Source organism: Haliotis rufescens, unplaced genomic scaffold (assembly GCF_023055435.1).
Source record: "Haliotis rufescens isolate VD_foot unplaced genomic scaffold, xgHalRufe1.0.p SCAF_19, whole genome shotgun sequence".
Classification (NCBI taxonomy): domain Eukaryota; kingdom Metazoa; phylum Mollusca; class Gastropoda; order Lepetellida; family Haliotidae; genus Haliotis; species Haliotis rufescens.
Window position 1 is genome coordinate 17,759,619 of NW_025963879.1, and position 132,806 is coordinate 17,892,424.

The 132,806-nt window shown below is 42.6% G+C and overlaps 1 protein-coding gene across 1 annotated transcript; it reads left to right on the forward strand.

Moving 5' to 3' along the window:
• The first annotated feature begins 11,664 nt into the window (after positions 1 to 11,664).
• On the forward strand, positions 11,665 to 77,126 carry LOC124137551. The gene is made up of 2 exons (XM_046503896.2): positions 11,665 to 12,954; positions 75,432 to 77,126. The coding sequence occupies exons 1-2, from the start codon at positions 12,452 to 12,454 to the stop codon at positions 76,390 to 76,392; spliced, it is 1,464 nt and encodes a 487-aa protein (XP_046359852.2). The 5' UTR covers positions 11,665 to 12,451; the 3' UTR covers positions 76,393 to 77,126.
• Positions 77,127 to 132,806: the final 55,680 nt, after the last annotated feature.

Here is a 132,806-nt window from a genome sequence, read left to right on the forward strand (position 1 = left end):
TAGGTGGAAAAACTCCTCGGCAAGCCTCAGAGATTTTCCACTTTTATCAACTCGTGTTGATATATTTGATATCAAAAGGCACTCGGATGAGATTCTCTATATATACTCTTTAAAAAAAATAAACGCACATGTATATTTTTTGTAAATTTATTGTACCTAATCAAGTCGATATATTTAATTTAATATCATAGAAACAAATATGACATTTTGGAGGTCGATAGTCACATGTTGTCGTTATACAAAGGCATTGAAAACTGTTCATTGTCATGTCACATAAAGCCACAAGGTAGCGCTGAACTCAGTAGCTTGTGTGACCGCCCCGGGCAGCAATCACGGCTCTGCATCTCCTCGACACTGAGTGGATAAGTGTACGAATTCTGTCCTGCGGAATTCTGCGCTAATCTGCTTGTAACGCATTGGCCGGTTGTAGGAATGTCTGCGGCGTGTGCACGTGCTGACGTAGACGTACACGTCGATCGAGTTCATGCCAGTGATGTTCGATTTGGGTTGAGATCTGGAGATCTCGACGGCCAGGGCAAGAATTGATGTTGGCATTATGGTGGTAGTCAACCGTGACACGAGCTGTGTGCGATGGAGCGTTGTCCTGTTGAAATAGCTCCCTCTGCCGGTCAATGATGGGATGAAGGTGAGGTTGAAGAATTTGATTCATGTAGCGATTTGCTGTCAAATTTCCCTGAACACAACCAAGGATCCCGTGGTGAAGGATATGTCAGCACCATGGTAAACGTCTAAGACCTCCATCACTTTGGGCTTTCCTCGAACATCAAGCTGACACGCCGTGATATAACTGGAATACTGTTCTAAGCGGCGTTAAACCCAACTCACTCACTCACTTGACAGTGAAGTTATTTGTCCCTTGTAATAGCCTTCATGACGTATACCATCTTACATAATTGTGTTCCTGTATGGTAGGACGTCATCGCTGTATAGTCAATGTGTTTGTAGTTTGTAAGCATTTTGTGATACCTTGTACGAAAAATACTTTCTTTTCTGAAGATTTTCCGGCTAGATCATTGATATATTTTCCATGTTCAATCATTTCTTTTTCAAAGGTTTCCGAATGTATCTTTTATTAATGATGTTTTCTATAATTTACTGACTTGGAACGCCTGTGATAATTGAAGCAATCTCTTAAGATTCAAAGTATATATAATCCACCATTTATATTTAACACTGCTTTCCAAAGCATGGTTTGTTTTGCCTCCAGATATGTGTGTAGCCATACACACTTTTTCTAACAACAGATTTTTGTTTGTTTGTTTGTTGTTTTACTCCTCACTCAGAAATATTCCAGCTATATGGCGGCGGTCTGAAAAAAATCGATTCTGGACCACACAATCCAGTGATAGACATCATGAGCAACCCACGCAATTGGGATACGATGACATGCTTCATCAACCAAGTCAGTAAGTCTGACCACCCGATCCCGTTAGTCGCCTCTTTCGCACCGTATGGCACGACAGTTGGATATATTGTCCACCATATGACATGACAGCAGGATATATATCACACAGTATGACATGATAGCAGGATATACATTACACAGTATGACAGCAGGATATAATATCACGCCGTATGGCACGACAGCAGGTTATATATATATCACACCGTATGACATGACAGTGAGTGAGTGAGTGAGTATGGTTTTACGCCGCTTTAAGCAATATTCCAGCAATATCACGGCGGGGGTCACCAGAAATGGGCTTCACACATTGTACCCATGTCGAGAATCGAACCCGGGTGTTCGGCGTGACGCGCGAACGCTACCCGACCGCTTCTTTATCACACAGTTTGACAGCAGGATGTATATCACACCGTGTGACATGACAGCAGTATATTTATCACACCGTATGGCATGACAGCAGGATATATATCACACCGTATGCCATGCCAGCAGGATATATATCACACCGTATGCCATGCCAGCAGGATATATATCACACCGTATGACATGCCAGCAGGATATATATCACACCGTATGACATGTCAGCAGGATATATATCACACCGTATGACATCACAGCAGGATTTATATTACACCGTATGACATGCTAGCAGGATATATATCACACCGTATGACATGCCAACAGGATATATATCACACCGTATGACATGCCAGCAGGATATGTATGACAATGTATGACATCACAGCAGGATTTATATTACACCGTATGACATGCCAGCAGGATAAATATGACAATGTATGACATGACAGCAGGATAAATATTGTACACCGTGTATTGTCATCGCAGTAAAAGGATTACACGTTATATCAACAAGGGAGGACAACATTTACTACTGGAAAGAAGTTATGACATGACAGATTAATTTAGTAATATCGGGAGTTCTGTAACTTGTTTTGAGTAGTATATGTCATTTACTCGGCGGGCCAGTATGTTTGCATTCAAACTTAACTGGAAAGAATTCGGAACATTTTTTTTGCGTCTTCAACTGTATTTCGGAAGGTCATGCCGACTTACTTTTTAAAAGCAGAACAAATGTGAGGAGTTTAAATTACGCGATGAACAACATCACTCTTCCAGTAAAACTCTTGACAGATTGGTTCCGAATTAGATACAAGAACCAAACAAAATCTATCTAGTTCCAAAGGCAATTTAATTATCACTCATTCCCCTTGGGAGAAGAAGAAACAAATAGCTGTTTGAATTGTCTGTTTGACTGGTTTTGAAAAATTTCTCCTGTTTCGCAGATGATCAGCAATCATGTGTATGTCGTCACCACTCTCCCTTTTCCGGTGACTGGGGACCTGTCTGTAGGTCTGCGTGTACGGTGTAGCTTTCAAATTGTTAGATTTGTTTGTTTGTTTGTTGTTTAACGCCGCACTCAGCAACATTCCAGCTATTAGACGTCGGTCTGTAAATAATCGAGTCTGGACCAGTCAATCCAGTGATTGACATCATGAGCATCAATCCACGCATTTGGGATGCGATTACATGCATCATCAACCAAGTCAGTGAGCCTGACCACCCGATCCCGTTAGTCGCCTCTTACGCACCGTATGACATGACAGGAGGATATATATCACACCGTATGACATGAAAGCAGGCTATATATTACACCGTATGACATGACAGCAGGATATATATCACACAGCATGACATGATAGCAGGATATATATCAAACAGTATGAAATGACAGCAGGATATATATCACACAGTATGACATGATAGCAGGATATTCATTACACAGTATGACATGACAGCAGGATATATATCACACTGTATGAAATGACAGCAGGATATATATCACACAGCATGACATGATAGCAGGATATTCATTACACAGTATGACATGACAGCAGGATATATATCACACAGCATGACATGATAGCAGGATATATATCACACAGTATGAAATGACAGCAGGATATATATCACACAGTATGGCATGGCATCAGGATATATATCACACAGTATGAAATGACAGCAGGATATATATCACACAGCATGACATGATAGCAGGATATATACCACATAGTATGACATGACAGCAGGATATATATCACACAGCATGACATGATAGCAGGATATACATTACACAGTATGACATGATAGCCGGATATATATCAACAGTATGACATGATAGCAGGATATATATTACACCGTATGACATGACGTGGCAATTGGGATACGATGACCAGTCAGTGACCACCCGATCCGGTGTCTTACGACAAGCATATTCGCCTTTTACAGCAAGCATGGGTTGCTGAAGACCTATTCTACCCCGGATCTTCACGGGTCCCCAATTGTTAGAGTATACGCATTCACAAAAACCGACTATGAAATGGGCGTTTTGTAACTGTCGAATATCGTCATTTCTAATTAATTGAACATATCTACCGAAAAAGGTACGCGAGGTATATATTGCCTACAGATGTGTTATCTTCTTGTTGCCACGGAAAGACACGAGCCAAGGCGGACGATGCATGACGCAACCGGTCTGGTATACATTGGCTCGAACTATGAACCAGTTACTGACATCAAACCGGTCTGGGGGACCACGGGTGGCCCAGTCGTCTTCGGCGCCGCGATTCGCTGTGCAGAGTTGCGTCCCTTGGGCACGCAAGAAACCTATGATTGTGGGTTCGAATCCCGGTTCGCCCCAATTATGTTTCCAGGTTTGTCAGCACCATACCCGTGCTCGTGGGTTTCACCGAAGTGGTAAACGTCTGAAACCTGCATCACTTCGGGCTTTCCTCCCACATTAAGCTGACACGCCGCGATATGACTGGAATACTGTTAAAAGCGGCGTTAAACCCAACTCACTCACTCACCAAAACTGGTCTGGAGAGTAATGAGCGTCTCACACAAGAAACTGCCCTGTCAAGATATTGATAAAACGCATAAGTGTTGACTGATTGAGAACGGTATTTAAGCCATGATTCCGCGTAGTTACGGTGATAGGTTGTCATACGAGGATTTAGAAACGTCCATTACAAAGATAGAGCCGTGAAGATCCGGGATAGACTCGATCATCAGCAACCCCGTGAAGATCCGGATTAGTATTGGTTGAAACCATGCTTGTCATAAAAGACGACTATGCTTGTCGTAAGAGGCCTCTTACCGGATTGGGTGGTCAGGCTCGCTGATTTGGTCGATGCATGTCATCTTATCCCTATTGCGAAGATCGATGCTCGCAATGGCAATCACTGGATTATCTGGTGCAGACTTGATTATTTTCAGATCGCCCTCATATACCTGGAATATTACTGGATGCGGCGTTATACAACAAACAAACAAACTTAAGAAAGGTTTTAAATAATACTTGGTATACTTGAATATATGTTTCGTTAAACAGTTGTCATTTATGAATTAATGATAGACAGAATCATAATCAGTACCACAAGCGAATACAGAATTGATTTTCGTTCTGGTTTGTTTGTATGTTGTTTAACGCCCATCTTAGCAATACTCCAGCTATATGACGGCGGTCTGTAAATAACATGTATCTACTTAGTCAGTGAGCCTGACCACCCGATCCCGTTAGTGGCCTCTTGCGACAAGCATAGTCCCCTTTTTACGGCAAGCATGGGTTGCTGAAAACGGGTAGATTTTCTTTTTTGGCAATTGCCTATGGGAAACTAAAAGTGATCCTGGTCTGAACCCCATCTCCCTTCTATACCTACACATTGTAACTCGTGCCTGTGCGTGACATTGCCTCTGTGTAATTAGAATAAACATTAACTGATTGGGGCCTTGTGGTTAAAGCGTTCGCTCGTCACGCCGAATACCCGGGTTCGATTCCCCACATGGGTACAATGTGAGAAGCCCATTTCTGGGCGACCGCAGTGATATTATTAGACTACTGCTGAAAACTGCGTGACACCATTCTGACTCACTCACTAACTTATAGTACGACATACATGCATCTTACACAAAGAAAGCGGTATTTAAGAGATATAATCACACTGGGCCAAATTAAACATAGTACGCATATGCGACGATAATTTTCTAATGCATAAATACGACAACATGTGTGTTATTTGCTTGCATTGCCGCTTGTTTAGACTGCCGATTCTTTCATTGTGTTCAAAGGAAATCCTTGCTGTTAAAATGCTCGATGGATCAGGGTAGTTTAATGGTTAAAGCGTTCGCTTGTTACGCCGAAGATCCGGTTTCGATTCCTCATGTAAATAGAAGACGGCAAACCTAACATTGAAATCGCAAGACCCATAATATGACATTCCCATCTATGATACGTTGTTCTAATATAAACCAATCTCCCCAAGGCAAGAGAGTTAACTGACTTTTAAAGTCCAGTTTCAACCCTTGCCCAACTAAGCTGGAATTCCTGGGCTCGATCGTAGCGCCACCAGTGGTTATTGCGAGTTATGTCCCTTCTAGTCATCTCCTATGGACCAATCATATTTCACCTTTCGTATCACTTGTTTCAAACAAAGGGGCGGCGCCCAGGCAAGACGATCTGATTGATTATCAAGATCTATATTGTGATCAAACGGGTCTTACATAGCGAAGTGCATCAAATCACGTGAGCACCTTGATTAAAAACATGTCTTGAAAAGATTTGGAAAATATCTGCTGACAAAGAGTTGGCGGTACACATGCTTTGCAAATCCTGCAATCGACCGAAATCTGCACGACAGTTTACCAACCGGATTTCGATTTCGTTGCGTTATTTTGATTGGACTATGCATGGACTCGTTAGTCCAGCCAAAATGTAACTCCATTATACCAATCAAGTTCGGCAAGGGTGAAAACTGGATTCCATAGTCAGTTAACTCCCTTGCCTCGGGAAGATGGTGTAAACCATTTTTGTCAAATTGAATGAAATATTTGAAAGAAGATGATGTATTGAATGTCAATAAAAAGTAAATATTACAATAATGTGTATTTATTCAGATCCAAAGTTACAAATGGTGATCCAAGAAAAGCTTCCATCAACATAATGCCTTTCACGTGAGTGAGTGTGGTTTTAAGCCGCTTTTAGCTATATTCCAGCAATATCACAGCTGGGGACTCGAGAAATGGGCTTCACATATTGTACCCAAAAGGGGAATTAAACTCGGGAATTGAATTGAAATTGAACGCCTGAAGGCTACCCAAACGCTCCGTCCTGTCTGTGAAAACGGTGATTCTTCCAAGAATTAAGTCGCAGTATGACCGATGTCCCATCATGTAGATAGCCAGGCTATTGGCTACTTAAATAAGACATTAACATTGACAGCTCGTGCAAGCAATTAACGAAGTCACATGAAATCATGTTAGCGAAGACATTTTCACAGCGTTTTTTTCATCGCAGTGTTTTCGGAGATAAAACGCGTTCATATTTGATAGAGTACAGTGAAGAAAATGTTGTGTTTGTGTGAGCGTGCGTGCGTGCGCGTGTGAAATTTCCAATTTCGGGGTTCGTAAGCTGGTACAGATGACGTTGCGGTTATACGTGACGGCAGCGATTATAGGGATTATGACAGTGCAAGTCCAATGTCAGCCCATTTCAGCGATTCCCTGAACCCCGTTCTTTAAGATCTTCTACAACATAACGGGGGGCACGGGGGGCCCAGTCGTCTAAGGCGCCGCGATTCGCTGTGCAGAGTTGCGTCCCTTTGGGCACGCCAGAAACCTATGATTGTGGGTTCTTATCCCGGTTCGCCCCGATTATGTTTCGTGGTTTGTCAGCACCATACCCGTGCTCGTGGGTTTCACCGAAGTGGTAAACGTCTGAGACCTGCATCACTTCGGGCTTTCCTCCCACATTAAGCTGACACGCCGTGATATAACTGGAAAATTGTTAAAAGCGGCGTTAAACCCAACTCACTCACTCACTCACTCACTCACTCACTTTCAAGAATAAAGTCGCAGTGTGACCGATGTCCCATCATGTAGATAGCCAGGCTATTGGCTACTTAAATAAGACATTAACATTGACAGCTCTTGCAGGCAATTATTGAAGTCACATGAAATCATGTTAGCGAAGACATTTTCACAGCGTTTATTTCATCGCAGTGTTTTCGGAGATAAAACGCGTTCACATATAATAAAGTACAGTGAAGAAAATCTTTGTGTACGTGCGAGCGTGCGTGCGTGCGTGCGTGCGTGCGTGCGTGCGCGTGTGCGCGTGTGCAATTTCCGTTTTTGGGGGTCGTAAGCTGGTACAGATGACGTTGCGGTTTCACGTGACGGCAACGATTATAGGGATTATTTCAGCGATTCCCTGACCCCCGTTCTTAAAGATCTTCTACAACAAAACGTAACAAGATGGATGCGAGTAGGTGAGACGTCACCAAGACCAGTGATGACTTGTGACAATAGTGACAGAAGCTTTTGTAAAATATATCACTTTCATCGATAGTCTAAGCAAACGCTCACCCACTTATCTGCTTCATTTGCTGAAGCATATTTTAGACATTATTTAGATATAAGAAATAATATCTCATACACTGAACATGTTTGTTGGGGTTCTACGTCGATAAGTTTGAAGTGATACATAGGTATGTATGTATTTGCACGTGTGTGCTTGCGTGCGTGCATGTGTGTTATCGTGCGTGCATGTGTGTGTTTGTGTGCCTGTGTGAGTGTTTGCATGCGTGTGTGTGCATGTGCTTGCGTGTATGTTTGTTTGTTTGTTTAACGCCGCACTCAGCAATATTCCAGCTATATGACTGTAAACTATCGAGTCTTGACCAGACAATCCAGTGATTGACATCATGATCATCGATCCACTGCATGCATGTATGTGTGCTTGCGCTTGCGTGTGTGTGTGTGTGTGCGTGTGTGCGTGTGTGTTTCCACTTTAGCATAAATATATATATTTATTATTCGTAGACATATTTCTTTTAATTTTGCTAACAACATAACATTAAGTGATATATTTCTTTCTTTGGAATAAAACTACCATGCTAATTCACATTCACGAAATATATATGTACTCTCCACCCTGGCATAATGACTCATTAATGTAAAGCTACTTCTCGTTTTACATTCTAAAATGAAATTATAGGTTTCGGAGTTGACTTGATAATATTGAACATAATTTTACAAGACATATTTGATGTTTGATGAGAATATATAATTATTAATTTTTAAAAAGAATGCATATAACGCAATGATTGCATGTTGTGAACACATGACTATGTTCGAGCAACTCATTCCTGATATTGTATTGTATTTCACTTCATAAAATAAACATGAAATTGATGGGCCTTAAAAAGTACGAGCTTCTTAAACGTTAACGACATCCACCCACGATCAGAATTGACTGGTGCTAAGCCGCGAGTAGAATGATTCATATAACAGTAATTTGTTTTCCTGAAAATGTTCTTTATTGATGTGTGGCAAACTATTATTTTTTACGTTTTTAGTGATGAAGTACTATACTTATCTGAAAATATGAGAGGGATAGTCTCTCGAGTAAAATACCACTGTTTTTTAAACGTTAACGACATCCACCCACGATCAGAATTGACTGGTGCCAAGCCGCGAGTAGAATGATTTATATAACAGTAATTTGTTTTCCTGAATGTTCTCTATTCATGTGTGGCAAAACTTTTATTTTTTATGTTTTTAGTGATGAAGTACAATACTTATCTGAAAATATGAGAGGGATAGTCTCTCGAGTGAAATACCACTGTTTTTACTTCCTCCACCCCAAATACACTGTGGTTTTCTGAGAAAGAGTAAAAAGCAGTGCGAAAATACACAATAAACGGATTTTTTGTCTTTGTCGATATTTTCTCCAGATGTCCAGACTTTCCCCTAGCACACCCACCACTCACACACCCATCTATCATTGTCATGGGGTGATTTGGATGTTAATGTAGCTTTGGGCCTTTGAGGATACGGTTGCTTGTCAATTTATGATGTGACTTAAAAATTGAAAGACGTTTTCCACTTTGATACCACCTTCGGGAACGGGTATGGTGCCTACAGACCACGAATCAGCATCAGGGTGAATGTGGGATTCGAACCCACGACCGGTGGTTCGATCCTGGCAGGTCTTTTGTATAAGGGACGTAACTCTGCATGGCGTAATGCAATTCACTGACTCTTTTTGATAACATCATAACGAACTGAAATAACATGTAACTTTTGAAATAGATAATCGATAGTAACAATTATGTGTGTTCGTGTGCGTGTGTGTGTGTAAGCGCGCGCTCCTGCGTGTGCGTGCGTGCGGGGGGGAGGAGTAGAGGGTGGGTGCGCACATTTTCATGCTATAGTGGGAATTTCCACCCCCCTCAATCCGGCACTGCAAGTTGACGAATGTCTTCTTTAGCTATGTTTTATGTAGGATTGTTTTGGTCCATTTGAAGATTGATATGATCTTATCACGGGGCCATAAATTGAAGTCAGAAAACTCTGCCTGGCATCCACGTATCTCGAAGATCAAGTCACGCCATGATTGCATCTACGTATCTTGAAGATCAAATAACACCATGATTACATCTACGTATCTTGAAGATCAAGGCACACCGTGATAACATCTACGTGTCTTGAAGCTTTAAGTCACGCCATGAAAACATCTACGTATCTTGAAGATCAAGTCACACCATGATTACATCTACGTATCTTGAAGATTCAAGTAACACCGTGATTTCATCTACGTATCTTGAACATCAAGTAACACCGTGATTACATCTACGTATCTTGAACATTCAAGTCACACAGTGATTACATCTACGTATCTTGAACAATTAAGTCACACAATGATTACATCTACGTATCTTGAAGATTCAAGTAACACCGTGATTAAATCTACGTATCTTGAACATTCAAGTCACACCATGATTAAATCTACGTATCTTGAACATTCAAGTCACACCATGATTACATCTACGTATCTTGAACAATTTAGTCACACCGTGATTATATCTACGTATCTTGAACAATCTAGTCACACCGTGATTATATCTACGTATCTTGAACAATTAAGTCACATCATGATTACATCTACGTTTCTTGAACAATTAAGTCACACCGTGATTACATCTACGTATCTTGAACAATTAAGTCACACCGTGATTACATCTACGTATCTTGAACAACTTTTAGTCACACCGTGATTACATCTACGTATCTTGAAGCTTCAAGTCACACCGTGATTACATCTACGTATCTTGAAGCTTCAAGTCACACCGTGATTAAATCTACGCATCTTGAAGCCTCAAGTCACACCGTGATTACATCTACGTATCTTGAAGCTCCAAGTCACAGCAAAGTATCTAAGCTGTACCAAATTGAATTTTCAAGATATGGTTCAGGTTTATATGCTGATTCATTGAACACGTGTAGAAAATGGAGCACACGCAGAAATATCTTAAAATGAAATTTAACATCCTGTATTGGGAAGGTTTTGTAAATGTGTGCCTGTCGCTAATCCTTTTCCAAACCATAAACTGTGATCTGGGTACATGCCCCGGGCAATACAGAAGCTGTGGGTTGTGTTTGCCTGCTGGTTAGGCGTCAGCTGTTACAACAGCCCCGTATTTTATTATTGCTTATCAGGACAGCAAAGTAACCTTTCTACCGTATTTCAACTAATAAGCAACCCTTTTTTCTAAGAACAAGCTACACCCGGTAGGTAATGGTCGCCCGGCGGTAATAGGAGACCCGCATATGATGACTTTGGTGATGCATGAGTTATAGTCACTACAAAACTGACATACAATCTCAAACATAGTAATATGAAATTGCAACTAAGAACACCTAACCAAATTTAAGGCTGTTTTCATGCGGTGCTAAAATAAAACCTTTTCTAAGCCTTACTGCATTCCAGGGAGAAGTGTTTTATATCGCGCGTTGTGTTGTACGCTGCTTCGTAACCAGAGCTTATTTGAGACGGGAGCATGTTACCAGACCGTCGCCTATTAGGTTATATACAGTATTTCCATTTGCTATATAAATTAGTTATTTACATGTGAAACCGTTGCGGATTTAATAGCTTAAATACCATACATATGCTAATGTCTAGTCATTCACGAGGCTGGACTGTAGAACACAGTATTTATAACAGGAAAATAAATCCTGTTAAAGTAGATGAGGCTTGAGCGGATACATTGTTCAGGAATGCACCCATTACCTCCCCTTGTTACAGCGATCAATGCGGCATCGTTGTCTCGGAACGAGTGTTATTCAGGTTAATTATTGGTACAAGGGAGGTAATTCAATATGGACTACTATCAAAATAGTGGCGACAGGGCCAAGGATAAACCCCCACTGTACACCAACAGGCCCTGCTCCTCCCCAACGCCTATCCTGACCCAGCGAGGCTAGGTAATAACTGCGTGAGTGTTAACATCATTATAACAGACGCTCTGCCATTCAAACAATGGTAGCCTGCGTGTTGTAAACAACAAAAGCGACATTTGTCGAATGTCCGTTTCGGGCCTGCGAACACAGTAATGGGCGACAGGAGTAGCGCTGACCGGACCGAGGAAGTGGTCCCGTGGTTATTTCTCAATACTCATGTATGTAACAAGGTGAAACCACGATGTCGCTAGACTGCGAAGGGGTTGGGGACAACCTCCATGTCGTCTGTCAGTTGTGTGTTGCCATGGATACCCGTAGTCGCGAAGGTGACAATGGAACGTGCACGCCGAGATAACCATTTCATTTGGGATTGCAGTGTTTATCCTGCGCGGAGAGGGGACGGGTTATCGATTGTGCTGGTGAGAGTTTAACGTACAGACCCGGTAGATACACACTTGGTGATTGACTTTGCCATGGGGTTCGTGAATTTCTTCATCTTGATGTGATTACAAGGATTCCCAAAATCATCTTGCCAAACATATCAAACTCACTAGTCTTGATGACGGAAGTAATTTCTTGCTGAAAACTTTGACGTATTTTTGACGTGAATTATTAATCTCCGGACCCACGGTTAGACTGACAAGGCTACATTCCAGTTTTGAGATTAAAAGTTGTGGTGATGTGAATCGGCTTGTGTTTTTAAACATGAGGTTAAGGATAAGACGAGCGTTCTACACGCTTTCCCTTGTGAACCTGTTGGTATTTTTGTTTTACTTATATGGACTCGCATCGAAAGTACCTAAAGGGACGGTTGAACAATACGAATTTGCCAAGACATTAAAGGACAAAACAACAATTCGAACAACAACAACAACAACAACAACAACAACAACAACATCAAGGCCTTTTTCCGACTCATTGAAATTTCGAAATAGAACAAGTCCTGGGTGTCCACACGTTAAACGACCCACCAGCGTGCCAGATATTCAACAATTTCAAAGAATTGGCCACAGTGATGCATTTTATGTTTTCTCGGCATTTTTTGACGATGTGATCGAAGCGTCCCCAATCGTTCGATTATTGGGTCTCTCCACTAGGGGAGGGGGTGGCACCCTATACTGTCAGTTGTGGTTCGATGACCCCACGGGACCTGATTTTCTGGAAGTTCAAGTCAAAGTCCAAAGGATACCCGAGGATCATGGGCGGAAGTGAGTAAACTGTTATTATATCACATATGCTTATAAACATGCCTGCTTATTTTGATATGGGTAACTACCAGTGTGCATTTAGAGAATACCTCACAAATTAGGTGAGATTATCTGTCTTTCATTGTTGTCTATAATGAGGGAGGCTGTTAGTAGAGGTTTGACCTTCCGTTTTCTATACCATGCTGCCCCACTCCTGAAAATATCTCCTTTTCCACATCACTGGATGTGATACATGATTCACCAGACACTTGAAATATCTTCTGTTTATCATCCCAGACTTCCACAGATGTAGTTTGTTTGTTTGTTGTTTAACGCCGCACTTAGCATTATTCCTTCTATATGACGGCGGTCTGTAAATAATCGAGTCTGGACCAGACAATCCAGTGATTGGCATCATGAGCATCGATCCACGCAATTGGGATCGATGACATGCATCAACCAAGTCAGCAAGCCCGACCACCTGATCCCGTTAGTCGCATTTTACGGTACGCATGGGTTGCTGAAGGCCTATTCTACCTCAGGGGTCGCTTCCACAGATGTAATGTGGATTTGTTATATACTTAAGTGTGAAAGACAGGGTTTTCCCAAGTTGAGAACAGTGATATTTTCATTGCAGTGAACATAACAATTGGTATTTCACTGCAATGAACATAACACTTGATATTTCACGGCTGTGAAAATAATACTTTGACTGAACTATTGTCATACAAGAGTGACCTCCCCACAAATTGTCTCCCTTTATCGTAAGTGTCTAGTTCGTACACAAACTGTTGACTTCCTTTTTAAGTTAGTTCCACTTTGAAAAGGCAAAATAATGACATATTATAATGTTAATATCGCTTCAGGCTATTTGTTATTCTCTTGAAAATGTTTCGTTATACTCTGCAGATTTCTCACTTAACTCGTCAATCGAGACTGTTCGTTTCGCAAAGTGCCATTTAAGTTACTTGACCAGCGTGTGTTCTTTCGCTTCCATCAGCGGTCTCGTAGTTTTCTGGAATATTATTTGTTGAAGTTGATTGTGTATGGATATATATTATAGCTACATTTTTAGTCTCAAATACAATGGGTGGTGAATCGTCCCTGTGTGTTAGGTAGGGAGAAGTTACTTTTCCAGGTTTTGCATTTGTAATGAAACAATTTAATTTTCCGGTAGACCGCTACACAAAAAGTAAAGGATAAATAGGATATTCCATGTGCCTCGTGAAATATCATGATTTTTCTCATCTCGTGACAGGTGTAAAGGAGATATTTTCTATCTTAAAATATATCCTCGACACATGAAATATCCCCTATGAGATCAAGGAAAAATGAAATTCCATCACAATGCTTTGCAGACCACTGTGACATCATCGTTTCCATGATGTCACAGTCAAATGAAGTCACTAATCTCTGCTACTGAAACTGGTTGTGTACTTTTTACACCAAGACACTGCTTATTACTGTTTATAGACTACTGTTGGCTATCCGAATTTGTCGGCCATAACCACTTGAAATGTGTTTGCATTTGTATGAGTTGGGAGATAGCATTTCATCTGTTACTCGTGTGCAGCACGAGGCCAAAAAACATAAATATTTGAATTACTGACGGTTTCCGTCTCCTGACTGAAACTTTATACAGCAGCTCCCGGTCCCAAATCGTTTTCTCGAATTTCACAACAGCTTGGGTTAAAATATTAAAAAGGGTCAAAAGCAGACTGCTATAGCTTTTACGCATCATTTACATAAAACGTTTGTTCAGCTAAGGATTTCTTTGTTTGTTGTTTTACGCCGCAATCAAAACATATTCCAGCAATATGACGACGGTCTGTAAATTATCGAGTCTGGACCAGACAATCCAGTGATTAAATGATATCATGAACATCGGTCTACGCAGTTGGGAGACGTTAACCATCAACCAAGTCAGCGGGTCACCCGAGTGGAGTCATGGGTTGCTGAAAACCTATTTTGTAACCCGGATCTTCACGGGTCTAAGGATTACATGACTCCATAATCCCCGAACATTGTTTCACACGACAAAATCAACAAAATCAGATGTTAGCGCTCGTTACCGCGAAGTTGTTTCACAGATGGCCACGTTTCTCTCGCCCACACACCTCCGTAGTTCTTTTCATTTGATTGTGTATTGTCTGTTACTTTGAATTATATATTATTTGCTAAACAAAAGGACACGGTATTGAAGTTGTGCTCAAAAGGAGTTACCGTATTCGACGTAATACACGCCCAGCTCTAATAAGCGCCCGCGGCGATGTTTGCTAATACATTGGCTAGTGAACAATCCCAGTTAGCACCCCTTCCGATTGATCAATGTTCACAAGACTTATTTATTCGTGTATAATACGCACTCGTGTACTATATGCCCCCTTAATTATGAGCAATTATTTTCTGGAAAATATATCTGTCGTGTATGATACGCACATACTTCCGATTGATCATTGTTCATTTGTTTGTATCATTTCAGGCTGTCAGCATAAACTACAAAATTTACGATCTTTCAACTCTGTTTTTTTTCTCACTAAAATTTTATTCTAATAAGAGCCCCTTTTTCTAATGTTGACGGCGCTTATTACGTCGAATACGGTAACTCAAAAGTTTCGTAAAACTATAATATTGACAGAATTCGTCGATAACTAAGTTGCTGCTGTTTATCCATAAAATACTTTCCAAACTTTTCCGGGATTTTTTGTGTGTCAAATTTGTGATTATATCAAATTTCTTCCCATTGATTGCCTGACTATATACATATGAACTCATATACCTGTTCAATTAGTCAATATGAATCCCCCGTTTGTTGTTTCAAAAAAAGGTAAGCGATTATTTATCCTGCCCTGTAAATGCTGCAGTTTGATTACTGCTTGTGTAAGGAAGGTTAAATCCCTTTAGCCCTTATGATACGGCCCCTAAGATACGGCTGCAATACGTGACACGAACACTATGACCCATGACACACATTTCGGTGGTAAATCCTCCTCAAAGCAAACAGTTTACCCTTCTGATCACACCGTAGCAAAGTGTATTTATGGTGTATAGATTTTCAAGGGCAGTGTTTGTCGTTTAGCAAGTGGTTTTGTAAATATTTGTTATTGTCAAAAATCAGTAGTCAGCAGAGAGTATGATTCTTGCTTGAGCGCTCTGCTGAATAGGAAATGTGGTCACTGAATATGTCATTGTCAAAGGGCTATGATGACACACAATCAGTCAGATGTTACACCCTGAGACAAGACGAACGTTATTCATTCCGCTCTTTCACAACAAACCTGGGGAAATGTGGATCTATTCTGCGCTAGAATCCCGAAGAGTCTATCTATACTTCAGTTCCGTTTGATAGCAATAAAAAAGTAGATGTATCATTTGTTATGTCTTTTTGCAGCGTTTACCATACTCTCCCCGCTGTTGTTTGACATACAGTCCGCTGTTCTTCCCAAACACCCGACCCGTGAAGATCCGGGGTAGAATAGGTCTTCAGCAACCCATGATTGCCGTAAAAGGCGACTATGCTTGTCGTAAGAGGCAACTAACGGGATCGGGTGGTAAGGCTCACTGACTTGGTTGAAGCATGTCATCGATCCCAATTGCGTGGATCGACGCGCATGATATTAATCACTGGATTGTCTGGTCCAGACTCGATTATTTACAGACCGCCGCCATATGGCTTGGATATTGCTGAGTGCGGCGTTAAACAACAAACAAACAAATACATCAGATGCACCCCAACTCACCATCGATACTCACCATTAGCTCCGGCGATAACTTGACCATCACCTGAAAATAACATAAGAAGTATGTACACGCAATTACTCGCTCGTCGCTGATGCTCTTGCAAGGTCCAGATCAAACACAGAGGTTCAAAATGACCAGAGGCCCGATAGGCTTAGGGCGCCCCCTGTGTCAGAACAATTCAGTCATGAAGGGGGATAGCTCTAAATCATAATTTCGAAATGTTTTGTCGTCTACTCAGCAATATTCCAGCTATAGCATGTCAGTCTGCGGGTGTTATGGCTTGGGCCGAACAAACCAGTGGTCGATAGCGTGAACATTGAAACACGGTGCCGGGATGCATCATGGATCATGAATTTAGTGGATGAATGTATATATGGCGTGGGTGGCCCGTCGTCTAAGGCGTCGTAGTTCGCTGTGCAGAGTTGCGACCATTGGGCACGCCAGACACCTATCGTGGGTTCGAATCCCGGCTCGCTCCGATTATGTATCTTGGTTTGTTCGGACCATACCTGTGCTTGTTTTTTTCGAATTGGTTGATGCATGTCATCGTATCCCAGCTGCCTAGGTCGATGCTCATGGTATGAATTAATCACTGGAAGACCACCTCCGTGGTCTAGTGGTAGAGCGTCCGCCCGGAGAGCCGTTGAAAAATGGTATTTGTTGTTACCCTGTCTGGCGCTCGGCATTAAGGGGCTACAACAAAGACTGGTCGGCTCGGGGTCAGTATACTGTGTCTGAGTGGGGTATTCATGTTAAACTGCGGCATGGTATCTCAGTGAGCTAGCACTATTAATCGGCATAAGTTCGGACTAGTACAAGCAGCCACACACACATGTGCATGCACGTCGCTATATAAGTGTAATAATCTTCGACGCGACGTTCGACCCCATTTCACTTCACCTCACCTTATCGATGGATTGTCTGGTCCAGACTCAATTATTTACAGACCGCGTCATATAGCTGGTATATTGAGTTCGGCGTTAAACAACAAACAAACAAACAAAGTCTGAGACATGTATTCAGCCATCACATCGGACTTTGATCCCACATTGAGCTGACACGGCGTGATATAAGTGGATTACCGTTCAAAGCAGCGATAAAACCCATTTCACTCTCTCCGATGGACAATCATCTGGGGCCACTTTGTCAACCGGTTTCCTATTTTTACCGGTTCCAGAACAACAAATATGAGCAACTGTAAATCCAGTCCATACATTGGAATCCCCTGTGTGTAATTTGCTTCATGTATTAGGTCATAGTTCGGATGAAGGGCTTATGAGTGTGTGAAATTTCTTGTTACTTGGTGGACGAGTCGTTTCATGTTTTAACTGATCTTCGCAAACGAGATATATGAATCGATTTCGTTGTTTTTTTTCAAGTTTAATCCAGACGCTTAATTGTATTGTTTTTGTTTTCCTGGACATATCGGCATGTTGGGGGAAATAGATATGCTGACATTTCGATGATTATCATGATGTTCAATCCGATTTTCTGACTATTAATTTTTGTCACAATCGAAAGAGAACTTTATGCGAGCGAGCTTCTTTCAGTAGGATTGAAGCTATGCCTGCAAGCACGGGTATATGACTTTATGGCTCGATATCGTATAATATCGTATTAAGTGTCGATGGTGGCGCTGATAAACTAATAATCGAATTTATGGCGAACCCCTTGGGGATTCAGGGTTAGAATAGGTCCCCAGCAACCTGTGCTGGTCGCAAGAGGTAACCAAATGGAACGGATGGTCAGGCTCGGTGGCATGGTTGTCAGCGTCTCCTCGTATCCCGACAGCGTGGATATTTGCTCTCAATATTATCACTTGATTGTCTGGTCCAGAATCTGTTATTTACTGGCTGCTGACTTGGTTGATGCATGTCATCGATCCCAATTGCGTGGATCGATGCTCATGATATTAATCACTGGATTGTCTGGTCCAGGCTCGATTATTTACAGACCGCCGTCATATAGCTGGAATATTGCTGAGTGCGGCGTTAAACAACCAACCAACCAACTAACCAAATTTACAGGCTGCCGTCTTATTGCTGGAATATTGCATCTTCCTGAGACAAGGGTGTTAACTGACCTCGAAAGTCCAGTATGGACTTATGTTTTCAGTTTACTCCCTTTGCTTGGGGAAGATGGAATATTGCTGAGTGCAGCGTTAAATAACAACCAAACATGGGACAAATCTGAGATAATCCACCATCTCATCCCAAGTTATGAAACCAGCACTGCGATTCGATTTATAGCGTATTAGACCAGTAGGCAAACTAATATATGCACCCGAAATCCTTTTGAATATTTTGATCGATGGCCCTCACTTTGGACGACCCTAAACCCCGAGGGGCCAGTGCTACTCTATATTCCTCAATGGAGTTTACTGGACGACAGAACCAGATTTAGCAATGGACTGATTTCTCTGGCTGGAAATGGTAAACCTTTTGTCCTCACCACTTGAAATAGAATCACGAAAACGTCGCGATGATTAATTAACGAAGATGGCTGCATGTGGCCTAATGCTTAAAAAGTGAAAATAAGCCTTTCCGCCGATAAGGCATATTACTTACAGTAATGACAACAATTGGGAAGAGCGCTTTTCGAGAAGTATCCATTTCATCATTGAGTTTTGATCACGTGGTTACAATCCGGGTAAGAATCGGCAGTAATGATATTGTTTATCGCCAGCAAAGTTAATTATCGCGATATTTCGTGATTCTATTTCAAGTTGAGGGGACTATCGTCCTTTTTGTCATTTTTACACAATTTAGGATTTATAGTATATGTACTGTTACTGGAGTGAGTGAAAGGCTGATTTGTCTAACCCAAAGAGTGAACATATAGCTGCTAGTAAACCACAAGAGCACCAGGTTTCGTATACCAGAGACTTGCTCACGCTGAAATGTTTGAAAAACGTGTTTTTGACATATTTTCGCGTATTTTAAACGTTTAGCGTTTGTCCCAAACGTGCATGTGTCAAAGTAGACACAATTTGTGGATAACATATTCTTTAATTACTGTAAAGGCGACGTTTCGGTATAGATCCTTAGAAGGTTGTCAGAAAAGAAAAGAAAAGAAGTCGTTGTCCCAATCTCATTAAAATCAGATCTTAGTTCACGCTACCTCTAAACAACTTTAGTTTAGCGGTATCGAGAACTAAGATCTGATTTTAATGAGATTGTTGTCATCCATAAATTGTGTCTACTTTGTCATCCGTCAACTTCTAAGTAATGCCTATCAAACAATTCATCTGTGCATGTGTTGACATGAACAAAGTCTCATTCCGATTCATATCAACAAAACGGATAATATTCATAACAATATGCAAATTTCTCATTTATGCATAATGTAATGGCGAAAAGCGGAATACACGTGTACTGTGCCATTGCTTCACGCTGTAGGTTGATGAATGGTATCGGATTTTGCAGGGGCGATATACAGATTGCCCACGCTGATACGAGTACGTTTAATTACTTCCCACACTCTGCCATGGTTATCAACAATTCTTGACACGCACTTACTTCATAACTAATGGCTTTATAAGGTAAACTTCTGCATATCTCGAATACATTCATGCGAAGGAATTTTACGTATTGTTTAACAGGAAATGGCTGAGTTTCACACCATAACAGTCATGCATATTATGCATATTTATAACCAGCTAACTTATGACTGGGAGACATTCACTCGATTGAGAATAGTGTGACGCCGTTTTATCAACAGTCCAGCCGCTTTGCCTGGTCCACTTGGAGCTGGACACTTGAAGGAGCACATTGGTTGGACGTGCAGACAGACAGACTGACAGTTTATTCAGTAAGAAGGCCATAGGCCCATAATACAGACAATGGATGATTGCATGCCAAGGATGTAGTCGATTTAACTTTCTCTTAGCCGTTGGACTTTATATAGATATAAACATGTGTTATATACAACATCAAAGTTTTCTGATGAAATAATTTCAGTAAAAGATGTTACAGTTTGAAACTTGATATACTGTTTAAGATACATATTTCTTAGGGCTGAATAACGCTCACATACAAGTAAAACATGAAATTCATCTTCAATAAAAGACATACCATTTTCCATACAATATTTACATAATCGTTCAGTGTATGGGACATTTGTGTATCTCCCCAAATCAATTGCAAGTTTAAACTTTCTACATCTGAAACGAGTCATACATATTCTCAGATGTACTGGTAAGGGGAGTGTAAGATAATTTTTTACATTTAACAGGGATTTAAAATATTTATAATAAAAGGTATCAGATATACTATTGATAGAACTACACCATGATTGTTGAAGGTTATCAAATAATCTTTGCTTAAAAAGATGAATAAATACCTTCACATTGCCAACATCTTGTGTTAACCATACATATCCAAAACCTAATTTAAACAAAATATTCTTAATGTGAGTAGCCCATGTGGTGCGACCAGAATGGTCCAGTGATTTGGACGTGCATGTCAATATGTACAGCCGTAAAGTGTTACACCCCCGTCAGCAATATTGCAGCTTCATCACGGCGTGACCTGGGGGCACGGGTGGCCTAGGCGTCTATGGCGCCGCGATTCGCTGTGCAGAGTTGCGTCCCTTCGGCGCGCCAGAAACCTATGGTCGTGGGTTCGAATCCCGATTCGCCCCGATTATGTTTCTAGGTTTGTCAGCACCATACCCGTGCTCGTGGGTTTCACCGAAGTGGTAAACGTCTAAGACCCGCATCACTTCGAGCTTTCCTCCTACATTAAGCTGACACGCCGCGATATAACTGGAATACTGTTAAAAACGGCGTTAAACCCAACTCACTCACTCACGGCGTGACCTGATGGTTGATGTTATGAGCTCCGACTTACAGTCGGCGAGATAGGAACGTATTCTAACCCGTGTACCTGCGCGGTTTAGTTTGTAATGAATGAGTTGCCTTTAACACTGCCCCGACCAGGATGTCAGCTATCATGGCGCGTCAGCTCTATTGGTAAGGTGAGGTGAAAAGGGTTAAACATGGCTTTCATGATTATTCCACTTACCGTATTTAACGACGTGAATGCAAGTGTGGGTGTGCGTGCGTGTACCATCGTCCTGTTGCGGTTTTACCATGCTAGCCCACTGAGATTTAACATGGATACCCCATTGGACACAGTATACTGATTCCGAGCCGACCAATCTTTTTCTTATCCATTTTCTGCCGATCGCAAGGCAGGGAGCAAAGAGTATGCCATCTTTTTACGTCTTTAAAACTATTAACGTCGCATCGGGATCAGAATTACCCAAGCCATATAGCCACGAGAGCAAATTATACAGTGATGCAGGCAACGACTCGCCAGGGCATGCATTGCCATGACTGCAATCACAGTGTACCTACAAACAAACAAAACAACAAACACACAAACAAATAAAGATCTAGCAACATATCCGGCCAATTTAGCAAGCGCCAACCGGAGCTATCCAACACAACGTTGTTTTCCCACATACTCCACTGGTTTTATTTTTCCAATCTATCAAGCAGTTGATGTTTCTCCTGATGACACAATGATGGTGTCTCAGTTTCACAAATGGCACTAATTAAAATGTCTAGACCATAGACTCGAAAAGGAGTTCTCTTGTCTGCTTTTAATACATCACGACATATTGCGTATCACCGTTTTCAATGTCTCAATTAAACAGATTCAAATTTTCCAAAAAGTCAAAACTGTTTTATGTACCGCTTGATCAAGCTGAAATGAGAAATATACCCGAATACAGAATAGCTTTAGCCTCAACGGTTAATTGTTTGTTATGAAGCGTTTTTTGACAAAGTAATTATTGGTTAGATAAGTGGAAGTGACGTGTGATTGCTTTAAAGTGACTGTATTTTTCGATTTGTAAAGCGATTTTTGTAATTTTAGCCATGTTAACACATGACGCCGTTTTCTATATATAAGGCGCTCGTGTCGGTCGTTTTCAGATTTAGGTATTATAAAAGTGTTCATCGTCTTAAGAACATTTTGTGTGAGATATAAATTAGATCGAGTTGCAGAACGTGTCCAAGATCGGTCACTAACAATAATCGCGGGGTTGTCCATTAATTAAAGCTTTGTTTGTTGTTTAACGCCACACTCAGCGGTTTGACGGCGGACTGTAAATAATCGACTCTGGACCAGAGAATCCAGTGACTGATATTATGAGCATCACCCAAGTCAGCGAACCTGACCACCCGATCCAGCTAGTCGCCTCTTACGACAGGCATAGTCGCCTCTTACTACAAGCATGGGTTGATGAAGATCTGTTCTAACCCGGATCTCCTCAGGGCCAATGTTCCATGCATGGGTAAACTGCGTGAAGCCCACTTGCTTGCTAAAACAACGGAAAACTAAGCGTCCACTGTGTCCATATGTAAGTAGCAACAACTTGGCCCCGTTCCAAAAAAGCGATTGTAACACTAGGTCGATCGTAACCTCCATAGACCGCCTCCGTGGTCTAGTGGTAGAGCGTCCGCCCGGAGAGCGGAAGGTCCGGGGTTCGATCCCCGACCGCGCCATACTACAAGACGTTAAAAGATGGTACGTGTTGTTCCCCTGTCTGGCGCTCGGCATTAAGGAGCTAAAACAAGGACTGGTCGGCTCGGAGTCAGTATACTGTGTCTGAGTGGGGTATTCATGTTAAGATCGCTTTGTGGAACGAGGCCCAGATATACATTCTGCCAGGGATCTCACACAGCTAGGTTTTTAGGTACAGTGTCTTTCGAGTGTATAGGCATTCAACACTAAGCCTCCTTCACATGCAGTTTTCAACTCAGTTCTTGTAAGATTGTGTGCCGATAGTCTATTGAACGCTTTCCTAATCTATTTCGCAAATCGCCTCTGGCTAACATGTTGTGTCAAGGTGTGTCTCATTACTCGAAATAGATGTGTGCTTTTTACCATAGAAACCAACAGCTGTGACAAACCTGCGTCAATTGCAAGTGTTGGATGGCCGTTATTGGTTGCCATTTCACTCCAGGGGATATTCAATGTAAATAGATTTTGTTTGTTTGTTATTTAACGCCGCACTCAGCAATATTCCTGCTCTGTGACGGCGGTCTGTAAATAATCGAGTCTGGACCAGACAATCGAGTGATTGACATCATGAGCATCAATCCACGCAATTGGGATACGATGACCTGCATCAACCAAGTCAGCGAGCCTGACCAGCCAATCCGTTAGTCGCGTTTTACGGCAAGTATGAGCTGCCGAAGACCTATTCTACCCCGGATATTCACGGTACATTACAGAGAAAAGAGTCTATGTTCATGTATGGTAACCTGAGAAATTTCCAAATTTAATTTTGCGGGGTTACATCTTCAGGTGACATGACACGACAACGCCAACGTTTGTTAATGTGTTCTGCATTAAAATTGAGTATAACCCGCGGCTGTTCCGCGAATAATAATTCAAAGCGAACCACAGCGAACAATATGAACCGTTATCTTGCACAACGTAGCTCTCTTCATAATTTGCATACATACGTAATAGCATTATGTTTTTCACTGGTATACTTGAAAGGATGGATTTCATCAATTACGACTCCCAGTTGGCCGCTCGTGAAGGAACGCAACGATTGATGACGTCATTGAAATACGTGCTCTAATTTGAGTTGATTGTGAGAGATGTACTGTCAGAATATAAACCAAATCAGGCCTGGTTGAAAGGGAATAAAATTAAGTTTGTTTTATTTTTGCATGAAACAATTAAATTTTAAGAGAGTCTTGCAGTCTTGTGTTTGAATAAAAAAAGACGGGCCTGTTTTCCACTGACTATATCAGTAGAAATATGATACCCCATACTATAGTGTCATAAGTTGTAGCAATCATTTTTCGAAATATCAACATGTTTCAACTTATCTTGTATTTAGTAGGAAAGGTATCCATTGTGTGATTAATGTTATATATTTGATCATAATACTATCAGCTATTCAAGAACGGTGTTGTTTACAAGATTAATAAGTTTTTCATTGTGATGTCTTGCGCGGGGATTCCAAGTTCGTCGCTGGTTTGTTTGTTTGTTTGTTAGTTGTTTAACGCCGCACTCAGCAGTATTTCATCTATATGACGTCGGTCTGTAAATAATCGAGACCATTTCAAGTGCCCGCTTACAGACTTAGACTCGACTGAGTCTGTTATGGTGTATATATATATCAATTAAGTATTATTATATTAACCAAACTTCATTCATAGCAGCAGGTGTGGCGGTGTAGTCTTGTGGTTCAAGTGTTGCTTCTCTCACACCGAAGACCCGGGTTCGGCTCCCAACGTGTTTTTTTAGTGTGTGAAGCCTATTTACTGTGGTAGTTTTATCCTTTCTGCTGCCATTATCGATCCGAAAGAATGCCAATTATTATTTCGTTCATACATCAAGTCATTACGACATGCAATCGATACCGTTTGTAATAACTTCAAGGTCATGAATATTCAACGACTTTATTTTGTTATGAGATATTTGTGGAGCTTATATGTATTGGCTACGGCATTTTGGGAACCGAGTTGAATTCCCATCACAATAAGATCCTCAGTGTTTGTTAAATAGCCACGCCGAAAGCCTGAGGTCGAGACCCCACATGGGTTTGTTGCCTTGCTTGTTCAGCGCCGCACTCAGCAATATTCCAGCTATATGACAGTGGTCTGTAAAAAACGAGTGTGGTCAAACAAACAAACTTTTAACACAGGACAAGAGATTTCACAGTCATTCACTCTTACGCACAATTATATACTAATACCCTGTCTGTGAACAGAGCGTCTGGCCGGGGACCGGAAGATCGGTGGTTCGATCTCCAGTCTCGTCATACCAAAAGGCATTAAGGGGATAAAACAAGGACTGGTCGATTCGGAGTTCGTATACTGCGTCTGAATGGGATATCCATGTTAAACTGCGGCATGGTATCTCAGTGGGCTAACATCCTGACTAGTACAAGCAGACACGAGCACGCACGCACGCACGCACGCACGCACGCACGCAAACGTTATTATATTTTAGAGCGACGTTAAACCAACCCCATTACACCTCACATCACCCAATAACATAAACTCAGTAAGCTTCTGATAACTGACACACCCAACCCTTCAAGCGAGAAATGAAGATATATCCGCTTATCATTGTGTTCTTAATGCGATTCAAAAGACTCTAAGGAACCGCCGGGAGGCATAATACTGTCAATAGACGCCATGTATCGTCAATACCTAACGTAAGTTTGATATGCTACCGTGACTCCTTTCATTATGCTCGCACCGTTCGTCAAGGAGGGCCGCGCGGACACTGGGGTGAAGCGAAGAGTATTCGTGGAAGTGAAGCTGTTTGATACATACGGTAAACTACGTTTATAACGAACACCCTTATGACGAACTGACCGCTATAACGAACTTATTTTTAGTCCAGTCCATTTGTTGTATATATGTAAGTTGTATATATGCTTATAACGATCTACGGTTATTACGAACTAAAATTAGTGGTCCCTTTGAGTTCGTTATAACCGTAGTTTACTGTATGTGTGAACGAACACTGGGTGAAGTGTAAGGAGACAGAAGGTATGGGTCGGTGGGTACAGAAGTGATGGTTTTTCAGACTATTCAAATGCTTCAAGCACTGGATCACTTTGTAGCCTGAGTTTGTTCCGGGGCGCTGTGTGGTTTGCGAGTTTGAAAGATAGGTGCGAGAGCTGTGTCAGATCTTGGCAACATATTGATGGCAGGTATGAGCGATATTGTTCAGAAATTGGGTCATTGTGGCTTCCATGGTCACTGAACGGAACGTTTGCCATTTAAAGTTTGTGGGGATGAATTAGGGCTGTACGAACATCCATGGTATCGTGTTGCATTGTTTTAGGTTACAGTGACGTTATTCCTACCACATATCGGCTTCCCGTGTTTGTTGGGAATTCGAGCCTTTGGGGTATTAATCTGATAGCCACACGAGTGCCACACTTCCTCCCAGATGTACAGCCCACACATTTGTGTGACTGTCCATTAGTGTTGCACTGTTGTTAATGTAGGATATTGCATTACGTGTCCTGAAAGCAAGCACGTCCTCGCCATGTTTGTCCCGGGTATGGCGACACCCATCGCCTGCAGGTAGCAATACCACTGAATCTCTTCGGAAGATAAGAGGATATCTAACTTCAAGGACATCAGCAGCTGTCTGTCTGTAAACTTGAAATCCAAACCTCGAACGTCCTGGACCGTAATCCTGTTTCATCTGTCGGGTTATTTAAATTAGGGACTGGAAGTGAATAGGTGCGAGCTGTGTTCGTGTGAGAGAAAAGATGTTTCGCGAGATAACAACAGCCTCTTGACCCGTGACCCTTAGTGGCCTTGACTGGCGTACATTTTGTCGCTTTTATGTCAGTGATACAACGTTTAAAATAAGCTCTGTTGGTAGTATTAAGTCTTGACCAGGCTCAGACCAGTCAGTGATGCACTGTTATGACCAGTCAGTGTCCGTTGGGACACAGGGTTTTGAACAAAATGTTAATTGATACACTACTGTTTTGTTTCTGTATAACGCCGCACTCAGCAATATTTCAGCTATATGACGGCGGTCTGTAAATAATCGAGTCTGGACCAGACAATCCAGTGATTAACATCATGAATCTCGATCCACGCAATTGGGATCGATGACATGTATCAACCAAGTCAGAGAGCCTGACCACCCGATCCCGTTAGTCGCCTTTTACGACAAGCATAGTCGCCTTTTACGGCAAGTATGGGTTTCTGAAGACCTATTCTACCCCGGAATCGTAATCAAGTACCAATAACCTTTAATATAATTAAACTTTTCATTTCTAGATGTAAAACGTGATTCATATGATTTGAAATAAAAATACTTCGTATAAAATGGCAGTCTCGTTTGAAATGTGCCTTCAGCAAACGATAGTAAAGGTCAAATTAATATGATCCGATGGCCCTTTAAAAAAGATTTGCTACTGTTGAAAAGATAACGTTTTTGTAATTGCTACATTGCATAAACTATTTATATTGCCCTACTCTCAAAACAACTGAGATAGCTTTGTATTATAAATTACTATAATTGGCAGATTGGTAGGTTAACATTTTGAGGGATTATTATTTGCTGATAAAATCGTAGATATTTTTACTTTGGGCGATATTAGCTGGACGTATCTTTACGAGTGAATGGCTTTATTTCGTCGTTACAGTATTTAGAACAACGCTCGTTCGGCTCACTTAAGTCACGTGTTTTAGAGATAAGCAGGAAAACGATATCTGTAGATGATATATTTCGGTAAACGAGTTCATAAAATTTAAAAAAACGTGATGCATTATTGAGTCCCACATTTGTATCAACGCGAGATTTGATAAAATAATCAATTTTTAAGACAGTACCGTATTTATTTTCGATTCCAGAAATCACGTTTGTTAGTTTTATATTGTGTTCGCCCACAAAGCGTTATTAGTGATGTGCTTAATGATAAAACTGTAATGTCATTTTGAAGGTGACCGCCTTCGTGGTCAAGTGGTAGAGCGTCCGCCCGGAGAGCGGAAGGTCCGGGGTTCGATCCCCGGCCGCGTCATACCAAGACGTTAAAAGATGGTACTTGTTGTTACCCTGTCTGGCGCTCGGCATTAATGGGCTAAAACAAGGACTGGTCGGCTCGGAGACAGTATACTGTGTCTGAGTGGGGTATTTATGTTAAACTGCGGCATGGTATCTCAGTGAGCTAGCACTATAAATCGGCATGAGTCCTGACTAGTACAAGCAGCTACACAAACACATACACGTACATGCACGTCGCTATATAAGTGCAATAATCTTGGACGCGACGTTAAACCCAATTTCACCTCACCTCATTTTGAAGGTGGTGAAATGGAGTTTAACGCGCGTCCAAGATTATCGCGGTGTCATAGCGAAGTAAATGCATACGTATGCCGGTTTTATAATTCGAGCCAGTTTAATTAAATCAGTTTAACATGGATACCCAACTCAGACACAGTATACTGACTCCGAGCCGACGAGCTCTTGTTTTAACCCCTCAATGTCGACCACCAGGCAGAGTAACAACAAGTACCAACTTTTAACGTCTTTGGCGTGACGCGGCTGGGAGAGCGCCATCGACCTTCTCTGCTGAACACTGGACCAGGGAAACTGTCTCATTTGGAGTGAGTGAGTGAGTGAATATGGTTTTACGCCGCTTTTAGCAATATTCCAGCAATATCACGGCGGGGGACACCAGAAATGGGCTTCACACATTTTACCCATGTCGGTAATCGAACCCGGGTCTTCGACGTGACGAGCGAACGCTTTAACCACTAGGCTACCCGACCGTCCCGTCTCATTTGGAAGAGATGTTTAGGTGCTTGCCCTCTATTTCTGCGTTTCGTCCAAGTCAAGGTTTTTATTAAATGGTTGGTTGGTTTGTTGTTTAACGCCGCACTCAGCAATATTCCGGCTAAATGACTTCGGTCTGTAAATAATTGAGTCTGGACCAGAAAATCCATTGATTGACATCATGAGCATCGATCCACGCAATTGGGATCGATGACATGCATCAACCAAGTCAGCGAGCCTCACCACCCGATCCCGTTAGTCGCTTTTTACGACAAGCATAGTCACCTTTTACGGCAAGCATGGGTTGCTGAAGACCTATTCTATCCCGGAATCTTCACGGGTCTTTTATTAAATGACATTTAATATCAAGTTTTGTCAATTGCTTTCTTGCAGGACTATGTGAATGATGCGTGCATGTAGAAACATAAGACGGCCCCTGTGCAGAGTTATGTCCCTTAGGCGTTGTAAAATCGTATGACCGTGAGTTCGAATCTAAGATTTGTCCGATTATGATTCTTGGTTGTTTCTTCCCGTGCTGCAGGGTTTCAGTGTATCGTGGCCGACGTCTATATAACTGCGACACTTTCCTCACAAACTAAGCAGACACGCCGTGATATGATCATCCTTGTATTTCAAGTGAATTATATGTGTTATTTTTTTATGTAAGAATAGAATGTGATACACTGCATAATCGATGATGTGTTCAAGTGGTTAAAGGGGCGGCGAGGTAGCCTAGTGGTTAAAGCATTCGCTCGGCACTCAGGACCCGTGAAGATCCCGGGTAGAAAAGATCTTCAGCAACCCATGCTTGTCGTAAAAGGGGACTATGCTTGTCGAAAGAGGCGACTAACGGGGTCGGGTGGTCAGGCTCGCTGACTTGGTTTGTGCATGTCATTGTATCCCAATTGTGTGGATCGATGCTCATGATGTGAATCACTGGATTGTCTGGTCAAGACTCGATTATTTACAGACCGCCGTCATATAGCTGGAATATTGCCGAGTGTGGCGTTAAACTATAAACAAACAAACAAAGACTCAGAAGGCTGGGGTTCGTTCCCAACATGGGTACATTCCGTGAAGCCCATTTCTGGTGTCCCCCCGCCGTGATATAGCTGCACTCACTCACTCACCTAAATAATTCAAAATGGTTTCATGTTCGTCTGTGTTTGTTAGACGTTTTCAATAAGACAGCGTGAAGAGAATAAAGACGTATAATAGACACCAGGAAGAACGCTCCCTGATAAACTCGGTTCACTCATCCGTCAACACAACCACGATCACTTCCTTGTTGTACTACCACGAGATACACAACGTCAAACAACAGCTACAGCACAATGAATATAGGGCGGATCCGGATTTAAAAAAGGCACAAAAGGCATCACGACATTTTCTTTATTTAATCAAATTGTGATGAGGCATGTTTCTATATGTTTACCCAAATTGAAAAAGTGTATACGCCATTTTGGATAGCAATCAGCCAGTGACAAAGAAAACGAACCTGAAACTACGGGTTCATAAAAAATTATGTAGACGAGCTACCCGGGTAACTTGAACAGAGTGGGGACACAAGGTCACGGCGACCAATATTGGAATGTAACGCCATAAAACTGTAGGGATTTATTTATAGTTATTATCAGGCTGAAGGTGTGGTTGCTGTTACATTGTGTGGGGTTGTTCGACATGTAGTAAGTGGTTGGTTTGTTGTTCAACGTCGCATTCAGCAATATTCCAGCTATATGACGGCGGTCTGTAAATAATCGAATCTGGACCAGAAAATCCAGTGATTGACATCATGAGCATCGATCCACACAATTGGGATAGATGACATGCATCAACCAAGTCAGCGAGCCTGACCAACCGATCCCATTAGTCGCCTCTTACGACAAGCATAGTCGCCTTTTACAGCAAGCATGGGTTGTGAAGACCTATTCTACCCATGATCTTCAGGGGTCAGCTATTAGTTATTCTGTCGTATTATATCATAATAATTCATTAAACAACAAACATACTATACAGCTGCCACGAACCTGCCACTTCAGAACAGTATCCTGGGACGAATACATCATCGTATTGTAAAATATTAATCGTTCTTAGTCGTCACCTAGCACAGGCCTTTGAGAGGAAGCCGGGCATAACACGATCAATGCGACAGCGGATGTACAGTATAGATATAACATGAACGCTTGTGAAAGCATTTTCTGTCGGGTTGAAAGAGTATTTCTCTAACAATGACAGACACTAGCATATAGGGAATGTATTGAGTGTTTGTTCCCGTGTAAAAATCAGTTCAGATTGACGGCCATGTAGCGACAGACGTTGCATAAAGAAACGCCAGTCCAGGTTGTGATAGTTTCTGTGCCATAAATCAGAATTTACGTGACAACCTGTTCGGACTCTCTCAAAGAATTCCGTGGATGGCTCAATACAACTCAAGTGTCTGATGCTATATTATGTATATTGCTTGGGCGGCTGATGAAGAATCTGATGAAGATGGTTCTGCTCATTTCCCGACTTACACCTGAGCGGTGGGGTTTTCGGCTTTGCAACTCAGGGGCTGACCATTTGATATTTAGGATTTGGCCGAAAACAATAAATTGTCCCAAAAACTTCTTGAAAAAAATAATTATGCTTCATATTGTTCCCCAAAAGAAATAACATCGTTGCCCCCCCCCCCCCCCCCCCCCCACACACACACACACACAGAACGTCAAATGGGAGTGTCATCGTACCCTGACGCCATGGACCGTTGCTCCAAGATTTCAAACGCCTAGTCTGTTATGTACATCCCGCTTTGCTATCGATGGAATGTTGCTGATCCATATTTACGACTCCTGTATATAGGTTGTTGGCCATGGCAATACGGAAACCACGAAAATGGGAAACTATCGCGAAATGAAGTCTCATATTTGGAAAGTCACTATGTGTCAAAACAACAAACAAAGAAAATCCCCAGTCAATATCCACAGCTCGTGTATCTTATGTCTGAAACAGCAGCATTAATATTTAATGAATAGGTAAGGATATATCATTGGCACGTGGAGCAGATAACATGTTACCAATATACCAGCAGTATGACGGCAGTCTGTAGATAATCGAGTCTTGACCAGACAATCCAGTGATTCACATCATGAGCATCGATCCACTCAAATGGAAAATGCATCAACCAAGTCAGCGAGTCAGACCACACTATCCCGTTAGTCGCCTCTTACGACACGAATATCTTGCTTCATTTGCATGACTGCCCAACAGCAAATGCCTACCTAGCAAACACAGTAAGGGAAACGCTGTTGTTTATGTATTAATCGTTGGTCGGACGGTCAAAAATATATCAACTAATTTTATATATTTGTCGTATTTTACCACTATGGGACGTGGTTACACAGGAAATGACGTCATCAGGACACACCTCTTAATTATGATTTGTTTTGAATGTTTTCTAAATAAGCAATTTTCCGAGCCTGGGAACGTCATTAGTATACACATGATATCATTGGAACTATGGAACTAAAAATACAGCGACCTAATAATGTCGACAACAACTCAGATCATCGGTGGCCTTTATCAACTAAACCATTGACAGTGCAACTGTTTTAAAATAGCAAGCTCGGGACAGCACGAGAAACGATGTCAGGTTGGCCTCGATCGCGACCACACATCTGTTGCCTTGCTGTGACTTCGGACTTCATTCGAACACCTTATCTCACACTGTGATAACGGGCGGTGTATCTGGGATAGGTAACTTATCAACTGGTATTTTGTGTATCAAGATTAGATACTTACCAGCTACACCTACAAAACCATATATATATTTTTATACAAATGTATGAGCCTGAATCTTTATAAAGAAAAACACCTTGCAACAGTGTAATTGGCAGGCAATATTTTTTATCAGTTCGAAGCATAATTATTTGTTTCAGTGACAATTCATTTCTTTCAATGGCATAACATTCATGCACAAAGTAGAGTTCATTTGACTTTCGTGAGGTGTTCACGGCTATTTCATTGCTTGACTTTAAATAGTGCCCGTCACTACCACCCGGCATATGTTTTCACGGGGGATTGAGGAAGGAAGTGCACACACCCGTAGAATATTGACGATATCTCTACGACAATATCAAGGCCTAATAGAACGACTCTTCGCAGATGGTTCCGCAGCAGCGTTATATGAAAATCTGTTACAGAATTTCTGCCCCGATTTGAAACTAAAAATCAGACACACGAAATATCTCACGTTAAACATCACTGTTGGGACTTTGTGTTCAAATCGGTCCCCAGAAACCTATGCTTGTTCTGAGAGGAGACTAAATGGATCGGGTGATCAGACTTGGTGACTTGGTTCATTGTGTGACATCGCACCCTTTCAGAGAGTGACGTTGCTAAAAATGCAGTCACTGTGTTTATTAAAACATATCATACATCAATTCAGGATTTGTTTAACGTTTTTGCCATTTTGTTATAATTTAAAAAAATTATATACTGTTTTGAAAATAATATGAGTAGCATTGCTATGTAATGAAAAATTCTGTCTTTTGAAAAGTACCATAACACATTCACGTCAATTGGGGGTACAAAAAGTATTAAAGGAAGAGATAAAATGAAGATTCGTCTCCGACATGTACGAAAATTTCTACCCATTTTATCCATGCTTGTCGTAAGAGGCGACTAACGGGATCGGGTGGTCAGGCTCGCTGACTTGGTTGATGCATGTCATCGATCCAACTGCGTGGATCGATGCTCATGATATTAATCACTGGATTGCCTGGTCCAGACTCGATTATTTACAGACCGCCGTCCCCCGATTATGTTTCTAGGTTTGTCAGCACCATACCCGTGCTCGTGGGTTTCACCGAAGTGGTAAACGTCTGAGACCTGCATCACTTCGGGTTTTCCTCCCATATTAAGCTGACACACCGTGATATAACTGGAATACTGTTAAAAGCGGCGTTAAACCCAACTCACTCACACACTCACATACCGTCGTCATATATCTGATATATTGCTGAGTGCGGCGTTAAACAACAAAGCAACCAACCAACCAATCCCTCTACCCTTTACACTGAAACATCATGTCGTAGCTTTAGTTGTTCTATCAACACCAAAGCGTTATGCAATCTTTCCTCGTTGTCTATTCAGTGAATACTCATGAAGGTCAATACACCAGGCACAGCGCGTCATACGAGTGCTGTGATATTTCATGACAAAGGGGATGGCCAGAGACAACATTATCACCTGATACCTCAGCCCCGAACCTGTGTTGATAACGGCTGCAGTGCAAATACCCCGGCACTATTTGTATAACAGGGACGACATATGATGTTGAATATGAAGATAATATTACGAGTAGGTAAACATTTCTCTGCCTGACCCGGATAACCATCGCGCGCTTGATCTCGGAAACAACAATCTCCTATCGTTTGTGATCCTACGGAAGCTTTTCAGAGCCATTTTTTTCAAGACGTATGCTTAAATTTCAAGATAATAAGTTGAAAATTAAAATACTATGTTGAAATTTCAAGATACATAAGTTGAAATTTCAAGATACATAAGTTGAAATTTCAAGATGCTAAGTATGTTAAAATTTCAAGATGCTAAGTTGAAATTTCAGGATGCTATATTGAATTTTCAAGATGCTAAGTTGAAATTTCAACTTAGCATATTTAACTTTCAATTTAGTCTCTTGAAATTTAGATGAAATATTCTGTAGGTAGGTAGGTAGGTCAGGGGTCGCGATCGGGCAAAAGTCATAAACCGTTCAATATTTGTTGAAGACCCTTTGTAAGCACACCCGATATCATACATCAAATATCACAAATACACAACACTGTTGGCATTTGGTGTTAACATAGGTCCTCAGCAGCCTATGCTTGGTTTGAGAGGCGACTAAATGGATCGGGTGGTCTGACTTGGTGACTTGGTTCATTGTGTGACATCGCACCCTTACAGAGTGAGACGTTGCTGATAATGCAGTGTTTATTTAAAAAATCATACATCATTTCAAGATTTGTTTATGTTTTTTGCTATTTTGTTATAAAATTATTTTTTACAGTTTTGAAAATAATATGAGTAACAATGCTATGAAATGAAAAGTATTTTGAAAAGTCCAATAACTGATTCACGTCACTGGAGGGTACAGAAACTATTTAAGGAATAGAGGGAATCATTTGGTTTAGTAATTAGGCATATTGTCAGTTGTATTGACAAGACTTAGGACTGATTTTTTAAGGAAAACAAATATTTTGTCTACGGGTTTAAACCCCCAGAAAAAATTGTTCGTTTAACATCCTGGATGTCTTAGTAAAAAGGTGTTATGATTAATAATAATCTTTGTTCGTCTTTTCCTTGAAGATTGCGTGTTTTGAAGTAACCCCTTCAATGCGTGCACTTGCTCTTAGTTTTGGTTCGGTCTTTTTGTCCAAAGCGTCTCAAAGTATGTTCTACATATTCGAGGTGGGGCGGTCGGGTAGCCTTGTGGTTAAAGCGTTCGCTCGTCACGCCGAAGACCCGGGGTCGAATCCCGACATGGGTACAATGTGTGAAGCCCATTTCTGGTGTCCCCCGCCGTGATATTGCCTGAATTTTGCTAAAGCGGCGTAAAACCATACTCACTCAATCACATATTCGAGATAGAAATTTTACTTTTGGGAGTAGATTAGGAGCCTAAGTTACTTCAAAAAGTCGCATTCAGCCAGTTTACAAGCGAAAGAGAAAGGAAACCCCGAAGTGTAATTTGACATCTCTGAATGTCTCTAACAGACTACTACCATAAGACATAAAAGGATATGTAGAACCTCATTCAGTCGATAAGATATTATCAGGACTCCACTTAAATCAATTCAGCGACATAGATTGTGGTAACGTTTCCAAAGGCTTTGGTAAACTGTATCTTGCCTTGGTAATGGGGAACATTTCCCTGTCGGTTGAGACGGACTCAATCATAGACTAGACAGACAGCATGAATGAATAAACCATTTGTTAAACTTCTTCGGCTGTAATATGTGAACACCCCCGACGTCGATGTCGTGCAGAGGTAGACCCAGCGGAGGTGGTCTCATCACGACTCTGACCTTAGTAGGTTTGGCATTAGTGGTGATTTCTATAATTGTATATAACATTTACAAAACTCTGTCCATATTCTGGGCAAAGTTTGGAGTGTTAAGACTTGGTGTTAATAATGTAGATGAGGTCTCCTGGATTCAGCACACACTATCGTTGATGAGATGAGCGGTTATTGTCCACGTACGCTCACAAATACGAGACCGTTATTTCATAAAGTCTTAGGGTGTTCTAATCAATAAAAATATTCTGTCCCCAACAAAAATCGAAAAGTTTGCATGGAGATGATGTCGCATGTCTTCGTACAACAATTACGTGGATCGGTGCTCGTGAGTGAGTATGGTTTTACGCCGCTTTTAGCAATATCGCAGCGGGGGACACAAGAATTTGGCTTTGCACATTGTGCCCTTGTGGGAATCGAACCCGGGTCTTCGTAGTGACGAGCGAATGCTTTAACCACTAGGCGAACAACACCCCCCTCGGTGCTTGTAAAGTCAGTCACTGGATTGTCTGGTTCTGACTCGATTGTTTACAGACGGCCGTCCTATGGCTGGAATATTGCCGAAATTTTGATTACTAACAAACGAAACATTTTACATCAATTCAGGAATGGTTTAATTTCCATTTTTATTTTACTAAAAACTCAACACAAAGAATCAACTCTGGTGCACACAGGGCCTTTATCCCCGGCCGCGTCATGCCAAACGACGTTTAAAGATGGTACTTGTTGTTACCCGGCCTGGCGCTCATTAAGGGAATGAAACAAGGACTGGTCGGCTTAGAGTCGATATACTGTGTCTGAGTAGAATACCTGAGTGGGCTAGCAAAAGTCACACGCACAAGCACACATAGAGGCAAGCCGATATGTAATTTGTTTGTTGTTTAACGCCGCACTCAGCAATATTCCAGCTATATGACGGCGGTCTGTAAATAATCGAGGCTGGACCAGACAATCCAGTGATTGACATCATGAGCATCGATCCACGCAACTGGGATCGATGACATGCATCAACAAAGTCAGCGAGCCTGACCACCCGATACCGTTAGTCGCCTCTTACAAGCATAGTCGTCTCGCAGCTATGTAAGTGCAATAATCTTGAACGCGACGTTAAACCCCACCCTCCCAACCCACATCACCCCAGAGGACACAAGCTACAACATCGAGACCCAGGCGGATTTCAGATTGAATACGTCGCACCAGTTAATAACGACCCAACGTTTCAGTCAATGAGAATGTTGTTCAGCTTTTGTCGGATGTTGAACATTTTTTTTCAGTTTCCTGTTCCGACATATCAATGGTCCTTTTGTTCATGTTTCAACCGAAACCGATTTCCAATAATCCAGTCGTATTTGGTTAAATAATTAATTCATCTGACATACAATCGAATCAAAAGCGATCTAACGAAGATTTTAATCACAAATGCAATATTGATGTGTTTTGCTTGGGCCGGCTACGTTGATCGTGAACAAACAGAACAGCGCTGATTACGTCCAAGGTGGAAATTAAGTTCCCCGGCCTCGTAATCACGTGGGATCCGCGAAGATCCGGGGTAGAATTGATCTTCAGCAACCCATTCTTGTCGTAAGAGGCGAGTAACGGGATCGGGTGGTCAGGCTCGCTGACTTGGTTGATGCATGTCATCTTATCCCAATAGCCTGGATCGACGCTCATGATATCCATCACTGGATTGTCTGGTCCAAACACGATTTATGTACTGTGTCTGTCTGTACTGTGTTCAGCAGAATTCCAGCGATATCACGGCGGGGGACTCAAGAAATGGGCTTTACCGACTGTACCCATGTGGGGAATCAAACCCGGGCCTTCGGCGTGAACGCTTTAACCACAAGGCTACCCCTTCGCCCCTGATTCGAGTACATGTTATCAAATACTGGCATATGTTCAAGGCATGATTTACACACATGGCAATACTTTTGTTAACTTGGGGCACGGGTGGCCCAGTCGTCTAAGGCGCCGCGATTTGCTGTGCAGAGTTGCGTCCCTTGGGCACGCCAGAAACCTATGATTGTGGGTTCGAATCCCGGTTCGCCCCGATTATGTTTCTAGGTTTGTCAGCACCATACCCGTGCTCGTTGGTTTCACCGAAGTAGTAAACGTCTGAAACCTGCATCACTTCGGGCTTCCCTCCCACATTAAGCTGACACGCCGTGATATAACTGGAATACTGTTAAAAGCGGCGTTAAACCCAACTCACTCACTCACTTTTGTTAACTGAGGCGTAAAACCTTCACAAACCCAATGATTTAAGATCCATCGATGAGATTAGCAAAAGTGTATGTGTCACATGCTTTGTGTATGTGAATAATAATCATCCTTACTAAACAACCCCTATGCTATGTGAATCTCTTCGTTGCGTGGACGAGAGCTACATGTAGCTGCACGATCAGATAGAACAGAATGAACGGATGCTTTCATACATGCAACTGCTGCAGCTAGTCAATAGTCTTGTGAAAAGTGGCTGTGCCGGTTACAGCAGCGTCGTATTCCACGTTGGCATCAATAACGACGGTTAATCGACCTGCCGCATGGATCAGTACCCTATATGGGAGACAAAAGACACAAGCTTCGAGAGATGTATCAGTCTTTCACGAGTAAAACATGGCGGAGACGTTTTTGCTTCAAGCTTTTTGTCAACTGTCAGTAGACGTTACCATAAGCGCCGGAAACAGCGACGTAGCTGCCTGTTGAAGACAATAATTATGGTCATGGCACTGAACTGTATATTGTTGGAAAAGAGCTGGATCAAACTCTTCTTTGAGTCGGAGATGTTAAGCTGGGATGATAAGGGGTTTGACGTCGCGTTCAAGATGATTGCACTTCTCTAGCGAAGAGTGCGTGCGTGCGTGCGTGCGTGCGTCACCTTGTACTTGTCCGGACTTATGCCGATTTTTTTATAATGCTAGCCCACTGATATACCAAACCGTTGTTTTACATGGATACACCACTTAAACACAGTATACCGACTCTAAGCCCCGAAGTGCCGAGCTCCAGATCACAAACCCCGAGAAGATCCGGGTTAGAATTGTCTTCAGCCGTATCCGACGACTTACGGGATAGGGTGGTCAGGCAACTGAAGAGGTTGAAGCATGTATCCCAATTGTGTTGACCGATGCTCATGATGTCAAGCACTGGATTGTCTGGCAAGGCTCGATTATTTTCAGACCGCCGTCATATAGATGGAATATTGCTGAGAGTGCAAAAACAGAAACAGTTAAAATAACGACAGATCACATCGGCATTCACTGACAACCAGCCTGTTACAATGTATGTCCACCTAAACCCATGTTAAGCCGTCATATAGATGGAATATTGCTGAGTGCCGCGTTAAACCAACCAACCATCCAACATATTGCCATTATTCGGAATAGTAGTGTTGCGTGTTTTTATCTCAGCCAAGCAATGGAACGATGTCGTGTGTAAAAACACGGAAGTATAATGGACCAAACCATGTGTATGAATTTGTGCTAACAATGCCTTTGTCAATTTGAGCAATGTCAAGAGCAAATGATCACAAGGCTGACCACGTGTTGCACGAGAAAAAATGTCGTTGTAATCTGAACGCTCATTGGTCAGAGCACTCGCTGGGTCCCCATTGCTTAAACCAGGCAGTGGTTTGATTATCTGGTTAAAATTACACTGCAAATGGTGGCCGTGTGTATTCATTGTGTTTGTTTTATTGTTGTTTTTTTGTTTAACGCCGCACTAAGCAATATTCCTGCTATATGACGGCGGTTTGTAAATAATCGAGTCTGGACCAGACAATCCAGTGATTGATATCATGAGTATCGATCCATGGAATTGGGATACCATGACATATTTGATATCAACCAAGTCAGCGAGCCTGACCGACCAATCCCGTTAGTCGCCTCTTACGACAAGCATAGATTGATTGCTGAAGATCAATTCTAACCTGGATCTTCATGGATCGATCTGTCCTTAATCACAATAGGTCTCTGGTTTTATTTTCCGCTCGGCATTAAGGGGATGAAACAAAGACAATATCGGCTCTGAGGCAGTATACTGTGTCTGAGTGGAGTATCCATGTAAACCGGAGTCCGGAGTCCGAGCATGCACTTTGCTCTCGCACGCACGCACGCATGCACGCATGCACGCACACTCACACATACACACGCACGCACGCACGCACGCACGCACGCACACACACACACACACACACACACACACGTGCATGCGCGTCGCTATATAAGTGCCAAAATCTTGCACGCGACGTAAACCCCATTTCATCTCACTTTCTGGTTGACGAACGCATTTACAAACTGCGTTAAATAGCCGAGAGCACGTTTGGACATATTTAACATATACTCGCATGAGTGGACCTACTTATTAGCCGTGAATACCGGCGAGGTTTTGATAATAGTTTGTGATAATGGACTTGATAGGTCTCCATCACAGCTGTTGTCAACATCCGCATCATGCAGCCGTTTTGACCGCGTGAAGTCCCCGGGAATCAGCTGTGCCATTTTCTACCACCAGGGGGCTCTGCTGAGGTGGATCCATATCCAGAAATGTTCGGAATGGTTCAGTGTATAAGTGTGCCAAATTTGGTGCTTGTGTCCCAAAGTGCACAATTTTGACAAATTCCAGCCTGAACAAGCCCTACTACATGTTCCGTTTCAACGATGTGTCTATGTGCGTGACACTGAGGGGATTACAGCCCAGGTCGTGTAATGTTCTGAGCTTTACTATACCTGAGTTTCTCTAACCATGCATGAGTAGTTTCTGCATGGCTCAGTGTAATCCGTGAAATCACAGACCCATGTGATCTGTTCCGGGAGAGACTATCTGTGGGCATAGGGGTGTTGGGATGGGACGACTTGAGATCGAGATTGATAATGCAGTGTATTTATTCAAATTCTTAGTAATCGAATAAGTTCAATTAAAGTGTGTTTTTTTTCAATTACTTCCAGTTCAAAAATTCGATGTCGGATAAGAATCGTAATTGGTGTTGGGTGGGGGATAGGGGGTGGGAAGTGGTGGTGGGTAATGACCCTACAAGTTTTCCATCCCACTAACCAAACTAAACCGATCCTATGGTGTCAAAAAATGCAACTATCGAACTTTTGAACTGGTCCCTAAATTGGTCGCTTCCATACGGTGAATCCAAGATAATGTTTACAATAGAACGGTTTGTTTCTTGTTTAACCCCACATTCCGCATTATTTCAGCTATATGATGGCGGATTGAGTGAGTTGGGTTTATCCCCGCTCCGAACAGTATTCCAGTTATATCCCGGCGGGTCATGATGGAGAAAGCCATAAGTGATGCAGATCTCAGACGTTTACCTCTTTGGTGAAACCCACGAGCACGGGGGTCTACAAACCTAGAAACATAATCGGGGGTAACCGGGATTCGAACCCTAGATGACACCTCTCTGCACAGCGAATTGCGGCGTCGGGTAGCCTGGTGGTTAAAGCGTTCGCTCGTCACGCCGATAACCCGGGTTCAATTCCCGACATGGGTACAATGTGTGAAGCCCATTTCTGGTGTCCCTCGCCGTGATATTGCTGGAATATTGCTTAAAGCGGCCTAAAACCATACTCGCTCACTCCAATGCTACGTTTTGCAAACAAGAATGGCTTTCCGGAGAGTGAGCCGCAAGTAGACGCAGACGGATGTACTACTGTTCATATAAGTTTTAATGATTTACAGTGTTTATAACGAAACACCTTTTCAAATAAAAATACCCAAATGTCAAGAAATAGAAGGGTCAAACAAAGTTGAATATCCTCTAAAAATTGTGGATACCCAATCAAAATTAAACCCCTGGGTAAAGTACCCAAACAACATCTAAAGCTCTGGTTATGCAACACTAGACAGAAACAATCACCATGACGATAAGCATAATTTAGCAATAAAACAACGTCAGAGTATAAATAGAGAATCTCACCAGAGTGTCTTTTGATATCAAATATATCAACACGGGTTGATAAAAGTGGGAAAACTTCGAGGCTTGCCGAGAATCTTTTCCACTTTTATCAACGAATCCTGATATATTTGATATCAAAAGACTCGAGGGTGAAAAGATCATTCTTCCAACTTTTTCAGTTTGTAGACGGTAATAAGCAGTGTCTTAAGTGTAAAAAGTACTGCTAACAACTTCAGTAGCAGAGCCATTAGTGATGTCATTTGATTGTGACGTCATGGTTACAAATGACGTCAAAATGGTCTGCAAAGCATTGTGATGCAATTTCATTGCAGCGATATCTACAGTGTGGATATCGCTTGATATCACCCAAGCGATATCTCCTGTGGGGGCCAGTTTTGGATGATAAATTGCCATTTAACGACACGATATAGACCACTAATGTTTCATCCCACTGAGCGAGTAACGAGCGCCCTGCAGCTTTTTCACTTCATTGACGGTTAATAGCCATGTCTGTCTCCCAGACCCGAGAGAATAAATTTAGCGATGAAGTCTGGAATTATTTGGCAAGGAAATTAAAAGTGAACATTGTTCTGGACTTTATGTGGATGTTACATTTATTTTGTAGATATATAATCATTAAATTAGATAACTTTACTTCTGGGACTAGGTGTTCGCATATTGACAGCTCCTCACATGTTCAAGGCATGTTGCTACGTGCTGTGGTCTGTAGCTGTCGCCCGAGTCACGTGACTGACCATGTCTAAGTTAACGGTTTCGTGTTTAACCAAGATTAGATAGTCGAATTCGGCACACCGCAGTTAACTCGCAGCGTCAACAGACATTCGTATCATCTGTTGACATATCTATTTTAGTAGACCGTCTTGGGAGGGCTGATGACACAGGACTGGGTATTTCACTGGTCAGTGGGTGAGGTGAAATGGGGTTTAACGTCGTGTTCAAGACCATCTCACTTATAGCGATGCGCATGCACGCGTGCGTCTGTCTGTGTGTGTGTGTGGGGGGGGGGGGAGTGCCTTTTGTACAGTGCTTGGCCACTGATATACCATGGCAGTTTAACATGGATATTCATACGCTGTATACCAACTCCGAGCCGACCATTGTTTGTTTTCTTTTCCTTAATGCCGAGAACCAGGCAGGGTAACAACAAGTTCCATCTTTTAACGTCCCCGGGAAGACGCCCTATCCACTAGGCCAGTCAACAAGAACATATACTGTGTGTGTTTTAGCCGAATTAAGCGATATATTGGCCTGACCTCGACCCCTTGCTGTGCTGATAGGATGTAGGTCTGGATATGATCAGCGAGTCTAAGGGTCACGTTTGTGAGCAAGACGTTAAGAACAATCTTATCGGATCACAGTTTGCCGAGTAGACTTTACAAGTTGAGCTGACGATTTATGACTATAAATTCTTTGCACTGACGCCAAACTACACGGGAATGCACTAGTATGGAGTTTTCACGCCAATATTGCAATTTAAGATCTTCGGGGGGACGTTGATTGAGTGGATGTTGTTTTACGCCGCATTAAAAAAAGCAGTGTTTAAACTTTATCGCGGTGACCTGTACAAAAATTATATATTGGTCAAGTAAGCATGTGGTTGATTGCATGAGGAAAGAAATATGTCTTCGTGTTATTCTGCCCGCCCACATTGCGAAAAGCTGACATTGTTTGAGGTGAGATGAAATGGGGTTTTACGTCGCGTCCAAGATTATTGCACTTATATGGTGTGTGTGTGTGTGACTGTGTGTGTGTGTGTGTGTGTGTGTGTGTGTGTGTGTGTGTGTGTGTGTCTGTGTGTGTGTCTGTGTCTGTGTCTGTGTCTGTGTGGCTGCTTGTACTAATCCGGACTGATGCTGATTTATGGTGCAAGCACACTGAGATACCATGCCGAAGTTTAACATGAATACCCCACTCAGACACAGTATACTGATTCCGAGCCGACCAGTCCTTGTTTTAGCCCCTTAATGCCGAGCGCCAGACAAGGTAACAACAAGTACCATCTTTTAACGTCTTTGGTGTGACGCAGCCGGGATAGAGCCACATATATATTACTTGAAGGGGTAACACACTTGAGATAACTAACATACTCTCGTTTCGAGATTTCCATAAAGCATAGTTGCTGCATGGTGCCATGCGTATCATATGGTTTGTTTGTTTTTGTTTAACGGCGCACCAAGCTATATTCCACGGCGGTCTGTAAATAATCGAGTCTGGACCAGATACAATCGATTGACATCAGGGCATCGGTCTACGAAATTGGAACCTTTAATCATACTCATTGTCTTTCTTGTAACTGGAAAACAAACTCAGATCTTTATGTGTTCTCTGATCATCGTGATAAATCTAGTTCTCCGAAAGAGATGTGGGCGGTCGGGTAGCCTAGTGGTTAAAGCGTTCGCTCGTCAGGCCAAAGAGGGTTCGATTCCCGACATGGGTACAATGTGTGAAGCTCATTTCAGGTGTTCCCCGCCGTGATATTGCTGGAATGTTGCTAAGAACGGCGTAAAACCATATTCACTCACTCTCTGTAAGAGATGTGTTTAGTTTCCGTTAGTTCGTCTATTTTCTTTATGATGGATGCAAAAAGTGAGAGTTGGAATGCAGTACGCCCGTCTAATGCAGGGCCAAGCTCCCATAAACGACAAAGGTCACAGCGGCAACCATTGATAAGTCTGTTTACGTGGAGCGGTTGAACTTATCGTACGGCAATCGTATATGTCTTTATGGGTTGACATTAACATGGCTACCGACAGTCGTAACGTTTGTGGAGGGTCGACGGGACAAGGATGGTCCAGTCTGAAGCGTCGCAATTCGCTGTGCGTCTCATTTTCTCGTTGATCTCATCAAAATGGTAAATGTCTCAGAGCTGTGTGACTTCTGTCTGACCCGTGATATTACTTAAACTTTTCACTCAAACTCACGCTCTCACTCCCCCATTCACTCACTCACCAACCTAACCACTCACCAACCCAACCACTCACTCACTCAGGCACTCACTCCCCCACTCACACTCTCACACACCCATTTACCCATTCATTCACTCATCCACTAACCCACACACCCATTCATTCACTCACCCACTAATCCACATACCCATCCACTCACCCACTCACCCACACACCAATTCATTCACTAACCCACTCACCCATTCATTCACTCACCCACTAATCCACTCACCCACACACCCATTCATTCACTAACCCACTCACCCATTCATTCACTCACCCACACACTCATTCACTCACCCACTAACCCACTCACCCACACACACACTCATTCACTCACCCACTAACCCACACACCCATTCACTCACCCACTAACCAACACACTCATTTATTCACTTACCCACTAATCAACTCATCCACACACTCATTCACTCACCCACACTCCAATTCATTCACTCACCCACTAACCCACACACTCGCTTGAAATGCACTGTGTCTCCATCACATATGATTAATGGCACCTATGCCCACCTATCATCGAGTCCACTGAAGCGCACCACTTCGGCATTTATTCTCCATTTCACGCATGTGTCAAATATCATATATCCCACAATGCAAGACAATATATCATTCAACTAAATTGTAACGTATATTTGTGAACTAACCGGACCCGTGAAGATCCGGGGTAGAATAAATCTTCAGCAACCCATGCTTGCCGTAAAAGGCGACTATACTTGTCGCAAGAGAAAACTAAGAGGATCGGGTGGTTAGGCTCGCTGACTTGGTTGATGCATGTCGTCATATCCTAGTTGCGTGGATCGATGCTCATGATGTCAATCACTAGATTGCCTGGCCGAGACTCGATTATTTACAGATCGCCGTTATAAAGCTGAAATATTGCTGAGTGCGGCGTTAAATAACAAACAAACCAGCATAAATGAACTAACCGAAAAGTACATTCATGAAGTCATTTAATTATTTTATCAAGGTCACGTGGACCCATCAGATCTTATGCTGCCTGGAGGTATGATAAATGTGATTATCTACCTTATTGTAGGCTTTATTGCGGCAGTGAAGTATCACTTCCGGTTGTTATTTATACAATAAACCCTGGGCTAATATTGTTTGGTTGAGGGAAAGGGTTGTAAAATGGCAGTTTTATTGGGTTTTATCACGAGTGTACAAGTGAGCATCGAGCTTATATACACTTACAAGTCGTTGCTGTACGCCTTTGGTACATGACTAGTGACTACATGCACTGGAAGCAACTGATTCTGCAATCCTGTGGGGGCATGGGTGGCCCAGTTGCCTTTAGAAGCGGCCACAATTTGCTATGAAGAGGTGAGGTGAAATGGGGTTTAACGTCGCGTTCAAGATTATTGCACTCACATAGCGACGTGCATGCACGCGTGGCTGCTTGTACTAGTCCGGACTGATACCGATTTATAGTTCTAGCAAACCGAGATACCATGCCGCAATTTAGCATGTATACCCCACTCAAGACACGGTATACTGACTCCGAGCCGACCTGTCCTTGTTTTAGTCCCCATATGCCGAGCGCCAGACAGGGTAACAACAAGTACCATCTTTTAACGTCTTTTGGTATGACGCGGCCGGGGATCGAACCCCGGACCTTCCGCTCTCCGGGCGGACGCTCTACCACTAGACCACGGAGGCGGTCCCCCAGTTTTTCAAACCGGATATTAAATAAATTCATAATATCAACCAACATATTTATCACGCAGAATAAAGATATCTTACGCGGACTCAGATCCACCGACCTGTCCTTGTTTTAGTCCCCATATGCCGAGCGCCAGACAGGGTAACAACAAGTACTATCTACAACGTACTACAACGTCTTTTGGTATGACGCGGCCGGGGATCCAGCCACGTACCTTTCGCTCTCCGGGCGGACGCTCTACTACTAGACCACAGAGGCGGTCTCGCTGTGAAGAATTGCGTCCATTAGGCCTACTGGAGACCTATCGTTGGTTTGAGTGAGTGAGTGAGTTATGTTTAACGTCGCTTTTAACAGTTTTCCAGTTATATCACGGCGTGTCAGCTTAATGTGGAAAGAAAGCCCGAAGTGATGCAGGTCCTTGGCGTTTACCACTTCGGTGAAACCCACGAGCACTGGTATGGTGCCGACAAACCTAGAAACATAATCGGGGCGCAACTCTGCACAGCGAATCGCGGCGCCTAAGACGACTAGGCCACCCGTGCCCCAATCCTCCCAGATGAAGCTGACACGACATGACATGAAGGAAATACAGTTCAAAGGGGCGATAATCCCAACTCCCCACTATCTCTCACGCACTCTCTTACTATTAAGGATCGACTAATAATTGGTTTGCAAGCAGTGTTGTAAATGACAAATGAAGCTAGAGACCTATCGTGATTAAGGACAGATCGACCCATGACGATCCAGGTTAGAATTTTCAGTAACCTATGCTTGTCGTTAGAGTCGACGAACGGGATCGGGTGGTCAGGCTCGCTGACTTGGTTGATGTATGTCATCGATCCCAATTGCGTAGATTGGTGATCATGATGTCAATCACTAGATTGTCTGGCCCAGATTCGATTATTTACAGACCGCCGTCATTTAGCTGGAATATTGGTGAGTGAGGCGTTAAACAAACAAACAAACAAAAATAGACAGGGATCATGCATATTCTGGATCAAGTCTCTGGTAAACCACTTCAAAATATTCAACGAGGCACAATTATGTCAATAAGTAACTTTTTATAAGAATCTAAGTTGTAAACTTGTCCCAGATGTAATAAGAACGTGCTAGCCGCTTCTTGACGTGAATATGACCGCCTGTAGTGAAGCAAGATCCGGGTCTCTCACACACCACGAGTTGTCCAGAAGAACGCTGTGTCGCCGCCCAAGCTTTGCACACGTAACGCCCGACCGCCAACCACAAAATGCGTGTGTTTGTATGAGCGTGTCTCAAGTCAAGATGGGCGACAGTAAGAAGTGGTTAGCTTGTTGACCAAGAGCTTAGTTTAGCAATGCGTTGTTGACCAAGACGTGGTATGTGTACAGAGTGGTGACGTGTGCTCATACACATTTAAACCAGTGGAAGAATGGCGCGCTGTCTCATTGGAAAATATGTAATAGAAAGTGCACACTGTATTATATAAGTCGTGTGTCGTGTGTCTTGTCTTCATGGCGCATGGCCTTCACACGCGGTGCAGGTTTTGGTTTTATCAATATTGATTTTCTTTTTTATGAAACGTGACAGAGTCTTAGATGTGTTTTGGAAGTTGGATCAGTCACGCGCCAAGACTTGTCACATTTGAGATTTGCCCTGTGACAAGAAGAGTTACGGAGTGTTAATTCGACGTAATGGTCGATTGTGTAGTTGACGTGGCCGAGCGATTCTTAATGAAGATCTAACGAAACGCTTGAACAGCTAGCCGACAGGATTTCAAACTGTGTGTGTGTGTGTGTGGGTGGGTGGGTGTGGGGGTGTGGGTGGGGTCCAACCGACCCAATAAATCACAAAATCCACCCCTCCCCACTACGCACACGCACACACACACACACACACACACACACACACACACACACACGTCGAGCAACCACAACGGCATAGATTGATTGAGGAGAAGATTCGTTGTCCTCTTCCTTAAAATCCGGACAATAATTCCGTTAATAAAACGATTTCGTACCGGACAAAACCAAACGACATTGACCATGGTTCATATGGCTATGATCTTTAGTAGACATATTCTGTCACGTTTCACGACCCAACGTTAATTTTGTTTCAACTTGTGTTATTGACTTTGATCTCGGCATTATGTAGTTGTGACCCTGGGGATGAGCTCGAGGAGTTTTTTTCTGGTAATTACAATGCGATCGTAATGACACCCATGTTATACAGATTTAGTAGGGAAGTGTCTGGTTATGTTTTGTTTGTTTGTTGTTTAACGCCGCTCTAAGCAATATTCAAGCTGTATGGCAGGGGTATGTAAATAATCGAGTCAGGATAATACAATCCAGTGATTGACATCATGAACATAGGACCCGTGAAGATCCGGGGTAGAATAGGTCTTCAGCAACCCATGCTTGTCATAAAAGGCGACTATGCTTGTAAGAGGCGACTAACAGGATCGGGTGGTCAGGCTCGCTGACTTGGTTGATGCATGTCTTCGATCCCAATGGCGTGGATCGATGCTCATGATGTCGATCACTGGATTGTCTGTCCAGACTCGATTATTTACAGACCGCCGTCAAATAGCTGGCATATTGCTGAGTGCGGCATTAAACAACAAACAACAAAACATGAGCATCGACCTAAGCAATAGGGGTACGGTGACATACATCAACCAAGTCAGCGAGCCTGACCACCTGATCCTGTTACCCGCTTCTTACCACAAGAATGGGTTCCTGAAGACCAATTCTAACTTGGATCCTCACAGGAGTGAGTGAGTTCGGTTTAACGCCGCTTTTAACAGTATTCCAGTTATATCACGGCGTGTCAGCTTAATGTGGGAGGAAAGCCCGAAGGGAAGCAGGTCTCAGACGTTTACCACTTCGGTGAAACCCACGAGCACGGGTATGGTGCTGACATAGGTTTCTGGCGTGCCTAAGGGACGCAACTCTGCACAGCGAATCGCGGCGCCTTAGACGACTGGGTCACCCGTGCCCCATCCTCACGGGAATTGTGATGATGTACAAAGTATAAGAATCATAGACACGATAATACGCAGACTCTACCGACTCACAGCGTTTGTAGTCTTTACGGCCAGTCGTTTACGATTCGTTCCGAATGTGCCAGTTTCCGTTAAGTCAGTGATCAAAGGACTGGTGAATTATTTTGAAGCGACTTCAGGTTTTCTTTATGTATCGACATTGTTGTCGGAAAGACAATTAGGAGGCTGGGTATGACCAGAGGCTGTATCTAGGACGCGGCGGCAACCTTTGATGTACCGATGTTGCAATCTTTTATTGTCATCAATGGCGATGCACGCAGTACAAGAAGAAGGGAAGTGTGATTTTTTTTGCTCCAGATATTTGGTGTTTCATTGCTCTGGGAATTCGTTTTTGTAAGGGATGTAAACGTGGATCTGAGTCCGCGTAAGATATCTTTATTCTGCGTGATAAATATGTTGGTTGATATTATGAATTTATTTAATATCCGGTTTGAAAAACTGGGGGACCGCCTCCGTGGTCTAGTGGTAGAGCGTCCGCCCGGAGAGCGGAAGGTCCGGGGTTCGATCCCCGGCCGCGTCATACCAAAAGACGTTAAAAGATGGTACTTGTTGTTACCCTGTCTGGCGCTCGGCATTAATGGGCTAAAACAAGGACTGGTCGGCTCGGAGTCAGTATACTGTGTCTGAGTGGGGTATTTATGTTAAACTGCGGCATGGTATCTCAGTGAGCTAGCACTGTAAATCGGCATGAGTCCGGACTAGTACAAGCAGCCACACAAACACACACACGTACATGCACGTCGCTATATAAGTGCAATAATCTTTGACGCGTCGTAAACCCCATTTCACCTCACCTGAAAAACTGGGGGATACAGTGATCAGAAAGTCAGTCCGTCCGTCAGCCGTCGGTTTTCCGTTTCCGGAGCAGAACTTCTAAACCGTTAAATATTTCTTGTTGGAAATTTCTAAATAGATCAGTCCAGTGGGGAACTGGTGCCTGTTGATGATTTGGAATTTATATTATAGCGAGTAAACATTGGCAACTATCTATCCAAAGAAATTCGATCCGGGTTAGAAGTGTTCTTCTGCAACAGAGGACTTACAGGATCGGGTGGTCAGGCAACTAAAAAGGTTGAAGCATGTATCCCAATTGCGTTGATCGATGCTCATGATGTCAATAACTGGATTGTCTGGTCAGGCTCGATTAATCAACAAACAAACGAAAAGCCAAAGTCACTGGGGACCTCTCCCGGAATCTCCGTCGGGGACGCGTATAATCGTGTTCGTATTTTTAATCAACAATCACAATTTCTTTAAAAAGAAATCTTTTATTTTATGTATCACAAGCACAATAGATTCATTGAGTTTGCCTCGTATGCAGATCTCTCGTACTCATCGACCCACTCGATACATCAGTTCTGTTTAACCTTTCCCGTGCGAAGCGTAGAAGTCGCGTACCCCTGTGTGCAGTTGCGTCACATCTTTGCCACTTTCGAAATCTTTGACTTCAAATATCCATCAGTCAATGTTGTATGAACATAAAATGTCCCAAAGCGCTAGCTATCACGCCCTCGCAGACCCACCCACTCGCCTGGGTATAAAGTGTCGTCTGCTCGGTTTGTCGTCTGCTCAGATGGAGCGGCAGCAATACGAAGTCGATACATAATTGATGGAGAGCTCTTTGGATGGTGACCTTGAATGAATGTTTCATGGTGCAGCTACAAATATAGCTGCGTTTTGACAATGTTATATGTTTGCTTTTAGCAACTCACGCATCTCTGTCACATGAAGTGTTTTGATCGTATGTGGGTAGTGGCAGTTGTTGTAAGGCGACACCTGGATTGCGTAAGCAACCGTCAGTTTTTACGGGAAAGGTGTGAGGTTCATTTATATGCTTCGTATAAAGTATATGCCCTTTTTCAAATGTATATCATTTTTGGCAAACCATCTTTTAAACGTATTGCTCTCTGTGTAGAGGGAGCAGGAATGGCCCAGTCGTCTCAGGCGCCGCAATTCGCTGTGCAGAGTTGCGTCCCTTCGTCGTGCCATAATCGTTGAGTGAGTTGGGTTTTTAACTCGGCTTTGAACAGTGTTCCAGTTTTGCTGACGTTTTGCTGACTGGCGTATCAGCTTAATCAGCTGAACTGTGTACTGTATCAGATAATGTATCATGGGCCGATGGCCTACATCTGTACCAAATAAAGAATTGAATACAGTAAACTACGGTTAAAACGAACTCAAAGGGACTGCTAATTTTAGTTCGTTATAACCGTAGTTCGTTATAAGCATTTATACATCATATATTCAGTAATGGCCGGGACCAAAAAATGAACTCGTTATATCCGTCAGTTCGTTATAAGCGTGTTCGTTATAACCGTAGTTTACTGTATTAGGATTTGGGTGGCGGGAAACATATTTTTTGTGTGCCTAATCCATCTTTACAAGTTATCCCCTGCTTGGGAGAAATACGTGTCTAAAATGTATTGATATATACACATTTTAGCCACCAGAAACAAGATGGGACAACTTGGAAAGATGGATTGAATGAAACTGGATATGAGCTAAATATCCCACCTGTATGTCTATACAAATATTAGAATAGAAGCATGGCGCAAGAAATTATCTTGCACTAAACATATGTCACCGTCAAGTACTGATAATATTTCATATGCGAGTGTCATTTACGTTAAGGGGGCACGGGTGGCCCAGTCGTCTAAGGCGCTGCGATTCGCTGTGCAGAGTTGCGTCCCTTGGGCACGCCAGAAACCTATGATTGTGGGTTCGAATCCCGGTTCGCCTCGATTATGTTTCTAGGTTTGTCAGCACCATAACCGTGCTCGTGGGTTTCACCGAAGTGGTAAACGTCCGAGACCTGCATCACTTCGGGCTTTCCTCCCACATTAAGTTGACACGCCGCGATATAACTGGAATACTGTTAAAAGCGGCGTTAAACTCAACTCACTCACTCACTCACTCATCTCCCGTACAATCAAACTCAACCTGGCTTATGGTTGGCAGGGAGAAAAACGGACTTAACATGTTGTTGCATATGGAAAACCAAGGTTTTTATCAGTCAATCAAACCTCAACCGACTGTGGTTGGGAATATTCTCACATTGAAGATATTCATGGATTCCTGGGTATAATATGTTCCCAGCACCCTGTGCTCGAGACTCGATTAAAATCATGGCAAAGACGTTAACTGATTGTTAAAGCCCAGTTTCCACCCTTGCCGAACTAGGCTGGAATTCCGGAGTGATATTTTGGCTGGACTAACGAGTCTATGCCTCGTCCAATCAAAATCGCCCAACGAACTAGACATCCGGTTCGTAAACAACATGGATTTCAACGGGTAGATTTCGGTCGACTGCAGGATTTGCTAAGTACCCTCAACTGGGCCTCGACAGATATATTGCAAATCAATTTTAATCAAGGTGCTCAAGTTATTTGATGCACTTCGCTGGGAAAGACCCGTTTTATTACAATATGGATCTTGATTATCGACCAAGTCGTCTTGACTGGAGCCGCCATTTTGTTTGAAGCAAATGTGATATGAGAGGTGGAATCTGATTGGTCAATAAGAGGGACATAGAAGACACGTAACTCGTAATAGCCACTGGTGAAATTGCAGCCTAGTTCGGCAAAGGTGGAAACTGGACTTTTATAGTCAGTTAACGCCCTTGCCTCGCGAAGATGAATAAAATGAGTGATGGATGGTTGCAAATATTGACTGACGTATTGCGCCATCTGGGTTAGAATTGGTCTGCAGGAACCCGTATCGTGAGGTAGGCTGCTCGAGGCATGGGACTTACTGTTTTAAAGTCGTCTTGCATTGGGAATGTTTTCCCAAACCTGAAGAGATGCCATTAAACAGGAAGTGCTTATTTTAGAGTAGCTGGCGACTCAGTGCTAATTTGCACTGCGTTTGACAACATTAGGGATCAAAGATAAATATAGATATGTATTCGTTAGGTCAGCTGGCACCTGGCTCGGTAAAGTCAAAATGCTCCATGAAACATGCCTCTGGTAGGAACGTTTTGGGGCACACGGTAAACGGTGGGTATGGGTCGGCTTCTGTTTTTTGCAATTAATATAAACATCTTTCTTTTTGGGTATAAGTGTGTATCCCAAAGGGGATGAATCGTTGGTCGTTCTGTCAAGTTGTATGCCTGGTTCAGACGCGATTATTTCGAAGCCACCGTGTACATTTGAATGTTGATAAAATCGCTGAAACACTGAACCTGTCCTCGCAATTGAGTGTTTTCGGTTGCTGTCACCCAAGTGAGTCATCTTCATCTTCTTTTGAAAAGACCGCCTCTGTGGTCATGTGAGTGAGTGAGTGGGTATGGTTTTACGCCGCTTTTAGCAATATTCCAGCAATATCCCGGCGGGGGAAACCAGAAATGGGCTTCAGACATTGTACCCATGTCGGAAATCGAACCCGGGTCTTCGGCGTGACGAGTTTACGCTTTGACCACGAGGCTACCCGACCGCCTCTGTGGTCATGTGAATGGACGTGTGCTGGAGAACGGAGGGTCGCTGGTTCGATCCCCGACCGCATCATACCAACAGACGGTAAAGGATGGTACTTGTTGTCGCCATGCCTAACACTCGTCATAAGGGGGGTAAAACAAAGACTGATCGGCTCAGGGACAGTATACTGTGTCGGAGTTGGATACCCATGTCAAACTGCAGCATGCACCGTTATACCCCATTTCTCCTGACTATGGTGTGTGATTGTGCAGTTCTCTGTTCATTGTCCACATTGCATCTGCATCGTGTCATATTGGTTGCAGGTGATATCGATTATTATTATTATTGAGTAACTTATATTGTATTAAGTACATTAAAAAATTATTTTGCTTTTGATGAAACATGCATCGCGCAGGTGTAGATATTAAAAATCGACGAACATGATATTTCTGCGTGATGAAAAGTTTTAGCCATTCTCATTTTATGTTTTTCTATTTAAACACTTTAAGAATTATTGTCTTAGCTGTTCGGTGCAGGTGCAAATACTGTGTTTAGGGTTCAATGGTACTTGGCAGTGTGTCGTCAGAATGCAACGTGGAGCAATAAGGCGGGTTGGTCGGATCACACAATATTCCAGTGATATCGCGGCGTGTCAGCTTAATGTTGGCGGAAAACCCGAAGTGACGCAGGTGTCAGACGTTTAGTACTTTAGTGAAACTCACGGGCACGGGTATGGTGCTGACAAGCCTAGAAACATAAACAGGGCGGACCGGGATTAGGTTTCTGGCGTGCCCAAGGGACGCAACTCTGCACAGCTGACTGCGACAGCCACATTTCTCTTAGCCAAGACCGTCTCCGTGGTGTAGTGGATTCCTGGACGCGTCATACCAAGATACGTTAAGAGCTCGGCATAAAGGGGATAACACGGGGACTGCTCGGCTCGGAGTCAGTATACTGTGTCTGAGTTGGGTATCCATGTTAAACAGCGGCATGGTATCTCAATTTCATGGCACTATAAAAACGGCCATAAGTTCACACTAGTACAAGCAGCCACACACATACGTGAATGCATTCACGTCGTTATATAAGTGAAACTATCTTTAACGCGATGTTAAAATCCATTTAACCACCTTCAAAATGACGTATAGAATTTCACACTTGGTCTGAAGCACATCGACCGCCTCCGTGGTCGAGTAGTAGAGCGTCCGCCCGGAGGGCCGAAGGTCCGGGGTTCGATTCCCGGCTGCGTCATACCAAAAGACGTTAAAAGATGGGACTTGTTGTTACCCTGTCTGGCGCACGGCTCTAAGGGGCTAAAACACCGACTAGTCGTCACTATGTAAGTGCAATAATCTTGGACGCGACGTTAAACCCTATTTTACCTCACCTTAAGCACATCACAATTTCGTACTAAAAACGCACACGCATACTCGTGGTTTCTCTATATTCTTTGTTCAATTATTGACCATCGTCGCCTCGCAACCAACATTGGTGGCACCATCGGGGGACCATGTTTAAGTTCAGAGGAGTAAACAAAGCCTTAGTGCAGGATAACTTCCAAACACAAAGCGCTCCTTTCTAACGTCGAGAGTTTTATATTGTTCTTTCTCAACAGGCAGACAATCAATGTCCCTAATCGAATAGTGTCAGTTGTTTGAGGGATTCAGAATGAAAACTTTCTTGTCAGTCGGTCCATGTCTGGGTTTCATCAATTGATGCTGAAAGGCTTACATCACTTTTACTCGACTTCAGAAAAATAATGATATAAAGGGTTCATCGCGGAACGTCCGGGGTTCGATCCCCGGCCGCGTCATACCAAACGACGTTCAAAGATGGCACTTGCGGTCGGCATTACGGGACTGGTCGGCTCGGAGTCAGTATACTGTGGCTCAGTGGGATATTCAGGTTTAACTGCGGCATTGGGCTAGCATTATAAAACTGCCATAAGTCCATGCTAGTACAAGCAGCCACACACACTCACGTGCATGCGAGTCGACTTATAAGTGCTATAATTATCTTGAACCGACGTTAAACCCCATTTCACCTCACCTCACCTCACCTCACCTCACCTCACCTCACCTCACCTCACATCCTTTCCACGCTTTGGGTATGGTGATAAGGGCAAGGGGTGATGGGGAATCGTGGATGTTTAAGCGTTCGTCTGGGTGGGTGCATTGTGTGAAGCCAATGAATGGTGTGGCCCCGTCGTGAAATTTGGAATATATTTCCCTGTGATTGCGTGAAACCCTATTTACTCACTAATACAACGCTTCTGCTACAGCGGTCCATGTTTATTTTCCCTTTAAATGAAAAGATACTGGAGCTTCTTGCGGTTCATTGGCTCATTGCGTTCTCTATGTGCAACTATCCTTTATTTAGTCATTTAATGATCCGTGAAGATCCGGATTAGAATAGGTTTTCCGCAACCCATGCTTGCTGTAAAAGGCGACTATGCTTGTCGTAAGAGGCGACTAACGGGATCGGGTGGTCAGGCTCTCTCACTTGGTTGATGCATGTCATCGTATCTCAATTCCGTGGATCGATGCTCATGATGTCAATCACTAGGTTGTCTGGTCCAGACTCGATTACTTAGTAATACAAACCGCCGTCATATAGCTGAAATATTGCTAAGTGCGGCGTTACACAACGAACAAACAAATAATTTAAGCATGTATATTTTATTTTTCTGCACTCACTCACTCACTCACTGACGCCGTCTTTCCCAATGGGGGATCCTTTCCGTCTCAAGGCCGCAATCATTACGAACACATTCTCCAATAAATCTTACAAACACATCACCGCAACTCGGGATCAAACACACTTACCCACTGAACACGCATAAGTATTATCACACATCTCCTAGAGACACATGGAGAGTCTCACACATCTCAACAAGACCCCCATATTCTCAGAGACAGAAACACGCTGATGCTCGTCCTCGCCCTCTGGGGCTTAGTTCAATTTGTACACGGTGGAGCCACGTTGCTCCATTTGTCGCTGCATCCTCGTTGAGGTTTTGTTCTCGTGCGCTGGTTGCTCTTGTGATGGTGCTTCAACAACAGCACATTATCGCCATAACACCACACTACTCCAACACCAGCTGAAGCACTGACGCAACGTCGCCGCCTTTCAAAAGAGTCACTCTCAAAGATGGCCTCGCTTCTCAAACTGCTCGTCGGAGAGGCCAGTTTTTGAGTAAGTGCTTCGCGAACACTAACGGGACATTTAGGAAACAAAGCTTTTATGTACCCTCTTTGAGATTGTCATGGCGCAGCCCCGATGTTCGACAGTTGAGGAAACTATTGATTTTTGCGTGTATTCACAAAACTAAGTTAGTTATGGAGGACGATGTGTAGTAAATTCCGTTGAACTTCGCGTGTTTCCGTTGAATATCGCGATCGTTGTGACGGGTGACGGGTCAGTACAACCTTAAAAATGGTTCTCTTCAAGTGAATGTTGGTTTAATAGACGTACAAATACAGTCCTTTAAAGGGTGTTTTGTAAGTACCGTAAATCATTGGAAAACGCCAAGCGTTTATTTATTTCGGAGGGTCCCGGCGTCTATTCAAGGCAGGTGTTTATGTTTTTTCAGAAGAGGATTATTACATCAAAGCCTTGTGGTTTTTTATCCCCCCGGCATTTAATGCGGGGGGATATAGCGATCAGCCAGTCTGTCCGTCTGTCCGTCTGTCCGTCCGTAATCATTTCCTTTTCCGGGGCAGAATTCTAAAACCATTCAGTGTATTTGATCGAAACTTGGCAAAGCAGGCACATACTGAAGTGGTGCCTTTCGATATTTATTTTTTTACGAATTTTTATTTTTTACAATTTTTATGGAAAGAAGTTGGACCTAGACTCCATTGGGGAACGGGTTCGTTTCCGGGCCAGAATTCGAAAACCATTCAGTGGGTAAACAATGTATGCTCTCAAAGAACATTCAACTGTTGACTCATTACATAGAGAATTGCACATTTACTAGTGGTTACTTTACAGACAGCTGCCGGGGGGATATGTCATCTTTCTGATGACTCTTGTTCTCATGATCTGTAGTTGAGGTGAAATGGGGTTTAACGTCGCGTCCAAGATTATTGCACTTATATAGCGACGTGCATGTACGTGTGTGTGTTTGTGTGGCTGCTTGTACTAGTCCGGACTGTTGCCGATTTATAGTGCTAGCTCACTGAGATACCAGGCTTCTGTGTTGGAAGTGTTGGCTTTTGTGGAAGTACCAGGGCCGATGACTCTGGTAGGAATGAAGACGATGATGGCGGCGGCGGCAGCGACGGTGTGGATGATGCCATACGAGATTCTGATAGTGTAATCTGCCTTATGGGCAGACTAATTCACATCTTTCCTGCTATGAATAAGGCTTTTGTGTCTGAACAGAGCATCCTTTCTGGACAATGTTTTACCACATTCCTTGCAAGGTACCCTCCCATTCATCATGAGTAAGAATTGTCAACTGTCCTATGAAACTGCTGCAACACTTATTTTATACACACTCCTTCATACAGGCGTTGATGTCTTCAGCTTGCTTCAGCTTGCTGATGTAAAAAAAACTGTCAAAAGAGTCATGTTCCTACACCATGTGTGACCAAAGATGTATAACGACGACAACAGAGCACTACAGCAGTTCATCAGAGTTGTCTCCATTTCTTCCGGTGGTGGTTTGAGTTCTTCCTGTTAGGTTCAGCCTTTATTTCAGCCTTTACTCGTTTGATTGTAGCTTCCATCTAAGACAGGACTTTTGTTTGTAGCTTGGGTTTAGCCTGTCGAGAGGCTTTTGTCTTGACATTCATCTTTTGGATTGATTTGGATTTGGTGCGTTTTCTTTTCTTTACCAGTGGAGGAACGCCCCTTCCTGTGAATATGTCACCCGACTCAAAGATATCCACTGAACGTCTCTGATTTTTCCCATTCGTCTTCATGTTTTCTTGGGGGGCACGGGTGGCCCAGTCGTCTAAGGCGCCGCGATTCGCTGTGCAGAGTTGCGTCCCTTGGGCACGCCAGAAACCTATGATTGTGGGTTCGAATCCCGGTTCGCCCCGATTATGTTTCTAGGTTTGTCAGCACCATGCTCGTGCTCGTGTGTTTCACCGAAGTGGTAAACGTCTGATACCTGCATCACTTCGGGCTTTCCTCCCACATTAAGCTGACACGCCGTGATATAACTGGAATACTGTTAAAAGCGGCGTTAAACCCAACTCACTCAGTTGACCAACCGACCAGCAGCAATACTTGAACGTAAATGAAATTTGCATGAAGCAACCTTTCTGTTTATTCTGTTGATAAACAGAGACAAGAGGGAAGTTGCTCTTGGTTTCACTGAAGGCTTCGTGTACAACAAATATTGGTACGTGCCATACTGTAAAAGGGCACCTTTTTTACACAAGACACATCACCTACGCACGCACGCACGCACGCACGCACGCACGCACGCACGCACGCACACTCACACACATGTAAGATTCTAATAAACCAGATAACATCATTGCTACATCGTATAATTTACATGTCTTACCTACTGTATGAACTGATGGGATGTAGTATGCTTCTGATTTTGGGTTCAGCGGTTCTTCATTCAAGGGACACAGGTCGGTAGGTATAGTATTGTTTCCATTAGAAATTGAAAAATGTCACATGGTCGGTAGCTACAGGGTTTCAATAGATGTACTCGGTACGCCTCATCGTTATTGTCCGTCTGACAATTGCCTATTGAGAAGACTTGATCCGGTATGTGGGTCAGGCGCGAGATTCAAACCGAGGTCACGTGGCGTCCGCCATCTTGTTTTTAGACACGTCTTGTTCTACGTTTAAGGAGTGGTCAAGTAATTAATTGCATGATTGCATCCGATCAGTTGACCCTTAATTAACCTAATTGACTTGTGACGTCATGCATACATTACCCTATTAATGAGTTATCCTGCATATTAATGAGGCACCTCCCGCGGGAGGTGGGATCTTTCTCAAATACCTACTACTTCGGGGACATTTGTAAGCGTTTGCTAAGCTCAGTTGCATCAGTGATTGTGAGCTCCCTGTTCTTTGGCTTTTGTGTGCACGTGCATCACGTGCTGATCATGAATGTACTGACATTTCAACTAAGTTAGATTTTGCTTTCAGATGCAACGTTACGGTATTGGTAATGTACACCTCAAGGACAGCTACATGCTCATAATTAGTTCCTTTGTTCTGGAGGGGGCACGGGTGGCCCATTCGTCTAAGGCGCCGCGATTCGCTGTGCAGAGTTGCGTCCCTTGGGCACGCCAGAAACCTATGATTGTGGGTTCGAATCCCGGTTCGCCCCGATTATGTTTCTAGGTTTGTTAGCACCATACCCGTGCTCGTGGGTTTCACCGAAGTGGTAAACGTCTGAGACCTGCATCACTTCGGGCTTTCCTCCCACATTAAGCAGACACGCCGCGATATAACTGGAATACCGTTAAAAGCGTCACTCACTCAACGACAGCTACATGTTCATAATTAGTTCCTTTGTTCTGGTTGTGTGTATGTATGTTGGCCGCCGCTTGGCCGCGAACCAACACTGGAACCAGTTTAGACCTCACTGCATCTGGTATGTGTATCAGGGCAGACCTTCACCCATAGTTTTACCATTCTCGAAACTTCTAATTTGATGGAAACTTTCAAGTGATTACTATCAGTCCGTTCCCGCCGTTTGGGGAATTATTGTTCAGATGGGATCTTCCGGAGCTCCGATTCAAGCAACGCACGAGGTATTGGGGACCAATGACCACGGAAAACTGAAAATGCTTTGTCATCCGACCAAGCTGTTCCGTCGGACCCCACAGGAGGGTAATTCTTGGAAGGATTCGTAGCTGATGATGAATCAATGGGCTTCATGTTCTGCGGTGAATGACTTTCGTTTTGACACTGTTCTGTTTTGAAATGGTTTTTTTTACCCCAGTGGTGTTTCCAGATTTCATTTTCCTGCTGAGTGGAGTCATGAGAACAGTATTTCTTTTTCTAGTTCCGGGTTTCAATTGATCCTCAGCAACCTAGCTTATCGTTGCAGGCGACTTAATGGCTCTGGGGGTCAGGCTTGGTGACTTGTTTGATGTCATTCACTCACTCGGGTCCGGGGTAGAACAGGTCTTCAGCAACCCATGTTTGCCGTAAAAGGCGACTATGCTTGTCGTAAGAGGCGACTAACGGGATCGGTTGGTCAGACTCGCTGACTTGGTTGAAGCACGCATCGATCCCAATTGCGTGGATCGATGCTCATGATATCAATCACTGGATCGCCTGGTCCAATCTCGATTATATACAGACATCCGTCATATGGCTGGAATATTGCTGAGTGCGGCGTTAAACAACATACAAACAAACAGTCACTCACTCTTATTAATATCTATTGCTGGGAATATATTAAATACCAATATGTTTAAGGTCAGTGGACGAATGTGTGGAGAGATTCCGCTCTGCCCTGATCATTGCTAGTGCCTTGAAAAGTGGGCCTCGCCCGGCATCACGAGTATCACACAACCTTCCGTGGCTCTCCACTTCTGAAGGGTCAATGTGGTTGTCCCATTTGTTTGTTTGTTTGTTCGTTTGTTGTTTAACGTCGCATTTGGAGCCGTGGGGGCGGTCGGGTGGCCTAGTGGTTACAGCGCTGAAAACCCTGTTATTCCCGACATGGGTACAATGTGTGAAGCCCATTTCTGGTGTCCCCCGCCGTGATATTGCTGTAATATTGCTAAAAGCGGCGTAAACCCAAACTCACTCACTCCTTATTGGCGCCGTGTCAAGAATAGAGCCTAGTTAGGCCAGACAAACCAGGGATTGATTTTATGATGCCCGGGTATAATGGAACCCAATTTGACTAGCATAGGGTGGTGGGGACCACTTCTAACCAAGATTCCCTGCGGGAGTGGGGAGGAGAGGCTGGGTCTATGACATTATTGGCTTTTAACAGTATTCCAGTTATATCGCGGCCTGTCAGCTTATAGTGGGAGGAAAGCCCGAAGTGATGCAGGTCTCAGACGTTTACCACTTCGGTGAAACCCACTAGCACGGGTATGGTGCTGACAAACCTAGAAACATAATCGGGGCGAACCGCCTTCATCAAGATCTATTCTGAAACATATGTTGCATGAATAAGGTTTGTCACACACACACACACACACACACACACACACACACACACACACACACACACACACACACACACACACACACTCACTCACTCACTCACTCACTCACTCACTCACTCACTCACTCACTCACTCACTCACTCACTCACTCACTCACTCACTCACTCACTCACTCACACATATACATACATACATACATACATACATACATACATACATACATACAATGTACATACATACATACATACATATTATGTATGTAAATGTTAAACTTTACACACTCAGTGATAATGAATATTTAATAACATTATTATATACCGAGTAACAATAGAGATTTCGTGATACGTAATATTTGATTACTAAACGCTGACCACAGAAGTACATTTGAAAGTCAGTCTCACGAACACTGGAGAAACAATACTACCGGAGTGATGAACCTCCTTGCGGAAATAGCAATTCACATGGACAAAGGTCATATTACCAATGACACTTAAACCAACTTGCATATATTTCCGGAATACCAGTGCACTGAGAGCCGTGAAGTACAATTTCATACAGGACTTTGGTTTAAGGTCACGCTCTTTTTTGCCTACATAACCCATATACACCGATTCGCCTACGGGGAATGTGTGAGTAGATACGTACATAGGACTCCGGAAGATGTGTGCTGTCCTTGACGTTGATCCCTTTCCAGCTGTCTATCCAAACAGCCAAGACCGATAAGAGTTAATATCAAGTTGTATGAAATTTGTGCGTTAATCATAGGTCCCTAGACAGACCAGTCGAAATAAGGTTTTGTCAATCTCAAATCAAGAATGGTATTTGCTTTGCTTGAAGGCATGTCTCACGTTACTGATTCCGGCTGAAGCCCCAACTGAGACGTGATTCTCATCCAAGAACTTCTGATTGTCAATTTGACGACGTTAATGTCTCACAATGCCGACACACGTTGGAGACTCGTTAGTGGAGGACATTTGAAATCATATACCATCCGGGTGTATATCAAAACGAACGCGCTCCCATTGCAAGAAGTAGATGTAATTAAGTAAAGCAAGCAAAGTAATGGTTGTGTGAATTTGCTGACAATTTTCATCGAAATTTGATCATGTCTGGGAATTGCAAAGCGGAATTAAATTTCGGAAAGCACTGTTGGCTACCTTACCCCCTTCCATTGCAATCAATACAGATTCTTGAAGGGTCTTAGTTTCCTTCAGGGCGATACCTTAACCTGCACAACTAGGGATCTAGGGGATCCCCAGTAAATAATTTCAAGGGCGCTGGACCCCGTTCCGCAAAGCGAAGGCAGCGCCAAGACGATTGTTACTCCCATACTTTAACATAGACTTACGGCAGTCTTAGCACTAAGATCGCTTTGTGGAACGGGGCCCTGTAGGTAATGAAATGGTGTACTGTACTGTACTGTAGGTTTTGATAAATACTTTAATTACGGGACCTTTATCTTTCGTTCAATGAGAATTATTGTGCGTCCCTCGGGATGATGCGGTCGGATAGCCTAGTGGTTAAAGCGTTCGCTCGTCACGCCGAAGACCCGGGTTCGATTCCCGACATGGGTACAATGTGTGAAGCTCATTTCTGGTGTCCCCCGCCGTGATATTGCTGGAATATTGCTAAAAGCGGCGTAAAACCATACTCCCTCGGTATGATATGTATTTTTTCTTCGTCTATTCTATACATTTTGTGTAACTGAACGCACATTTTTGCGTCGTGTAGATCCCTCTCCTTCTTTCTAGAATCCTCTATGTAATAGTGTCATGGCAGCTGCTCAAAGACAACAGTCCATTATTCTTACTGAATGCTGCAGTCACAGTCGCGTCCTTGAGACGTATATAATGTATATGTATACTAAAGCCATAGCCACTTCTTCGTATCCACAGACTTTAATGTTCTCCCAAGAGTAGGAGTTATTGGAGGTAGCTATATACACGTTGAAGTCATTTCAAATAGCGGGTCCCGCGAGCGACCTTCCGTACGATCATTGTCACGCCTGGCTCTGTCAGTTCGGGTTGTCTCCCCCTGGAGACCGCTAAGTCTAATCGAAATCAAGAGTCGTGTGATCGAATCACAAATCAATATCGAGTCTGATAGTTAATAATCTCGCTTCGAGAGGGAATAACAGTAACTTAACTGTCCGCGACAGAAGCTGCGGGACTTGAGGGGATTTCAGTGGTGAAAACTGGCTTAGGCTGAAGGTCAAGCTGTTGTGGGACCCCGCGTGGGTTAAAGGTTAAATCACTCTCGGCGTTAATGGGCTTTTGAGATAGTACTCCGCTGCTGGTCATGGCATATAACTGGTTTCAGTGCCCACAGAAGGAGACCTTAAAACACCCTTGCTTTATCACCTTCCTTCGACAGAATGATATAGTTGGGCATTTAACTGAACGTCATTTCTTACACAGATGGGTATAGACTGCTAAATGCAAACTGTCTGAAAGATGGAAAGATTATGACATTCTTTGTGCGTCAGAGGCACTTGGGTGGACTAGAAGATATAGTGTTTGCCCGTCACACCGACCCCCGGGTTCGATTCCATACCTTAATTCGCGAACACCTGGTGTCATCACTGATTTTCGGTGATCCATTCATAAAATTTTTACTGCTATTTTGGTATTTCGTCGGTACATTTTGCTTTCGTTGGATAATCAAAACTGGTTATTCTCAGGCATTGACGTTTTCTAATGCCTTGCATGGATTACCCAGTATAATCTTAGGTGCTGGCAACGACGTGGAGGGCTGGGCCCCTTAATCTGGCCAGGATCCACTGGCTTGAAACCCAGACTCACCCATATAATGTCTTATCATAGCAGTCCGTGGTCGTGGGTTTCAAGGGGATGTCGGGTAGCCTAGTGGTTAAAGCGTTCGCTCGTCACGCCGAGGACCGAGTTCGATTCCCGACATGGGTACAATGTGTGAAGCCCATTTCTGGTGTCCCCCGCCGTGATATTGCTAGAATATTGCTAAAAGCGGCGTAAAACTATACACACTCACACACACGTGGGTTTCAAAGCGATGGTAAACCAAACTCACCCACTCACTATCTCACTAAAGTCTACCAACATTCTTGCGTTCCATTCATAATGTTTTAAAGCGTTCTTTCAGTCATAATGTTTTGAAGCGTTCGTTCACTCATAATGTTTTAAAGCGTTCGTTCAGTCATAATATTTTAAGCGTTCGTTCAGACATAATGTTTTAAACCGTTCGTTCAGTCATAATATTTTAAGCGTTCGTTCAATCATAATGTTTAAAGCGTTCGTTAGACACGCCGGACACCCGGGGTGGATTGCCTGGGTACAATGTGGGAAGTCCATTCTGGGTGTGCCCTCGCCGTCATATGACGCGGATACAGGGAAAAGCGACATATTCACTCACTTACGCGCCAACATTTACTTCAGTTATTCCCAGTCGTGTTTATTGATGTACGTTGTTTGGTCTACAAACCAAATCAATTGAACAGAATACAGCTCTGTGCTTATATCAAGTTGTATGTGTCTGAAGTGGCTAGTTGGTAGAGTTTATGCCGTCGCCGCTTAACCGTCTCCATGATCTAGTAGATAGAGCGTCTGCCCGAAGATCGGAAGGTCGATGGTTCGATCCCCTGGCCGCGTCATACCAGTAGACGTTAAAGATGGTACTGGTTGTTTCCGCCTAACGGTCGGCGTTAAAGGTATAAAACAAGGACAGGCAGGCTCGGAATAATCTGTTGTGTACCGATGTTAACCTGACCCGTGAAGATCCGGGATAGTATAGGTCTTCAGCAACCCATGCTTGCCGAAAAAGGCGATATGCTTGTCGTAAGAGGCGACTGACGGGATCGGGTGGTCAGGCCTGCTGACTTGGTTGGGAGAAATCATGTGCTTCGATCCACGCAGTTGGTATACGATGACATGCATCAAACAAGTCAGCAAGCCTAACCACCCGGTCCTGTTAGTCGCCTCTTACGACAAGCATAGCCGCCTTTTACGGCAAGCATGGGTTGCTGAAGACCTATTCTACCCCGGATCTTCACGGGTAAGCAAGTCACTGCACGAGTGAAATAATCTATACGCGACGTTAAACCCCATTTAGTCTCACTCCACCACTGGCGGCCTGCCCAGTTTAATTAGGTAAGGAAGGAACACGTGGTCCACGCCTTTGGGGTGGGATGACCCTGTCAGCGAATTATGATGTATTCATATTCATATAAGCATGAGATATGGAGCACGTAAGCCGCTCGGGAGTCTCCAGGGGTAATGACACGATTGTATTGAAGCCTCCTGCTTGTATTGTTAACAAGCGATTTGGATGTGCGGATATTCGTCTGAAGAAATCACGTAACATACGGAGACTGTGATTGAACTGCTTGATACGGCACAGTTGCCTGTGGCGAAAGACAATCCAGATATTCGTTGATATGTTCAGGATAGCATATTGGATCGATAACTGATCTATATTTATCGATTTGCGTAGAGTATGGTGATGCAAGTACAGTACATTCGCTGTACGGGTGATTTGTAAACGCATTTGGCTTAATACGATGAATATGATAAGAGATCGTGTTTCTCCTTCTGTTGGACCTTGAATATTTCATTTTACACCACGTCCGAGGTCTAATGGACAGAGCGTCTCCCCGGAGATCGGACGTTCAGAGGTTTGATTCCGAATAGGCGTTAAAAGATGGCACTTGTCGTTTTCCTGTCTGACGCTCGGACGTAAGATGAAACACGGAATGCCACTCAGAGGCAACATAATGTGTCTTTTAAATAGATCTCCATACAGATCCGTATTCTTTTATGAATACTACAGAATAGATTATTTGAGATCCTGGATCCTTAATTTTGCTGTTCCAAATTGACTCCTAAGCTGTTCTCAGACACTTTAACGCGCTTATATTTCTCGATCTGCTTGATCGAAGATCAGGATTGCTACACAAGATTCTACATGAAGTACTCGATTTTGTGTGAAGTATTTTTTTCAAATGTGGACAAGATTTGCGTGTTCAATACTGACAGTTCTTTTGGGAGATTGTATTTATTCCTGAAAATAGTAACAGTACGTTGTTCGTTTCTTTGTTGTTTATCGCAGCACTCAGCTATATTCCAGCTATATGACGGTAGTCTGCAAATAATCAAGACCAGACGTTCCAGTGACTGACATCATGAACATCGATCCACGCAATTGGGATACGATGACATGCATTAACCAAGTAACCATCATGACACGAAAAACTCAATAGTTCGTTTGTTTGTTATTTAACGCCGCACACAGCAATATTCAAGCTTTATGACGGCGGTCTGTAAATAATCGAATCTGGACCAGACAATCCAGTGATTGACATCATGAGCATCCACGCAATTAGGATACGATGACATGCATTAACCAAGTCAGCGAGCCTAACCACCCGATCCTGTTAGTCGCTTCTTTTGACACGCATTGTCGCATTTTACGGCAAGCATGGGTTGCTGAAGACCTATTCTACCCCGGATCTTCACGGGTTTGGAACAGTGTTCTAGTTCTATCACGGCGTGTCCGGTCAATGTTGGAGGAAAGCCTGAAGAGATGCAGCTGGATGAAGATAGAGAGATGTACGCGTCGGTTATATGTTACACTTGCACATGAACACTATCAATGTTTAAGTCAATCTAATGGCCTGGGTCTGGCAAATATAAGCGACTGAGCATCGACAGGCTGCAGTGTTATGTGGGTGGCGTTTGGCCCGGTGCATATTGAATGTCCACACATGATGTTGAAAATCGATTGTGACGACTTGAGTGTTGTATGAATCAGTTGTCCATGTAACTCTACATGTTCGGAATACGACTCGAAGATTGATCTTGTATGTGTGACTCAATTGCAGCCTCGCTTCACAAAGTTCATTAAAGACTCCGTGTTTGAATATGAGGTCTGCTGTCAGGTAGCTGCGGTCTTGTTGCTCTTGTTGCTAGCGTGTATGTTCTCCATCGTTGCATGTTTTAAAAAGTTCTGATGAGTTCCTCAGTGGCTGGAGATATGTGTAGTGCATTTAATTCTTGTCAGGTCTTCTGTTTCCCGAGTGCACATGAAAGTCTGGATTTCTTTTTCAGTGCGATGTGCACTGGGCTCACATCGCTTTTAACAATGTTGCAGTTATGTCACGGGGAATTGGTTATTGACAAAGGAGCTTTACATTCATCCATATACAGGCAATAGAACTTGAATTCAGTGAATGCATGTCCAACTGTTCACCTGTCAGCGGGGGCGGTCGGGTAACCTAGTGGTTAAAGCGTTCGCTCGTCACGCCGAAGACTCGGGTTCGATTCCCGACATGGGTACAATGTGTGAAGCCCATTTCTGGTGTCCCCCGCCGTGATATTGCTGGAATATTGCTATAGCGGCGTAAAACCATACTCACTCACTCACTTGTCAGCGAGTGGGTACCCGGTAGGATCAGATGATAATGTCCTCCCTGGTGGATATTATTAAGCACACTGATCCGTTGACGAGAGAGTTATATTAGTGTGATGACCTGGGCATGCTTCATGGTATACTATGAAGTATTATTATTCGTTCTTTTACTTACTTTACTTACTTATATTACTTATTTATATTACTTACTTACTTATATTACTTATTTATATTACTTATTTATATTACTTAATTAAATTACTTACTTATATTACTTATTTATATTACTTACTTGTATTACTTACTTCTATTACTTTCTTATTTTTATTACTTACTTATATTACTTATTTATATTACTTACTTATATTATTTACTTATATAACTTACTAATATTACTTACTTATATTATTTACTTATATTACTTACTTACTTATATTACTTATTTATATTACTTACTTATATTACTTACTTATGTTACTTATTTATATTACTTACTTATATTATTTACTTATATTTCTTATTTATATTACTTATATTATTTACTTATATTACTTATTTATATTACTTATTTATATTATTTACTTATCTTACTTATTTATATTACTTATATTACTTACTTATATTACTTATTTATATTACTTACTTATATTACTTAATTATATTACTTACTTAATTATATTACTTATATTACTTACTTACTTTTAGACAAGTGACAATAGCCTTTAAGTAATTCATCTTCTCCTGATCATTACGTATACACTTGTGCAGGATATCAGTTATGTTGTTGTTCTTGTTTTTCTTGTGTGACAAGTGACAAGAACAGGACCCGTTGGGATTTCGGGTTAGAATTGGTCCCCAGTAACCTATCCTGGTCGAGGCGACCGAATGGATCAGCTGGTTTGACTCGCTGACTTGACTAATTGCGTGTCATCCAAACCCAATCGTGTGGATCGATGTTCTTCATGTTGTCGATCACTGGGTTGTCGGCTCCAGACTCGATTATTTATAGGTTGCTGTCATATAGCTGGAATATTGCTGAGTGCGGACAACCAACTACAAAACTTTAGAATGCCGACAGACAAAACAAAGACAAGAACCCAAACGTCATCCAGCTTCTTGATGATGATGATGATGATGATGATGATGATGATGGCGATGTTTGTTGTTTAACGCCGCACTCAGCAATATTTCAGCTATACGAGGGCGGTTTGTAAATAATCGAGTCTGCACCGGACAATCCAGTGATTAATATCATGAGCATCGATCCACGCAATTGGGATCGATGACATGCATGAACTTAGTCAGCAAGCCTGACCACCCGATCCCGTTAGTCGCCTTTTACGACAAGCATAGTCGTTTTTACGGCAAGCATGGGTTGCTGAAGACCTATCTAATGAATACTTATCATATTTAAACACACGTTCACGTTGTTACACATAATTCGACACACAAAACGTTGATCCATACCATGAGTTCACTACAGTCTGACTTGTGAATCATTTGTAGGATTACCCTACATTAACAGCAATTTTCGCACTTGCTTCTTGGCCATCGGACATCTGTCGAGTTTCAGTAGTTCGAGACAAACAAAGTGTCCTTAGTAGACTATTTACGTTCTGTGGGCATGTCAGTAAAATAGTCTTAAACTATACCTGGATTTGGAGTTGAGGGGTTACACAGTAGTGTGTAAGCAATATTCCAACAATATCACGGCGATGGCTTCATCCATCCATTGGTCGCCTTTTACGACAAGCATAGTCGCCTTTTACGGCATGCATAGGTTGCTGAAGACCTATTCTACCCCGGATCTTCACGGGTCTCAGATAAATTGAACATTTCATTGCCTCCTTTGCCAAACTCTTGATGTCTTCATTTGTGTATTCAGTACCAAGTCATTAACGCCAAGATCTTTTATCTTGCAAGCAACACAGACGAATACACGACGTTGCGGCAACTGAGTCTCTGATATCCGTCTGTTACCCCCGTCTGTCGAATTTTAATGAAGCCAAATCGGGAACGGGTCATGTGTGAATGGTATTGGAGAATTAGGAATTATTTTAGGACGATAGGGATCTAACAATCGCGGCCCTGGGGGACTTTTATCACCATCGACTGTGGCCGTTGGATGAAACCAGCTCACTAGCCTAACGGACCCCTACTCGTGAAATCGATATACTTTGACTGGTACTAATAGCCTATTTATTGTGTTGTCTCCAGAATCAATAATCATAATCCACACAATCAAGCCTGAACCATCCCCTCTGACCCTGTGCTCGTTTCAACGCTGTCCCCAATACCCTGACCCACGTTTTCTCCCTCGGGGTCAGGAGCTCACCTTCATCAATGGTAGCTTGTCTGAAATTCTACTTTACTCGCCAATGCGCCGTGACATTCATCTGCGTCGGGGATACGTTATCCAGCTTGTCGCCTCAACATTAAAACCGTCTTTAAATTCAGTTTTCTCAGGTTCTATCTTCTGGACATATATTTTGGACTGAACGCCAGCAACATAGGTCAGATTCACGCAACTGTGCGTCTAAATGTCCGGCTGAACTCGTTTTACGACGCTCTAACTAAATTGGCTGACATTTGTTGCATCCTCTGGGATGTCAGGGAAACGGAATGTGCTGCGATCGTGTTACTGCCAAATTAAAATGGCGGCCAATGGGTACAGTAATACCCAACTCCTCGGCAATGTGTAACAATATATCCTAATGTCAAAGAAAGCACGAGGCCCTATGAATTATTGATATTGTTTCCGATTATTTTCCTCGCGGATAATTTCTGGTACCGATTTTTAAGAATGCAACTAGGTTTTAATGGCTATGATAGAAAGGCGTTAAAGTAGGATTTCATACGGTCATAAAGACGTTGTTAGCGACCCCGAAGGTCACTAAATTTCATAACTGAGTCGTTTATATTATGCTATTCTGAACAATTGGTTTCTTTGTGAATAATGAGGTATAATGTTATAATTTGTCTGCGGATAATGTTGGACTTCAAGGTACTTTATTTTAGCAAACAATTTTGTTGAATGCTAAAGACATTAAGAGGTTGTGTGAAGTAATTTCAAGTAAATCGTATTCTTTAATTTTCTCCTTTATTCTATAAAGATTTTGATAACAGGAAATATTTTTGTGAACACCTTTGTGAAAACGTAATATATATACTGCCACACGTTGAATATCTGCAAATCCATTCTATCAGTTTGATAGAGATCTTCAACAAAATTGAGAAACTGGACCAAGAAATAAATATGCATTTTTGTCACGGAAATTGTCGAATTTACCGAGTCACAAGCACATCTAAGAGACAATATGCTTTCACAGCATGTAAGATCATAAGAGACTGATCGAAAATCAATGCCACTTCCAGACTTAGAAAGGGACCTATTCTTTTCTGTTCTTTTTTTCTGGTGTGTGTCTGGGCAAAAACGGCGGCTAGGGCTTACTGGGGCTGCATTTTACATAGGAATTGTTTTGTTGTGAGGAATTCGATATTGGCCTTCGACTCCTCTGAGAAAAAGTCTAGCCAGTAGAAAGTTTTGAAATCAGAAGGAGATTACAGAGGAATGTCTTGATTTGTACACATAGTATGGGATATAAAAAACAAGTTCTGTTTTCAAGCGCAGGATATTTCAATTTTGGTTCGTATATTTTACTGTTTATGTATATTTTGTTATGTGTTAAGTGCTGTGTTGAAACATTTTGAAATTCAGAAAAAAGAATGTTTGGAAATAGGCTCGTCGTTGCTTGTGGATAATTTCCAGCTTTTTCATATTGACAGAAATATGAATAATGTTTGAAAAGTTGGAACTACAGATGTGGTTACCTGGCGGTTTGGTTGGATCGATACATTGTACAACAGATGTTTCTGAACCTGCAATTATTGAGAGGCTATGAGGCGCTGAAGAACTAGGGAATCTCAATGACCTTTCCGACCGCCTCCGTGGTCTAGTGGTAGAGCGTCCGCCCGGAGAGCGGAAGGTCCGGGGTTTGATCCCCGGCCGCGTCATACCAAAAGACGCTAAAAGATGGTACTTGTTGTTACCCTGTCTGGCGCTCGGCATTAAGGGGCTAAAACAAGGACTGGTCGGCTCGGAGTCAGTATACTGTGTCTGAGTGGGATATTCATGTTAAACTGCGGCATTGTATCTCAGTGAGCTAGCACTATAAATCGGCATCAGTCAAGACTAGTACAAGCAGCCACACAAACACACACACGTACATGCACGTCGCTATATAAGTGCAGTAATCTTGGACGCGACGTTAAACCCCATTTCACCTCACCTCACCCAATGACGTTTCCAAGTCCTTTAGACAACGGGTGAAACAATGCGCTGTTTTAATGTGTCTTTAGAGTGTGTGGTTACTGCTGTACGTATCAGTGTCTGCATCGTTCTATTGTGTTGATACAGCCTCCGTGGTGGCGTGGATAGAGTGAGTGAGTGAGTTGTGTTTAACGCCGCTTTTAACAGTATTCCAATGATATCGCGGCGTTTCAGCTTAATGTGGGAGGAAAGCCCGAAGTGATGCAGGTCTCAGACGTTTACCACTTCGGTGAAATCCACGAGCACGGGTATGGTGCTGACAAACCTAGAAACATAATCGGGGCGAACCTGGATTCGAACCCACAATCATAGGTTTCTGGCGTGCCCAAGGGACGCAACTCTGCACAGCAAATCGCAGCGCCTAAGACGACTGGGCCAACCGTGCCCCCTGTAGTGGATAGAGCCCGGTGAGGGGGATATTGTTGGTTCGATCCCCGGCCGCGTCGTACCAAAAGACGTTAAAAGATGACGAATCAGTATACCGTGTCTGATTGAGGTGTCCATGTCAAGCTGCGGCGTTGTGTCTTAGCGGTTCAGCACTAAAGAAACAGTACGCACGCACGCACGCACGCACGCACGGGCAAACACAAACGTGTTAGTGCAAAAATCTAAGTGAGGTGTCCATGTGAGGCTGTGGCATTAGTAGTCCAGAAATACAGAAACAGGATCAGTACGCACGCACGCACGCACGCACGCACGCACGCACGCGCGGGCAAACACAAACATGTAAGTGCAAAATCCTCGAACGTGAGGTTAAGTTATAAACCCCACTTCACCTCACCATGGGGCATGGCATGACGTATGGCGTTCAAGCATAACAGAAAGTGATGTCGTTCACGATAATATGTCACGAACTGTTCCAAATAACGTCAATAGCTGACCGTCTGTTTGAAAGAATGCATTCGAAAAACCCCGTTACCGACGCTGCCGATAGCGTGAGACCAACACTTGGGGTTGTAACGACATGCTACCACAGTACATTGCCAGACGCTTTGTGCCTTCTGCTTCCAGGGGAATATCAGATGACGGGCCATTCATTCTCGCCATATACATATTCTCCGAATTGAACACGGCTTTTTTATATGGGATTTCTTTGTGAGGTCGAGTTGCGTTAGACATCCTCTCAGCTTCAGTTGACAGACATTTTATTATTTATAAATCTTCATGTTACTCTTTCAGCAGGCGTTTGTGCAAAAAATGAGTTCTCGATGTTTGGTTGGTTATACTTTGTTACAAATACATCTCAAAGCATAGCCAAAACCAAGTTTGTCTAAAGGCAAATAACTTATATATGGGCAAACCTTTGACATTGGGAAGAAAATATCTTTAGCTCACCTGGACCGAAGGAACTGAAACTTATGTATAGGAACATAATATGACTTCGCTTGTTTATGGTGAGGAATTGAAATCTTTAATCCATAATAAATATTACTATTGAGTTCTGGAAAGTGTTTAAACATCTTCTTTTTAGAGCTTTTAGGTAGGGTACACAGGAAATTTCATCGTGGTATAAAGAAAGAATTATGCTAAAATGGAAGAAAAAACTTCGTAACTGACGCTGCTGTGACCAACGTTCTTGGTTGCCCGTTGCCAGACGCTCTGTGCATTCTCTTCCAAAGGAACAGGGGGTACGGTTGGCCCAGCCGTCTGAGGCGGCGTAATTTGCTGTGCAGAGTTGGGTCCTTTTGGCAAACCCAAAACCTATGATTGTGGGTTCGAATCCCGATTCGCCCCGATTATGTTTCTAGGTTTGTCAGCAGCATACCCGCGGTCGTGGGTTTCACCGAAGTGGTAAACGTCTGAGACCAGGATCACTTCGGGCTTTCGTCCCACATGAAGCTGACGAGCTATTTTGTCTCCCCATATACATGAAGAATATTAAACATAAATAATATGTATTTAAAGAATATTCCTATGGTGACAAACATGGATGCAAAAGTTCTAATTTGTGTCATGTGTAGAGTGTCGTCGTGATTCGTAAACTGCTCAATTGTTCTACATTATCTTCTAGCAGGCAGACAAAAGAAATTCTAATGATCTGAATCATGCATGCTGAGACTGACACTTAGCCTTATCCTAATGTCACATGCATTAATTACTTCACTGCATCGACCGCCTCCGTGGTCTAGTGGTAGAGCGTAGGCCCGAAGGGCGGAAGGCCCGGGGTTCGTACCAAAAGACGTTTAAAGATGGTACTTGTTACCCTGGCTATCTGGCGCTCAGCATTAAGGGGCTATGACAAGGACTGGTCGACTCGGAGTCAGTATTCTGTGGCTGAGTGGGGTATTCATGTTAAACTGCCGCATGGTATGGTGGGCTAGCTCTATAAAATCGGCATGAGCCCGAACTAGTGCAAGCAGCCAAACACACACACACACACACACACACACACACACACACACACACACACACACACACGTCGCTAAATAAGTGCAATAATCTTGGACGCGGATGTTAAGCCTAATTTTACCTCACCTCACCTCACCTCACCTCACCTCACCTCACCTTCACTGCATCAGCACTGTATTATATGTGAAACAGGTGATTTGAAACCGAGATAACGAGTTCTAATTTAATGTATCGTGTGTTTCAGATACGGGGCGGTGTACCTGAAGTGTGGCCTACCTCAAAAGCGACGCCCATATGCTGTCTCCATTGCAAGGCAATCCTGCGAACCTCCAACGAACTATCTGCCGGTGATACATTCCGAGAAAGCGTCTCATGAATTTGCAGTGTGCGTGACCCCGTTCAATTTTAGATACAGCCGAGCGTATGAGCTGGTGGAAATGGTTGAATTCAACAAACTGATGGGGGCAGGGATGGTGATGTTTTATAATCAAAGCACGGGCAGAAACGTAGACGCTGTCTTGAAGAACTATGTTGCGGAAGGATCTGCAGAAGTAGTGCAGTGGCATCTTCCAATGAAGGTGGACACATGGCCGCCAAGCGGGCCGCCGGAAGTGCACTATTTTGCGCAGCTTGCTGCCTTGAATGACTGTGTGTACCGAAATTTACACCGCTCAAAATATCTGGTATTCACAGACATGGATGAGTTCGTCATCCCCAAAGCAGAAAAGAACTGGACGTCTATGGTGCAGAAAAAGGTAGCTAAGAACCCTAACATTGGTGCTTTCATCATAAGGTGTAACTTCTTCCGGAAAGATTGGCCTAAGTATTCGAAGGACTTTGCCGGAAGGAGCGACGCGGAGAAATACAAATCCATCCTGCTGTTGAATGTGTTGAGAGAGAACAAGGCTTTCAACTACTTTCAACGTTCCAAGTATATCATTGTGCCTTCTCGTGTGGAAACTGTGGGTATTCACAACATCTGGGCTCTGCGGCCAGGCTTCATCACAGACCGCGTGTCGACATCTGATGCTCTCCTCCACCATTACAGAAACTGGGAGAACCCGGAAGACAGCCAGACCAGAGTGGAGGACACCGTCATCCATGGCTACAAGGACAAGTTGCTGGACAGACTCCGCTATACCTGGAGCGAACTACCCGGGGTTGTATTGGACATACCCCTCTCAAACTATAGCAAGCCTGTATAGATTTTGATGAACCTCCTCTGCGGTCCTCTGTGGTCCTCTGCAACCCTTAAGGACATACCTCTACAGTATTCCTGGGGCAAACAGCCCAGGGTTAGTATTGAGTCTGGCAATTTATAGCAAGTTGTATACATTTTGACGAAACTATGCCGTATCGGCATAATTTTGGTAAAACACACCTCTTTAGTATTCCAACGGCAACTTACCCCTTGTTCGTACGAATACCTATTTAGTATTCCCTTTAGACTTACCCCTGGGTCGTATGGACATACCTCTTTAGTATTACTAGGGCAGGGAAATATACCTTGGAGTGGTATGCACATACCTATTTGGTATTCCAATAGCAAACGACACCGGGTTCGTATGGACACACCAGTTTAGTATTCCCAGGGTAAATTACTCCGGGGTCGTAGGGACACACGGCTGTAGTATACCCAGGTCAACATACCCCTAGTTGGTCGGGACATACCTATTTAGTATTTCCAGGGCAAAATTCCCGGGTTCGTATGGACACACCTTGTCAGTATTACTGGGGCAAAATACCCCTTTGACGAACTTCTGCGAGTTCACTCAAATTCGGTAACTTCGTCCTTCCTCGAAAAGACGAGGGGACCCGGGTAGCCCAGTCGTCTAAGGCGCCGCAATTCGTTGTGAAGAGTTGCGTCCCTTGAGCGCGCCAGAAACCTATGATTGTTGGTTCGAATCCCGGTTCGCCCCTATTATGTTCCTAGGGTTGTCAGCACCATACCCATGTTCGTGGATTTCACCGAAGTGGTAAGCGTCTAAGACCTGCATCACTTCGGGCTTTCCTCCCACATTAAGCTGACACGCCGTGATATAACTGGAATACTGTTAAAAGCGGCGATAAACACAACTTACTCACTCACACTCGAAAAGAAGACCGGGTCTCTGATACAAGCCAGGCCTAGATAAAAAGTAAATGCATTATCCCAATTTAGAAACCTCACAACGAAAAGTCCCTTACTTACAGTGAAAAAATAGATGTCAGCGGCCGTACGATTGACGTAAATATGTGTTAAAGAATGCATTTTACGATCGTCTTTCACTTCTCTATCGGGTCTTCATTATAAGTGTGGGCCCCCATTCCACAAGGCGACCGTAACTCCCATACTTTAACATACACTAATGACAAGCGTAGGACTACGATCATTTTGTGGGACGAGTTCTAGGTGATTTTGTAATGTCTTCATGTATACACGCTTGGGGCATCTATTAGAGGATGTGCTGTATTTCTCTTCCTGGGACAGACTACCTGCGGTTAGTTTGGACCTGCACCTTCAAACTTCACTATGTGTGTAAAAACGTGGCAAATCTGTCCGAGAAACCCTTTCAACTAACCTCTAGCAAGTGTCAGATGTTCTGTCGGAAACAGCTATATTTTGGCGCTTGGTTAGCCTAGTGGTTGAAGCATTCGCTCGTAAGTCCGGGTTCGATTCCCCACACGGTTACAATGTGTGAAGCCATCGCCGTGATATTGTTGGAATATTGCTTACACACTACTGTGTAACCCCTCAATTCGAAATCCAGGTATAGTTTAAGACTATTTTACTGACATGCCCACAGAACGTAAATAGTCTAATAAGGACACTTCGCTTGTTTCGAACTACTGAAACTCGACAGATACTCGATGGCCAAGAAGCAAGTGCAAAAAATTGGTCTTAATGTAAGGTAATCCTACAAATGATTCACAAGTCAGACTGTAGTGAACTCATGGTATGGATTTCTGTTTTTCCTGTCGAATTATGTGTAACAACGTGAACGTGTGTTTAAATATGATAAGTATTCATTAGATAGGCCTTCAGCAACCCATGCTTGCCGTAAAAGCGACTATGCGTGTCGTAATAGGCGACTAACGGGATCGGGTGGTCTGACATGGTTGATGCATGTCATCGTATCCCAATTGTGTGAATCGATGCTCATTATATCAATCACTGGATAGTCTGGTCCAGACTCGACTATTTACAAACCGCCCTAATAGAGCTGAAATATTGCTAAGTGCGGCGTAAGACAACAAACAAACAAACATCATCATATGAAATATAACTCTAAACAAACAAACAAACTGATGAAATACGGGCAAGGTATCACATGAAACGAAATATTAGTGCTAGCCAATCCAGAATGACGTGCCTGAACAACTTATTGTCTTTGTACTGTAAACATGAACAGAGGGCTCAATCATTTAATGGTCTAGTGTTAGCTGGGACTTTTGAGAATTTGGTTTAGGTCACTTCAAGGATGACAGTGTGTTTGAACGGTGTTGCCCGAATATTTTAAGGGTTGTCTTAACGACCACGTCCAGCGTATATTTGATTGTTTGTTTGTATAATTTGAGGCTAACTTATCTTTTCTAGAAAAAGAATTTTTTGAACAAGGAATCCCAGTGCCACTCCAGAATATTAAGTGGTCGGTCCTTTAATAGCCATCATCAGATCTGTCTCACAATCATGTCAGAGAGGTATGACTGTCCTACCTGATTTTATGATTGTACGTACATGTGTATTGCGGCGACCGCTTAGTTGAACTGGTTGGTGGTCAATACAGTGTAGGGAACTGCTACAGACAAATTTATTATTTGAATTGTTTTGTAAAAAAAACTCAATATTTATGAGTAGACTTATTTTTTTACTTTGGAAGATATTTGTGGATATTTTCTTATACTGAAAGCTTTTCAATACTAGCTAGTGTCGTGTGTTCGATGCTGAAAAAGTCCATATGCTCTTGCATTGTAAATTGTAAATAGCTTTTTGTGTGAGAATGGACACACGTAACGAATACTCGGGCCTTTATGTTTCATAGTTCATTGGGCCCTGATTCATGAAGCGATCTCCGATATTAAGTTACCTTAAAGGAGTTATGAAATTCGTAGAGCCACGGTTACTCCGTGCAGCGGGGTCATGATATCTTGGCTATATTTAGTTGGAAACATTGCCATCTGCGGTACATCCAAGTTACAGGGAACGGTGGTTTAGGGGGAGGGGGGGGGGGGGGGGGGGGGGGGGTTTCGTCAGCTTTAATTGTCTGCTAAAGCACGACATGGGACTTTCGCAATGGCTACCGAATCAAAGTTATCTACAATCAAATCCCAACGGAATCTCCTCAGAAACTTGTTACGCTCTAACCGTCAATTGTTTACCTCGTCTGATTGAGAAACGTTACTTCATAGTGTTTGGTATGAGATCAAGAGAGTATAACTTAGCACCCTCGCAGCGTGCCAAGTGATTTGTTCAAATTTAGTCGCAGATGTGAATCGCGTCTGAGAAGATTACTGTTCTAAGCATTTGGAATTGGTCATTTGGGAACAGGAATCCTGCTCATCATCGCAATAATGCAGCAGCATCACTCGATATAGCTTCTTGTTTATCTAAAAAATGTTTCATTCCGCTTCAGTAGGACAGATGATTGCGGTGATAAAAAGCTGCGTACGCATCATATTGCAAGGGCTATTCAATTTCGATATTCATGATGTAAGATCCAAAAGCATCGCTTTTTCGAAGGTAACGTCACAGACAGCGCCAGGTTGCAGGAAACAAAGACAATTGATTTCGATAAGCCTCATCCCATTGGACCTAGGATGTTTGGATGTTCCGTTTAGCCGATTGATAGCACCACGTTATTCACACCCCAATAACGGTAGTTATTATAACGGGTGGCCCAGTCGTCTAAGGCACCGCGATTCGCTGTGCAGAGTTGCCTCCCTTGGGCACGCCAGAAACCTATGATTGTGGGTTCGAATCACGGTTCGACCCGATTATGCACCATACCCGTGCTCGTGGGTTTCACCGAAGTGGTAATCGTCTAAGACCTCCATTACTTCGGACTTTCCTCCCACATTAAGCTGGCACGCCGTGATATGACTGGAATACTGTTAAATGCGGCGTTAAACCAAACTCACTCAGTCACTAGTTGGAGTCAGGAAAAGGTTCAGCTTACAATCAGTTGATGAAGGGGTTTTGTGAGAAATGAAAATCTCATTTTGCGTTTCGGTTTTTCCAAGTTTGATTTTAAATCAGAACAGATATTATTCAACATTGTTATCAAAGGAAGTAACCGGGAACTGGTTCGTGGCATTAAATGTTCATGCGCGTGTACTGGAAATCTCTATTTGGGAAGGGTATGATTCGAATGCATTATAAATTCTCTCTAGAGTTGATTAACCTTGCCCTATGGGTAGTGTACTTCCTCGCCTTGCATTAAGGTTTAGCTTTTTCCACATATTCTCAGTTTGAGAACCATGTTGTTCCTAACCCGCTTAGGAAAATCCCTCGTAGCACTTTTTGCCTCTGTTCACGTCAACACGACCTGCATGTTAACGAAATATTAAGTAACCTGTCAACAAGGTTGAAAGTATGCGTTCACAATCAACACCCACAGTGCACCTCGCGGTTGGAATTCTGTCTCTGTAATTGGAGCTTCCGATCCGACATCAACCCTGAAATGCAAAAAAAAGTAAAATAAAATCATCGTGTGGATTTTATTGACGCAACATCATCATCAATATGCCTGTTCTGTTTACGATCTGTTATCATATCAAACAGTGATGACAGCGTACCTTCAAACTTGAGTGAACCGCTGCCATGATTGGAAACAAGTCAGAATCACCAAACACCTATCATTAAGCTGAAAGCGGAGTTAATGGCATTTGAATGATACGTTAGCGTATGTCCTTTGGGCTCGTTTTGTTTGTCCACATTTGAAATCCCCACGCAAGTTTGAAAAAGATAGAGGCAGTGCAATAACCTTGAGTTTATCTTTCTTGTGTTACAATAATGGGGCTGTGATTGCAATATGCCTTGACGCTCACAATCCGTAGCTGTCACCGCGTTGGTTTAGCAGCCATTACTCGTGAATTCAATCCTTTCGATTTTTTGTTTCAAATGTGTGATTTGAAATTGAATGTGACACATAAAACTACGTCCAACAAATCCAACAAATTCTTTCAAATCATATCCAGAATTTAATGTCAAATATTGATATGAAATAGATATTAATCATTTCGGGGTTTTCTTTTGGTGTCGGGTTTCTTTCCCAGAACCGAGATACAGTGATGCAGAAGAGATTCCCCGATGACCGAGACATGCCACTATTATCGGAATTGGTTAAGCATAGAGATTCTATTGCCAATACGAACGTTGTTGCAACTCATAAATTATTTATCACTTATGGCATTGTTTTACAATTATACTGATGAATGTACTTTTTTGGAGAATAACGCGTAAATCAAAATTGACATAATCAAATGAACTGGATGGGGTTTGCCCCAAATTGTATATATGTTTTTGGGACCTGTGATTTATGTAGATAATCTATATATCGTGTACATGGTGGATGAGATCAATGTTTATGTGGGTGATTGATTTTTCCTGAATGTTTCTTGTGAATTTCTATGCACTGGAATTGATCCCAAAGTCATTCAATGGGTACGGCTTATCCGGACATATCACCTACTCTCGCCCCCTGGGGCTGCCGCCTCTATTTAGGGGAGAGTATTTAGGCGAAGCTTTTTGGGCTTGGGTTTACGGATTTTAGGCTCGAGAACTGATGGCGATAGGTAAAAAAATATAATATTTCAAATTTGATATATAATTTGTAATTTCCTCGCGATTCGTCATAATGTTTTGTGTTTTTGAAGTTTTTAAGATAAATGTTCAACAGGTTTTAATCACAGTATTTTTAATAATTTATTTATATTGATAGCGACAATAAATGAGTATTTTGTAACATTTTACTTATTTATGGTCGCTTGAATAAAATAACAGTAACTGCCTTTCATTTATTTATGTTTGTCACATTTCGATTTTTGAACACGGTGGATTCGTAAACAAAGTTTAAAAGAACGTCTGAACTGTAATCTTTAAGAAATCGTCGTACGTGATGTTTTCACGCATTCTTATGGTCAAAATACCCTTTGCTTTTATTCATTCTACCCTAGGATGATGTAATAAAAATACACATTTTTATGTTTTATTGGGAGCACGGATTCAGATTGTTTCTTCATCATTGGATGGAAAGACGGGATGAACCTGCGCTCTGTCTCGGTATATTCCATAATACATATGCCAATACTAAATATCATACAGGATCAATGTCGTTCACAGATACTTATAATATATATGTTCAGATATTATTCCAAAGTTGAGTATTATTGTTATTTTATTTGTATTGATTTATTTCATGTCGATAATCAATAACGCATTTTCATGTTTCTGTTAATTACGCTGACACATGCTTGTTTCTTGCCGCATACAATCATTATTGACAGTAGGCGGTTTTGTAAACGTTGATACTTTGGTAAGCCGGAAAGTCGGGTAGCTTTCACTGAGAGTTATCTGCCCTTAGTTTCTCTCTTCCCACCAGGCGAACTGCAACGCTGTTGTCATAGAAACTGCTTCAAATTTGGAGACATTTCGCATTACGACAGTAACCCAACGGCACTAACCAACCCTCCCACATCAAAATGAACTTAGGAAAAAAGTCCAAGAAAACATAACCAATCTATATTTTAAGAAATCACTGTTTCTTTCCAAGCAGGTATACAACACGTTGTAAGCTGTATGTTTCCTGGGGACACGGGTGGCCTAGTCGTCTAAGGCGCCGCGATTCGCTGTGCAGAGTTGCGTCCCTTGGGCACGCCAGAAACCTATGATTGTGGGTTCGAATCCCGGTTCGCCCCGATTATGTTTCTAGGTTTGTCAGCACCATACCCGTGCTCGTGGGTGTCACTGAAGTGGTAAACGTCTGAGACCTGCATCACGTCGGGCTTTCCTCCCACATTAAGCTGACACGCTGCGATACAACTGGAATAATGTTAAAAGCGGCGTTAAACCCAACTCACTCACTCACTGTATGTTGCCTTGTTGAATTACGATGTGTTGTTTATGTCCGTTACATTTTGATATTTTACCATGTGCCATTATTTATCTATCATATATTTGAGGCCGCTAAGACGGCGGGGCAGTCCGTTATGTGTGTTACATGTGTTTTATTCTGCCATAGAAAAATACAATAGTGATGACATATGACATATGCAATGAATGGTGATCATTATACTGTCATCACTGATGATGTGTCAAGTCATCTTAGAACTAGGGATACAGAGTATTGGTGTTGCTAAAAAGTTCTTTCCTTCCTTGGGGCACGGCACTTTCTAAGGCGCTGTGGTTCGCTGTGCAGTTGCGTCCCTTGGACACGCCAGAAAACTATGATTGTGGGGTTCGAATCCCGGTTCGCCCCGATGATGTTTCTAGGTTTGTCAGCACCATACCCATGCTCGTGGACTTCACCGAAGTGGTTAACGTCTGAGACCTGCATCACTTCGGGCTTTCCTCCCACATTAAGCTGACACGCCGTGATATAACTGGAATACTGTTAAAAGCGGCGTTAAACCCAACTCACTCCCATAGATAAACTGTCACTTCCAGAGTGAGTGAGGGGCCGACCATTTGATATTCTCTGAAAATGTTTGAAAAGAAAGAAAGTATGCCAGAACAAAATATGTTGTTGCAAGGGGTTTGTTTGTTTTGGGTTTTTTTAAAAAAAGGATGTTTTGGGTCACAATATTTTTTGCAAATATAGCTGAAAAATATCTAGTCTCCATACAAATCCCATACCTCGATCTCTCCCTCCTGAACCCCCCGAATACCAAATGGTCAGTCCCTAAGAGATGTATTATCGTGTCGAGAATTGCTATGAGATCCCTATTATTACTGGTGTTCCTTGAGGTTCCTACTATCGCGAAGAGATTTTCAACCAGTGCTAGAGCATGACAGTGCGATTAGTTATACGCTTTCTGTCGGCGTTGGTGTTCATATAGTCATCCACTGCTTGTGTTTGGAGACACAACTAGTGCAATACAGAGCTGTTCTTCCTCTAGTCATATTCCAGATCGTTACTCAGTCACATTATTAACAATCTACTACACAGCAATAGTGTCCATGAGTTTATGGCAGCACAAATTCCTAGAAGTAGAAAACTAAACCTTTTGATACTAGTTCACTAGCACCAATTTACGAAATACTGCTACTTGTTTTGTTTCAAGCTCCTCCGTGAAAATGTGTGAAAAGAAACTGATTATTCAACTGATTATTGTCAGAATGTTTTTAAGACATATTGTCACTATCGGGTGGCCAGGCTCGCTGACTTGGTTGATGCATGTCATCGTAATCCAATTGCGTGGATGATCTTGAGGTCAATCACTGGATTGCCTGGTCCAGATTCAATTATTTACAGACCGCCGTCATAAAGCTTGAATATTGCTGTGTGCGGCGTTAAACAACAAACAAACGAACTATTGAGGTTTTCGTGTCGTGATAGCAGTGCCGGGTTTGTCTGGTCCAGACTAGAACTAAGAACCAAAGAAAACGGAAGTATTATCACAGCATATTGACATAGAACTACATAGATATGGAACTGTAAACCCATCTTGATGAAGCTTAATCAAACTGACCAATGACTACACTGCTTGCAACTCAACCAAACCGTCAGCAGTGTTTCTGGGATAAAACCGCAATGGGAAATCATCCATCAGATGACAACCTGTGTGGACACACATTACTCTCTCGTTGACTTTGGGTAACAAGATTCGAGCTTGCATGTCCCCTTGGTTGTTGCGTCAGGCAACAAACGGTTACTTTTTTATTCCAAATGTGTGTGTGGCGTGTGCTATCGGTATGCTGGCCCTTCATGTTTTGTTGTTACGGTCTTCTTATGTTCTGGTGACTGATATTGTTGGGGAGAGGGATTTCAATGAGGAGATTCTCAATGAGTGTACAGTCTTTAATGTCAACGACTGACCAATGACTCAAAGAGTCTGTATGGGTCTGCCACGGTGTCATAGTCGTGATGGGGAGCCACCGCGAGCTTGTGTCATAGTCGTGATGGAGAGCCACCGCGAGCTTGTGTCATAGTCGTGATGGGGAGCCACCGCGAGCTTGTGTCATGGTCGTGATGGAGAGCCACCACGAGCTTGTGTCATGGTCGTGATGGAGAGCCACCACGAGCTTGTGTCATAGTCGTGATGGAGAGCCACCGCGAGCTTGTGTCATAGTCGTGATGGAGAGCCACCACGAGCTTGTGTCATGGTCGTGATGGAGAGCCACCGCGAGCTTGTGTCATGGTCGTGATGGGAAGCCACCGCGAGCTTGTGTCATAGTCGTGATGTGGAGCCAGCACGAGCTTGTGTCATAGTCGTGATGGAGAGCCACCGCGAGCTTGTGTCATAGTCGTGATGGGGAGCCAGCACGAGCTTATGTCATACATCCCATATACCCCTTCAACACGGAGAAGGTATCCTTGTGATGTACGACGCCTCTGTGTGGATTATTAAACATGTATTCCATTGATGATCGACATGTGAGTTCTTTGTTGCTTGTATGTACCAGCACAGTGATGTCACAGATAATATGCACTCCCAGTTGCGGTGAAGACGATATATTTTCTGTTTTATTGATATCTCGTTGTTTTAACGAGACGCAAAGTCATTTGCATGCTATGATGAAAGGTGCTTTTAGAATTCTGTATTTTCATAATTTCCCATTTTTTAAAAAAAAATTTAAAGAACCAGTTTTGACATTTTAGCTCATGGGAAATTTGGAAAGCTTTATATCGGATTAATTACTTCACGTATGATTGACTGACGTTGTTGTTTGGCTATTAATCTATTGGTAATGAATAATAGATAGTCCTAAAATAGCATACCACCACAGGGTTTGTGATGTATGTAAGTATTTCAATTCGAACGTATCGCAGATCAGGCGAACACTGGCTGGGGAAGTGGGCCTGGGCGTCGCATCTGCATGTACAGGGTTGCGTCCCTTCTCCGCGCAAGGATCCTCGTCATGGGTTGTAATATAAGACACCATTCATGATTCTTGGTCAAAGTCATGCCAGTGACCGCGGTTTTGGCCTTGGTCATTTACTCCCCCACTCTCTTTTCGGGCTTTCCTCCAACATAACGGAAATATTGTTCAAAGCGGAATAAAACACAAGGTCCTTCTTCGCTCATTGTTACGTGGGTATTCATTCGTGTGACATCACTAGTGCTAAGGTTCTCTGTCGAGGTTCAATGCTTTATATTAACACTTGTTGGATTTCAATGTGTCCCGGTATGACTGCTGTATGTTGTGGTGGAGATCATGCATTCCGTGTGTGTGGGCATGTTTGCGTGTTTTGGAACAGGTATTTAACTATTTTGAATTTAACTTTGTTGGAATAAAATGAATATTAACTGCATTCTGTTTTTCTTTCCGAAAACCTTGTTTGGATAGGTCATCGCTGCATCACTTAAAAAACGGCCCGTGAAGATCCGAGTTACAATAGGTCTTCAGCAGCCCATGCTTGTCGTAAGAACGGGATCGGGTCGTCAGGCTTGCTGACTTGGTTGATGCTTGTCATCGTATCCCAATTGCGTGGATCGATGCTCATGATGTCTATCACTGGATTGTCTGGTCCATACTCGATTTTTTACAGACCACTGTCATAAAGCTGGAATATTGCTGTGTGCGCGTTAAACAAACAACCATCTCATCCTATCGGGTACCCATTCACAGAGGCACATTTCGAACAGTCGTTTGCCTAAGGAGACGGCGGATGTGGGGCAGGACCGAAGCCCTAGGAATGTTGAGGAGTCAAGCTGCTGAACGCCGTCACCCATCCAACTACTCTGCGCGACCAGCGGTACTCCCTCACTCATTCACTGGTCCAGACCGGACAATGTACAGACCGTGGCGATATAGCTTAAATATTGCTGACTGCGGCGGTAGACAACATTCACTCACTTATGAGGGTCGTCAGATAGAATACATGAGACCACCTCCGTTGTCTGGTTGTAGAGCGAAAGGTCCGGGGTTCGATTCCCGGGCGCGTCATATCAAAAGACGTTAAAAGATGGGTACTTGTTGTTACCCTTCCTGGAGCCCGGCATTAAGGGGATTAAGCATGGAATCTCAGTGGGCTAGCTATATAAAATCGGCATTAGTCTGGACTGGTACAAGCACACACACACACACACACACACACACACACACACACACACACAATCACGTGTGCATGCACGTCGCTATAAAAGTGCAATAATCTTGGACGCGATGTTAAACCCCATTTCACCTCACCTCACCTCAGAATACATGAAAAACGCCCAAACCGTACAAACCGTTTGATCAAGGTTACAACATTCAAGGCCTCAGCAAAGTTTTCAGAAATATTAATGGGAGACATGTGAAGGACGCTTCCAAATTTGACGCATCAGTGACAAAACTGATATCCGATGTAATTCCCTTTTCCCATATGTTCCCGTGTTTAAAACTTATGTGTGTGATGGATGCCACCGGTGGCTCACCTTATCGCGAACACCTGGTGTCATCACTATTTGATCGTGATTCAGAGACAAGTGCATGCTTATCATATCATCAAAATGGGACGATGGTAGATATTTCTTATGACATGCCATGCACAACCTTTTCGCGTTATTTTGTCTTTTACGCCCAATGGAATCTGTTTCGGGAGATAATCGAGACTGGTTACTCTCTGGCCATGACGTGTTATGTTTATGCGTATGGAAATGTGTGTGTCGCTTTCTATTTATATGTTTGATCGTGCTGATGTAATAGTGACGTGTGTCTTTTGTTCCGTCAGCCAATAAAATGAGGCCATTTATAAGCCAAATGAGCCCTACTCCGTGCATGGACTTTGTGCGAACCCTACCACAGTATGGTGAGTGAGTGAGTGGGGTTTAACGCCGCCTTTAACAGTATTCCAGTCATATCATGGCATGTCAGCTTAATGTGGGAGGAAAGCCCGAAGTGATGCAGGTTTCAGACGTTTACTACTTCGGTGAAACCCACGAGCTCGGGTATGGTGCTGACAAACCTAGAAACATAATTTGGGCGAACCGGGATTCGAACCCACAATCATAGGTTTCTGGCGTGCCCAAGGGACGCAACTCTGCACAGCGAATCGCGGCGCCTTAGACGACTGGTGGAGTAGATTACCGCAAAGCTCAATACATTGTACGAGAAATAGTTCGTCTTTGCAATGAAATCTTAGCACTGATTGGACTGAGGTTTCCCTGTCGTTTGTACGAGGCCGTGTCTTGATTCGTTGTTTAGCGTCCACACTACGAACCGGTCGTAAATAGTCATGGGTCATGGGGGAACATATAGTCAACCTCTGAAGTATTGACGATTGACAATTGCTGACTCACAAACACGACCGCTTGGAGACAGAAAACTACATTCTCAAAGAAATTTACAGCGGGGACGTCATACGACGCTTTGGTTTTTTCTAAAAAAAACAAATGAATATGTAAATAAATCTGTCACGACAAAAAAGTAACGATGTACTGTCTCTGGAAGAAAAGGTAACTTTAATTGCTATTTCAGGGCTTGTTTTTACTGCGTTCAATTTACATTTTCATGAAACACAATGAACTGATTTGAATACCTTCTCCTCAGAGGGACCTACAGGACCAAACAGGAATATTTGCGCACAAGACAAACATGGGACAACTGCATCATTCTGAACAAATCACGATAAAATGACGGAAATTGAATATTTCATCCAACAAACTTGACACGGGTCAAGGCAGAAAAGTAGATATATACTATCATTCACAAAAAATTAGGTGTCCTGCAGAGTGGTGTTTTAAGACAATTATGATAACCTGTAATTATTTTACACCATCAGCAGTATTTTCAGATTTGGGTATCCGTAAACACAACTGAGACATCCACAGTGAGACCACTAAATGTTTGATCTACCTGGATGCTGGATTGTGTCAGCTTTATAAGTATCCTTGCTTTGATCTTTCTCCAACTATGCCAGAATATGTCCTCGGAAATATTATCAACTTGGCATACTTGGCCTGTGGGCCACGGTGACCGGTCTCAGATTGTTTGGCTTTCTGGATATGACAGCCCACGGTCAAGGTCAGCGGGTGGGTTTTCGTTTGTCACGTTGTGTATTCTTTTATGTTTATTTTTATTGCTTGAATGATGAAATTTGGAGAGTCCATGTATCTTTCCATATCAATGACATGTTTTCTCGAAGAACAATGAATTAAACAAATTTCATCAATTGTAGGACTAAAATATGAGTTACAAAAAAGTCCCATAAAAGCAAAACTGAAAGCTTTTTAGTGACTTTGACCTTGGGCTCTTATATGCCAAACACTAGGTTTGTTTGTTTGTTTGTTAACGCTGCAGTCAGCAATATTCAGCTTCGATTATTAACAGACCGCCGTCATATAGCTGGAATATTGCTGAGTGTGCGACAATCAACAAATCAACCAACCAACCATTACGGGTCACGTCATTGTACTATCAGCAGATCTAAGTTTGTTGGTGGCATCATTATTTGCACTCAACGTCGTTGCACTCAATGATGTTGCAAAAATACCTTTTTTTCTTTTTCACAGAATCATGTGTACCAATGTTTCACTTTAGATACTTGAACCAAACTAAGGTTGAAGTGCCGTCAGTCACAAGTCAGGTGAGCTACATAGAGAATACTACTCATTCTCGTTATACACCATAGACAATTCACGAGTGGTATCTCACTAGAATGGGTGTGGTATTTTATTTATTACCCATGTCAAAATATGTATTTAAGTGTAAATGCATAAAAACTTTCTTTCGTTGACAGATCAAACTGAAACCGGTTGCAAATCTGGTTGTGTATGAATATTGATATATGCCCAAATATGGGCATTGTTGACATTCTATGCATATGCATTTACAACATGTTCTTGCTGTTGTTTGCAAACATGAAAGCATCACCGCTCAAGATCTTATTTTAAGAATTTATTCACCTTATGGTAATTCAAGCGCATTGTTGTTAGTTCGCACGACACCTATAAGAAAATCTAAAAAGTAAAATACCCACGCGCTTTGAATTTCAGGCAAACTGTCGATCATTCGCACCGCCGGATTTCCCGGCTGTGCAATCAAAATTTTGCGGTTTCCTTGATCTATCAGCTGAATTTATATCCTGTCCGTACCATTTTGGAGGAGGGAAATCAGAGTGTTCGCCAAAGACATTCATGTCAACTGTACCACCCTATACCGAAGACGTTAAAATCAACAAACACAAGTCTGCTTGCATGTCAGTGACAGCTTCGAACGAAGGGCAAGGTCAACCTTCGGAATAAGAAAAGACAACCCTGATCTACTCACAGCGTTTTCCGCTAGGGAATGTTATTGTTCGCATTTGGGATGGCCACAAAATCAGACTTAAGTCAGGCACACTTCCACGGAGTTTTAAAATGATTTCTATCGGAAATGTTCTATTTTAGTGATCTGGTCGTGCAGTCGTGTATGTTCATTCATGAACAAACACCTCCGGAAGCAATGTAACAAAATACGATTCGAATGGCGACACTGATGGCACAACCGGAACATCAAACGTTAGTCTAGATATCTGTCCAGGTAGTTAAAACTGACTTCACTTCACCGCGCTTACCTTTTTTACGCTGTATCAAACTGAAAGTCGCGAAAGTGGTCGGGTGCCTCACGCTCATTGGGACCCGCGATCCATCGGTAGACATTGCATATGGACATGGCTCGATTATATAATGTCTGTAGTAGCTCTATGCATAACTGGTATAGAATGCGTAGCAAATTTAATGCGTGTAACGATCTTGTTTGGTTTAATAAAGTATGACTGTGCAAATGTCTCTCGCTTTCAGTTCTGTCTTGTAGTTGTAAAAGTGAATGACGTCTCGTGACTTTTTTATGAATGAAAAAAGTTGTCCCGGCGTGACAGAGGTCACGGTTATCCAATCAAAACGAATAAAACGAGGTCAACCTTGTACGACACGCGTGTGTGATCTTACCATCTGTATCTTTACTACGTGGTGATAAATAGCCTTGTGACTATATTTGCAAAAAAGGTACTTATTTTGAGTACTATTTCAACATATAAGTACAATCTCATGAACGAATTTGCAGCGTTGGTACACGCATAACACGAAGTCAACATAAAATCGAGAACTTTACGTGGGACCCGTGAAGACCCCAGATAGAATAGGTCTTCAGCAACCCATGCTTGCCCTAAAAGGTGACTATGCCTATCGTAAGAGGCGACTAACGGGATCGGGTGGTCAGGCTCGCTGACTTGGTTGATGCATGTCATCGATCCCAATTGCGTGGATCGATGTTCATGATATCAATCACTGGTTTGTCTGGTCATATAGCTGGAATATTGCTGAGTGCGGCGTTGAACAATTAACAAACAAACAACTTTATGTGGTCTACTGTGTAGCAATGGTGATTGTTAGATCAAATGTGAACCTGCACAACTGGTGCATGCGGAACGCAGCCGAGGGTTTAAGCAGGGTCTTTATTGTAGACAGAAAATCAATATGACTAGCTATTAAGGATAGATACAAAAGCAGTCATGACGCCAGATGGTGGCAGTAATTAGTAATATACACCTGTTATACGCTGGGCGTGGGTAGCAAGCGTTGTCTTGGATCAAGCAGGTTTAGGCGTTATACAGCACACACCCAAATCATTAAGTCAACAGAAAGTCAATACAACTGAACCTATTTACTTTGTACAAAATGATACAGTTATTAGGTCTTTGAAAGGCGTTTAGAAGTGATACACACGAGGAAGAGAATATATGGATGTCAACTTCTTTATTATGAGTGAGTGAGTATGGTTTTACAGTAACATTCCAGCAATATCACAGCGGTGGACACCAGAAATGGACTTCACACATTGTACCCATGTCGGGAATCGGCGTGGCGAGCGAACGCTTTAACCACTAGGCTACCCGACCGCCCCTCTTTATTATGAGGAACACAACGTTTCGGAGTATAATGATACTAACTATGAGTGAGTTGGGTTTAACGCCGCTTTTAACAATATTCCAGTTATATCGCGGCATGTCAGCTTAATGTGGGAGGAAAGCCCTAAGTGATGCAGGTCTCAGACGTTAACCACTTCGGTGAAACCCACGAGCACGGGTATGGTGCTGACAAACCTAGAAACATAATCTGGGCGAACAGGGATTCGAACCCACAATCATAGGTTTCTGGCGTGCCCAGGGGACGCAACTCTGCACAGCGAATCGCGCCGCCTTAGACGACTGGGCCACCCGTGCCCCCGATACTAACTATGATACTTAAGTACTGGCTTCCATACTATCAGCGCTAAATGATGTAAAGTGTTGTCTTCCATTGTCTATTGTTTATCACCTATCAGCGCCAATCATCTGTTGGATTCCTTTTGTTATTTTCCGCCTTTTGTTATCTAATTACTTTTTTTGTCCTTACATGTATAAATATATGATCTCTGTATCATGGCATTTATTCACCTGATGAAGGAGTAAGCATATACTCCGAAACGTTGTGTTCCTCATAATAAAGACCTCCATATAATCCCCTTGATACAGTTTCAGAGAAACCTTTGTTTCAACGGTTACAAACTACTGTTTGGCGGTGATTTTCAAACTGAAACGCAGAGGTTGACCATGAAATCGGTTTGTCCAGGACCATTTTGTGCAATCAGTCTACGACCGTGGCGAGTAAAGTTGGATTACCATATATATAAATAATCAAAACGATATGACACAATAGCAACACATCATATCCTAGTTTTATGAGTTACCCTAAACTATAAAAAAAACAGGGTAAAAAGGTCGAAATATGCATGATTCATGTTGGTCAGTTAACACAATACGACCCTAGCATGGATCTGTTTATTGTGCTGACTGAAAAAATGTGATCATCAATGTTTGTTTTATTTGGGTGAAGAACGGGGTGTTTTTATGTATAACAAACTATTTTGACAAATTTACACTGATATATTCATGATCATTGATATCATTTGTAAAATACTTTGAGGTGTATTAAGTTGTTCCTGGACATGGTATTGTTCATCTAAAAGATGGTATGAATTAGGCCGCTTTAGTGAGTGAGTGAGTGAGTTGGGTTTAACGCCGCTTTTAACAGTATTCCAGTTATATCACGACGTGTCAGCTTAATGTGGGAGGAAAGCCCGAAGTGATGCAGGTCTCAGACGTTTACCACTTCGGTGAAACCCACGAGCACGGGTATGGTGCTGACAAACCTAGAAACATAATCGGGTAAACCGGGATTCGAACCCACAATCATCGGTTTCTGGCGTGTCCAGGGGACGTAACTCTGCACAGCGAATCGCGGCGCCCCACCCGTGCCCCCTAGGCCGCTTTAAATAAACAGGAGGACATATCACTCAGCAGCGTAATGTTGAATCTGAATCACAACATCGAGGACTTTACGTTGGACTCGTGAAGATCCGGGGTAGAATAGGTCTTCAGCAACCCATGCTTGCCCTAATAGGTGACTTTGCTTGTCGTAAAAGGCGACAAACGGGATCGGGTGGTCAGGCTCGCTGACTTGGTTGATGCATGTCATCGTATCCCAATTGCTGAAGACCTATTCTACCCCGGTAGTGATGCCACAAAAGGGTTGCAAAAGAGAAGCATGCATGGAAACGCCAAATTCACAGACATAGTCCTTCTATGTCCAATATTTACTGTATAGCCCCGCCTGGGGCCCATTTGTCCGCTATGGACAAATACGAACGCGTCCACCAAGGGCTACCCAGATAAGACCCATTTCCCAGCCCACATTCTATTAAAGTAGACCTGTACATGTACGGCAGTTGAATGAAGTACGTTACCCAGGTAAAGCTACTGAGTAATTATAAGTAATGTAAAACGCCGCATTAGACTTAACGCAACACATGTGACAAAAAGTCTCATTTTAGAGGTTTACAGGAACAGTATTTCTAATATTTTTTATGAAACATCTGTGACGTTAAAGTTCATTTTTACAGCCCAGGCCAAGTCGGACCGAACGCAGACCAATCACTTTTGATTGTTTGTTTGTTGGTTTGCCGTTTAACGCCGCACTCAGCAATAGTTCAGCAATTGACATCATGAGCATCGGTCCACGCAATTGGGATCGATGACATGCATCAACCAGGTCAGCGAGCCTGACTACCCGATCCCGTTAGTCGCCTCTTACGACAAGCATGGTCACCTTTTACGGCAAGCATGGGCAAGCACTTGGTGTTTGTGAAGACATAAGACTGGTCTTTTGATGAAAACATATACTGAGAGGCAATGAAAACGCAATCCAATTTTCAAACGTGAATTTTATTAACATAAGAGTTCAAAGCTTGTATTAAGTATATTAGCAGAGACTGATCACGATAGAGAAATTCTGCATAAAGCAGAGTCCAATATCATCAGTTCCAACCCCATTTACAGGAGAGAGATTGAACAGACCCTCAGTATCTGGTGTGGCCACCTTGAGCACGAACACAAGCTTGCAAACGCCTTGGCATGGAATCACATAAACGACGGATGAAATGAGCCGGGATTGCGTTCCAGTGATGCTGCAATGCCTGAGTGTGCTCAGCAACATTGCGGGGCGGAATCTGCTGTCGTCTCACCCGCCTACCAAGTTCGTCCCACAGGTGCTCAATTGGGTTCATGTCTGGTGACCTTGAGGGCCACTGCATGACCTCCACGTTGTTTCTCTGAAGAAATTCCGTGTCAGGATGGCAGTATGGGGCCTAGCATTGTCATGCTGAAACACTAGCCGGTTTCCACCATGCTGTCGTAAGAGAGGAAGAAGAACTGGCTGTAGAACAGTATCCACGTAACGTCGTGCCGTCAAGTTACCTTGCACAATAACAAGCTGTGATTTAAACACAGCATTTATGGCTCCCCAAACCATTACTCCTCCACCACCAAAGCGATCTCGTTCAATAACACAAGGTCGCACATAACGTTCACCTTGACGTCGGTACACACGGAGCCGTCCATCTGGGAAAGAGACGTTGAAGCGAGACTCATCAGAGAAAACAACATTCCTCCAACCGACGTTGCCCAGAAAACCACCTGCTGCAGCCCATATCTGTCGTTGAAGTCTGTGATTATGCGTTAAGATCTGACCTTGGTACGGTCGACGTGACCGTATCCCTGCTGCAACAAGATGTCGACGCACAGTTCGACTGCTGATGGATCTTCCTCTGCTTCCGATAGTGTTGTTAGCAGTCTGTACAGCTGTCTGAAATCGACGTCGGAGGTGTTGCATGACAATATAGCGATCCTGACGTCCTGTTGTCACCCGGTGAACGCCTGGGCGTGGCCGATCCTCCACCCTGCCTGTGACTTGGTAGCGCCTTCTGAGACGACTGACAGTTGATGGATGGACATTAAAGTGTTGTGCAACGTCAGTCTGTGGAGTGCCAGCTCGCAGCATTCCAATTGTCTGGTGTCGCTGATCTTGGGTTAACCGTGGCATGGTGCATATGGACACCAGATTCAAATCATGATGTGATTTTATAGGGGAGCAATGTGTACTGTTTGCATGCAATTCAAAATTTATGTCGTGCACGTGCATTTCGGACTTCAAGCTGAAGATGTGTTTTGGCGTTTTGTTCAGGATGGTGTGCACACAACCAAACATGTCTGTAAACACGACGACAGAAGACAATTATCACGCTAAGTAACATTTTTCAATAACTAATCACTTTGTTTTCTTCTCTGTTACTATTCTATGATAAAAAAATGCTGATTGCGTTTTCATTGCCTCTCAGTATTATTTGAGAATACATCTGTGACGTTTACGTAAATTTTGACATCCCGGGCCAAGTCGGACCGAACATCTGTGGGATGTGGGAAAACGGGCTTCACTTTGACCAACGTGTTTGCTTTAAATACCACGATCTGTGTTGTCATAAAGTGGTAATTGGGAAGGTGAAATATCTTTTTAAATATTTTTACTCTTTCAATGATACACATGTGATGTTTTAGTTGATTTTGACCACCGGTTCTGATGGAGAGGCAAATGTCTCTACTTTAATTGATTTTTAATGTACCATGTAATGTAACACTATAAAATGGTAGGTAGGTACAGTCAAGATCATTTTGATCCAGAGGTTCAACACGCGCAAAGAAACTTTGTAGCTTACCTCCTATTGGTGCAAGTACCTACACTGTCATAAAGTGTCAAACTGCCAAGTAATTTGCATGTGGTGCCTTCCAAAACAGAAATGAGTAGAACATGGCACATTTGAGTGAGTGGGTGAGTGAATGTGTTTTTACGCCGCTTTTTTTAGCAATATTCCAGCAATATCACGGCGGGGGACACCAGAAATGAGCTTCACACATTGTACCCATGTCGGGAATCGAACCCGGGTCTTCGGCGTGACGAGCGAACGCTTTAACCACTAGGCTACCCGACCGCCCCGGCACATCTGAATTTAAATACATATGTAATAGAAAAGTAAAATAGATAACAAACATATCATAAAAACAAACTGGTAATATATTTTCACAACAATGACCCCCAGAAACATTTGTTATTTTATTTGTTTTTTAAGGGACACGAGAGGTATTAAGCTGATACAATCATAGTGGTATACATGATATATGTTTAACATTTTAATGGAATTGGATGGCATATAATCTCATTTGTTGGCACATCATATGTTAGCAACAGATGTTGCATTGCCTTGAATTGAACGAACAATGATGGCAGTGGCACAATGGCTCGACAGAATGGCATGACAAAAACGTATGCCGACAGTGGTAAAGTTATTAATAGTTTTTCATCATTCATCTTTTCAAAGCAACAGTTACATTGTTGGAATATCATTTTAAATATGGTGAAGTACATCAGTAAAAGCATGCAGATATTGTTAAAATTGAAACCCACATCGTTGTGAGTGCGTAGTTTTTATATATCCATGAGTCATGGTTGTTATTGAGAGTTTCCTCCCTAATGCTTTGTGTACTGAATGTTTACTCCTGTAGACAGACACGTCTATTATTCACACAAAAGTGCTCATACCTCGCTACACGGAATCGGGGTCAACGTTTCCCGCCTGTCCCCATGACAGAGCTTGGCCCCCTTTCATCATTTAGCCCGGCTAACACAAACGTGTTTAGTCTAATAATTTACAGTTATGTATTATTATTTTTAAATTCATAATGATTTAAGCATTTCGTATGTACACTTATTACCCACGTGTTGAAGTTACAGGTGGTAAGATACTAAATCCGTACGTCACACGTGTGTCGTACAAGGTTGACCTTGTTTTATTCGTTTTGATTGGATAACCGTGACCTATGTCTCACCGGGACTACTTTTTTCATTCATAAAAAATCGCGAGACGTCATTCATTTTGCAACCACAAGGCAGAACTGAAGAAATTAATGAGAACGAGAGATATTTACAAACACTTTATTAAACCAAACAAAATAGTCACACGCATCAAATTCGGTTTGCATTATATATAAGTTATGGATAGAGCTTCTACAGACATTATATAATCGAGCTATATCCATTTACAATGTACGACTACCGATCAATAGATCGAGGGCCCCCATGACCGTGACGCACCCGACCACTTTCGCAACTTTCAATTTGATTTAACGTAAAGGGATAAGCGTGGTGAAATGAAGTATGTTTAAACTATCTGGACAGATATTTAGACTTACTTGGGATGATCCGGTTGTGCCATCAGTGTCCCTTTCGAAGCGTATTTTTTGGCGCTGTTTTGGGAGGTGTTGTTCATGAATGAACGTACACGACTGCACTACCAAATCACCAAAAGTGAACAGTTCTGATACAAATCATTCGAAAACTCCGTGGAATTGTGCCCGACGTCTGATTTTGTGGCCCCAAACATCCCAAATGTGAACAATAACATTCCCTATCTCTAGCGTAAAACGCTCTGAGTAGTCCTAGATCACGGTTGTCTTTTCTTATTCCGGTGGTGACCTTGCCCCTCGATCGTTCGAGGCTGTCACTGACATGCAAGCAGACTTGAGTTAGTATATAGGGTGATACAGTTAACATGAATGTCTTTGGCGAACACTCTGATTTCCCTCTTCCAAAATGGTACGAACATGATATAAATTCAGCTGATAGATCAAGGAAACCGAACCATTTTGATTGCACAGACGGGACACCGACAGTGCGAGTGACCGACTGTTAGTCCGATATTCAAAGCGCGGCGCTAATGTGACTTTTCAAATTTTCATATAGGTGTCCTTCGTTCTAACAACATGGCGCTTGAATTACCATAAGTTGAAGAATTTCTTCCAAAAGGATCTTGAGCGTCGGTGCTGTTTTGTTTGCAAACACAACTGCAGGGGCATGTTGTTTATGCGTATGCATAGACATGTCAACAATGCCCATATTTGGGCATATATCAATATTCATGCGCAACCAGATTTGGCAACCGGTTTCAGTTTGGTCGGTCAACGAACGAAAGTTGTTATGTATTTACACTTAAATATATATTTAACGTGGGTAATAAATAAAATACAACACTCATTCTCGTTAGATACCATTTTTACGAAACTCGTGAACTTTCTATGGTATCTGACCTCGCTTTCGCTCGGTCAGATACCTTGGAAAGTCCACTCGTTTTGTAAAAATGGTATCTAACGAGAATGAGTGCAGTATTCTGTATATATCATTATGCATGTATGAGACAAAGATATAGTTTCTTTTAAAAATGTGTTTGCATCTATCTCACAATTATCATATCATAGAGTTTGGATCCCTGTTATCATTGTGCCCTACTAACACAAACCTGTTTAGTGTAATAAATTTCCAGTTAGGAATGTTTTAAAAACTATTTTCATAATTTATTTTTTTTCATTGAAGATGATCATGACTTTAATTACCACTCACAAAAACATTCACAACAATTGAATGAGTGAGTGGCTTGAATGACATAACTGAAATACGGTTCAAATAGCGTCAAACACAACCACTCTTTACTCATTACAGAAAACACTGATGTTGTACTACAGAATTGGGATTCGCGTCTTTGTCATAAGTGAGAGCTACATTAACCCAATATTCCATACTTACTCAATCACCAGCGGGAGGCACGCGAGATCCTAACTGGGAACCCGTGAAGATCCGGGGTAGAATAGGTCTTCAGCAACCCATGCTTGCCGTAAAAGGCGACTATGCTTGTCGTAAGAAGCGACTAACGGGATCGGGTGGTCAGGCTCGCTGACTTGGTTGAAGCATGCCAATTGCGTGGATCGACGCTCATGATATCAATCACTGGATTGTCTGGTCCAGACTCGATTATTTACAGTCCGCTGTCATATAGCTGGAATATTGCTGAGGGCGGCGTAAAATAACAAACCAACGAACCAACTTTACAGGGGTTAGGTACATCTGACAAGATAGTCACCCTTTAAGATGATGGAAAGACACTAAGCCATGTATCAACAGAGGTGGGGGCGGTCGGGTATCCTAGTGGTTGAAGCGTTCGCTCGTCACACCGAAGACCCGGGTTCGATTCCCGACATGGGTACAATGTGTGAAGCCCATTTCTGGTGTCCCCCGCCGTGATATTGCTGGAATATTGCTAAAAGCGGCGTAAAACCATACTCACTCACTCACTCAACAGAGTTGTCACAGCCTGAAATCCGATCTGTTCAGCTTGGGCATGATACATTGAGATGTCACACAAGAAGATCTTTTAAGATCAGGTTATCGATGTGACTTTTAGCAGCGAAGTATTATGATACGTTTTTTGTATATAAAACATAATAAACATCAAAGAAACGGAAAACACATAAAGCCTTACAAAGCTTTTATCTCCAAGCATCAGCCCTGCTGATGTTTAGTCATTGAAGGGTTAGTGAAAGGCTATATACACATCAGTCTGTCAGCAACGTGTCAATTAGTTCTCCACAATCCACAATATTCTAGCTACTTCAAGGTTTGGGATTCTAGGCCAGACAAATCAGTGGTTGATAGCATTATCAAAGATCAAAGATGCGATTAACAACAGCCAGTTCACACATAGTAACCTTTGCTCCTCTGGAGTTGCCACGGAGTTGCTGATTGCAAGGAGTGTCACCAGACATTAAGTGAGACAAGTGCAGCCAGGTCACCAGCCGCCGATACACCGCCACCACATATTCCCCAACATTGCACACCATGTCGTGAATTTCTGATGCAAGGAGATAAAACGTGAAATACGTACATGCACTGGAGACAGATAGTGTCGCGCTTTTACCATCAAATGTTACAGCATCATCAACAACAAATAATAATGATGATGTTGGTGGTGATGGTGGTGGTGCTGCTGCTGCTGACGACGACGACGACGATGATGATGAAGACGACGACGGCGGCGATGATGATGATGATGATGACGACGACGACGACGACGATGATGAAGACGACGACGATGATGATGACGACGGCGGCGGCGACGAGGACGACGACGATGATTATGATGATGATGATGATGATGATGATTCATGGTCCAAACTGTTGTTCTAGAGCAGATATATTACTGACCGTGCGTTAAACATTCACTCACTGAACCTTTTAGTATGAGGGGGCACGGGTGGCCCAGTCGTCTAAGGCGCCGCGATTCGCTGTGCAGAGTTGCGTCCCTTGGGCAAGCCAGAAACCTATGATTGTGGGTTCGAATCCCTGTTCGCCCAGATTATGTTTCTAGGTTTGTCAGCACCATACCCGTGCTCGTGGGTTTCACCGAAGTGGTTAACGTCTGAGACCTGCATCACTTAGGGCTTTCCTCCCACATTAAGCTGACACGCCGTGATATAACTGGAATACTGTTAAAAGCGGCGTTAAACCCAACTCACTCACTCACTTTTAGTATGAAGGTAGCCGGCCCATGGGTACCCGGTGGAAATTGCCGTAGGACGACAATTAATCAGGTTGTGGAAAGTGATCTTACAGGCACCTCAGAAGTATGGTCTCAGGCCGAAAACGGTCAAACAAAAGATAGTCACACATGAATGAATATGAGTTTTGTTTCTTTTGGTATCTTATCAACAATATAAAACTGGAGACACCAAAATATGCTTCAATCATTGTATCAATGTAGGGAATTGAACACGAGGCTCCTCCTATTGTGCTACCCCAACGCCCACGAGGTAGGGAGAGTGTGGGCTGCATATTTTATTTCCTACTGTGTACAGCAACGTTTCATTAGCATACTACTCTAGCACAATGAGGGCGGTTCTACGGAAGCCTTTTAGGGCCTTCTGTTTTATTAATTTTTTTTATTGAAATTTCAAAATAATGCGCTACCTCGGAATGCATTTATATAGAGTACCCGTTTTGTTTATTCATTACACTGGTGACGAAAAATTGTTAAAAAAGTGGTAGTGGTGACAAAATATCAACTTAATATTGAGTACTAATACTTTATCTTCAAGTTTCAACTTAGTATCTTGAAATTTAAAGAAGAAATGGCCCTAAAAGACTTCCTTACGGTTCTCATTTCAAAGGATGTTCAATATTAGCATTACGTCGGCGGCTCAGGGGCGGTCGGGTAGCCTAGTGGTTAAAGCGTTCGCTCGTCACGCCGAAAACCCGGGTTCGATTCCCGACATGGGTACACTGTCTGAAGCCCATTTGTGTGTCCCCCGCTATGATATTGCTGGAATATTGCTAAAAGCGGCGTTAAACCATACTCACTCACTCACTCAGAAATAACATGGACTCCTTGGCAACACTGGCATATTGATAAACAAACAATGCCCAAATAATGTTTTTTTGTATTTAAAAAATCTCTCTGACAACGATGAACGACTACATAAAAATTAAATTGTTTATTCACTGATAATTTGTCATTCTCCGTTATTAAATATCCCCAAATGCCCCTCTTGTGTGGTGTCCATATCAACATTATTTCGGTCTTGGTTCCAAGTTCAAAACAATGGCAAACATAGTAAAGACATTCTCCGTCCAACATCTGAAACCCGATTTCGGCAAGGTAACGTTATCTTGAATAAAACGTCCACTGACATCAGATCTAGCCATAACGACTTTAACTATTGATGTTTACTAAGTACTCTCATAATCACTTAGCGAAGGGTTGTACGAGTCTGCGTTGGTATATCATATCTTATAAAGTGCTGTTGATTGTTTTTTCGGGAAATAGAGACCTTTGACAAAATATCATCAGTATATGTTTTATGAGCGTCTAGTTGAGCTGCATAAACTGTTAAATGTGTAATCACCGCGTGTCGTCCATCACACGACCTTCAACATTCTCATCTCGCGACAGTGGGTTGATTTCCCACAAACACTTTAACTGTTTACGTTTTTCACAAAGTCCCTTAATCTCTTTGTAGATTTCCTGGAGGAATCCACTTCAGCGAGAACTTCCATTTCGGGAGTCTGGCGTTGATTTGGGCCGTCGCACGCATTAACGAACTCACTGGCGCGGAGTCTTTTCCGTATTCCTCCGCGGTGAAACGTCCATTGCGAAAACATGCCCAGTTCCATCGGAGGCCAACTTTTGTTGATTAAATTTCGAGTTTGCTTAGAATGTAAATTGAACTTATGCCGATTTGCCTGGGGACTGATGCCCGGATGTAGGAGGTGACGGAGACTGCTTGCCGAGTACAAAGAGGCCCAATAGCGATGCAACCCTCCTGATCGAGGTCTAATGCCATTGTATGCTAATGCCTCCGTCGAAGCTTTTCGCATTACCAAACTTGAAAGAGTTGGTCTGTCTTTCTGGCTCGTTCTGCTTATGTCTCCATGTTTTATTCATGTCAATCCACTTGAACGTTTCTTCAACATTAAAACATGGCGAATGTCAAGGTCACCACGAAGACGGCCCGTTGCCACTTCTGTTAACATCTCATGCATTTTGAAACAGGCAAGGACGTTTTATTAGAACTCTCAAGAACTCACTGAATTGTCTTTTTAGTTCGTGAATGCGTACAGTGAGTAAGTGATGCGTCATTGAACAACGTTTCAACGGCGATGGGTTCCAGTCAAATCACCTGGCTGACTTTCTAAAAGGCTAGATTGTATACGTTTCTTTGGAAATTGTTTTAGCATGGCCGCGTAGTGACACATCAAGACACATTATTGTGATGAGTCTGTATTTGGAAGCAACAAACAGCGGATCCTGATAGATAAGGGGCACAACTCTCTACTGAAAGGCACTTTACTAGCGTATTTAAAAATACTAACGGCACTTTGTTAATATGTTCTGGATGCCATCACTAATTAAAATATCTTTTCTGTTTTAACGACCGCTTTTGGTGGTTCAGCGTTGCGTCACTTGCGCCCGGTTCCAGTGACCGTTGGTTGGGTCGTATCGCAGATTGTTCTTCCTTGGCTCCCAGCACCATACTTGTGCTAACTCACTCATTCATTCATCCACTCCGTAAAAGGCGACTAACGGGATCGGGTGGTTAGGCTCGCTGACTTGGTTGATGCATGTCATTGGTCCCAATTGCGTGGATCGATGCGCATGATGTCAATCACTGGATTGTCTGGTCCAGACTCGATTATTTACAGACCGCCGTCATACAGCTGAAATATTTCTGAGTGCGGCGTTAAACAAACAAACAAACAAACAAAACAAACATTCATCCACTCACTGACGGACTGACTGACCGAACTACTCATTTAACCCAGTCACTCAACCATCGAACCACTCACTCACTCACTCACTCACTCACCCACTCACTCGCACCATAATTCACTGATAATCTTTGCGTCTGCATTTTAGCATTCTCGAAATTCGTCCCAATTAAGGAGAGAATCTCTTTGATGTTTTTTATCTTCGTTTGCTTTTGATTGAATAGGTTTTAACGTTTTAGAAATGAGTGTTTCCCGGACGTTATGTTTCATATCATGAAAAGGCGGTAGAGCGATCTACTTGATGTGTTGCGGGCAATTAGTCTTAGTCGTCGTAACTCTTTTATATTTTCACGAATAGTTTTTTAAGGTTTTTCGATGTATAGTTTCAAAGATATTACTGTGTCAGCTGAATATGTGGTTTAGCCTTGGCTCGTCACACCGACGCCTCGGGTTCTCTTTCCCTTATTGGCAGATACAGTTACATTAGCGCGCAGGGTAGCCAAGTGGTTACAGCGTATGCTCGTCACATCTTCATCGTTCCCCACAACGCTGTGGCAATGCTGGAATGGTGCGTAAAAACTTACCGTCACTTCGGCCTTCGTGTTTTCATTGCTATATAAGATGTGGTAATCTTGTAGAGTTATTTATCATATGATGATGTTTGTTTGTTGTTTAACGCCGCACTCAGCAATATTCCAGCTATATGACGGCGGTCTGTAAAATAATCGAGTCTGAACCAGACAATCCAGTGATTGACTTCATGGGCATCGATCCACGCATTTGGGATACGATGACAGGCATCAACCAAGTCAGCGAGCCTGACCATCCGATCCCTTTAGTCGCCGCTTACGACAAGCATAGTCGCCTTTTAGGGCAAGCAGCTTAATGTGGGAAGAAAGCCCGAAGTGATGCAGTTCTCAGACGTTTACCACTTCGGTGAAACCCACGAGCAAGGGTATGGTGCTGACAAACCTAGAAACATAATTGGGGCTAACCGGGATTTGAACCCACAATCATAGGTTTCTTGTGAATTGCGGTGCCTGAGACGACTGGGCCACCCGTGCCCCCTGTAGCACATATATCAATCACAAAGGCTATAAATGTTCATGATTTGTTTACTTAATAGTAGCCATTGTTACTGTGATTTTAAAAAGACGCAATAGCGTTTTGTTGTTCCGCTGGTTACTTATTGGACGACAGCTCTTTTCGCATGATTACAAGTTTCCTGTGTGAATTGGGCCACAGATGCCATCAGTTCTTATTACCAATACCTATTGCGTATGTTAAACCAAACCAAGACCAAACCAAAATCAAGAATGATGTTCATGCCTCGTTTCTAAGTGATGTGGTGGGTGATTGTGATTGTTTACTTGAACCTTTAGCGAACACCCAACACTCCAGCACTGGAGGAAAACAAAGCTTGCTCACTTCCATAAAAATACAGTTATTTAAAAACAAATCCATATAAATACAGTTATTTTAAAGCAATATATTCCTCCACGACTTCTATAAAACACTCGCTGTTTATTAGCGGGCCTCTTGGGCACGGCACGCGCGGCCTCATCTCAATCATTAATGCCTTAATTCTCGCTAAAAGCATTTTACTGTCAACTGCGCTGATTAGGCGCAAAGCCTGCATCTCGTTGATATGTCCTCTGCGAGCATCGGGGGAACATCTGAGTTGACGGACGCGCTAACTGTAGCTTTGAGAAGCACTTTGTCAGGCGAGCGGAATGCCGAGCGGAAGTTTTATCAAATTGAGCTTACTGCCAGGGGAGATAATTCATGATGACGTGTTGTCACGAAAGCATGACAACCTGTGAATATTTCGAATTCGTTTGATATGAATATTTTTATAACTGATGGAATGATTTTGCATGGTGTTTGGTGATATTAAAATGATACATATTCCCAACCTGTATCGTTTTGAGAGTTGTGGAAACTGAAGATCAGGTACCTCCTATGCTGGTCGTTAGGGATGGCGAAATAGGTGGTCGGGTGGTTAGGTTAGGTTAGGTGAGTATGAATAGAGTTTAACGTCGCGTTCTAGATGTGTGGTTGTGTGTGTGGCTGCTTGTACAAGTCCGAACTAATGCCGATTTTAAAGTGCTAGCTATAGCAAACTGAGATACCATGCCGCAGCTTAACATGGATACCCCACTCAGACACAGTAAACTGACTCCGAGCCGACCAGTCCTTGTTTAAGCCCCGTGATGCCGAGCGCCACTCCTTCAACGATAATTTGATATGACCCGGCCGGGGATCGAACCCCCGACCTTCCGCTTTCCCGATTTTATCCGGACAAATAAATTGTCCCCGAAAATTCATGAAAAAATCATTATGCTTCAGACTGACAAAAAACAGAAATTGCTTGCCACAAAATAATACATTGTTGCAAATTTTTGTCAGTTAGAGAAATTCAGGCTCATAAATTTATATAAAACAAATATCTGGTTTTATAGCTGAGACAAATACCTAATCTCAATACAAATCCAAGCCCCAGCCCCACCCTGAATATCAAATGGTCGGTCCATTAAGTTGGACTATTTTCGGGTAGTTCATTGGCCATAGTGTATTATTTTCAAATGATTACGGGGGCATGGGTGGCCCAGTCGTCTAAGGCGGCGCGATTCGCTGTGCAGAGTTGCGTCCCTTGGGCACGCCAGAAACCTATGATTGTGGGTTCGAATCCCGGTTCGCCCCAATTATGTTTCTAGCGTTGTCAGCACCATACCCGTGCTCGTAGGTTTCACCGAAGTGGTAAACGTCTGAGACCTGCATCACTTGGGGCTTTCCTCCCACATTAAGCTGACATGCCATGATATAACTGGAATACTGTTAAAAGCGGCGTTAAACACAACTCACTCATTCAAGTGATTACCAGTTCTTTGTGGACAATTTCGTCCCTTCGTGGATAGGATGGGGGGTCGATGCCATATTTTCGCCCGATTAAGATCCTTGGTTTTGTCAGCACAACACCCGTTTTAGTGGGAATCTCCAGGATGGTAATCATGAGGGACTAAAACCTGTGCTTTGTCCCAAAATTGAGCTGAAATTTGAGATATGGTTGAAATACTGATGAAAGTTGCTTTTCACCAGCCCCACTCACTCTGTCACTAACTCGCTCCAATTCCAGGCGATGTGCCAGTAAATAGTAGAACAGGGACAGTAACCATAGTTACCTTTAAGACTGGTACCCAATGGTAGAAATGGTAGATGGTAGAGATAGAGGGAAAACGGTTGTTATCGAAGGATTTAACTTCAATCCCTAGACGTGTATCATTGCCTCAAGGAAAAGAATGGACTTTGTAAAGAAATCAATTTTTATTTGCAACTATACCACCGTCGGCGGCTTGGTACCTGGTGATGTGAAGGCTTTCACTCCTGTAGCTAATGTGCTTTTAAAATGAACTAAACCCGTATACATGTAGTTTCTTTCATCTTTGCAATCTTTTCGCGAACACCTTGCATCATCCCTATTCCATAGTGATTCGTAAAAATCGTAAAGTTCCACTTTCATACGAAATCTCTACGATTTCGACTATATCATGAGCACGAGTTTATGAATCACTATCAAATAGGGATGTTCGCGAAACGTTGAGCTTATCCTGCTCTATCGGTTGCACCCGTTACAAACACATGCAAAGGCAAGTCAATGTTGAAAAAACATGCTGATATGTCGGAATCGTACACTGGGCTGTTCTTTTAGAAGAGATTTCTTATGAATACGGAAATGGTTTTGTCGCTTTTATTTACCAGGCAGATCTATGTATCTAGTTGAGTTTTGGCTTCGTTATTATTATACTTTTACCCATTGTTACTATGGCCCGAACCGCCCCCGTGGTCAAGTGGTAGAGCGTCCGCCCGGAGAGCGGAAGGTCCGGGGTTCAATCCCCGGCCGCGTCATACCAAAAGACGTTAAAAGATGGTACTTGTTGTTACCCTGTCTGGCGCTCGGCATTAAGGGGCTAAAACAAGGACTGGTCGGCTCGGAGTCAGTATACTGTGTCTGAGTAGGGTATTCATGTTAAACTGCGGCATGGTATCTCAGTGAGCTAGCACTATAAATCGGCATCTGTCCGGACTAGTACAAGCAACCACACACACACATACACACACGTGCATGCACGTCGCTATATAAGCGCAATAATCTTGGACGCGACGTTAAACCCCATTTCACCTCACCTACTATGGCCCGAACGCAAGCACGCACATCCCAGGACACCAACTGCATACTCGATGCTCATGCTGTCAATCACTGGATTGTCTGGTCCAGACTCGATTATTTACAGACCGCCGCCATATAGCTAGAATATTGCTGAGTGCGGCGTTAAATTAAACAACAAACCAACAACTAAATGAAGTTCTTCCTTCAAAATCTTTCCCACCTTTACCTTCGTTTCGCTCTGTTCTTCACTCTTGTTCATGTCCATTCCAGGTGCAGTCGGGTAGCCTAGTGGTTAAAGCGTTCGCTCGTCACGCCGAAGACCTGGGTTCGATTCCCGACATGGGTACAATGTGTGAAGCCTATTTCTGGTGTCCCCCGCCATGATATTGCTGAAATGTTGCTAAAAGCGGCGTAAAACCAAACTCACTCACTCATGTCCATTCCGAATAGGATAAAGATATTTCGTCTAGAATAAATCTCTCTTCTAAACAAAACCAACTACATACGCCTCCAATAAATTTATAAATTTATACACAAACATACCTGAACATACAATCAAACATGGCCATTTGAAACAGTATTTCTTTATTTGTTTGTTGTTTAACGCCGCACTCAGCAATATTCCAGCTATATGACAGCGGTCTACAAATAATCGCGTCTGGACCAGACAATTGACATCATGAGCATCGATCCACGCAAATGGGATACGATGACATGCATCAACCAAAATCAGCGAGCCTGACCACCCGATCCCGTAAGTCGCATCTCACGAGAAGCATAGTCGCCTCTTACGGCAAGCACCTATTCTAACCCGGATCTTCACGGGTCTTTGGAATAGTTAGACGAGTGATTTAAGCCTGGGGAGTCATTGGACCTACGGGGGTGGAGTGGTATGAGCCCAGGGGAGTGATCTAAGGCCCAATAATTTCAGCCTGGCATTGAGTTGGGCTTCCTTCACCGGAAATGCATAATGCACGCAACCAAGGTCTGTAGCAGGCAACTAACAAATTTTCGACATCTCTGCTCTTATCGGAAGTCCTGTATTTTGTCCTCATACGCATGCGCGACCTCACAGAATATTGACATCCGGTCTGTTGTACACAACATTGCACTCACAGGCTGCATACCTCACACTTTTCTTTTTACCCACACGCCGGAGTGAAGCTACTCCAATATGGTGGCCACGCCCTACCCGCCGAAGATGACAAGAATTGTTTACCGACGTGAATTAAACATAATCTTAACAACAACAAAAACAGATTACCTCACACTAACAGGATCCTGGTGTACGCTCCGTCAGAATGTTTGCTATCGATTTTAATTTACTTATTTTACGGTAAAACGTAAAACTGTGTCTGACGCTCTCCTTGACAGAACAATGGCCGCCGTCACGCTGTCAAAGGAGACGTGTTAGTGCTAGAAGATCATAAATATAATTAGGAAAAGTAAAGCGTATTGCTTTTAGGAAGATAGAACTACAAATTCAAATTAAACTTCTTTGGGCAGATGCATACTTCTTACTAAAAAACCCAGGATTGTTCATGAATAACCAAGATCGGTTCTCAGAATTCAATTGTCCTTTTTTGCGTACCGAGTGAAATTATTATATTCACTTTTCCCCTCTCATAAAATCACCAATTTGCAGAGTCTTTTCTTTATCGCGTATAGATAATATGATAAACCCACGTAGAAAAAGGATGAAGTTTTGAAAAATTCAAATTATTAGGCCCCAGACGTTAGATGTCAGAAAAAACATCTCAAAGAAATGCCTGCTCATACTATTTAATCGATGCAATAAATCATAGCAACACTCTATTAAATAATGCATTACTTGTCTATTCTAACCTGTTGAGTGTTTTCGTTAGTATGCATGGGAAATGTGATGCAAAGTTGGCGTTGCCGTGCCCAGTAGAGTCACTAATGTGATCTACGAATCGACAGAGCTGTTAATAATACGGAAGACGTGGCTATAATCGCTATGGTAGAAACTGAGGCAGCCCACTTAAAACTTTGCGATTGGGTGTATTTTCAATCATTCATCACAAGTGTCTGATAGAGGTCGTGTACTGTCTGTTGTGTCGAGGGTTTAGTACACCTAAATTTTATTTCAAGGCAGCTTTACAGTTCCACGCTAAAATCATGCTAAAAACAAATTTAGCTGAAATATTTTTGCCAAAATCATGTAAAAAGAATCCGCCTACGTCTACACTCTTTTATTTTTAATCCAATTTATACGTTGCTGTCATGTTTTTTAAATATATTTTTTATCAACATGGCTTTTGTAGCGAACGCGTGTACTGAGGTATTTTAGGAAATATCCCCCTTTTTTATGTTCAAGTTCTCAACGTCTAGATATGATACATTCAGGTTTCTGTTGGCGAAAATGTCTGTCTGAAACACACACACAAAAAGACAGAAAATGACTCTCTGTACCTGAAATATATATTTTTTTCTTTTTCATTCTGTCCATTTAAGTCCCAAACGATTCCGGGGAAGAACGGGTCCTTAGAACCACGGTTTGTTTTCCGTGCCGGCTGAAGAGGATAAGATTGTCATGCTCGACTAATTTGCTGAATGAGTTTCATTGTACTCCGCATCTTCCGGAGGCAAGAGAGTTAACTGAATATAAAAGTCCAGTTTCCGGGGGCAAGGGGGTAAACTGAATATAAAAGTCCAGTTTCCGGGGGCAAGGAAGTAAACTGAATATGAAAGTCCAGTTTCCGGAGGCAAGGGAGTTAACTGAATATAAAAGTCCAGTTTCCGGAGGCAAGGAAGTAAACTGAATATAAAAGTCCAGTTTCCGGAGGCAAGGAAGTAAACTGAATATAAAAGTCCAGTTTCCGGGGGCAAGGGAGTTAACTGAATATAAAAGTCCAGTTTCAATCCTTGCCGAACTAAGCTAGAATTTCGCGGCTCGACCGTAGCTCCACCAGTGGCTATTACAGCTAACTCGTCGCGCATGACCATCTTATCCTCTTAAGACGGCACGGAAAATACACACGTGGTACAAGCGACTCCCTTGCCTCGGGACGATGCGTACCCAGGTGAATCGTTGTTCACGCACACACAACCACACACACGCGCGCACAACCACACACACACTCAACCACACAAACACACCACACACACACACAAACCAGACACACACAACCACGCACGCATGCACGCACACACAACCACGCTCAAGTTAGTGAGTGAGTGAGTATGGTTTTACGCCGTTGTTAGCAATATTCCAGCAATGTCACGGCGCAGGACACCAGAAATTGGCTTCACCCATTGAACGCTTAAAGTAATTTACGGCACCAATTTTCATGTTTGCATTCATGTTTCTAAAATGTGTGAACGCAATTCACCCCTCCTTTTCCAAAAAAGTTGCACCGGGTCTTGCCTTCATCACCTGTCAACGTTTTCTCGGCAGTGTGTCGTGTGCGTTGATAATCACAGACAGCAGGGGGCCAAGGGAAGAGCGTGTGGCTTGATGGTTCACGGTAAAACTAATAAAATGTTTCTCCCGTGGCACGCCACAACAGAAGTCTACAGTTGGAACTTGGCACTGTGTAAGAAATAATTCAATCTGTGAGTCATATTACGTTACACCTCTTTATTGTCCTCACTCATTATCAATGTCATGCCTGGTGTTCCTGTCAATTAAGATAAAAACAGTTGTCAGTGTGAAATGTGGGTAAATACCTTGACGATATGTAATGACCTGCTATATTGTTGAATTGTCGAGTTAGGCTTGGAGTGTAAGAAGGGGCGTTGTTACATGGAGAAGATGATAGGGTGTGCATGTGGATTTCAGAAGACTCGTTCTGTGAGGTGAGGTGAAATTGGGGTTTAACGTCGCGTCCAAGATTATTGCACTTATATAGAGACGTGCATACACATGTGTGTGTGTGTGGCTGCTTGTACTAGTCCAGACTGATACCGATTTATAGTGCTAGCTCACTGAGATACCATGCCGCAGTTTAACATGAATACCCCACTCAGACACAGAATACTGACTCCGAACCGACCAGTCCTTGTTTTAGCCCTTTAATGCCGAGCGCCAGACAGGGTAACAACAAGTACCATATTTTAACGTCTTTTGGTATGACGCGGCTCGGGATCGAACCCCGGACCTTCCGCTCTCCGGGCGAACGCTCTACCACTAGACCACGGGGGCGGTCGACTCGTTCTGTGACTTCTGCAAGACTACAAGCGATACGTGGACATGTTTGTGTGCGTGCGTGCGTGCATGCGTGTGTCTGTGTCTGTGGAAGATTACAGGGTGAAACTGAGTTCTTCAAACGTTAACGGAGCATTGTTTGCATGTGCCGGTTACCTCAGTATCTGAAGCACGGCAGTTATTAAGGCCAGTAACGTGTGTGTCCACCATCGGCCTGAATGACTGCCCAACACCTCCTGCTCATGGAATCAAGAAGTCTGCAGATGGCACTTTGTGTAGTGGCAGTCTATTCTTCCTGAAGAGCTTTGCGTAATTGCCGTGTATAAACCTGTTGCCCTGACTGACGTTGACGTAAACGTCTGTTTAAACGTCATTCAGCGGTATTAACTAACATTTTTCGTCCACTAGTCCTTACAATGATAACATATAGCAAAACCTTCAAAATGGCAAATGTCTACTAGTCCTTATGATACCTTAACTATTGGGCAGTTTGGCAAGGACTACATGACGAGTGCCAATTTCTAACGCTGTCATTATGTTGAGATCCGGTTACCATGACGGTAATGGCTACACGTTTATGTTCTGAGCTCTAAGGAAATCAGTTTAGACTCGTGCTGTGGGGCGGAGCATTGTCATTCTGAAAAAAATGGCCCTGGTTCTTGCGGAGTGGAGTCAACGTGAGGACGTAGTATCACGTCATGAAAACGCATACGTGTTAGGATAGCAACGCTTGACTTCTTGCTCAGATTCTGGCTGTACGTCAACGGTTACAGGCAGTCTGTGCTGATGTGGGACGTCAACCAGGACGTTTTGTTGCTGTGGACGTTGCAGTGGGTGTCATGTTTTAAAGATGTAGTAATCCTCGGCTGCTGTGGTGATGCGGGATCTACGACGATCTCAAGGGGAGCTATGTTGTATATTGTGCCCATAGACTCTCCAGTTTCAAGTTGACCAATAACATTATTTCGCCATGACGATTTTCGAACTTCGTTAGCTGAATATGCTGTGACAACGACATGTTTCAAAACTTTGTCCAAGAAACGAGTGACCAGCGTCCCTTCAGGCTTTCTTCCCACATCAAACTGGCACGCCATGATATCAGTGAAACACTGTTCAAAGCGACCAGAATCACTCTTAGCGAGGCTAAAAAGGCGACAAAGTAGCCCCGAACACAGAGTTGAGGTGGGGTGAGGTGAGGTGAGGTGAGGTGAGGTGAGGTGAGGTGAAATGGCGTTCAAGATTATTGCACTTATATAGCGACGTGCATGCACGATTTTATCCCTACAAATAAATTGTCCCCGATAATTCTTGTAACAAATAATTATGCATCAGACCGTGACAAAAAGAGAAATTGCAGGCCACAAAAATTACATTGTTGCCGACCAGTCCTCGTTTTAGCCCCTTAATGCCGAGCGCCAGGCAGGGTAACAACAAGTACCATCTTTTGACAACTTTTGATATGATGCGGCCGAGGATGAAACCCCCGACCTTCCGCTCTCCAGGCAGACGCTCTTCCACTGGATAAAAGAGGGGCACCTGAACACACAGATGCACGGACAGCGACTGCAGCCTCACACACTACGGCTCCGTCAGAACAACTGGAAGGCAGAGTCCACAAGACACAAGGAGTAATGCATTGTGGATATCTTCTTTTTCCTTTCGCGTGACACAAACCACATTCTCTTAGGTCAGATCAACTATTCCTGTTTTCTGCGAATTTTGGACCGCCTCCGTGTTCTAATGGTAGAGCGTCCGCCCGGAGAGCGGAAGGTCCGGGGTTCGATCCCCAGCCGCGTCATACCAAAAGACGTTAAAAGATGGTACTTGTTGTTACCCTGTCTGGCGCTCGGCATTAAGGGGCTAAAACAAGGACTGGTCGGCTCGGAGTCAGTATACTGTGTCTGAGTGGGGTATTCATGTGAAACTGCGGCATGGTATCTCAGTGTGCTAGCACTATAAATCGGCATCAGTCCGGACTAGTACAAGCAGCCACACACACACATACACGTGCATGCACGTCGCTATATAAGTGCAATAATCTTGGACGCGACGTTAAACCCCATATCACCTCACCTCACATCTGCGAATTTTGGGGAAAACTGAGTGGGTAGGGAGGATGTAATTTGTGATTTTATTTCTTTAGAGGTTATACCGATAAAAGTAAACATGACCAAGACGCTTGCCGCATGAAGTATGAACTGACGCGACGTGGACATGCAGACTATGGCTAGCCGCTTGACCCATGGATCTGTTTGTTTGTTGTTAAACGCCGCACTCAGGAATATTCCAGCTGTATGACCGCGGTCTGTAAACAATCGAGTCTGGACCAGACAATCCAGTGATTGACATCATAAGCATTGATCCACTTTGAATGGCATGTGATGAATATAAATCGGAAAATGAAATTTGTGTTGCAAAAGATGAGTTGCAAAGACGTTTCTTAACAGTGCTTAACAATTAAAAAAATTAAAAAATTAGGGTCCATTTTTTAACAAATTTTATTCTTTGTCATTTTTTCGTGAGAGAGGAAACTACATGTAATTGTCGCCCTTTTTATATGTTCAAGTGTAAGCAATGTCGCAAACCAAAAATTAGAAAATATTTTGTGAATTATATATTAATTGGCTAAACGTTTCAGAATAACTGTATATTTAAGAACATGTTTTCGAAACAGAAAATATATCATCTGACCTTTGTCATCACGTGGACTCCGTAACAGTCGTGTTATAGGAATGTCGCAACAACAAAAAACCGAAAAGAGTATTATTTATTTAAATCCCATATTAATTGGCTGAACGTTTCAGAATAACTGTATATTGAAGAATGTCGTTTCCGAAACAGAAAATATTTCCTCTGACTTTTTTTAACATGTGGACTCCATAACATTTCAACACGGCGTTCACACTTGTATCACGCATACTGTCGATATCACTCCGCGCTCAGCTATTCACGACGTCTTGTCCAAACAACGGAGGCTCAGTTGCCGTAATGAAGTCTTTCTTTCCTTGGGATTGGGGTTAAAAGGCGCATGTTGTTATTTTCGCAGTTAATGTCCCTGGAGGTATGGGGGTAATGAGAGTCAAAGGATGTACCTGGCTCGCTCAGACACGAGTTGTTGTCGGTCATGGGGAAAATGTCGTCATTAATATTGCAAGCCTCATCTCCTGTATAATTGATGCTGAGCGTGGTGTGGAGTGCATGCGATGCGGTTTTAAGTTCATTCTCCTATAAATGGTCTCATGTCTTTCCATTCCCTACAGAAGACTTCTCATCTAAATACATGCAAAATTGTTCCTATGTCATGGAAATCTGACATTTCACGGAAATACATCCCAATATATCCTGTATAATTGATGCTGAGCGTGGTGTGGAGTGCATGCGATGCGGTTTTAAGTTCATTCTCCTATAAATGGTCTCATGTCTTTCCATTCCCTACAGAAGACTTCTCATCTAAATACATACAAAATTGTTCCTATGTCATGGAAATCTGACATTTCACGGAAATACATCCCAATATATCCTGTATAATTGATGCTGAGCGTGGTGTGGAGTGCATGCGATGCGGTTTTAAGTTCATTCTCCTATAAATGGTCTCATGTCGTTCCATTCCCTACCCAAGGCTTCTCGTCTAAATACATGCAAAATTGTTCCTATGTCATGGAAATCTGACATTTCACAGAATACGCAATCGCTTAACATCACAAAAAGGCGACTGTTCCTTCTTCGAGTCGTGAAATACGGCAATTTGCGCGGTCGTCGACATTCATCAGCCGACTGCACCAGCTTCGACAGCGTAATAAGAAAGTTAAAAACATGAGTGTTTATCATGTTGATGTTAGATTAGGTGTTAAGAAAATAATTATCAGCCAAATATTCATCAACACTCTTATTTTTTCAATTTGCCGATAAACATTTCGTGGCAAAAAGCGTAGAACATACTTTGTCGACGTTGAAACGCCAACTGCAAGTTACTGATATAGAAATAGGTATGAGTTTAATGTTATATTAAGAGTTTAAACCCCTGTAATGAAGGGCAAACTATCCATGGCTTAAATTAACCCTTGATCCTCGTTTATTTTGAAAGCTTACAGACAGGCTGAAATATGTGCTAGATCCTGATCAGGGAGGCTACCATATTATTTATATATAGATATACCTTGACATTATAATGCACCGCCCCTTTTCCTATATCCAGAACGTCCGTGTGCCTTTCGGATAGTGAAATAATTATTGCAATGGATCAGTTACAAAACAGCCCCGTGAAGATCCGGGTAGAGAATAGGTCTTCAGCAGCCCATGCTTGCAGTTAGAGGCGAATATGCTTCTCGAAAGAGGCGACTTACTGGATGTGTGTGACAATACCAAATTGTGAAGTCAGTAAATGACCACACAATAAATGTATAATTAATGAATTATATTTAAACACAGTTTTAGATTTCAATCAATAAGGCAATGAAATGGTTTGCAGATGCCATAAATAACAGGTCTTAGAATCAATGTTGGTGTACTCATTAATGTTTCGAATATTGTGACTGTTGATTAATTTTAAAGAAGGCTGGCTGTCTCTGTTCTTGAATCCAGAAGAGTGCTGGAAGCTGACAGGAATCTAGTGGTCAGTCTGGGGTTCGATTCCGCATATGGTTTTGGTTTGGTTTGATTTGTTGTTTTACGCCGGACTCAGCAATATTCCAGCTATATGACGGCGGTCTGTAAATAATCGAGTCTGGACCAGACAATCCAATGATTTACATCATGAACATCGATCCACGCAATTGGGATCGATGACATGCATCAACCAAGTCAGCGAGCCTGACCACCCGATCCCGTTAGTCGCCTTTTACGACAAGCATAGTCGCCTTTTACAGCAAGTATGGGTTGCTGAAGACCTATTCTACCCCGGAAGCTTCACGGGTCTCCGCATATGGTACCTAATGTTACTTTGCCAGGCGCTCAGCATTAAGGGGTTAAAACAAGGAATGTGTCTGAGTGGGATATTTATGTTAAACTACGGCATGGTATCTAAGTTGGCTAGCGCTATAAAATTGGCATTAGTCAAGACTCGTACACACACACACACACACACACACACACACACACAGCCATAATCTTGAGCGCGACGTTAGTGAGTGAGTATGGTTTTACGCCGCTTTTAGCAATATTCCAGCAATATCACGGCGGGGGACACCAGAAATGGGCTTCACACATTGTACCCATGTCGGGAATCGAACCCGGGTCTTCGGCGTGATGAGCGAACGCTTTAACCACTAGGCTACCCGACCGCCCCCAGCGCGACGTTAAATCCCAGCCCAGTTCATCTCACCTGATACAGGTACAGCCAGATCTTCGGAAACTGCACGTGACATCCCGTAACGTCTAGAACGATCACGTCCGCCATGTTCATGTACAAGGACAGATAACTCTCGTTCAAATACAAAACCATTCTGGAAAGTGCCATTCGCTTCCGTTGACCACGGTTTCAAATCTGACCACGACAGTTCTTGACATATTTTACTGGTAGTTCACTTGTTTACTGCCACTGACAATTACGACAAGTACATTAACAACAATTACTACCGCCACTAAAAGTACTTACCTGTAACAATATGCTCACTAATAATGTGCGGGAATATTCGTCTAAAAGACATATATACATGTATTCTGAACTGAAAATCCATATGATGTACATAAGACTACAGAGTCGGGTAGCTTCATTCATCACTCAATAACATTTTACAAAAGTGGCATAACACGATGCTAATTGCTCTGAAACACTTGTTTCTCAAAGAAAATAATAGAAATTTTTATTTTGACCAAACAAATTCTGCAAAATACCTTTAAGCTGTGTCTTCACGTGAGTGAGTGAGTGAGTGAGTGAGTGAGTGAGTGAGTGAGTGAGTTTGGTTCATCCCGCTCTGAACAGCTTTGCAGTTATATCAAGACATGTCAGCTTATTGTGGGAGGAAAGCCTGAAGTGAGAGCCCACTTGCACAAAGTCATCTTATCGTAAGCCTGTTAAAGTATGGGAGTTACTATCATCTTAGCGCTTAGATCGCTTTGTGCAAGTAGGCCCAGGTCCTTAACGATTTCTTTATTGGTGAAACCCACGAGCACGGGTATGGAGCTAACAAACGCAGAAACACAATCGGGGGAACAGGATTCGAACCCACGACCATAGCTTCCTGGCAAGGTAACTCTACAAGCCACTTGCGGTCTCTAAGACGACTGGGCCACACGTGTGCTAATGGACATAGCTGAATATATTCCCTTTAAGGTTTCGAGGCAGAATACAACCACTAACATTAACACTAACACTAACACTAACACACGCTAACATTAACACCAATACAAACACTAACACATGCTAACGGCAGCCTAACGCTAACAATAACACACGCTAACACTAACACTAATACAAACACTAACACACGCTAACGCTAACTCTAACACACGCTAACACTAACACTAATACAAACACTAACATACGCTAACGCTAACACTAACACACGCTAACACTAACACTAATACAAACACTAATACACGCTAACGCTAATACTAACACACGCTAACACTAACACTAACATTAACATTACCCGTGAAGATTCGGGTGAGAACAGGACTTCAGCAACCCATGCTTGCCGTAAAAAGCGACTATGCTTGTCATACGATGCACTTAACGGGATCGGGTGGTCAGGTTCGCTGTCTTGGGTAATGCGCGCATCGTATCCTAATTGCGTAGATGGATGCTTATATAATTATGAGGTGAATGGCTGGATCTCACACACGCGCGCACGCACGCACGCACGCACGCACGCCTCTCTATATGAGTCTTACGAACGCGACGTAAAACCCGATTCACCTCACCTCACCTCACCTCACCTCACATAAGTTCATTGTAAAATGTTCGTTTACGGAAATCATTTGATTAAATCTCAATGTCGACAACTAACGTAGTACAGGTAGAACCAAAGTGTTTTTTTCCCTTACGACCGAAATGAAAACAAAAAAGGTTTTGACTATCACTGAAACAAATACCGTAAGACTCGGAAAAACATGGAACTATTCCAGGCATTTTAACTGTTTTGAGACTTGAAGTATGTTAGTTAGACCTTATCCTATATTTCGTTCGATGTAAATTAGAAGCTATTTAACATGATACATTCTACTACCATTCAGTTTACAGGGAATTCAGTGCAAGAGATATACACAGGAGACCTTGGACATCTTAGCTCATCTGAATTATTAATCCATTTATACAGATTGAACCTCTTAATTAAAACTAAAGGTATCTGGTCGACATCTGCTTGTTTTCTTCTATACGTCAAATTTCCTTAGAAAGTTTAAATGAAATAATGAAAAATGAAATAACACATTGATTATGTTTTAAGCTCGTCACACCGACCGTCCGGTTTTCATTCCCCACATGGGTACAATATGTGAAGCCAATTCCTGGTGTTCTACGTCGGAGGGGGTTTCCTGTAATAAGCGGCGTACAACTTCAAAACGCACGTTAGTTTGTGATCACAAACTGCATCCTCCTTAAAACAACAATAAGGGGCGGTGGGGTAGCCTAGTGGTTAAAGCGTTCGCTCGTCACACCGAAGACCCAGGCTCAATTCCCGACATGGGAAAATGTGTGAAGCCCATTTCAGGTGTCCCGCGCCGTGATATTGCTGCATTATTGCTAGAAGTGGCGTAAAACCATACTCACACACTCACTCACCTTAAAACAACCTATATCGGCGCTTCACGCATGTCCTCGACCTTCTAGGGAGATTAGTCCCGCCCTTTTCACGATCACCTGTGATATTCGCGAGGGCAGGTATTTGTACGAACGTGTCGCTTTGAGTATGGTAGTCATTTGCATGTGACATATGGGCGTTTTTGAATAGCCCCTAGGGCGTTAACCTTTTACCAATACAAATTATGCATGCGGTCTGGTATCATGTTGATACCGTTGAATAGCTGTTACGATGAAGCAAACTCCTAAACAAGAAAGTTTGACACGTTTTCGTTCGTGAGTGTACAAATACATTACCTTTTGAAACATATGTTATCTTGTTGCAACCCAAGTGGATTTCCATTGGTCATGTTTGTTTGATGAGTAAACCATATAATTATACAAATATCTAAATCACATGCATTTGTTCATGCTTGTATAATCACACGGGATCCAGTTTACTCAAGTTCAACTATGTACAACAACACATGGTGTCAAATTTCCCCTTATCCTGCCACACACTGTCTAATTCAACCAGGCCCCCCTATGTAAAGCCACACAGTGTCTAACTCAACCACGTTCCCTTATGTAAAGCCACACAGTGTCTAATTCAACCAGGTCCCCCTTTGTAAAGCCACACAGTGTCTAACTCAACCAGGTCCCCCTATGTAAAGCCACACAGTGTCTAACTCAACCACGTTCCCCTTTGTAAAGCCACACAGTGTCTAACTCAACCAGGTCCCCCTATGTAAAGCCACACAGTGTCTAACTCAACCACGTTCCCCTTTGTAAAGCCACACAGTGTCTAACTCAACCAGGTCCCCCTATGTAAAGCCACACAGTGTCTAACTCAACCACGTTCCCCTTTGTAAAGCCACACAGCGTCTAACTCAACCACGTTCCCCATGTAAAACCACACAGTGTCTAACTCAACCACGTTCCCCATGTAAAACCACACAGTGTCTAACTCAACCAGGTCCCCCTATGTAAAGCCACACAGTGTCTAACTCAACCACGTTCCCCTTTGTAAAGCCACACAGCGTCTAACTCAACCAGGTCCCCCTATGTAAAGCCACACAGTGTCTAACTCAACCACGTTCCCCTTTGTAAAGCCACACAGTGTCTAACTCAACCAGGTCCCCCTATGTAAAGCCACACAGTGTCTAACTCAACCACGTTCCCCTTTGTAAAGCCACACAGCGTCTAACTCAACCACGTTCCCCATGTAAAACCACACAGTGTCTAACTCAACCACGTTCCCCATGTAAAACCACACAGTGTCTAACTCAACCACGTTCCTTATGTAAAACCACACAGTGTCTAACTCAACCACGTTCCCCATGTAAAGCCACACAGTGTCTAACTCAACCAGGTCCCCCTGTGTAAAGTCACACAGTGTCTAACTCAACCACGTTCCCTTATGTAAAGCCACACAGAGTCTAACTCAACCAGGTCCTCCTTTGTAAAGCCACACAGTGTCTAACTCAACCAGGTCCCCCTGTGTAAAGCCACACAGTGTCTAACTCAACCAGGTCCTCCTTTGTAAAGCCACACAGTGTCTAACTCAACCAGGTCCCCCTGTGTAAAGCCACACAGTGTCTCACTCAACCAGGTCCCCCTGTGTAAAGCCACACAGTGTCTCACTCAACCAGGTCCCCCATGTAAAGCCACACAGTGTCTAACTCAACCACGTTCCTTATGTAAAACCACACAGTGTCTAACTCAACCAGGTCCCCCTATGTAAAGCCACACAGTGTCTTACTCAACCAGGTCCCCCTATGTAAAGCCACACAGTGTCTAACTCAACCACGTTCCTTATGTAAAACCACACAGTGTCTAACTCAACCAGGTCCCCCTATGTAAAGCCACACAGTGTCTTACTCAACCAGGTCCCCCTATGTAAAGCCAAAAAGTGTCTAGTTTAGCCAGGGGAACCTATGATGACCAAACGGTGTCTAGTTTAGCCAGGTTCAACTATGTAGAGTCCAGTTTAACCACGTTCAACTATGTACAGCCACGCACAGTCTAGTTTAACCAGGTTCAACTATGTACAGCTACGCACAGTCTAGTTTAACCAGGTTCAACTATGTACAGCCACCCACAGTCTAGTTTGACCAGGTTTAACTACGTTCAGCCAACCACCATCCAGTTTAATCAGATTCAACTATGTACAGCCACGCACAGTGTAGTTTAAGCAGGGTCCACTATGTACAATCGTGCACATCATTTGACGCGTGTAAAAAATCAACTAGGATTTCCATTCCCATTTATTTTATTTGAATTGAATGTTTACGACTCTCTTAAAACCCATTGTACAGCCAGTCGATTCCAGATTATCTTGCAAACAGGAATGTACAACCGCCCGTAAGAGCAGCTGTAATCTCTACTACCTCGGGGCTTCTCTTACAGACTGATATAGTCACCATGGCTGCCAGTGTATAGTTTGTGGGTCAAATAAGCTCAAGTGAAATCCCAACCATTTTATCTTTTTGTCGATTGATTTTAACTGCGTTTCATTTCAAGCGTTCGCTCGTCACGCTGAAGGCCCGGGTTCGATTCCTCATATGGGTAAATATATGTGAAGCTTATTTCTGGTGTTCCCAACTGTGGCATTACTGGAATACTGTCAAAGCGACGTAAAACCATACTCACTCACTCACTCATATTGTAATGGTTTGTCTGTTTGTTGTTTAACGTCGCACTCAGCAATATTCCAGCTATATGACGGCGGTCTGTAAATAATCGAGTCTGGACCAGACAATCAAGAGATTGATATCATGAGCGATTGGGATACGATGACATGCATCAACCAAGTCAGCAGGCCTTACCACCCGATCCCGTTAGTCGCCTCTTAAGACAAACATAGTCGGGTCTTACGACAAGCATAGCCGGGTCTTACGGCAAGCATAGCCGGGTCTTACGGCAAGCAGTGTCGCTGAAGACCTATTCTACCCCGGATCTTCACGGGGACCTATAGTTGTGATGTGGACACTAGTATTTTATGAGACCACATCGAATTACTGAAATCACGAAATGAGTTACTGATATCAAGAAACACAACCGGCGCTTCCTATAACTACATTTGAAAACTTTAAGTCATTCTCTCTCTGAGTACAGCAGAATCTCGCTAGTCCGGAACCCCTCCAACAAATACTGTTGGGAACCGCACCTATATACCGTGGGTTCCAATGTTTCTAGGTTTGTCAGCACTATACCAATCTTCGTGTGTTTCACCTCAATGGTAACCTGTCAAGACCAGTCCACACCACGCTGACACGCCGTGATATTATATAATGGAGATACTGTTCAAAGCGGAGTTAAACCCAACTCACTCACTCACGTTGGTATGTTAACATACTTCGTTGCACAATTATCTTGATAATATTTCCGGTAACCTGAGGATGAGACGTAGCAGGGGCACGGGTGGCCCAGTAGTCTAAGGCAGCGCGATTCGCTGTGCAGAGTTGCGTCCCTTGGGCACGCCAGAAACCTATGATTGTGGGTTCTAATCCCGGTTCGGCCCAATTATGTTTCTAGTTTTGTCAGCACCATACCCGTGCTCGTGGGTTTCACCGAAGTGGTAAACGTCTGAGACCTGCAACACTTCGGGCTTTCCTCCCACATTAAGCTGACAAGCCGTGATATAACTGGAATACTGTTAAAAGCGGAGCTAAACCCAACTCACTCACTCACGATCAAGCGTCGCAATTCGACACCCGGATAGTCAGAATATTGCGTGCAGAACGTGCACCACGCGTTCTACGGGCATACGACTTGTTATCTCGTATATAGAAACAACCTGAAATATTCATGGCTTTCCGGGCACTCGGGTTACAGGGATGTCCCTCTCATCTCTGCAGATTATTATCGCTCATGACATTCAGTTCTCCTTGACATCCTCGATTGTTTCCGATATCGATTGTCATAATCTGGTGTGTTGTTGTCAAGTATTTCAGTGTTGATAAGGGAATACTTTATAATAAATGAGACATATAACTACTGACTTGGGAACATTAGTGTTGGGTTTCCCCCGACAAATTGTCAGGTTGGTTTCTTCTTGAGGTGAAATGGAGTTTTTCTCTGTTAGAGCAACTGAGGTGAAATTGGGTTAAACGTCGCGTCTAAGATTATTGCACTTATATAGCGACGTGCATGTACGTGTGTGTGTGGCTGCTTGTACTAGTCCGGACTGAAGCCGATTTGGAGTGCTAGCCCACTGAGATACCAAGCCACAGTTCAACATGAATACCCCACTCAGACACAGTATACTGACTCCGAGCCGACCAGTCCTTGTTTTAGCCCCTTAATGCCGAGCGCCAGACAGGGTAACAACAAGTACCATCTTTTAACGTCTTTTGGTATGACGCGGCCGGGGATTGAACCCCGGACCTTCCGCTCTCCGGGCGGATGCTCTACCACTAGGCGGTCTTGCATGTTAGTGTGTATGTGGTTGTTTTCACAAGTCCGGACTTATGCCGGTTTTCCAGTGTGAAGAGAACATTTGGCTTATCTTGTCAAATAACGTTTATCAAACTTGGTGACCTGATGAGGTGTATTTTAATCCTTTTCGATAAGATTATATAAGCCAAGTAATCTCTGTGCAATTTTTCTTAAAGAATATGTCTCTTGAAATAAGCGTATACCTAGCTATTGCTTTGGAAAACATGGGACAAAAATATTAATCTTGTTTTTTGTTGTTTAACGCCGCACTCAACAATATTCCAGCTATATGACGGCTGTTACTCTTGAAATATATGTACACTTATGTTAAATCACATTATAAACGATAAAATTATAATTACTCTGGAAATATATGTACACCTATGTTTAATTAAATTATAGACGACAAAACGTTCCTCTTGATATACACTTACGCCTATATTTAAATACATTATAAACGACAAAATAGCACTCCTGATATATATATGCGCTATGCTTAATTAAATAATAAATGCCAAAAATGCAAGTTGTTGCTATGCAATTCTTTTACATAATGTTTGAAAAATGTTAAACTGATAGTGAACCAAAATATTCATTTTTCCTTAATATATTAATCTCCTGTAGTATGACCACAACCATAACACCGATATATTGTGTATATGAGGTCTCTCGCTGTCGATTTCAGATTCCAAGAATGATCTCCCTTTCACGACTAAACTCCTGCTGTGCGCAATATCAATTTCTTGGTCAAGAAGCTAGCTGGAGTTGTCCCCCTTATAATATGTAGCGACGCCTTCATTCGTGACCAACTCGTGCTATTCCGAGACAAGCCGAATAGCGACTCGTGTTCCTCTCGTGGCCATTCTTGCGACTGCATTCCGTCTAAGCGCAAACGGGCATACCTAAAACAATGGTCAACTCGTTGCGTAATGTTTCAAGTATAATTCCCCCATTTTTCATATATATTCCAGATGCTATTGAAAACACACTGGGACTAACGGTATTATACGGTATGATTGAACACACTTAACTGTATTAGGTATATTTTAAAGCAAGACATATGTAAAATAACAATATATTCCTTAGGGTGTTCTTTGACCAAAGTACTTAAAATGATACGCGCATGCTAATTGGTTGGTTCTATTTTCGCACATAACATTCAACGATAGGGGACGAGTCTTCTTGCAGGTGACGGAAAGGGGCGAGTGGTCCAATCGGCTAAGGCGGCGCGATTCGCCGTGCAGAGTTGCGTCCCTTGGGCACGCCAGAAACCTATGATTGTGGGTTCGAATCCCGGTTCGCCCCAATTATGTTTCTAGGTTTGTCAGCACCATACCCGTGCTCGTGGGTTTCACCGAAGTGGTAAACGTCTGAGACCTGCATCACTTCGGGCTTACCTCCCACATTAAGCTCACACGCCGCGATATAACTGGAATACTGTTAAAAGCGGCGTTAAACCCAACTCACTCACTCACTCATCGAAAGGGGACAATTCTTCTTGCTGGTGACGGAAAGGACGAGTGGTGACGAATGGCGATGCCTTATCAGTGAGTTGACTATTATTTTAGAATGGACTTTCTCTTTGTGTGAGTTCATTGTGTACTACGACGTTCATGCAATGTTTGGCCCTCACTCTAAGAAGGTTCATACTCCAATGAACTCACATAAATTGAAAGTCAATTCTTATAATTTTCAATATCACACTTTTAAACCTCAAAGGATGTAGACCAAGATCTATACACAATTATGTTTAGTACGTGTGACTTCACGTTTACACTGACAGCCATACAACAACCAGCTATATCGCGTAGGGCTGCAACGAAGGTCACGATACGATACGCATCTCGATATTCTGGTCACGATACGATACGTATCTCGATACGCAATGATAAATAAAACAAGACTTAAAGCATGTTAAGATTGAACCTTTCATGATTTTGGAAGTCAAAATTATTTTATAATAACAAGACTACTGAAGTTGGAACTTTCTCTAACTTTCCTTTAAAACAATTCAAAGTTCAAACACCAGAAAATAATTAATGTACTCCACCGGTGATACAACTTCAAAGATTTTGATGCAATGGTCGAAGAAATTGTATCTGAAATTATTGTTTTATCAGGAATAATATATTCCAATATCGTGTTACCTTAGTTGCAGCTTTTACTATATATATATTTCAAATTATACGAACCACAAGTGTAGCATTTTGGTACTGGTGATTGCTGTTGCAGGATATTTTAACGTATGGAACAATTTGATTAGTCACCCTAGGGACTTCCCGTGCTACATGTATTTCGAAAACATTATGTTGACATATATTCGCCAAATTGCCACACATATGACTTTTAACGAGTCAAGGTATGGCATTTTTAATATATGTATCCATTCTCTAGCAACTAAAGTTCGTTTCAATGCGTCAAAAGCGGTAATCTGACCGTGGTTGCAGTATCTCTTCACGCACGATTTCACATAACTTAATGAAAACAATATTAAATGAAATTTTGAATAAAATTAATAAAATATATTACAAACACAAGTCCAGATATATAATGAACGCGTTTTAATAACAAGATAGTATAATAATGGTATTGAATTGCGTACTTCAGTTCGGATTTGCTGACTGGTATTTTCGGTGTTATGTGCTTGCGGGGATCAGCTGATAATGTTTTTTAAGATGGGGAAAAACATCTGTCGGTGTAAAACCTGAGCTTATTAAAAATGTAAGTACGTTTTTGGGAGCCATGCGTTACCGCGCGCTATAACCGAGTTAGCGGTTTATTGAAATGCACAATAGCCGCTTTACTTGAGATTTGCGTTCCGTATCGTGGCGTATCGATAAATGGGCCCACGTGTATCGTATATCGTATCGGGTCAAGTATCGCGATGCATCGGAATATCGGTGTATCGTTTCACCCTTAATATCGCGGAATAAAAAAGTCCCTCAAAACGAGAGGTGACACATCAGACATGAGCGTATGTATGCTCAACATACTCTACAGGAACAACTTTTGTAGTTTCTTTCGACAAATGTATTCAAATAATATTATCATTAGATGCGAAATGACTGTTATGTTTCCTCAGTAAGTCAGTCACAATGACAGCGCGTCGTAAAACATTTACATCAAGAACAAGACGTCGAAATGGCCGACACGATAACGTGACGGGAGAGAGTTGTTAATGAACCTGTGGCTATTACAAGTGTTAGCCATCACTGATCAGTTGGTCGATCATTGAAAGGTGATTGTCAAGATGTGTCAAATATACTGAGTCAAATTAAAAACTTCACATTTTAAAAAGTAATCCCATATATGATATACAACGGACAAATGTATCAGAGAAGGTAATTTTTAATCATTAATGTCCAAAGAAGGATTTTAATTAACGGTGGTAACCATAATTTGTTCCAAGCACCTACGGTATTCGGTAATAACATGAACAGTTTAAATCATAAGTCCCAAGCACGAGAATCTGATGGCACACAAGTTCACTAGCGTGTATGGCCACCATGTGCGTTGACAGCTGCCACACGACGCCTCCGCATGGACCTTGTGATGCTTGTGAACAAATGATTGGGAAGATTGTTGCTGCAAAATGGTGCCAAGATCTTGCAAATTCTGTGGTTGGTTCTGGAGAGTGCGCAGACTTCTGCCAAGAGCATCCCAGACGTGTTCGATGGGATTGAGGTCGGGAGACCTTGACAGCCAGTCCATGACGTTGACTCCCGCATTCTGAAGAAAATTCCTTGTCAAAATTGCTGTGTGGGGTCTGGCATTGTCGTGTTGGAAGATCAAACCGGGTCCATGTGCTGCCATAAAAGGCAGAAGTTCTAGTGCCAGTACCTGGTCGCAGTAAGCAGCAGCGTTGAGGTTGCCACGTATGACAAGAAGCCTGGAACGTGCATTGCCATAGAAAGCACCCCACACCATGACACTTCCGCCTCGAAATCTGTCAACTTCCTGTACACAACACTGGGCGTAATGTTCATGACGGCGCCTCCACACCCTCGCCCTACCATCAGCAAATCGAAGATTAAATCGGGATTCATCACTGATGACGACTTGATTCCAATTCCTCTGAGTCCATCGTAAGTGTCGCTGTGCCTACAATTGACGTTGACGTCTGTGTTATTGAGTCAGAATCGGCCCGCAGTATGGCCGTCGTGCTTGAAGGTGAGCAGTTCTCAGACGGTTTCGAACAGTTTGCGCACTCAGTCTACCCCTAAACAGTTCATTTCTGGTTGATGTAGTCGTCAAAAATCGGTTACGGAGGTGATGTAAGACAATCTGACGATCATCTGCATGTGACGTCACACGTGGTCGACCTGGCCGAGGGCGATCAGCGGTGGTACCCGTTTGCCGTAATCGCGTCTGTAAATCATAAACAGTCCGTCGACTACAACCCATCGTCCTTGCGACTTCAGCTACGGACGTTCCCGTCTGCAACATGCCGATGGCACGTTCACGTTGCACATTTGAAAGGCGTGCCATGACAAATGGCCGTAAAGACTTTTGTTTTCTTGTGTTTTTCTTTTTTTGTTAATGACTGCTAACAAGTATGGCTGAAAACACGTGCGGTATTATGGCCACGTGACCAGTTGCACGTGAAAAAACACTATTGCCACTATAGTGCTGTGCACATGATTTTGATCGATTCACCTGCACAAAAACGGGTGTTATCTAAAGACAATACGTGGCCATTAGTGTTTAAATACACAATAAGGGCCCACAATGATAACTGGTCAAAATGTTAAAATTTTAGGATTGTGAAGTTTTTAATTTGGTTCAGTATAGATACTAAGGTAAATTCATAGATTGCTGTAGACACTGTAGTCTAGACACGGATCGAGTCGATACTACGATAGGTTGGATGTGCTTTTCTTCGTTTTGTTTCTAGGATGGGTTGTAGGGTGGATATCAAACTCTGTGACTTATGACTCTATGACTAAAACGCTAAGTTCAAGATTAAAAGGTCTAAATGGTAAGAAACAACGCTTCTGTATTTATTCGAACTGAGGAATTCCCAGGTGTTTCCCCAGGAATTAATGTGGAAGTAGTCCGTCAGTGTTTACGTCATTTCAAGAATACAGTCTCGTGAAAAATTATGAACGTCAAAATGTATTGTTCCTATACTTATGAACTTCAGATCCGCGGTCATGTGACCGATGGAAAAAAAGGTATATTGTGTAAACTTCAAATTTAATTTTTTTTTATCTGTTTGTATTGTGTATTAACACACAATTTGATTGGTTTGTATGCGTCTAAATGACAGAAAGTATATTTCACTACACTCAGTTACATCAACAAGTTTTCCGGCATTTTATTCCATAGAAAAAGTACAAGATGTGAAGACACTCTTCTATCCTTCTAAATACATACGCACACACAGACACACACATACACGCATACACGCACACGTGCATGCACGTCGCCATACAATTACAAATGACGTTAAACCCCATTTCACGTAACTGTTCCCTCAAACATCAGTGGTCACAAAGAGACTGTGTACTATTTTCTGACACATTTTACATATACCAACGGCTGATTCTCACATTGATACTAACTGTTAGGTAGAGATTAATGGGTTGTGATATGAGAGGCGATAAAGGAAGCATTGTTTGCAGTAATATCTTATAAAGGTATGATTCTAAACTGACGACCAAAGAAACGTTACCAAACTGAAATTTTTACATGTTGTGTCCAAATCCTGATTAGTGTACAAAATGGTTGAGAATCAATCGCCCAAACACAACTAAAACAAGTTGCTGGGTAATGCAAATGATGCAGTACCTATTTCAGTGGAAATTGCTGCACATTCTAATGAAAATTGCTGCACATTCTAATGAAAATTGCTGCACATTCCAGTGAAAATTGCTGCACATTCTAATGAAACTTGCTGCACATTCCAATGAAAAGTGCTGCACTTTCCAATGAAAATTGCTGCACATTCTAATGAAAATTGCTGCATATTCTAATGAAAATTGCTGCACATTCTTATGAAAATTGCTGCACATTCCAATGAAAATTGCTGCACATTCTAATGAAAATTGCTGCACATTCCAATAAAAATTGCTGCACATTCCAAGCAACAAAGATATGAGTATAAAAGGAACGTCGTATTGTTCATTCACACTCAAACTGTTGGTCAGTGACATCTATCATGCCAAGATTAACCCAGCAACAGGGAGAACAAGCCGTTATTGTGATACAACCAGAAGCAGCCCATGACCACGTCGCAAGGTCCATAGTCTGTTTGTATTTAAAGGTGGCTAACTCTGTGATATCCATATATACCTGTGAATCTCCTTGGTTACTGAATAAATATGACAACTGCACAGTTAGACAATGAACGTCGGACGTTTGTCATTTCCCATTAGACATTAATGAAATACACACATTGATAATGTTGATGATTCTACCTCATGGAATATTACACATGAAGCCATTGTACTTTTGAAATTCACCTCAGAGATACATGATACAGCTCTGTGTATTGACTTTACCTCATTGTGTTCTGTTATGCATCCTGAAAGTTATTATAGGGGCGACATTGTTTGACAGGCATTTCTTAGACGTTGGCGGAAGACAAAAGAGTCTTGTTGACAACAGTATAAGGATATACACCGAAACCTTTCTATAAGAGTATATCAAAGAATTTGTTATCCATATACTGTGTCTATTTTGTCCAAGGATGTGTTGAAACACATCACGTGTACTCATAGGACTTTTGCATTGTCTCAGATTTGTCCTGGCGTGGATCTGACGTCACGTGTCCTCTGACATTGGAAGATGATGTGGGACTGGTATGGGAGATTTTGAATTCCCGTGAAGATGACACTGACAAAACGTGCACATTCGCTGAAATGCTTAAACTGTGTACACTGTACTTATAGTAAATACCTTTCTTGATATACGGATATTTTTTTAGAAAGATAACAGTAGTAACATGTAGGTGCGAAAACATATAAGCCTTTTTAGATTTGTTTCCACATATGGAGTGTTTTTTTCTTTATTAAACGTATCTCGTCCTTTGTTATATTCAAATGTATTGTTGTTGTTTTTTTAGAATTATGTTTTAACTTTTCAAGTTTCGGGTTAGCTTCATATGTTTTGAAAACAACAACGCAGTCATTTTATTTTGTTTAATGATAAACACGATTAAAAGGATACAGCACTGTGAGTCTAACTGATAACGTTTCAGCAACAACTTGCTGCACACAAACAGGGGAAAGTGGAACCAATATATACACACATAGATTAAACAAAATGTATGAGTAACTTTTTAAGAAGGAACATGCCTATAATACCAGTTTAAGAAGAATCTAGTTCTTCATCGTCAGTCATGGTTTTACATATATTTGTAATTCTGTTGACAAAAGCAGGAATTGTTTTTCATCCAGTGTTATACACAAACAACCTTAATATGATACACGTATCAAACTGTAATACATTACACAGCGTTAATAACAATAATAAGATATTAAAGATGGGTGAAATAAAAAAACATTACCAATTTGTCTATAATTTGTATTCATAATTTATTATTACTTTTGTGATGACAATTTTTGTGAAGCTCCTGTCAATATATTTACAGGATCCTTGTCTACGAGGTACTTCAATTCAATTATGATACGAAGGAACAGAAAAAGACTCAAGTGATGCTTTGTTTTGAAGGGTCACATGGCTTACAGTTGTGTAACGTAAGATCTGATTGTTCCCACAATATTTACAACATGGTTTCAAGCAAACATATTTTGTCATGTAGAATTCTCTTTGACACTATTTTCTGGCAAATCACAACTACTTCTGCAGGGTTTACTTATATCGAACAACATGCTTATAATAAATACACAACACCTGTGATAGTTAGAAATCCCTAATACGAAATATTAACCAATAAGCGAAAAAGAAACAGAAACATGTTACTAACAGTTATATTCCAATATAACATATATAGAGATGAAGAAAGCGTTTTGTCTTGGGGGATGTATGTACAAAATATGCACAGCAGCTTATTTACCAACTGCTACTATCCATTCCATGCACTACACCTAAATAAATATGAATTTGAGCTATATTTCAAACGTGAATATATTACGTCAACACAAGAGAACAATCAGCCTCCATTATCTGCTGAAACAGATTTAACTAGGTGTAAAGGGTAAAATTATGGTAAAAGGAATGTTAAACATCGTTGAACTCAACTCAAACATGCAGAACAACGTTGTTGGCTGATGTCACGAGCAAGAGTTGGAGCTTTTCATTGATAGCAATTTCGTTATTGTTTATCGGGATATTTCAGGAACAATTTCTTGCACCTTCATCAGGTCATGTTTTTAACCATACAAACGTTCATGCTTTCATGTTAAACTTGTAATGTAGTTGATAAACTATGCTACCCTAAGACATCAAAAGCCACAATACTTTTTTCGCGTGATATAATCCTCAAACTAACTTTAATCATCTGAAAGGCAACGGTAGGACGTCCTGTTTCGTAAATACT

What these genes read in the sequence shown, in the direction of transcription:
- LOC124137551 (XM_046503896.2), top strand. Translation starts at nt 12,452, where the DNA reads ATGAGGTTAAGGATAAGACGAGCGTTCTACACGCTTTCCCTTGTGAAC. An exon ending in CCCGAGGATCATGGGCGGAA is followed by an intron (nt 12,955 to 75,431) that starts GTGAGTAAACTG and finishes CGTGTGTTTCAG; the next exon opens with ATACGGGGCGGTGTACCTGA.